The 144,179-nt window shown below is 38.7% G+C and overlaps 4 protein-coding genes across 5 annotated transcripts; 1 reads left to right on the forward strand and 3 right to left on the reverse strand.

The window, feature by feature from the left end:
- Positions 1-16,248: 16,248 nt before the first annotated feature.
- LOC127809472 (DNA (cytosine-5)-methyltransferase DRM2-like) lies at positions 16,249-91,194 on the reverse strand. 2 transcript variants are annotated; one of them, XM_052348285.1, is made up of 9 exons: positions 91,004-91,194; positions 21,748-21,788; positions 20,286-20,408; positions 19,650-19,749; positions 19,525-19,571; positions 18,563-18,662; positions 17,668-17,789; positions 16,838-17,554; positions 16,249-16,758 (listed from the first exon to the last, which is right to left on the reverse strand). In XM_052348285.1, the coding sequence occupies exons 2-9, from the start codon at positions 21,748-21,750 to the stop codon at positions 16,327-16,329; spliced, it is 1,644 nt and encodes a 547-aa protein (XP_052204245.1). In that variant the 5' UTR covers positions 21,751-21,788; positions 91,004-91,194; the 3' UTR covers positions 16,249-16,326. The 2 variants fall into 2 exon arrangements, with proteins under 2 accessions (XP_052204245.1, XP_052204246.1); XM_052348286.1 differs by lacking the exons at positions 19,525-19,571; positions 21,748-21,788; positions 91,004-91,194 and having other exon boundaries at positions 20,286-21,429.
- LOC127809277 (uncharacterized mitochondrial protein AtMg00810-like) lies at positions 51,334-53,138 on the reverse strand. The gene is made up of 2 exons (XM_052348041.1): positions 53,033-53,138; positions 51,334-52,106 (listed from the first exon to the last, which is right to left on the reverse strand). Exons 1-2 carry the CDS (start codon positions 53,136-53,138, stop codon positions 51,334-51,336), a joined length of 879 nt encoding a protein of 292 aa, XP_052204001.1.
- Positions 91,195-93,813: 2,619 nt separating the features above from the next.
- On the forward strand, positions 93,814-99,602 carry LOC127810470 (uncharacterized). Its single transcript, XM_052349982.1, has 5 exons — positions 93,814-93,869; positions 94,948-95,271; positions 95,954-96,058; positions 96,155-96,202; positions 99,207-99,602. Exons 2-5 carry the CDS (start codon positions 95,014-95,016, stop codon positions 99,444-99,446), a joined length of 651 nt encoding a protein of 216 aa, XP_052205942.1. The 5' UTR covers positions 93,814-93,869; positions 94,948-95,013; the 3' UTR covers positions 99,447-99,602.
- A 5,204-nt stretch (positions 99,603-104,806) lies between these two features.
- Positions 104,807-106,670, reverse strand: LOC127809278 (zinc finger BED domain-containing protein RICESLEEPER 2-like). Its single transcript, XM_052348042.1, has 2 exons — positions 104,937-106,670; positions 104,807-104,845 (listed from the first exon to the last, which is right to left on the reverse strand). The coding sequence occupies exons 1-2, from the start codon at positions 106,668-106,670 to the stop codon at positions 104,807-104,809; spliced, it is 1,773 nt and encodes a 590-aa protein (XP_052204002.1).
- Between the last annotated feature and the right edge of the window lie 37,509 nt (positions 106,671-144,179).

Raw genomic sequence — 144,179 nt, forward strand, 5'->3', positions numbered from 1 at the left:
GCACGCTTTTCGAGATCAAGGCAAGCATACCGAGGAAACTGGAGAGGCTAAATCAAGATAAGTAAAATTTCCTAAAAATTCCAGAAATTCAAGAATATTATTTTATGAATTATCGTAGTGAAATATTTGAGAAAATATTTTAGGAATATTTAATTTAGAATTATCGAGGAAAAATAGGAAGAAATAGAGAAAACAAATTAAAGAAAATGCCAGAAATTATGGAAAAATAGGTTTTAATATTTATTTAAATAATTATGGTGATTAGGATACTTTGAGGCTGAAGTTGAAGAGACTCGTGCAAATTTTGAGGTTGGCACGCAAATCGAGGCAAGGCACGAATTTTGAGGTAGCCTGATAAGCTTGAGAAGGTAAGTGGTACTCCCCAATTAAAGTTAGTTTTACGGAAAATGCTTGGTTAGTAAGTGGTTTATGTTTCCTCGAAAATGTTTTCATCATATTGACATGCCTTGATATGAATCCATCACGTAGACTGCATATATGACATGACTATGAAATGCATAAATACACGTTGATATCATTGATCACTCGCATATGAGGCCGTAGGGAGTACGAACTGGCACCGCTGCCTTACCAAGGGTGCACCCATGCACCTTGGCTTCGAAAGAAGGGGGCCGCTAAAATGGTAGGTAGCATGAGGGGTGCAGTTGACACCTACGATGAAAGACATTGCATTCATACACGAAATATATTTTTTATACCCTTACTTAGATGATTCATCATCTAACTTGGGCTTTGCCCCTGGAATATTCAAACGTTCCAGGTGGAAATTGTAGCAGATACGAAGATAAATGAGGAATGAAATGGCACTTAGCTAAGTACATGAGAAATGAAATGTATGTAACGGAGCCCCTGTATTTAAGTTCTGCTACTTTAGATTTTAAACGTTTTGAGGAATGTTGAAGATGTAAGCATTTATTTATGATTAATGTTAAGATATCAGGTTTCGATCTTTTCTTCCGCATTTGATGTGTATAGTGATTCTCTTTCGAGATTAATAGATGGAAATTCTGGGACGGATTCGGGGTTTGATGTGATTTAGTTTTAAGTGCTTAAAAGAAAAAAATTATTGTCCCGGAATTGTCCCAAGTTTATAACGCGCCGGAAAAGCGGGGCGTTACATTTAAGGTTTCAAGAACTACACCTTGGCCCAAACTTTTCGGATAATTTGCACTTAGACCCTTGCAACTTGGTCCCCGGGCCATTTTTAATTGCACTTTTTGGTCCCTAAAAAATGGATAAATTACACTTAGCACCCCAATATTTTAGGTAAATTACTTTTTTACCCAAACTTCAGTATTTACGATTTTGCCATTAGTTTAGAAACTGAACCTTTGCCTCAAGCCTTCTATAATCCCTTGAAATGACCTATTTCCCCAAGTATTAGAACCTAATAACCTCAGGTAGTACATCATATTTGAGTTTGAAAATCTGGGATGTTACAGTTGGTAAGAGGAAACAAACTAAGAGGGTTATCTAATTTACGTTGCAAATCTAAAAGAGGTGACTCCTCATAGGATGGTGGAATGGGTTAATTCATATGGTGGGTTTGATTTGGATACCGTGGAAAGCCCATTTAATAATTTTACAAGACAAAATCGATTGAGAAGATACGAGCTCAAGGGAAAACTTCTCTAGTGACTTTGTAGGTTAATATAGTGGCGGTGGTGATGGTGATGTCAATGCATTGTGCTCTAAAGTAGTTACTTGTTAGCTTTGCTCTTTCTATATAATGAAATTACTGCAATAATTATTTTTTTGGTCTTTTTCCAATCTTCAAGTGCTAAAACTAGGACAATCTTCACCTTTAGCCCAAGTTTTGGCACTTGGAGACTTGAAAAAGACCGAAAAGACAATAGCTAAAATAATTCCATTGTATTGGAATAACAAAACCAACAAGTAACCTACTCTAGAGCATAATGCACCACCATCGCCATCACAACCACAACTATATCAATCTACAAAGTCACTAGAGAAGTTCTCTCTTAAGCCCATCTCTCCTCACTCGATATGTCTTGCAAGATTATTGCATGAGCTTTCATTTGTCACCAAATCAAACCCACCAAATGAATCAAACCCATTTTGTCATTTTATCAGAGTCATATTTTTTCATATCTACAATATAAATTAAATTACCTTATTGATTTGTTTGCTCCTAACTTCAAACATGGTTTGACAAGTCTTTGATTTCTCAACAAAAATCACAATTCAAAGGCAGACAAGCCGGTTGGTGAAATAATGAAAGTTATTGAGTTATTGTGTTATAAGCCATTATTTGGTGAAATGAAGTGGTGCATTTAAAGATAGACTTTCCCCTTCTAGTCTATGTACAATATGGTTGCTAATTTGTTTCAATTTAGGGTGCTCCTTAAATTTCCTAGCTTGATTGGACTATCAACTTGGAGAGAATGGAAGGATGACAATTCAAAAGCCATAGAACTTTCATATTTTCCCCCTAGATCTTCCTTTGCTTAGTTTTTGTTAGTTAGCGTCTCAAATTTGGTTGAGACTATTGACAACTGGTATGAAGGCTGTTAACCATCAAGTCGAATCCTTCGACCGTTTGGTTTTGTCTGTCAACAATTTTAATAAGCTTAGCCATTAAAGACTGCAGCTTCAACGACCACTGTAACTGCCTTCTACATTGGATCTATCGACTACTTATATAAATAAGAACAAAGCGGGAAACAAAGGGTTAAGAAAATCTTTCGTGTTTTCATTTATACTCAAAGTGTATAGCAATATATTGAGAGAATAAGAGAACTATGAGTGTTGGGTGCTCAGGGCATTTGAGCTTGTACTCGATGAGTTCTTGAGAGTTTTTCTTGCTTGTATTCTATAATTCTCCCTACTACTCTAGCGGATTGACTAGGGGATTACCCTTGCCATGAGTAAGATTCATTTAAGAATCTGAACACATAAATTTTTATTCTTGTTGTGTGAGTGTTTTGTCTATTTCATTTATGTATTTTTCCTTTCTTCTTGGTTCTATTCTCTTTATGTTCAACAAGCTCTTGGACGACGATTTCCCAACAACTGGTATCAGAGCCGGTTCAAAGCTTCAAAACTTAAAGGGATTACACGGAGATCAAGAACAGAAAAGGAAATGGGCTCTACGAAGATCGAGAAATTCGATGGCTGTGGTGACTTCAATATGTGGCGCAATAAGATAAGAGCAATATTCGTTCAATAAAGATGCGCCAAAGCCCTAAATGAGAAAGAACTTCCCGCAATCATGACTCCTCAAGAAAGACAAGATACACTTGAGATCGCATATAGCCTATTGATCCTAAATTTGGCCAACAATGTCCTTCCCCAAATTGATAAGGAGGACACTGCTGCTAAGGTTTGGCTTAAACTATAATCTCTTTATACGTCTAAGACTTTATCAAAAAAGATCTACTTAAAAGAATAGTTGTTTGGATTCAAAATGGACCCTTTAAAATCACTAAAGATAAGCTAGATGACTTTAAGGTTATCACAATAGGTTTGGCTAATATAGATGAAAAGATATTGGAGGAGAACCAAGTCATCCTTCTCTTAAACTCCCTATTAGAATCTTATAAAGACCTAAAAACAGCCATCAAGTGTGGCGGGGAATCCCTTTCCTTAGAAGATGTCTTAGTAGCTTTAAGATCTAGAGATCTTGAGGTAAAGAAAGATAAGAAATTAAGTTATGCAAAAGGTCTGCATGTTAAGGAGAGGCTGATAGGAGACCTCAGGTTGGAGGTAAGAGTACTTCAAGAACCCAGTTTAGAAATAGCGACAATTCCAGAACGTTGACTTGTTAGTATTGTAAGAAAGAATGTCACATTAGAAAGCATTGTCCCTTAAGAAAGAAGGGCTATGAAAACTAGATGGATAAGCTAGAAGTAACAAACATTTCTGATGGCTATGAGAGTGGGGAAGGCTTAACCATCTCAGAACAAAGTTCTAGAAATGAATGGATAATGGACTTTGGTTGCACCTTTCACATGACGCCTAGGAGAGATTAGCTGTTTAATTTTAAACAAATAGGAGGAAAGGTACTAGTGGGAAATGATCAATCTTGCACTATTGCAAGTATAGGGTCTGCTAAGTTCAAATTATGGGATGGTTCTTCTAGAACATTAGATAATGTAAGGCTAGTACCTGATCTAAGAAGAAATCTAATTTCCTTAGGAATGCTAGATCTAAATGGAGGGTCTTACAAATCAAAAAATGACATTCTAAAGGTAATGAAAGGGTCAATGGTAGTCTTAAAAGGAATACTCAAGGAAGGATTATATATCATGCAAGGGGAGGCCATCTCTGGTGATGTTGCAATCTCCTCCTTTGTAAAGGATGAGACTAAAATTTAGCATAAGAGATTGGGTCATATAGGTGTACAAGGGATGCAAGAGCTTTGTACCATGGTGTATTAGACTCTAAGAGGATTAGTAATTTAGATTTTTGTGAGACTTGTGTTATGGGAAAGTCACATAGGTTACAGTTTGCTCCCTCTATGCATAAGACCAAAGATATCCTAAAATATATGCATTTAGACCTATGGGGCTCTCCTTTGGTACCTTTTTCCCTCTCAGGTGTTCATTACTTTATTTCCTTTGTTGATGATATTGGTCCATAGCCATAACCCCAGCGGCTCCGTGAGACTACATGTTGAGACCTAGGGATGAGGTTGCAAACCCATAGTGTGGATAGGGATAAAGAGTTGTGCCTCTGCTAATAGCTATAGCTTTTGGCACGGTGGTAAGCGCTTAGTCTTGAAGGTTCCTGGTGGGGTGCAACTGGTATCAGAGCATGCTGCAAGTTCGAGTCTCATTCGGTGTGCTGGGGAGGGGGATTGTTAGTCCATAGCTATAACCCCAACAGCTCCATGAGGCTACTTGTTCAGATATGGGGATGGGGTTGCAAACCCACAGTGTGGATAGGGATAAAGAGTTGCACCTCTACTAACAACTATAGCTTTTGGCATGGTGGTAAGTGCTCAGTCCTGAAGGGTTCTGATGGGGTCCAATAGATGACTTCTCTAGAAAGGTCTAAGTTTATTTTCTTAAACAAAAAAGTGAAGCTTTTGATAAATTTAAGGAATGGAAGACCTTAGTAAAGTATCAAACAAGAAAGAAAATTAAAAATTTAAGAACAGACAATGGTCTAGAATTTTGTAACCATGAGTTCTCAAATTTCCGTAATCAAATAGGCATTGCTAGGCATAGGACTTATAGTGAAACCCCTCAGCAAAATAGTATTGCTGAAAGGATGAATAAAACTATCCTAGATAAAGTAAGGTGTATGCTAAAAGATTCAAGTTTGCCTAAAAGGTTCTGGGCTAAGGTAGTAGCAATTGCATGCTATCAAATAAATAGAAGCCCATCCTAATCCATTCAGTTTAAAACCCCAGAAAGTCTTTGGACAAGTAAATCACCTAAGTTAGATCACTTAAAACCTTTTGGGTGTATAGGATATGTCCATAAGAAAGAAGGGAAACTATATCCCAGAGCTAAGAATGGTCTATTTTTAGGATAGCCTAAGGGAGTTAAGGACTATAAACTTTGGTTAATAGAGGATAAGAAGGTGGTCATTAGTAGGGATGTAGTATTTAATGAATTTGAATACTATAATCCTAATCAACTGGAAATAGATAAGTATAAGCAAATTGATAATTTTCAGTTTGAGGTGGAAAGAAACAAGGATAACTTCCCTCAAGGTAGAAATTTAAAGGGTTCAAACTGCCAAAATTATCCTACTAAAACCTCAACTGAGTCAATTGAGAATACTAGAAATTCTAATGACTACACCATCTCAATTGATTAGTTTTGACACTCTTCCTAATACTAAAATACCTATAAAAAACCAGGACCTAAGGGAATATGTGCTATCTAAAGATAGGGTTAGGAGAGAAAATAGACCACCAATAAAGTATGCTTATGCTGATATCATAGCCTATGCCCTAAACATAAGAGACTCCATTAAGTTGAATGAGCATATTGGCTATAATGATGCTTGTAACAACAAGGACAAGGCTCATTGGTTTAAGGCAATTACAGGAAGAGATGGATTCTCTTCATAAAAATGAGACTTAGACCCTAGTTAAAAGACCTCGTGATCAAAAAGTAATAGGCTGTAAATGGATTTTTAAAAGGAAACCGGGTATACTAGGGGTAGAATTAGCCAGAATAAGGCAAAGGTAGTTGCCAAAGGTTATTCCCAAATTGAGGGAATTGATTACCATGAGGTATTCTCTCCCACGGTAAAACATACCTCAATTAGATTAGTCTTGGCTATGGCAACTCTTTATGACTTAGAGTTGGAACAATTAGATGTTAAGACTGTTTTTCTTCATGACAACTTAGAAGATAAAATCTATATGGAGTATCCTATAGGTTTTGTGAAAAAAGGAACAGAGCAAATGGTTTTCTTACTACAAAGGCCATTATATGGCCTTAAACAGTCTCCAAGGCAATGGTATAAGAGGTTTGATGAATTCATGCTTAGGAAAAGTTATAGGAGATGTAATTTTGATCATTGTGTCTACTTCAAATAGTTAAAGGCAAACCAATATATCTATCTCCTTATCTATGTAGATGATATGCTCATTACATGTAAGGATAAAGAAGAAATAAGTAAATTGACTATGGCCCTTAAATCTAAATTTGAAATGAAAAACCTAGGAGCAACCAAGAGAATACTTGGGATTGATATCTTAAGAGATAGGAAGAAAGGTATTTTAACCTTGTCTCAATCTGGTTACCTTCAAAAGGTTGTAGAGTTATTTGAAATGACCAACTACAAACCCATTTCCACTCCTATTCCTCCTCATTTTAAGTTATGTGTTGTTAAAGGAGACTTACCTAAGGATGAGGAAGCATACACGAAGAAGGATCCCTACTCAAATGCAATAGGAAGTCTCATGTATCCAATGATAGGAACAAGGCTAGACATAGCATATGGAGTTAGTCTAGTCAGTAGGTTTATGAGCAAGCCTTCCAAGAATCATTGGAATGCTATCAAATGACTACTTAGATACCTAAAAGAATCTGTGAACAAAGGATTAGTGTTTAGGTCAAACACTGAAGGTAGAAGTTGCATAGAGGGCTATTATGACTCTAATTATGCAGCTGATCTTGACAAAAGAAGATCCTTAATCAGTTATGCCTTTGCTGTAGGTGGAAACTTAATAAGCTGGAAATCTAATCTCCAACATATTGTGGCTCTTTCCACAATCGAGGAAAAATATGTGGCTCTAACTGAAGTCATTTGGTTGTACGGAATCACTCAGGAATTGGGAATGGCTGAGCAGGTACCTAAGGTATATTGTGACTCACAAAGTGCTATTCATTTCTCTAAAAATAGTGCATTTCATGAGAGAACTAAGCATATAGATGTTAGGCTTTGTTTTGTGAGGGATATAATTGCTAAACAACAAGCTAAAGTTGAGAAGATCTCAATTGAAGTAAACATTGCAAACATGCTCACTAAGTCCATTCTAGTACCTAAATTTGAGTTAGCATTGGCCTTGCTCAATGTTCTTTCTTTTTAGCTAATGAGTACTGTAGGTCCTTTAATCATATCCTAAATCCAATTTTGATTCAAGGTGGAATTTATTAGTTAGTGTTTTAAAATTGGTTGAGACTATTGACAGCTGGTATGAAGACTGTCGAATCCTTCGACCGTTTGGTTTTTTTGTCAACAATTATAATAAACTTGGTTGTTAGAGACTGCAGCTCCAACGACCATTGTAACTGCCTTCTACATTGGATCCATCGACTACTTCTATAAATAAGAACAGAGCGGGCAACAAAGGGTTAAGAAAAGCTTTCATGTTTTCATTTGTACTCAAAGTGTATAGCACTGTATTGAGAGAAGAAAAGAACTATGAGTGCTAGGTGCTCAAGGTATTCGAGCTTGTACTCGGTGAGTTCTTAAGAGTTTTTCTCATAACTTGTATTATGTAATTCTCCCTACTGTTCTAGTGGATTGACTAGGGGACAATCCTTGCCGTGAGTAGGATTCATTTAAGAATCCGAACATGAAAATTTGGTATTATTGTTGTGCGAGTGTTTTGTCTATTTCGTTTCTATATTTTTTTTTCTTCTTGGTTCTATTCTCTTTATGTTCGACGAGCTATTGGAAGGCGATATCCCAACAGTTATATTTATTATTTTTCTGCTACTATAGAAATTTTCAATTGAACTTTTAGTTATGTTGGTTGCTTGACTTTTCCCGTAATGCACTTGAATTAAAAAATAAACTTACATGTATGTGGGATTTGGCCATAAGCTAGTTGTTATTGTTGGACTTGCAATTTTATCTTGCTTTCTTTTTGGTACCACCTAGGAAAAATTATCATCATTTTGTTGTCTTGTACAATTCTTTGAACCTTTCTTGATGTTGTACTCTTGTCTTTTATGTGCCATTTAGCAATTTTGTTGGTGTGCCAATTTGTGCTGTAAGGGTGGCTCAGGAATAACCCTATTCGTTGCGTCTGCAGGGTGGCAACCAGGGCAATTAGTCCGATCATCTAGAGAAAGCCCTAGCATGTAGTTTGGAAGTGACTCCTGAAGTGCCAGCAGGGGTTAATGCGAACATCAAGGCCCCTGATAAACCCACTGCTCCATGGGTAGATCTCTTTAAAGACAATAAAATGCAGCATCGAGGTCTCTCGTTGCCAGCGTTCGCGATTCAGGGTAACCGAGCGGTACTTGAGCTGCAAGATGTTGATGAGGTTGAGAAAGCATGGGGCTTCTGTCTTGTGGGTTTCATAGTTGGGAAGTTTCCAAGTAAAGAGGTTCTGCTTAATCTTTGTGAGTCTTGGAAAGTTAAGCATTAGTATTTAGCTCACTCTAGTGGCTTGCTTGTCTTCAAATTCCCTAACTCTGAGTCTAGAGATGAGGTGTTGTTAAAAATTATGCCTCCTAATTTTGATTTTGATGAAAATATTCATTTATCGGTTCCTGTCTGGGTCTATTTTCCGAACTTGCCCCTTTGTTGCCGAAGTGTGAGGGCCTTGGGAAAAATTGCTTCCAATGTTGGTAGGCCCATCACTTCTGATAAGCTAACAGCCACAAAAGAACGAATCTCATTTACCCGGGTTTTGGTTGAAATTGATTCAACGAAGGAGTTATCTCAGGCTATGGAAATTCAGACACCTAATGGGAAAATCAGGCATCAGAAAGTGGTTTATGAGAATGAATCGAAATATTGCTCTATATGTAAGGTCCTTGGCTATATGGCAGTGAGTTGTAAGAAGAATGGCATCCGCGTGCAGTCTAGGGGTTCAATTGGATCAATTATGCATGAGCCTCTTCTAGGGGGTAAGAATTTGGCTCCCAACCCGTCCCCCTCTGGTCCTATCGGAGAATCTTCACTGGCTATGGGGACGCCCCCTCCTAAGGTAACACCTTCAGGGGAGTCTCCAGATGGCTTGGTTATTTCTCCTCCTAATGGCCCAGTGATTCTAATCGAAATGGTGTTGCTAAGGATGTTGATGGGGAGGTTGATGCTGGTCAAGAAGGTGCAAATAGAGAAGGCCCAAGGAGCAAGCATGATGTCGTCTCATATCCTAAAGGGGTTGACCCGGAAGGACTATTTCAGCTAGTCACATATAAGAGAAACAAATATGGTAAAAGTGTTGAGGTCTTGGAGGATCACCTTGATGTAGACCATAAGCCTCGGTTGGAGGTGTTGAATGGTAAGAAGTCTCTCACGAATGCAGGGGTCCCAAAGCTTAAAGGCACTAATGTGAAGATGTCCACTGCCCTATCAAAAAAGGAAAGGATGAAAGGTCAAACCTTTCCTTCCCCTCCATAAAGATTGGTTGTTGGAATATCAGGGGTCTAAATAGACCCTTGAAGAAAAATGGGGTGGCTAGCCTCATGCACCTTAAGAAGGTTGATATTATGGGTATCCTTGAAATGAAGTTATCTTAGTCCAAGCTTGGCTTGGTTATGAAAAAAAAAATTTAAGGGCAAACTGGTAGTTAATAACTTCCATTTTCATGATGCATGAAGGATTCTAATCCTTTGGGACCCAAGCAAAGTGTAGGTGGAGCTTGTTGATATGTCCCCGCAAATGATCCATTGTAAAGCTAACTGCTGTTGGTTCCTATTGATAGCAAATATATCCCAAGAGGGGGGGTGAATTGGGATTAGGTAGATTTTTGATAATTTAAAACTTTGATTGTTGGTAGAATACTAAGTTTTGAAATATAAGCTATATGTTTCGAAATAAACCTTTTTGTTAAGTCGGTTTCGAAACCTACTATATGTGTTTCAAAATATACCTTACTATTATAGCTAGTTTCGAAATATGAAATGTATGTTTCGAAATCTACTTCACTGTTTTGCTTGGTTCGAAATCTTTTAACTTGTATTTCAAACTAATGATCTTTGGTAAAAATGATATACATAAATAAGAGTATACCAAAGATGTTTGTATATCAAAGATATGTTTTGTATGTATGTGTATAAGTTTATAGTCAAGAAAACTATTTTAGCCTTTGATAACAAATCTTATGATAACATGTGCAATAGGCAATAATGATAAGCAAAAGCTAAAGAACAGTTGCACACAAGATATATAGTGGTTCGGCACCCGCCTACTCCACTACCTTCAAGCTTACCCACTTGAAGGATTTTGCAATCTCAATCACTTTTACTAGTGATCACCATGACAAGGGTTTTACCACGGTTCACCCCAAAACCTTACAATGTGAGTTTTTACGGACTCAACTCAAACCTAGCACCAAGTGAGTTTTAGGCTCAACTCAAACCTTACACCAAGTGAGTTTTAAGGCTAATCTCGAACCTTTGACACAATAAGTTTTAGGCTCAACTCAAACCTTTACACCAAATGAGTTTCAAGCTAAACTCAAACCTTACAACTTTAAACAAGATAAATAACGTTTTATCTTTACAACCCAAAGAGCAATAAATGCTTTACCATATGGTTGTACAAACCTCTTAACTTGAGGTGAGGAGAGCTGGAGGATGATACTCGTTGTTTGCACTTGCTTCTCTTTTTTCACATCACAATGCACATCTATGAATGAATGGATCTTCGTTAAATGCTTGTCAAACGGATTTAGATCATTTGTGCTTGTGTGTGTGTCTCTAATGTGTGCTCACTTGTTATTGCTTGTTGTCTCTCTATCAATCTCTTATTGTCTTCAAATACCTGCTATTTATACCAAAAGATAGAAATCTGGTCGTTTTATAGCCGTTAGAGACAAGACAGAAAAGTAGGTTTCAAAACATACATAATAGGTTTCAAAACATCACAATTTTACACATACGTTTCGAAACATACTCCTCATGTTTCGAAACATACAGCATTTCCAGCTATACTTGCACTTAGAGACATCATTGAGTGGGAGACAAAAACTATTCCCACTTTGAGAAAGCACTCACATTCAAATTTGAATTTGAATCTCATAGCATGGAGAATGCATTAAACAAATAATTTTGATAAAAACAAAATTACAAAACAAATGCATCTCGATTTTCAAATGATTTGCTGACAGAATGTCATAGGTTTTGAAACATGACATGATAGGTTTCGAAACATACCTCTCTGGAAATGAGGTTTTGAAACATGATATGGAGGTTTCAAAACATAGTCCAAAACCTGATTTGAAAACACATGCATAGCAGAGATGTTTCGAAATAGCATACACTAAAAACACTGAAAACCATTTCAAAGGGGTTTCGAAACATGCATGGAAACATGACAGATATTCAGAAGAATATACTTGAAAGTACAATCCACAGCATGAATACATCACAGCTTATTTACATTTCTTTAGTTTAAGTAAATGTCCACATTTTCTTTTATTTATATTTTACCTCCATTTACTTTAATACATAAATGTAAATAACAAAGTACCCCTATTTGGATTCAATAAAAATACTTAGAAAATCAAAATCCAAAACAATAAGAAAGTAGATTTTGAGTTTTAGTACAAACTTACAATTTTACGATTTAACCACCTCCAAAATATATACTTTCTATTTAATGAAAAATTCATTAAAAATCATTTTAGCACTAATGAATGTTAGGTATCAAATTGCCGGGAGATAGTTTTTCAAAATGAAAATATTTTCATATATGTCTCCTTATAAGGTGCTAACCTTCTAGACTTAGTCAAAAACACGGTTTTGAAATCTTGATACTTGAAATGCTTTTGGTTTTCATTTTCACAAAAAAATACATGATATTGAAATTGATGTATGTTGAAAACCATGGCCTTGACTCATGACTTAGGGATTAAACCAATATATGTTTTTCATCATTAAAACTAATGTACAAAAAGTACAACAACAGCTGCAAGGTAACATTTATTTGTTTCCATATTAGCTTCGTGTATGCGTATAACTCGGTGGTGGGCAGGAGGCCTTTATGGCTCAATCTTAGAGATTTTGGCGCTCAATGCCCTAGCTTGTGGATCTTGTTAGGCAATTTTAACAGTGTTTTGAGGGTGGAGGAGAAATGCAATGAGCGTTCAGTCTCTGAGTATGAAACCAAAGATCTTTATGAATGCCGTGTTGACTTGGGGCTTTCAAATCTACCTTCCATGGGATGTTTCTATACATGGTCTAATAATTAGGTGATGTCTAAACTTGATAGAGCCATGGCTAATAATTGTTGGTTCTCGAATGGGCTTTACGAGCATGCGGACTTCTTACACTGGGTGCCTTTCAGACCATTCTCCCAGCATTGTCTCCATCCTGAGGCCGCTAGGTCCGAGGCTTAATGCGTTTAAATTTTTTAATATGTGGGCTTATCATGAGGATTTTTTCAGGTTGGTGGAAGAGGAATGGCAACTCGATAGTGAAGGGACCAAGCAATTTGAGTTTTGTAGAAATCTTTATAGGCTCAAGCAGCCCCTGAGGTCGTTTAATCAGTTGCATTTTAACCATATCTCTAGTAGAGCAGAGAATGCTGGGCGTGAGCTTCTTGAGGCCCAATCATCCTTGTAAACTCAACCTAATTGTATGGAGCTTCATGCTAAAGTGGCTGAATTAAGGAAGCGGGCCTTGTTCCTTAAAGATGCTGGGAGATTATTTTTTCTTCAGAAGACTAAATGTGCATATCTGAAGAATAGTGATAAGTGTACCAAGTTCTTTCATTCGATGGCCAAGAGAAATGTCAAACGTAATTACATTGTTGTTGTGGTTAGGGAGAATAGGTCATTTACTTCTTCTCAGGATCAGGTGGTTGAGGAATTCATAGGCTTTTATCGAAAGCTTCTTGGCACTGGGTTTGTCAGTGATGCTATTGATCCATCTATTCTTGGTTCGGGGCCTTCAATTTCTAGGGATCAAGCTGAGGGGCTGGTTCGTGCAATCAATGTTCAGGAGATAAAATAGGTTATGTTTGATATCAGGGATGACAAGGCCCCGGGCCCAAACGGCTATACTGCTCTCTTCTTCAAAAAGGCCTGGAGAATTGTGGGCGATCAGCTTTATCAAGCTGTTTTGGAGTTTTTCTCCTCAGGGAATCTCCTAAAGCAGATTAACCATTCGGCTATTATCCTGGTGCCCAAGTCTAGATTATCCAATTCCATGGGAGACTTTCGGCCCATAGCTTGTTGCAATGTAATTTACAAGGTTATAGCTAAAATTCTGGCCTCTCGTCTGGCGCCTCTACTGGACTCAGTTATAGACAAAGCCCAATCATCTTTCATTCATGGCAAGAGCATGGAGGAAAACGTTCAGCTTGCGCAGGAGCTGATGTGAATGTATGCTTAGAAAAAGAATTTCTTTGAGATGCCTCATTAAGGTGGATCTCCGCAAAACATATGACTCTGTAAGTTGGCATTTCCTACAGCAGGTCTTGGATGGTCTTGGTTTCCCATCCCTATTTGTTATGTGGATTATTGAATGTGTGCCTACGACATCCTATTCTCTGATTATGAATGGTAGCATGCGTGGGTTCTTTAAAGGCCAGAGAGGCTTGTGGCAAGGAGACCCCCTGTCTCCCTTTCTGTTCGTGTTATGCATGGAATATTTATATCGAGCCCTCAATTTAGCTACGAATGGGTCTGATTTCAATTTCCACCCCAAGTGTAATAAGCTTAAGATATCTTATTTGGCTTTTGTTGATGATCTTATGTTGTTTGCTAGAGGGGATGAGACATCTATTCGTATCATTATGGAATGCCTTAAGGATTTTGAAGCTAAATCGGGTCTGTAGACCAATACTCTTTAAGTCTAGCATCTTCACTACTGATATTGAGGGTCAGGATCTCCAACGTATTCTTGATGTGGCTGGTTTTCCCAAAGGGGTTATGCCTTTTCGGTATCTTGGCATCCATTTGGCAACTATTAAGCTTAGGGTCAATCACTGTGATTTGCTTATTTCAAAGATTTCGGATAATATTAAAGCTTGGCATGCAGCTTCCCTATCATATGTGGGGTGGCTGGAGCTTATCCGTGTTGTGAACCAAGGTGTGGTATGTTTCCATTCTCCCTGTCCCTGCAACTGTTATCAAGCATATTTATAGCCTTTGCAGACGCTTCCTTTGGAACTCCAAGGCCTCCCTTGTGGCTTAGAAAGCTATTTGTAAGCCTAAATGTGAGGGCGACTTGGGCCTTAAGAATCTTAAAAGCTAGAATTCTAGGTTGCTTGTCAAGAACCTATGGGACATTCATCGAAAAAAATGACACTTTGTGGGTTTAGTGGATCCATCAAGAATTCTTGCATACGGCTTCCATTTGGCAAAGGCAGGTCCGGAATGATGACTCCCTTTGATGAAAAGGATGATGCTTATTAGGGATGCCATGTGTGAGGAGCGAGGGTCAACAGAGGCTACCAGGATCCTGCTTGAGAGCTGGACCAATGGTCTTACTTTTGATGTTCATACTGCCTATGAGTTCTTTCGGCCGAAGGGGCATGTCAAGGTTTAGGCGAAGATAGTTTGACATCCCTGCTTTGTTCCTAAGCATGCCTTCATGTTATGGTTACGTGTTAGGTCCAACATCCTAACTCGTGACAAGCTCTTATTTTTGGACATTTACCGCACTTGCCCCTTGTTTAATGGGGCTAAGAAATCTGTCGGCCATCTATTTTTTCGTTGCCTGGCCAGTTCAGCAATTTGGGAGCATATAAGAACGTGGTTTGGCATTTCCAGAGCCATGACTTCGATCCCTAGTGCCCTCAAATGGCTGAAGAAAGATGCCAGATGATCCTTTTGGATATGCAATGCTAAGAAAATCGCCCTTGCTTGTTCGGTCTATCAAATATGGGCAGCAAGGAATTGTCTTATTTTTTATAATGTTTAGCCTTATGTGGAGGGGCTCATTCATAGGATTAAAACCTTTGTATACAAAATAATGTTTACTATGTATCCTCACGTTTTGTTCCTTTTTGATAGCCTAGCTATAGGCCTATAGTTTTTGGATATTATCCATGGTTCCTGGGTATGCCCAGTGATTGTTTGTACATTTGATCATTTATACATATTTATCGATTCGATCAAAAAAATAATCACTTTGGCCTCGTATTGAGCTTAATGTGATCGATCATCATACAATGTCGTGTATATATGAGAAATTCTATTTTGTGATTAAAGCTCAGCTCCGTCCAATTTCATTTAGAATTTGACAATTTTCTAAATCAAATGTGACTGAATAGGGGTCATTGTTAACCAACAAATATTAATTCATACTTTATGAGTTATTTTAAGTGTTACTTTAATTTTTTTTTAACATAAGGTTTATCCCATGTCAAGAGACTTGTATTCAAAATGAGTCCCAACCATAATACTAAATCTTGTGAGATCAATTTGACGTTGTTGTTCATGTTGCATGAAAAGAGCCATCCAAGCCAATATGGATAACTCTTAATGGGCCACCATTGCTAACATTATACAAGATAGGATGGTTAAATTAGAAACTTCTAATCATCATGTCATTATTCATCTCAATATAATCATTATTGCTCATCTCAATGTAATCATCATTGTTAAGTCTTAATCTTATTAGGTTAGGTCAAATTACGTAATCTACTAAACCAAGTTGATTATATGTACATGCAATTGCGTAGCTTTTTTACTATCATATTGCTCGATAAAATGTTGAAACCCAAATCCAAAAGTTCAAGCAGATCATTGTTGCAAAGGAAGCTTAGCTTAGCCATAGGCTTCATCAGTTGCAAAATAAAAATCTAGACAAAAAAGATTGTACAAAGGTGCATAAAAACAAAAAGCATAAGACAAAGAGGGCATAATAAGTGTCACAAAACTAGGAAATTTATCATTAAGGAAAACCCAATATCAATATTCTAATATTATCTTCTAGAAAAGTCACAAGAGAAGTTATCTACATACAATCATTTGAGATTCATCATGGACTTAACTAGGTTTAAGATGCGAGGATATTGAAAGAATAGAGAAGATTCCTTTCCCTCGAGCCCATCCCTACTCACTCTGTTTCCCCCGGCAAGATTATTACACGGGCTTCCACCAATCACTAAATCAAACCCACCAAATGAAGCAATCAATTCAGCTATCCTACCCGGAGTCACATCATTCACATCTACAATGTGAATTAGGTTACCTTGTTGGTTTGTTTCTTCCCACCAACATCGAACAACAGCATGGCAAGTCTTTGATTTTTCAATAGAAACCACATTTTTCAAAGGGATGCCAAGTCGGTGTAATGCAACTTCAGCACCGCCAATTCCAGAGAAAAGTGATAGGACGTTGATGCCAGAAGGGAACAATTCCTTCAAAACAGATAGATGGAATGCCACTGTATCAACCTGCAATGAATTTATTTGGTGTGTCAGGAAGAAAGAATCAGTTAGGGACATAAACAACACACTATTTAGACTGACTAACATGAAAAGAATTTCCAAGCATTGTATATCTTTCAGTAGTACGAAAGCCCCTTGTGTGGTTCCTTGGAAACCCCATCAATTTCTCTAGCTCATCTGGATCAAGTGGTGCCGCCTTGTTTTTCCCAACCCAAATTAGGTTCCATTTTTTGCATTTCTCTAGGACAAATTTCTTAACATTTGCAGGAGGCTCACCATCTGACTTCTCAAGTGCTTTCTTTATCCTTTCTGTCAGTTTGGCACTCGCCACACAAGTAACAAGACAATTCAACTTCGTTCTTGTGTCCCAAGATGGCCACCATTTTTTTGTTAGAGGAAGGGCTTCATGTATAGTGAGTGGTGGGGGAGGTAGAAGCTGGAACCTACCTTGGATTGGCAGGTTATGGACATAACCTCTCTTTCTAGCAGCTGCACACAAGTACTTAGAATCTACAAATTCTGGCTTAATGTCAAATAAAAACTTAGATATAGTACTCCAAACCCCTTTTGGAGTGAATGCCACATTTTCATAATAAAAATAGGGAGGGCCCATGGCATTGTTTGGGAGTACTCTATTAACTATCAGCAATGGTTCACCAGGAACCCCAAATCCTATCATTGGGTTTGGCAAACGACACACCTCCTTGTCCCGACCCACAGGCTTTTGCTCTAGTATCTGTTGCAGTTTACGTTTCCTTGTTTCAAGTTCTGTCTTGCTTTTCAAAAGGTGAGAATTTGTTAGCTGTCCAAAGAAGAAAATCAACATCACTTAATTGCTTTTGGTTGTCAGCATATTCAAATTAAAAACAAAATCAACTTCTAACAGCCTTGGGTTCACTGTAATTAATAACTGACCTGTTGACTAGAGGAGCATTCACCCTTTTGACAAGGCGGTTCTCTTAAACTTAAACAAGTTCCCTTTTCCACTTGTGAGGCACAAATAAAATCTGCAAGATCAGCAACTGGTGCATCCATACCTGCAATTTTAAACAAAATAGTATATATAAGAGAAAGTTTTTGATGTTTCAACATCATTTTCTCATACTAAAGAGAGTTACATAATCCTCAAAAAAGGCTCACTTGGTTCCACAATTTTAAAGTTCTTGTAGAAAAATACAAATTTCCATATTCAAAAGAGGCTCACTTGTCAATTTTTGGTCAACCTTGTTCGGTATAGAACATATAGGAGTTAAAATACAAGTTTCCAGTAATAGACAAATTTAAGTTGTTTCCAGGTCTAGGATACGAATAATAACAAACACCGCTGCAATATTGTTGAAACAATAAGTACTAAAAATAGCAAAATATCCTCTTGAATGTTGCAAGGGAAAAAAATATAAGAGAAAATCATGATTATCAAATATAGTCAACTTCTCAAAGAACAATGTTATAATAAACAAAAAAATGGTTACCAACAGAGTTAATGTCATTAAAATAGAGCTCATTATCAGCAAAAGCTTTTTCATTAATTGAAGTATAGCACCAATCTTAGTATACTATCTAGTTGTCTTAAGAGAGATTTTTTATTATAGTGAAAATATAAGTTAAAGATGCAGAATTGACTATTGTATTGAAATGGTATATAGAAATCTCTAGGTTGAGCAACAAGCTGCAAATTTCCTCTTGAGAACCAATAGTCGGAACAAATAAAGTTAAAGTTGGCATGCCACCAGAGTGATGATCCTTATTTTCCTATAAGCATAAAAGACTGTCAAGCAATTGTACAACTTTCTTTCAGATAGATACAAACCGTTTGCATTAATAGCTCTCATGGCCTCCTCAGCTTGATATCCCATGTCAATTAGAATAGACAGAATCCGGTCCTTCTCCAGTGAAAAATTTTTACTTTCCTGGAAGAAAAAGATGCATTAATAAAATGACACTACAGTTAATTCAATCACAAAAGACATAACCATAACTCTGAATAATTCTATGAAAATTGAGTATAAGCATTGCTGTAGGATTGAGACAATGCAAGAAATTTAGAAATTTTAAAAAATTGAATTGCAACTTGTTTGATAAGAATTTTAACATTCTTTGGATATTGAGGCCACATATAGATCTAGAAAAGGATTTATATATAGCCTTTCTTTGTATGCAACCTTACATTGGTTTTTTGAAAAGGTTATTTCCACCACTAAAACCTATGACATTCTAGTTATAAAGGAGCAACTTCAAATCCTATCAAATCAGATCGAGCACTATCACCAACATCAATATTTGACATCAACCAGTTGGAAGTTTCCAAGTTTGCATGGCCGTCCTTCAATCTGGTGTAAACCTAGTATATATATTTGTATTTTTGAACATCCACTGGAAAGTACTACAAAATCATGAAATATTTTCTAATTTACAGGATACTAGATTACATAAGGTTTCATCCTCTATTATGCAAGATGGGACGTAAAAATCAACTGACATCAACATCTGATTTGTTGTAAGAATCAACCATAAGAAAGAATGCAGTTGAAAAGAACTAAAAATAATATGAGATTTACAAAGCAGAATATTGGTTTTAATCCATTTCTAATTTATTCACTGTTTCACACAAAATTTTGGATCATCCAATGTAAACGGAAAACCAATGACAAGAATTCTTAGTAAAAGTTTTTATCATGTACCCCTATAATTAGAGCAGAAATCATAAAATCTAGATGGCTATAGAGTCAACATAAATGAAACATAGTAATTGAAAAGGAAAGAGTTGCCAACTGAGTATGTAAGAAGAGCTTCCAGTATTGCTTCTACATCATTTTCACCTACAAAGTATTTGAACTAAATATAAGTTCTTGCAGGTCAGAAGGAAAGAATATAATATCATATAACTGCTGATTTACCATGTTCATGCATCACTCTGACCACCAAATCTTTAGCAAACCCCATTCCCATGAAGTGATGGATCACCTGGGAGCTGGAAGAAACAGCAGCAGAACTTGACTGAATACAGAAAACAGAAACTTGTAGTAAGTTTAAATAATAAAAATTAGACCCCATGTTAACAGAAAACCTTCCGTAAAATTTGTTGCATGAGGACAAAGAAAATTTAGAAGATAGAGCAAATGAAAAAAGAAATAATTTTAAATAGCTGGATATAATATCTTTTATGCTGCTTCTTCTCGAAAAAGGGAAAAAATAGAAAGATGTGCATTATGTGCAATTTAGCAAGACAAACAATTATTTATGGACCTATTAATATTGAAGAAGTGTGCACTTGTAGGTTAATATTTTTTACTCCTTTTTCTTGGCAGATTTCTCTTTCTTTCTTTCTTCTCAAAACAAAGAGTTTTGTACTGGATCAGTGCTCCATTGAAGAACAAATCATTGTGTGTGAGCTTATAAGTTATTGAAAAAGGCATTCAAAGCTACAAAATCACCAAGTTCAGATCATAGACAGCCATTTTCATATTCCATTAAATTGGATATATAAATGCACATACATATATATTATCTTAAACTGTGATATCCAGCTATACCTCTCCAGGGACTGCAAAAACTTCTTGACCAGGAATTTCTTCTATGCTCTCAGTTTCAAGCTCATTCTCATCTTCAGTGTCCCAATCAACACTGAAGCTCTCTCCACTGTCACTAGTATTAGCCTATACAAAATTTACACAAATGAAATAAGCACCTGGGATGGGAAGTGGAAATTTAGAAAAACTAAAAAAGAAAAAAATTGCTTTCTGGTATTTACATATACTCTTGGAAGGTGAAATTAATTTCACATCATAGTTACCAGACAAAATTAGCACTGCATTTCTGTAACTTCCCATAATCCAAATAATTGTTTAGTGTTTCCCCCCATTGAAATTATGAACAAGTAAAATCAATCAAGTTCTACAAGTCATAATTTGGCAAGCGAATGTCCAAAAGCGGGTTATAACACACCAAAAACTTAACTTACTGTGAGCACACACTCATCAACTGCTACATGACTGTCACAGTAACACTTATCATGCAGAATAAGAGTTACAATTTCATTGTAATTCAATTATTAGGAACCTAGTGGGATTAGGAAGGTTATGTTTGATTTCAGTTTCATACTTTAATTTGTATTGCGAGTTTGGTAGGTTTATGAGTAAATAAATAACTTAGCGCATACATGATTTCTGTTAAAAAAAAAAAAAGCTAGATTGAATAAGGTTGCACATGCTTCATTTAAAATGTGGTAGTATGCAAGAACTAGAGAGGATGATTTGCCCAAAACTTCCTAGACTGTGAGTATTTGATATCTATGCAATATATAAGTTCTCAACAATAAGTTGTCTATCAAATATGAACGAGAGGAAGAAAAGGAAATTTTAGGAGTGCTACCTTAGAATAAGCTATTCAATATTTCTTATCCCTAGTATTTAAAATTCATGACATACAAAGGCTGAATCATGAATAAAGCTACAACAGCTACCATTGTAAACAATGAGAAGACTATATTAAGAATAAATTCAAACAATATGAAACTCCAAGAGCTCTAAAAATGCCCCATGTGCATTTCCCATTTTGCTCTTTGTTTTTTTCCTATTTGTATGCTAGATACAAAAGACACGAACACATACAAAATCAACTACAAGAACACATAGCTCTTCTTCTCCTAGTCACTAAGTTTTGACACCATTCAATCAGATAAACTAATCTTATCACTAAATCAATTATACCATAGGCAAAGACAGCTCTCTAGTTATTCAAAAACTTTGACATCGACTCTTTATAATTGAGTGTCAACATTAACATAGGATGTATAATTGGTTACAACCTCAAAGAAATTAGCATTTCCGAAATGTTATGATAATGAACTGCATATTTCACCATAATCAAGAAACCAGTCTCCAGTACTGAATGTGCTATCATGATACGAAGATATTAAAATGAAAATAAAATTCAAGTGTCCCCATTATGATTAGATCTTTGAAACATAAAGATAAGAGTAGAAAGTGATATCACCATTGCTCAACAGATCTTAGATTTCTCCAATTAATGAGTGCCTGCTCAGAAAGCAAGGAAAGGTAAATGAGTACAAAAAAAAAAAAAAAAGAAGAGTAGCTTTAGAATGGAAGTACCATTACAACAAGAAGAAAACTAGTAATGTGTGATTTTACAAGGACAAATTTGAGAAGGACTCAAGCCCCTATAACAAAACAGAGAAACTTCTTCTCCCTAGATGTTCACAAAACCACAGCATCTGGAAAAAACTTCCAAGGCCACTTACAATTCTTGAATGCTGACATGTGAATAATAATGATGACAACTCTTACTGCTAAGGATTATTAACTTTGGAAAATCCTTTTTGTCTAGTTCCGTTGATTAAATCACTGTCTCAAATGGTGTGGCTTTCAGGAAAATTTTCTGAATTATCAGCATAATGCCCTGTTTCCAAGTACGCTATATGCAGTCCAAGACTAACATATTCACAATCTGGTTGCAGGTATCATTGGGTACCAAATGAAAAGGACGGAAACTTTGTAGTATTCCAGAGGACTTTTTGGATATCGATGCAACATAATATTAGATCATCTACCCATTAGGTCTTTACTTCCCCAGACTGGATGGAAAATGTAATCCCTATTAATCAACTATGACTATGGATAAGCCCTGAAAAATTCTCGTAAGGCTTAGACATAATATATGAGTTCAATTGACAGAATAGAACGGCAAGAAAAGGCATCATATGTAGCACATGGCCTCTTGCACACCAATTCCATAAATCAGAGAGGAATATCACTATAATACCATCATTAAATCGTGCCCCAGAGCCTGAAGATAGTTGCTAATTTGAAACAAAATTTCAAGCAAAGGCCAGATTGGTGGGATCTTACAATCCTAAATCTTCTCCTAAGATTCAATATACAAGAATCCTCCATTGAACCTACATAAGATCCCAATTTTGGCAATCATGATAATTCTATTTTGACTTTAATTTGGAATATCTCTCCACAATCTCCCAAAGGGTGTCCCTGGTGCACAAGGCTTCCCACTTTGTGAGGGTCAGAGAAAAGTCTATTTGTAAGCAACCTTCCCCCTAAAAGATAACTCCACAAATTTTGAAAACCCTATGCTTGTCCTAATTTACCCTAAATTTAACAAACCCATCCTAATGTTTCACAATTTAAAACCTATGTAGAATTTTGAAGCCTAAATCAGAAACATGAAACACTACTAAAATAGGTATAAACTAATTTTTACATAAATGGAAAAAAACGATGCACTAGTTACTAGAAGATTGTATCAATCAGAAGTAAAACATACCTCTATCTCGTATTCAAAGGGAAGTTCGAAGGAAGCACTGAGCTATGGGTAAAGCGAAAGAGAAACAAAGAAGATAGAGAGAGATTGAATCAGATGGTGCAATGCCAAAACCTAGAAGAGGGGAACATGTTGTGTTCCCACAATTTTAAAGTTGGGCCGTGATGCTTGTGACACTTTTACCCTTAATTCATGGGCTGCTTCTACTTTTAGTATCATATTTGTCGGAAGGCAAATGTGGAAACTTATTCACACATCTTCCAACCGTAATTGATGCCAATAGGAATAGCAAAATGCAGTGTTGAAACAGAAGGCCACAAAAATAACTTTGTAACAACTTGAAAATCTGCACGGAAAACCCAATCCAAGCTCTAGGGGTTCTTTATCTTAAGGTAAAAAAAAAGGATGCTTTAAACCAGAGTAGATCTGACCTAAAATACCTGAATATAGCAATGTCTCAAACCTAGAACAATGCAATAACCACTTCTTGCTATTGGCAGCGATGGAGGAGCTGGTTGAATCCTCAAAACCCAAGCCTCCAGGCTTCAAAACCCTGGCTGGTTTGGAGCTGAAACTCTATGTAGAGAACTTTTATCTTAAAAATGCTAAAAAGTCTTATAAAGTGGATGAGAACCTCTATTTATTCCAGCCCTCAAGCTTCCAAGAGAAGCTAACTCTTGTTTCTTCAAGCTTTGAAGAAAAGCCAACTCTTATTTTGCAAATAACCCCTCCTAAAGTCACTCATCTTTTAGGAACCCCAACAAAACAATTGCTCTTTAAAAAAGACACCTTCAAATTACAAAAATGACCTGAAAACTAATTTACACCACAATATGCAGCCTAGATCTTGTATTTACAAAAATGACCTGCACATGTATAACAGCCTAGATCCTTCTTTGCTAGGAGCTACTTGAGATAGACTCTTACTCTCAACATCTTGTATTTCAACTTGTACATTGCCATGGAAAGGATACAAGTCTGCCATATTAAAAATTGATAACATATCAAGGTCTTGTGGAAGTTCAACTTCATAAGCCAAATTTTTTTACTCTTTAACTTGTGATGGGTACATACTGGAAACCTTTCTTTCTGAAGGAAAACCATGATTGAAGCACCCACTTGACACTCCTTGTACCTCCTATGTTGATCAGCTACTGCCTTGTAATGTTGGTTCACATTTTCAAGCCTTTTTCTAACTTCTTGAACCTCTTTCAATTTCTCAATATAAGCAACTGTGCTGATTGGATATATCTATGAGATCAACAATCTAATTTGCATTTGTTCCAGAACCACTTGAAAAGGACTCTCCCCAATAGACCTGTTAAAAAACACTTAGAAATCAGACCCAGAAAATGTCTTGATTCATTTCAATGAATGTGTACAACATCCTCTTTTAAGGAGAGGATTATTAGCAAAACAAGAAGGAAATAAATGACAGCATCCTACAATTATTATCTTTCTATATTTACATATTATTTACATAATACATTGATCCTAGAAGATTCTAGGATCAAGATTAGCATAATTCCAGCACTCCCCCTCAAGCTGGTTTGTAGATGTCTTCCATAGCCAGCTTGCCAATAAGTTTATCAAACTGCTGTAGACCCTTAGTTAGAACATCAGCAATTTGTTCAGTTGTTGGAAGGTGTTAAGTTATATGGTATAGTCTAGGGTTAATCCTATGATAGAGCCCATGGCCCATGGCCCATTGTATTTGTATATATATATATATATATGTGTGTATAGTCTATGGATTTAATTAAGTGGTTTTAATACATATTAAAAGCTAGGTTTATTTCCTAAGCTTCACATGGTATCAGAGCCAAAATACAAACCCTAGTTTTTTTTTACAAACCCTAGTAGCCACCATACAAACCCTAGCCGCTGCCGTCGCCGTCGCCGCCGCCCACATCACCGACCAACACCGTCGGTCGTGTCGCCATCGACCACCGCAGCCTGCCGTCGCCATCCACTGCATTTCTACCGCGCGCGCTACTGGTCAGCTGCGGGTCTTCACTGTCCGGCCACCGATCACACACACCACAACCGCCGTTGTGTTCGCCGGCCTTCGATCTGTTAACCCTCGGAGGATCGTCGTTGTTGCCGCTGCCACGCTCCGCCTATCTCACACTGTTCACAGAGACTTTTTTGCTCCGATCTCTCTCACCAGTGCTCCGATCGCAACGCCATCTTCACCATTGGACTCGCCTCCTTCAGTCCATCCCAACCCAGGTGGTTTCATCGACATCCGCTGCCATCCGCGGCCGCCGGTCACTGGCATTCGCCATCTGCCACTGCTCCAGCGCACCTATTCTTTGTGCTGAATCATCTAGCATTTATTTTTGGTTATTTAGCCCTTTGGTTTCAGATCTGTTGATCTTGTAGGGCTCCCTTTTATCCAACATGGCTGGTACTAGTAAATCTGGATCCTTTTCTGGTATTTTGTCTCCCTCTCCAGCTATTGCTACTGAGAAGTTGATGGGTAGTTCCAATTATATCTCTTGGTCCAAGGCGGTTGAACTATGGTGTATGGGTCAAGGCTTACAGGATTATCTAACTACCAAGGCCGAGAATGTGACCACGAACAAACCCGAGTGGCAGAGAGCTGATGCTCTGTTGTGCAGTCTCCTGTGATTCAAAAATTGAGAATAACTCAGAACGATTTTTCATTAAATATAACCATGTGCAACGAGAATAATCGTCGATAAACGTTACAAAATATTGAAAACCCAAAACAGACACGACACGACTAGGACCCCAGACATCGGAATGAACTAAAGCAAACGGGGACACAGCCCGATTATTGACAAGCTTTTGAAAAGAAGTGCGAGACTGTTTTCCAAGTTGACAAGACTCACAATGAAAAGATGACAAACTAGATAAACTGGGGATCATCTTCTGAAACTTAGCTAAACTAGGATGTCCCAAACGATTGTGGAGAAGAGCAGGAGACTCAGTCACCGAGCAAGCAATAGGCGATGCAGGAAGGTTGAGATGATAGAGACCCTGCAACTCACATCCGACGTCAATCATCTGTCCCATACCGCGATCCTGGATAGTAACAGAATGATCATCAAAGGTGATGGAACAATTTAAGGCACGCGTAAGTTTACTAACAAAGACAAGATTAAAAGGACAATGAGGAAGATAAAGGACAGAATCTAAAGGCAGAGCAAGTAAGGGTTTGGCAGTGCCAATAGCTTTAGCAACCGCTTTGGACCCATTGGCTAATGTTACAGAAGGTAAAGAAATAGAATTAGTAAAATGAGAAAACAAATGGGGATTACCAGAGATATAGTTAGAAGCACTTGAGTCCAGGACCCATGGTCCCAAAGAGGAAGACTGAGCGAGATAGGCAGTGGAATCACCAGAGTGGGCAATAGAAGCAACTGTGGATGAGGTTTGCTGGGATGTCTTATACTTGAGATACTCATCATAGTCAGCCCCAGTGAGAATGACAGATTGCGGTGGATGACCATCAAAGGACTCGGATCGAGAACCATCAGCATGAGCAACATTAACACGAGGAGGGAGGCCATGCAACTTATAACATTGTTGCTTAGCATGCCCCCACTTGTGACAATAGTTACACTTGGGGCGTTTGCCCCGATTACCACGATCTTCGCCCTGTTCGCCAGTACTCTAAACCTGAGAAGCCATGACTGAATGATCACCTGCAGAAGAGGGAGGCATCGTAGGAACAGATGAAACCCGAAGAAGACGAGAATACACTTCATCCATAGTAGGTACAGTAGGACTAGCAAGAATCTTATCACGAACAGGAGCAAGCTCAGGACCAATGGCAGCAAGAGTACACACCATGAAGAACTTATCTCGCTGAGCTAGATCCTCTGCAACAGTCTTACCAGCAGGTAACAAGGAGTTAAATTCAGCTTTCTGAGGCCATCCCTCTTCCCACGAGTCCTCCTGCTCCTATTCTCCCTGTTCCTTCTTCTACCCCATTGCAGGTTTATCATCGGTGTCATCAGCCTCAGTCTCCTCCCAGTGGAGATGTTGCTCCTGCATCTCCTCCTACTTCAGCAACTCCTGCTGCCTCACATCCTGCTCCAGTCTCTCCACCTGCCGCAGTCTTGCCTTCTGAGGATCTGCTTCCTATTGCCCTTCAGAAAGGTACCTGTTCTTCTCGCAATCCTCACCCCATTTATAATTTTCTTAGCTATCACCGTCTCTCATCTCCTTTTTGTGCTTTTGTGTCTTCCTTATCCTCTGTGTCAATACCTAAGACTGTTAGTGAGGCACTTTCTGATCCTGGGTGGCGACAAGCAATGGTGGATCAGATGACTGCTTTGCATTCCAATGGTACTTGGGATTTGGTTCCTTTACCCCCAGGGAAATCTCTTGTCGGCTGTCAGTGGATCTATACTGTCAAGGTGGGTCCTGATGGGCAGGTTGATCGCCTCAAGGCTCGTTTGGTTGCCAAAGGGTATACTCAGGTTTATGGCCTTGACTATGGTGACACTTTTTCCCCTGTTGCTAAGATGTCCTCTGTGCATTTGTTTCTCTCTATAGCAGCTATGCGCCACTGGCCGTTGTATCAACTGGACATTAAGAATGCTTTCTTACATGGTGAGCTTCAGGAGGAGATTTATATGGAGCAACCTCCTGGGTTTGTTGCTCAGGGGGAGGGGGAGTCTGGGTAGGTTTGTAAACACCGCCGCTCACTATATGGGTTGAAGCAGTCTCCTCGAGCCTAGTTTGGTCGTTTCAGTGCTGTCATTCAAGACTTTGGTATGACTCGTAGTGAGTCTGATCATTCAATTTTTTATAAACACACATCACAGGGGAGGTGTATATATTTGGTTGTCTATGTGGATGATATTGTTATTACCGGTGATGATCAGGATGGTATTATTCAGTTGAAGAAACATCCTTTCCATCATTTTCAGACTAAGGACTTGGGGTTACTTAAATACTTTCTTGGCATAGAAGTTGCTCAGTCCAGTTCTGGTATTGTTATCTCTCAACGGAAGTATGTGTTAGACATTCTGGAAGAAACTGGGATGCTTGATTGTAAACCTATAGATTCTCCTATGGACCCTAATGTAAAGCTCTTACCAAGACAGGGGGAGCCTCTTGCTGATCCTGGAAGATACCGCAGGTTAGTCGGAAAACTTAATTATCTCACTATCACTCGCCCAGATATTTCTTTCTCAGTCAGTGTTGTCAGTCAGTTTTTACAGTCTCCTTGTGATAGCCACTGGGATGTAGTAGTCCGGATTCTCAGGTATATTAAGAGAGCTCCAAGTAGAGGACTATTGTATGAGGACAGAGGTCATACTCGAGTAGTCGGATATTCTGATGCTGATTGGGCAGGTTCTCCTTCTGACAGACGGTCTACTTCAGGATATTGTGTTCTGGTTAGAGGAAACCTAGTATCCTGGAAAAGTAAGAAGCAGGAGGTTGTTGCTAGGTCAAGTGCCGAAGCAAAATATCGTGCTATGGCCTTGGCAACGTGTGAATTTGTCTGGTTAAAACAATTGCTTCAGGAGCTCAAGTTTGAGGAGATATCACAGATGAGATTAATTTGCGACAATCAAGCTGCATTACATATTGCTTCCAATCCAGTCTTTCATGAGAGGACCAAACATATCGAGATAGATTGTCACTTCATCCGAGAGAAGATTTTATCTGGCTGTGTTACCACAGATTTTGTCAATTCCAATGACCAATTAGCAGATGTCTTCACTAAGTCTCTCAGGGGTCCTCGAATTGAGTATATTTGTAGCAAGCTTAGTGCATATGATATATATGCTCCAGCTTGAGGGGGAGTGTTGAGTTATATGGTATAGTCTAGGGTTAATCCTATGATAGAGCCCATGGCCCATTGTATTTGTATATATATATATATATGTGTGTATAGTCTATGGATTTAATTAAGTGGTTTTAATACATATTAAAAGCTAGGTTTATTTCCTAAGCTTCACAGAAGGTATGGCATGCATATTATTCCATCATCGATCTTCTCCTTGATGAAATGTATGTCCACCTCTATATGTGTTGGACCGAGCGGAAGACACAACAATGAACAGATAGAATAGCTATTTCAGAATCCAAATACTTCGGTAGAACAAGAAAATAACAGCACACTTAAGCAATCAAAACAGTAAGCTAATAAGGACAAAAATGAACAGAAAATCAGAAGAGGACACCAAAGATTTTACCGTGGTTCACCCAAAGGGCTACGTCCACGTTGAGCTCAGTAAGAAAGAGCTCACTGCACTATATCGAGTAGGGTTACAAAGATCCAAACAAATAGACTATACATCAATGGTTCTTCTAACAAAATAGCCTCACAATCATCAAATACAAATTAGAAGCAAACCTAAGAACCAAAGATTACAACGAGAAACGAATCTATACAAATCAAAGACAGAGCTTACTCAAAGAACCCCACAACCGATCAATCTCCTTCTTCACTCTTTTCTTTCTGCGATATCTTTCATCTAATTTACCATCCCGAGGCACTGTTCCATTTATATGAGAGTCGAACGGCTGGGATTGAGACTAATAAAGGCAACATCGATGGTCATCAGTTAATCGTAGAACACAATTAACAGAAAGGTAGAGAGGATAAGCAAAGGGGCGTCGGGCAGAGCAAGGACAATCAAGAGGTGCTGGATAGCAGAGAAGAGGCCTTGATGGTTGCAAAGTGGCCTTCCATCAGCCGTCCACGTGGACTGCTGAGGTTGCCAAAATTGCCCTCCAATCAAGACAACAGCGTTTTGATGCTTCACCCACAACAATATGTTTTGTACAGTCATGCAATACTGGATTATGAGCTATAGAAATGGCAGCCTTATTGTCACAATAGACTTTTATAGGTACTGAGTCAGAAAACTTCAGCTCTTCAAGTATTCGTTTGATCCACATTCCCTCACAAATTCCATGGGCAATAGCTCTAAACTCTGCTTCTGCACTACTTCTAGCCACCACATTTTGTTTTTTACTTCGCCAGGTGACTAGGTTTCCCCCAACAAAAGAATAGTAGCCTGAAGTAGATCTCCTATCATCAATGCTTCCTGCCCAATCTGCATCAGTGTAGATCTCAACTTGCAGGTGACTATGTTTCTTGAACATTAACCCTTTGGCAGGTATCCCTTTTAGATATCTTAGAATTCTGTAGACCACCTCGAAATGCTCTGGCCTTGGTGAGTGCATAAATTGACTTGCCATACTAACTGCAAAAGCAATACCAGGCCGCGTATGAGACAAGTAGATTAATCGGCCCACAAGTCTCTGATATTGTTCCTTGTTCTTTATTTCTTCAGCTTTAGCAGCCTGTAGTTTCACATTAGGCTCAATGGGAGTCTCCGACACCCTGCAATCGAGTAAACCTGTTTCTCCAAGAAGATCAAGTACAAATTTTCTCTGATTGGCAAAAATACCTTCTTTGGATCTTGCAAACTCCATTCCAAGAAAGTATTTTAGAATTCCCAGGTCCTTAATTTGGAACTCCTTCGCAAGTTTCTTCTTGAGGGCTGCTAACTGTGTCTCATCATCACTAGTTAAAATAATGTCGTCAACATAAACAAACAAAATTGCAACTTTACCATCTTTTGAGTGTTTATAAAATATAGTGTGATCTGTCTGACTCTGAAGGAAGCCATAACTGGTAACTACCTTTCCAAAGTGTTCAAACCATGCTCTCGGTGACTGTTTGAGACTGTACAGGGATTTCTTCAGTCTCCATACTTTGTTGCTCCCAAATTTCTTTTCGAATCCCAGAGGCAAACTCATGAAGACCTCCTCTTCAAGATCACCATTAAGAAATGCATTTTTGACATCAAGCTAGTATAGAGGCCAATCTGAATTTATTGCAAGAGACAATAGGACTCTGATAGAGTTTATTTTAGCAACAGGAGCAAAGGTCTCCTGATAGTCAATCCCATAAGTCTGGGTGAAGCTTTAGCCACCAGTTTGGCTTTGTACCTATCAACGCTCCCATCAGCCTTACACTTTATTGTAAACACCCACTTACACCCTACTATTTTCTTGTCTTTGGGCAGGTAGACTATCTCCCAAGTGCCACTTCGCCTTAGAGCATTCATCTCCTCTATGACTGCTAATTTCCAATTCGGATCATGCAAAACTTCCTGTATATTTCTCGGAACAAGCAAGTGTGAAATCCTAGATGTGAAAGCTTTATGATTTTTTGATAGTTTGTGGTAAGAAAGATATTTAGCAATAGGATGTTTAGTGCAACTTCTGACACCTTTCCTAATTGCTATAGGAACATCAAGATCAAGAATAGTAGGAGAACAATTGTTAATAGTTGAAGAATCAACAGGAGAACTATTGGGTACAGTTGAAGGAAGCAAACTAGACGTTGAAGTGGGATTTCTTGAACTTACAGTGTCATTGCTCGGGTTTTCAGACTGGTTTTGTGCAGAGTTGACATTCAGGTCTTTGTTCCTTTGATGAAATCTCTGCCTAGTATAAAACTGAAACTCAAAATTCAGATCGTGATGATCGGTTTGTAGTACCTCTCCCCCTGTACGAGATACCCTTTCACTTGGCACCAAAGAACCAAACTCTCCTAAGTGACCATTATCAGAAACATGTGGTTCTTGAGTAAGACAGATTGCATTTGGAAGTGGGACAAAAACATCCCAAAAATTATCGTCAACTTCATGTGTCTCCCCTTGAAGAGAATTTTGGGTAAAATAGGGTTGTTTTTCAAAAAACGAAACATCCATATTGATATGGATTTTTTTTGTGTGAGGATCATAAAACTTATAGCCTTTTTTATGTGAGGCATAACCCAAAAAAAAAACATTTGATAGCCCTAGGGTCAAGTTTGGAACAAAATTGATTAGAGATATGAACATACACAATACACCCAAAAACTTTGATAGGAAGTCCGAATGTAACCGTGTGTTAGGAAAAACTTCTTTCAGGCACTCAAGAGGTGTTTTGTACTTTAATACTTTAGTGGGCATCCTGTTTATCAAATAAGATGCCGTTAAAACAACTTTACCCCATAAATATTTTGGAATATGCATAGAAAACATGATGGCACGTGCGACTTCAAGTAAATGCCTGTTTTTACGTTCAGCAATGTCATTCTGTTGAGGAGTATTCCGACAAGTAGATGTATGGTGAATACCTTTTGCTTTCAAAAAATCCCCTAAGTGCTCGTTAAAATACTCGATGCCATTATCAGAGTGTAAAATACTAATTTTGAAATTGATTTTCAACCATAGTGTAAAATTTTTTGAATAAGTATTCCATTTCAGATTTTTTGTTCATCAAATAAATCCAACACAGACGTGTATGATGATCAATAAAGGTAACATACCACCGTTTGCCAGAAAGAGTAGAAATTTTAGATGGACCCCAAACATCACTATGAATTATATAAAAAGGTTTGGATGCTTGGTAGGGTTTTTGGTAAATATGTAGAACGGTGATTTTTTGCCAAGATGCAACTGCCACATTGAAAAAGTGAATAATCCATTCCTTTAAACAATTCAGGAAATAAACGTTTCAAATAGGCAAAACTGGGATGGCCTAGTCTAAGATGCCATAGCATAATTGTATCTGGAACAAGAATTGAACTAGTACTACTAAAGTCCTGAGCTTTTTTATTACTAGCAAAGATATCATCAAAGTAGTAAAGACCTTCAATCATCCTAGCACGCCTAATCATCATCCCCAAGGTCTGGTCCTGAAATTCACAACGAGGGTCAAAGAAAATAGCACGACAGTTAGAATCTTTGCATAGTTTACTAACTGACAAAAGATTGCAAGCTAAGTTAGGAACATGAAGAACATAAGTGAGATGAATATTTTCAGTCAATTTAATAAGTCCTTTGCCGGCAATAGGTGAAAAACTACCATCGACGATTCTGATTTTTTCATTTCCAGAACAAGGAATATAGGTATTAAAAAAATGAGAAGAACTAGTCATATGATTGGAGGCTCCGAAATCTATAACCCATGCAAAGAAATGAAGACAAGAAAAGGCGTTAGGTTTTCTAGCTGTGTGTGCCAAGGAAACACTAGGAATATCAGATGAGGAATTGGATTTTAACAGCTGCAAAAGCAAATCAATTTGCTCTTTGTTGAAAGGACCTGTATCAACCGCATTGGCAGTAAGGACCCCACAGTGGCTCTTTTCTCCTTGCTTACTGCTCTTCCAATTGGCAGGTTTGCTATGAATCTTCCAACATGTCTCAGGGGTATGGCGTGACTTGTTGCAATGGTCACACCAGACCCGAGGTCGCTCATCGCTTTTACACTAGTAATTTGCAGCCTTGTAAGCAGTAGCATTAATAATTAGGGCAGAATTTTCAAGTGACTCACCAGTGGTCTTTTTTCCTAGCATGACACTCCTTTGGCTTTCTTCTCTTCTAACTTCGGCAAATACGTCACCAATAGGCGGAAGAGGAGACCGACCAATGATCCTTCCTCGCACTTCATCGAACTCGATATTAAGACCAACAAGAAAGTTGTAAATACGACTATCTTCAACTAGTTTCTTATGGTGGTTGTAATCATCTGTAGATTTCCACTCATATGTGTTGAAGAGATTAAGATCTTGCCACAATCGCTTCAACGAATGGAAGTACTTAGTGACAGAATCATCTCCTTGTCGAACCTCTCCCAGTTTCAAAGTTAATTAAAAAACCTGAGATTGGTTCCCCAAGTCAGAGTACATTTGATTTACATTGTCCCATAATTCCTTTGCAGTAGGATAGCACATATAATTGGAACTGATATTTTCGTCCATAGAATTGACCATCCATGTCATTACCATGGAGTTTTCAGCATCCCAAATGGGATGGGATGGGTCATCCGCTGCAGGTTCCTTCTTGTCCCCGATAAGATAGCCAATTTTCCCTTGCCCACGAATATACATCCAGACTGATCGAGACCAACGAAGAAAATTATCACCATTTAAGCAGATAGTGGTGATTTGGACAAAATGGGTTGGCTGGGTTGCTGGCATTTTTGTTGGGACAATAATGGCAGAGATTTCAGAGGTAACTTCGAACATGGCTGAGGAAGAAGAAATTGATTGATAAGATTAGGGAAGAAGCTGTCGGTGTAAGGGCAGCAGCGACTCTGGGAGGTGGCAGCAACAGCAGCAGCGCTAGGAGGTGGTGACGCTGGGAGGTAGCGATAGCAGCACTGGGAGCTGGTGGCACAAAGATCGCGAGCAATCGGCGGTGTCTAGGAACGCGATCGGCGGCGTTGATGTTGTTTAGGGATGGCGCTAGAGGATCTGTGATCGACGGTGACTAAGGGTTGTCGATAGAGAGGCGTTGGCAGATCTAAAAACAGCAGCGATGGAGGGTTATCAAAGGAGAGACGCTGGCGGCTTGGTGATTCAAGATGAATGATAGGGCAGCCTAGGGTTTTTCACAGAGGCGCCACAGTGACTTAGTTTGGCTCTGATACCAACTTAGAAACCAGACCCATAAAATGTCTTGATTCATTTCAATGAATGTGTACAACATCCTCTTTTAAGGAGAGGATTATTAGCAAAACAGGAAGGAAATAATTGACAGCATCCTACAATTATTATCTTTCTATATTTACATGTTATTTACATAATACACTGATCCTAGAATATTCTAGGATCAAGATTAGCATAATTCTAGCAAAAACGATGAGCAAATTCAGCCCGTGGTAACTGGTAAGGCTATCCCACTATCAAATGTTGTCTTTTGCAAGGCAATGCAACAAATTCCCCAAGTACTATTTACTACCTCAGTTTGTCCATCTATTTCCCGATGATAAGCACCGCTGTATTGCAATCTTATTGCCAATATTTTCTATAATGTCCCTAAAAAATGGCTAAGAAACTTAGTGTCTCAATCAAAGGTCATACTTTTTGGTACACTGCAATCTAACTACTTCCCGAAAGAAGAATTTGCCAATCTTCTTATAGGCAATAAAATGGGTCATCTTTGAAAATCAATCCACCATAACCAAGATGGAATCAACACCCCTTGTGGTCCGCAGTAAACCCAACTCGAACTCCATGCTTATACCATGGTGCCATAGGGACCAGTAAAGGAGTATATAGACCTGTATTTTGTTGTTGCCCTTTCAAAACTTGACATGTGTGACAATGAGTAACATACTTGTACACATCCCAGCACATGAAAGGCCAAAAGTACCTTTCAGCTACTAAATTTAGCATCTTATCCCTGCCAAAATGGCCTCCAAGCTCCCCCATGCAACTCGGATATCAAATATCCCCTTAGGGCCTTTGGGTATACATAAAATTAGCACTTTTAAAATAACTATCCATCTATTGCAACCAACTCTGTACAGATTACATAAATCATTTGTTGCTTGTTTCTCGAGAATGTTTGCAAAATATGGGCCATTCTTATACTGTTCCTTGACCACCTCAAGCCCAATGACAGTAACAAAAGAGTTTTCAGCAAATAAACCTTGTGGCTTAATGCCTCCGGGACTTTATTTTGCAGACCAGCCTTATACTACAGTGAAAATGTATACTCTTTCTATCCACTTAGCATGTCTTGGACTCAGCTTCTTTTGGGAGTTCAGATATCTTAAGGCATCAGGGTCAGAATTCAGAACAGACTCCATTTGAATAAGATGATGGTACTAGAATTTTAAAGTCTGAACAATAGCATAAACTCTAGGTTATAGGTGCAGTAATTTTGTCAAACCTTGTTAAGCTTTTCACTGAAATAAGTCATCAACCTTCCTGCCTCACTCAAAACAGCTCCAACTTCAATCTTCGATGCATCACAATCAACTTCAAGCAGTTTGTCAAAATCTGGGAAGGCTGTAATTGGTGCTTGAGCAAAGCTTTTTCCAGTTTCCAAGGCCCAAGAAGACTTTCATCCTTTGAGGCATTCTGTGATAGGAGCTACAATGGTGATGAATTTTTTTTATAAATCTCCTATAAATTGTTGCTAAACCGTGGAAGCTTCTCACTTCTATGATAGTTTTGGGAGTAGGCCAGCTAGTTATAGCTTCAATCTTCGATGGATCAACTTCTATTCCTTTTGCAAAGATAATAGACCCTAAAAAGTCCAATCCATCCACCACAAAGTTGCACTTCTTAACATTAGCATAAAATTTATTATTCCTCATAAGTTACAAAATGGTGTTCATGACTTTGTTTTTCCCTGTTGTACACTAAAATATCATAGAAATATGTGAAAACAAACTTTCCAATAAAAGGTTTCAGCACTTGGTTCATAAACCTCATGAAGATACTAGGTGCATTAGACAATCCCAAAGGAATTACCAACCATTCGTAGAGCCCTTCCCTAGTCATAAATATTAGGAAAGTGGGGTAAAAGGACAATTCTAATTAGACCTTGACCGTGAACTAAGTCACTCTCTTTAAGGTGTTATTTTCACCCACTAAATTGTTGCAGGGTTAAACAGCAAAACACATCCAGGAGTTTCAAAATCTCAAAATATGCAGTCAACAATACTGAAGATTTCTGCAAGAGCAATCTCAAAACTGTGTACAAAGTTGGAGAAGGCAAGAAATGATTAAACGGAAAAATCATATCTCCATCAAACCAATGGCTTCCTATTTATACTTTTGGACTAGTCCCATTTAAATGTGTATTTTAATAACTAAACACAACCATCCATGGAGGAGATGTGTATCCATTTGATACAGACACAACTTTTCCCAAAGGACATAACTATCAGTGTTCCAATAGATATGTCCATGTACCCCAATAGGTACAACCCTTGGGAATGATACAAAAGGTAACTATCTATTCATCTGTCACAACCTGGATGTAGGCAGACATCCAGACCCTTGACTGCAGCAGATTATTGCTCTTATTTTCAGTTATTCATTTTATTTGTACTGATAATTCAAGTAGCTTATACATACAGTAACCTGCAGTTATGTACAGTAACAGCAGTTACCACCCACTTCCTTTTCCCATTACTTCACTTCCTGTAAGAGGGGGCTATATCAGCCATCCGAGAACCATTTTTGGATTTCATTGGAATATTAGAAGTTCAGTTTTCTCTTCTCTCTTCAATTCTCTCCCTATTTTCTCCTTGTTTCTCCCTCATTTCTCTCTATTTCTCCCTCTCTTTCAATTCTCCCATTGAAAAATTACAGTCCTGACAATTTGATATCAGAGCCACCGATTCTCAGCTGGATCTGGCGATTCCGATCAGACTTTGAAGGCTAGCAGAATTTTGGAAGTAGTTTCAGAGGCAATTACCAACTATTGAAAGCAGTTACGGTCGCTGTTCAGGGTGAAGTTAGAAGGATTTGACTGAGGAAATGGCACAAGGACCCGCACGAAGTAAATGGAGGCTAGGCTGAAAATTGCAGAGCTGGGTTTGTGGCAAACTCAGGAGGAAATGGGTGGTTGCCAGGAGAACACTGCCACTAGAGAAGCTGTGCAGTCTTTGGAGAAAGAAGTAGCTAATGTCGGCCAGAAGTTGGATGGGCTTCTGAAAATATTTTCTAGGATGCCACAGGCCAGCCTACCAGAGGACTTCCCTCCAAGATCCATTCAGAGCCAATCTTGACAAGAGCAAGCACTTTCAAGCCGATCTTAACAAGAGCAAGTATCCCTCCTCACACGTCTACATCACAAGAAGATGAGGAACGACCTGAATTAGATCCGGCCATCCAGTGTTACGGTCCCTAGAGATAGATTTGGTGATGGGACGAAATACTGTGGTTTCAGAATTAGAAGAAGGGGTTGGGAAAAGTGTTTTCCTGCGTCTACCAATGATACTGATTTCTTAGAGAGAACCTGCAATCTCCTAAGATAAGTCCTAGAAACTAGGCATAAATTTTTATGATAATTCTATTGAATTAGTCAAATCTCTAAATACAAGCTTGGTGGGGTAACCACCTCCTAGAAACAAGGAATACAGGGAAAGTGGAGGAGTAACCTCCTCAACTGCAACATAATAACTAATCAGCAAATAAATTCAAAATAAACACTAACTTAACAGAAAATACAATAATTAATTAATGATAACTAATTCAGAAATTTTAATTTCTGAATTTTCCACGTGTAAATTGATGGTACACCAAAGGTTTGCTAACATTACTTCCCTCCTCTAAATCACGCTTGTCCTCAAGTGTGAAGTGTGGAAAACACTGCTGCATAGATGAAACAGTCTCCCATGAAGCCTCAGCTGGAGAAGTGTGCTGTCAATGGATTAATACTTGAGGAATGTTGTGAACTAGGTGTCGATAAAGAACAGCGAGAGGTTGGGGAGATGGGACTGCTGGTAAACCTGAAGGAAGAGTAGCAATTGCTGGAAATCACCCTCACAAAATGCTTTCAGACAAGAGACATGGAACACTGGATGAAGTTTAGTGTCTGGTGGGAGCTCTAGTTTATAAGCCATAGCTCCAATACGTTGCAAGATAGTGAATGGGCCATAAAACTTAGGTAGCAGCTTGTGATGACGGTGGTTGGCCACAAAGAATTGCCTATATGGCTGCAACTTTAAGAGGACTTTATCTCTTACTTGAAACTCCACATTACGGTGCTGGGAATCGTAAATAACCTTCATCTTATGTTGGGCTTGCAGCAAATTCTGATTTAGAACCTAGAGAATTTCATCCCTAGATTTTGGCCGACAACCTTGTGATGGCTCTAAGTTTGCCTACTTAGATCAGCCAACAACCCTTCAGGGTTAATACACCAAACAAACGGAAGCACACAAAGAATACTGGAAAAATCTCAACCTTTTATTCAATCCGTGAATACAAAGGAAAATTGCTTGGGCTAAGCTCTCTAAAAAGCTACCAAAATCGCCCACAAAGCCACATATATATAAGCTACAGAAAATATAAGCGATTATGCCTCATAACCGTCGCTACTGAACTATAAGGTCGCATGCATCACATGAAGTAACCGTCTGTGAGTCGCATGCCTCGCTTGGCTGACACATGTCGCAACTGCCTCAGCACATGCATGGCCCTCCTAGGCGCGCCTTGCGCGAACGTGCTCCACATATTGCGGGAGTGCGCGAGCCGCGCCCGCTCGGTGTTGTAATCGTTCCTACCTGTTGGCCTTGCCTCTCGCCAAGGCACGCGGATTGCCTCCGTGTCCCACACATCTAGGCTAGCTCAGCCTGCCAGTGTGCCCGCGTCTCTCGGCCTGCGTGGTTGCCTCGTGGCATCCGCCCCACGTAATCAGGTCCAGCCCCATCCATACGCACCAACCATGCCAACCGTCATTCTGCATGAGGGTGCCTCAACCATCAAGGCCCATTCCCCCGCACGCTGCCGCACACTGCTGCCTTCCCTTGCATGCTTGTTGCAACCCTGGCACGACAACCCTGTGCCATCCAACACTTGAGTTTGCCATCTGCCCATCACCCACCATGACACGCCACCCTCATGCCACATTGCTTCACCGGAGTCGAGCAACTTCTAGTTCCAGTGACTTATCGGAGACATTACAAACCACCCCCACCAGAAGGTTCCGACGCCCTCGTTGGAAGTGAAGACAAGTATTGTTGTATGATGTCTTCAAACTACCACAAGGTTGTATCCCTGTCCCAACTTTCTTCCCCCACTGGAGTTCCCTTCCACCTCACCAAGTACTGCACACGTTAGTTCTTTTTCCTTGCCCCCAATGTGCAATGGTCTAGAATTGCCCCAATCTCTCGATCATGCTGCACCCTGATAGTTGGAGGGGCCCTCTTGGCCTGCACCTGACCAGAAGTGTTGTCCTCATAGTAAGCTTTCAGAAAACTCACATGAAAAGTTGGATGTATTTTTAGTCTCTTGGGTAGTAATAATTTATACGGCACAGCACCAACTCGTTGCACCACCTCAAAATGGCCATCATACCTTGGAATCAACCCATGATGTACCTTCTTATTATTGATTTGCTTCCAAATCTGGGGAGTAAGTTTCAGCCATACCTTATCCCCCACAGCAAATTCTAAAGGTCGTCTCCCTTGATCCGCATACTTCTTCATGCGTCAAGCAGCTTTGTCCAAGCTATCTTGTGTTTCCTCAAGCATCTCCTGCCTCTCTTTGGCAAACCAATATACAGCTGGGAACCGCCTCGCTGCATCTGTTCTGGCCATTTCATGTGGTGTTAAGGGCTGTTGGCCCATTGCCAACTCAAATGGACTCTGACCCGTAACATAAAACTTATGCAAGTTATAGCAAAATTGAGCAATATCCAGAAGGTTTACCCAATTTCTCTGACTTGTTGTCACATAATGCCTGAGATACTCTTCCAACAATGCATTCACGCTTTCTATTTGACCATTGGTTTGAGGATGGTTTGTTGTTGAGAATTTCAACTCCAACCCCATCATGTTGAACAACGAAGTCCAAAACCTACCTGTAAATCTTGCATCTCGGTCACGGACCACATCTTCTGGCAACCCAAAATACTTGACCACATGCTTGAAGAAAAGCTCAGCAATGATCTCGGTCTTGCATGCTTTCTGTGCAGCCACAAACACTGCATACTTAGAAAACCGATCAACCACCACCATAATCATCAGTGAACTAAAACGCGGTCTAGGCGGATGCCTAGGCGTTAGGTGACTGCTGGCCGTCGCGATTATGGCCAAATTGGCCAACTTAGGCGCCAGCCCGGCTAATCGATACCGAGAGGACGCCTAACCGCGTGAACCGCCTGGCCGATTATGGCCTAATCGGCTGCGTGAATGGATTAGTATAAATTTAATAAGGTTTTGTTTCCCCTTACCCGTTACCCCTTCTCTCTCGTCAATTTCCCTTTCTCTCTCGCCCGCACCGCCACCGACAATCTGTTGCAGAGTCGTCGTCGCCTCTCTTGTGCTCGCACGCCGCCACCGTCTCTTGCAGTTGCAGAGTTACCGTCGCCACCGTCTCTTGCTCGCACACCGTCACCGTCGCCTCTCTCGTGCTTGCTCGCACATCTTCCTCACTCACCCTACGCCTCCTCTGGTAAGAAGTAAGCAGCAGCAGCAATGCTGCTGCTTGTTGTTGCCTCTCTCGTGCTCGCACGCTGCCATCATTTCTTGCATTCCTGGTTCTCGATCTTCTTCCTCCGCAGAGTGTTTTTGTTCCAGCTACTTGCTGTTGCAGCTGGTTGTAATTTGTTGCTTGTATTTTGTTGCGTTGTTCTTCCTCCACCAAGTGTTGTATTTTGTTATTGTTGTATTTTGTTATTATGTCTTTATTTGATTCCATTATTTCTACTGCCTATAAATTATGTTTCACAAAGTCAAAGAGTTTAAAGTTTAAATTTAATAATCTATATTAATATTTCATAATCTTTGTTTAATTTATATGTGTATTTGGGATAATATGAATTTTAATTTGTATGTACATTTAGAATAATTTTAATTTTAATTTAAAAAATAGCAATTTTTCTAGGCCCCACCTAGGCGGCCTAGGCGCTAAGCCCCAGCCTGGCACCCAACTAGCGCGTAGCGCATTTTAGAACACTGATAATCATATCTTTCCCATCCACCTTGAGAAAACCTGCTATGAAGTCCATCGAAACCGACACACCATGCAAGTCCCAACATAAGCCTCTATGTCATCATCCATCTTGGGCCAATTGTAGTTGCGTGCAAGCAATGCTTTCATCCTTTTTGTTCCCAGGTGGCTCGCCCATGTCGTGTCATGGGTCTCACGCATTAGCAATTGTCGCAAGCCTGTGCCACAAGGCACATACAGTCGGTCCCCTTTTGCATGCAGCAAGCCATCGCTGAGCCAATAGCGTCGCACTGTGCCCTCAGCCACTTGCTGCACCAACTTTTGATATTGACTGTCAACCTTCGCCTGCTCTCGAACCCGGTCTAAGAACAAAGTATTGAAACTGCTAATAGCTACCACCACTGTTTGCACATGCTTCCTACTCAAAGCATCAGCCACTCGATTACTGGTCCTGCCTTATGCTGCCACACAAAGTCATACTCGGACAAAAGTTGCTGCCAATGAGCCTGCATAGCAGTTAACTTCTTCTGTTTTGAGAAGTATGTATTGGCTACATTATCCGTGCACACTGTAAATGCCATCCCCAGCAAGTATACCCGCCACAACTGCAAGCAATGCACAACAACAAGCATTTCCCTCTCATGCGCTAAGTATCGCTACTCAGCATCATTCAACTTTTGACTCTCAAATGCAACCGGATGCCCATCCTACATCAAGACGCCACCAATGGCCCTGTCATAAGCATCGATGTGTACCTCGAAGGGTTGCTCAAAATCAGGCAACTTCAGCACCGGTTCTGAGGCTATAGCAGCCTTCAACTCGTCAAATTCCTCTTGACACTTGGCAGTTCACTGCCATGCCTTGTCCTTCTTCAGCAGATCGGTCAAGGAAGCAACCTTCTTGGAATACCCTTGGATGAACTTCCTATAATAGTTGGCCAAACCAAGGAAAGATTTAAGTTCCGAAACCTTTGTTGGAGCAGACCAATTGACTATCGTCTGCACTTTCTTGTCATCCATCCTGACACGCCATTTGCTAACACGGTGCCCCAAGAACATGATCTCCTTCCAGGCAAACTCGCATTTTTCCTTCTTCACAAAGAGCTAGTGTTCCTTAAGCCGTGAGAACACCTTCCTTAAGTGGATCAAATGATCATCCAACGTCACACTATAGATCACAATATCATCCAAGTACACAACAACAAACTGATCGATATATTCATTGAGAGCATCATTCATCATATTACAAAAGGTAGCAGAGGCATTGGTTAAGCCAAAAGGCATCACCAAAAACTCATAGGCCCCATACCTGGTTACACAAGTAGTCTTTCCCTCATCTCCCTCTGCTATGTGCACTTGCCAGTATCCCAAACGCAAATCCATCTTAGTGAAATAGGTGGCCCGTGCTAGCCTATCAAACAAGTCTGCAATAAGTGGAATCGGGTACTTGTTTTATATGGTCATCTCGTTGAGGGCCCTGTAGTCGACACACATCCGAAGAGACCCATCTTGCATCTTTTGAAAGACTACAGGAGCTCCATAGGGTGCCTTGGATGGTTGGATCAAGCCTGCATCCAGCAACTCCTTCAACTGCCAACTCGGGTGGTGCCATCCTATAGGGTGATTTAGCTGGGGGTCGTGCACCAGGATGCAACTCAAGCTGATGATCTATTGGCCTCCTAAGCGGCAAGGCCTATGGCAGCTTTGGTGGCATGACATAAGTAAATTCGGCCAACAGGTCTGCCACCACATCAGGGACTTCCACCCACTGATATGGCTTAATTTCGATCATGGCTGCTAAATACGTAGTTTCCCCCCTCTTGAGGCCTTGCTCGACTTGTATGGAAGAGAGCATGCTGCTCCTGCCTCCTTTAACCAGTGACTTGTCAAACATGGCTTGCCTCACAGAGCAAGGTTACAGTTCATCAAAGAACATCACACCTCCCAGGTGTATTATGGGTGCTGCCTTCGCCCGCATTAGAAAGTCCACTCCCAAGATGACATCAAAGTCATCAAGTGGCGCCACCATGAAGGGCAACGTCCCCCTCCATGGACCAACTGAGATAGTCACCTCCGAAGCCAAACCCAACACACCCTGGGTTGCTAAACTCACAGCTTTAATGCGATTCTGGCACGACTCCACCATTAGCCCAAGTGCCACTGCCAACCTTCCTGCCATGAAGTTATGTGAGGCCCCACTCTCAACCAACGCATAACGATCTTCATCGTTCAGTACAATCTCTACTAGAACTAAGCCACCAACTGACGTGGTTTGGATTGCACTGACCAACAACTGAAGAGGGCTCACCCGCACCTCCTCTTGTTCAGCACTCTCTATGTCCTGTTTTCCCTCAGCAACTAAGGCGTTAAGCCGCTCACGCCTTGGGCACTCCCGTGCCATGTGTGGCCCATCACATATGAAGCATCCCTCACACTTGGGTTTTCTCGCCTCGCCCACAACAACTTTGTCTTTTCCTTTGTAGCTGCTCTTTTGATCTGGCCTGCGATCGTCCCTCTTCTTACCTTTGTCCTTACCCTTGCCAACAGCACCATCATTGGCTTTCAAGGCCCGCAAATCTATGAGGGCATCTGCAACAGCCATTGCCGAGGTCAAATCCTTCACATCCTATCTCCTAAGCTGTGTTTGGGCCCAAGCTTGGAGATTAGACATGAAGTTGAATAAGCGATCCTCCTCCGACATCTTGTCAATATCTAGCATAAGAGAGCTGAATTACTTCACATATTCCCACACGGTTCTAGTTTGCTTCAACCGCTTTAGGGCCTCACGAGCTATCCATGATCCATGTGAAGGCAGGAACTGGGCCTTCAACTCTGCCTTCAGTTCGTCCCACGTTTGAATCCAAGGCTTGTCCTTGTCGTCTGCTGACACACAAGTCCGCCACTAAAGCTTTCCATCACCCGCTAAGAACATGCTCGCGAGATCCACCTTCTCGCCCTCAGGTATGCAAGCAGTCTTGAAGTACTGCTCCATGTCCCACAGAAAGTTCTCTAGAGTCTTTGATTCCCTCACCCCCGTGAAGGCCTTTAGCTCGGGCACCTTCAGCTTTGGTGCTGCCTCACCCCCACCAAAGGGTCTGCTCAACAGTACACGCTTTAGTAGGGCGACATCCCCTTGCAACGCAGCCATCTGGGCCATCAACTCTGCCTCATGTGCCTCTGCCTTTGCGGTTAGATTTGCCTCAAGGCCAGCTAACTTAGCAGCCAACGTTTCTTCCCACGCCACAGTCCGATCCTTCAGGGATGTGCACAACTCATCCATAAGGTATTGTAGATCCTCTACGGAAGAGGCTACCATCTCTACCTTCTGACTCAAGGAGACTTCGTTAATGGGGTCCCACTCTCCCCCACCCGAGCTTCGAGATGAGCAACATGATCACAAATTGTTTCGCTCCCACCAGCCATCTTGTCTTTACCCTCTTCTTTGTATAGCAAGCAACCGTGCTCTAATACCAACTTATCATAAGACTAGCCCTGGATTCTGGCTAACAACCTTGTGATGGCTCTAAGTTTGCCTACTTAGATTAGCCAACAACCCTCCGGGGTTAATACTGTAATACCCCAAGAGCCCAGAGAAGGGTAGTATATATTGAGGATAAATAAGGAAGGAAACAACACCAACTGGATATTTTTTGGGCTGAATGTAGGCAAAGAACTCTCAGGTTAAGCGTTCTTGAGCTAGGGAAGCTCAAGGATGGGTGACCCCTGGGAAGTTCGCTTGATGCGGGATGTTACAAGAGGTATCAGAGCCGACCCTTGGTGAAGGCGGTTTGATGAGGGCGGCGACTAGCATCGTGGCGCGAGGGTCCGAAAAAGGAGCGACTCCAGACAGGCTTCTAGGATGGCAATCTCCAAAAGGTATCCAGCTGGTGTTGTTTCCTTCCTTACTTATCCTCAATATATATTACCCTTCTCTAGGCTCTTGGGGTATTACAGTATTAACCCCAGAGGGTTGTTGGCTGATCTAAGTAGGCGAACTTAAAGCCATCACAAGGTTGTCAGCTGGAATCCAGGGCAAGTCTTGTGATAAGTTGGTATCAGAGCACGGTTGCTTGCTATACAAAGAAGCAGGTAAAGACAAGATGGCTAGTGGGAGCGAAGCAGTTCGTGATCGTGTTGCTTGTCTCGAAGCTTAGGTGGGGGAGTGGTACCCCACTAACGAAGTCTACTTGAGTCAGAAGGTAGAGATGGTAGCCTCGTTCCTATAGGATCTACAATCCCTTATGGATGAGTTGTGCACATCCCTGAAGGATCGGACTGTGGCATGGGAAGAAACGTTAGCTACCAAGTTAGCTGACCTTGAGGCAGATCTGACCGCATAGGCAGAGGCACGTGAGGCGGAGTTGATGGCCCAGATGGCTACATTGCAAGGGGACGTTGCCCTGCTGAAGCGTGCACTATTGAGCGGACCCTCTGGTGGGGGTGAGGCAGCACCAAAGCTGAAGGTGCCCGAGCCAAAGGCCTTCATGGGGGTGAGGGAATCAAAGACTCTAGAGAACTTTCTGTGGGACATGGAGCAGTACTTCAAGACTGCTCGCATACCCGAGGGCGAGAAGGTGGATCTCGCGAGCATGTTCTTGGTGGGTGATGCAAAGCTTTGGTGGCAGACCCGTGTGTCGGTAGACGACAAGGACAAACCTCATATTCAAATGTGGGAGGAACTGAAGGCAGAGTTGAAGGCCCAGTTCCTGCCTTCACATAGATCAAGGATAGCTCGCGAGGTCCTGAGCAGTTGAAGCAAACTGGAACCGTGCAGGAATATGTCAAGCAATTCAGCTCTCTTATGCTAAATATTGACAAGATGTCGGAGGAGGATCGCCTATTCAACTTCATGTTTGGTCTCCAAGCTTGGGCCCAAACAGAGTTTAGGAGACAGGATGTGAAGGATTTGACCTCAGCAATGGCTGCTGCAAATGCCCTCATAGATTTTCAGGCCTTGAAAGCCAATGATAGTGTTGTTAGCAAGGAAAAGGACAAAGGTAAGAAGAGAGACGATCGCAGGGCGGATCGAAAGAGCAGCTACAAAGGAAAAGACAAAGCTATTATGGGCGAGGCGAGAATCCAAGAGTGAGGGATGCTTCATATGTGATGGGCCACACATGGCATGGGAGTGCCCAAGGCGTGAGCGGCTTAACGCCTTAGTTGCTGAGGGAAAGCAGGACACAAAGAGTGCTGAACAGGAGGAGGTGCGGGTGAGCCCTCTTCAGTTGTTAGTCAGTGCAATCCAAGCCACGTCAGCTGGTGGCTTAGTTATAGTAGAGATTGTACTAAACGGTGAAGATCGTTATGCATTGGTTGAGAGTGGGGCCTCGCATAACTTCATGGCGGGAAGGTTGGCAGTGGCACTTGGGTTAATGGTGGAGCCGTGCCAGAATCACATTAAAACTGTGAGTTCAGCAGCCCAAGATGTGCTGGGTTTGGCTTCGGAGGTGACTGTCTCAGTTGGTTCATGGAGGGGGACATTGCCCTTCATGGTGGTGCCACTTGATGACTTTGATATTATCTTGGGAGTGGACTTTCTAATGCAGGCGAAGGCAGCACCCATAATACACCTGGGAGGTGTGATGTTCTTTAATGAACTGTAATTTTGCTTTGTGAGGCAATCCATGTTTGACAGGTCACTGGTTAAAAGAGGCAAAAGCATGCTCTCTGCCATACAGGTCAAGCAAGGCCTCAAGAGGGGGGAAACCAGGTATTTGGAAGCTATGATCGAAATTAAGCCATATCAGTGGGTGGAAGTCCCTAATGTGATGGCAAACCTGTTGGCCGAATTTACTTATGTCGTGCCACCAGAGCTGCCAAAGGCCTTGCCGCTTAGGAGGCTAACGGATCATCAAATTGAGTTGCAGCCTGGTGCACGACCCCCAGCTAAATCACCCTATAGGATGGCACCACTCGAGTTGGTAGTTAAAGGACTTACTGGATGCAAGCTTGATCCAACCATCCAAGGCACCCTATGGAGCTCCTGTGCTCTTTCAGAAGATGCAAGATGGGTCTCTTTGGATGTGTGTCGACTACAGGGCCCTCAACGAGGTGACCATAAAAAACAAGTACCCGATTCCACTTATTGCAGACTTGTTTGATAGGCTAGCACGGGCCACCTATTTCACTAAGATGGATTTGCGTTTGGGATACTGGCAAGTGCACATAGCAGAGGGAGATGAGGGAAAGACTACTTGTGTAACCAGGTATGGGGCCTATGAGTTTTTGGTGATGCCTTTTGGCTTAACCAATGCCTCTGCTACCTTTTGTAATATGATGAATGATGCTCTCAATGAATATATCGATCAGTTTGTTGTTGTGTACTTGGATGATATTGTGATCTATAGTGTGACGTTGGATGATCATTTGATGCACTTAAGGAAGGTGTTCTCACGGCTTAAGGAACACTAGCTCTTTGTGAAGAAGGAAAAATGCGAGATTGCCCGGAAGGAGATCATGTTCTTAGGGCACCGTGTTAGCAAATGGCGTGTCAGGATGGATGACAAGAAAGTGCAGACGATAGTCAATTGGTCTGCTCCAACAAAGGTTTCGGAACTTAAATCTTTCCTTGGTTTGGCCAACTATTACAGGAAGTTCATCCAAGGGTATTCCAAGAAGGTTGCTTCCTTGACCGATCTGCTGAAGAAGGACAAGGCATGGCAGTGAACTGCCAAGTGTCAAGAGGAATTTGACGAGTTGAAGGCTGCTATAGCTTCAGAACCGATGTTAAAATTGCCCGATTTTGAGCAACCCTTCGAGGTACACACCGATGCTTCTGACAGGGCCATTGGTGGCGTCTTCATGTAGGATGGGCATCCGGTTGCATTCGAGAGTCGAAAGTAAAATGATGTTGAGCAGCGATACTCAGCGCACGAGAAGGAAATGCTGGTTGTTGTGCACTGCCTGCAGTTGTGGCGGGTATACTTACTGGGGATGGCATTTACGGTGTGCATGGATAATGTAACCAATACATATTTCTCAACACAGAAGAAGTTAACTGCCAAGCAAGCTTGTTGGCAACAACTTTTGTCCGAGTATGACTTTGTGTGGCAGCATAAGGCAGGACCAATAATCGAGTGGCTGAAGCTTTGAGTAGGAAGCATGTGCAAACAGTGGTGGCAGCTATTAGCAGTTTCAATACTCTGTTCTTTGACCGGGTTCAAGAGTGGGCGAAGGTTGACAGTCAATATCAAAAGTTGGTGCAGCAAGTGGCTGAGGGCACAGTGCGATGCTATTGGCTCAGCGACGGCTTGCTGCATGCAAAAGGGGACCGACTATATGTGCCTTGTGATGCAGGCTTGCAGCAGTTGCTAATGCGTGAGATGATACGGCATGGGCGGGCCACCTAGGAACAACAAGGATGAAAGCATTGCTTGCACGCAACTACTATTGCCCCAAGATGGATGATGACATAGAGGCCTATGTTAGGACCTGCATGGTGTGCCGACAAGACAAAGTCGAGAGAAGAAAGGAAACAGGCTTGCTACAGCCTCTTCCAGTCCCTGAACGATCGTGGGTGTCGGTTTCGATGGACTTCATAATAGGTTTTCTCAAGGTGGATGGGAAAGATATGATTATGGTGGTAGTTGATCGGTTTTCTAAGTATGCAGTGTTTGTGGCTACACATAAAGCATGCAAGGTCGAGATCATTGCTGAGCTTTTCTTCAAGCATGTGGTCAAATATTTTGGGTTGCCAAAAGATGTGGTCGGTGACCAAGATGCAAGATTTACGGGTAGGTTTTGGACTTCGTTGTTCAACATGATGGGGTCGGAGTTGAAATTCTCAACAACAAACCATCCTCAAACCGATGGTTAAACAGAAAGGATGAATGCGTTGTTGGAAGATTATCTCAGGCATTATGTGACAGCAAGTCAGAGAAATTGGGTAAGCCTTCTAGATATTGCTCAATTCTGCTAAAACTTCCATAAGTCTTCTGCTACGGGTCGGAGTCCGTTTGAGTTGGCAAAGGGCTAGCAGCCCTTAACACCACATGAAGTGGCCAAAACAGATGCAGCGAGTCGGTGACCAGTTGCATATCGGTTTGCCAAGGAGAGGTAGGAGATACTTGAGGAAACACAAGACAACTTGGACAAAGCTGGTCGACGCATGAAGAAGTATACGGATCAAGGGAGACGACCCTTAGAATTTGCTGTGGGGGATAAGGTATGGCTGAAACTTGCTCCCCAGATTTGGAAGCTCAGCACATGAAAAAGTATGCGGATCACGGGAGACGACCCTTAGAATTTGTTGTGGGGGAGAAGGTATGGCTAAAACTTACTCCCCATATTTGGAAGTAAATCACTAATAAGAAGGTACATCATGGGTTGATTCCAAGGTATGATGGCCTTTAGAGGTGGTGCAACGAGTTGGTGTTGTGGCGTATAAATTACTACTACTCGAGAGGCTAAAAATATGTCCAACTTTTCATGTGAATTTTCTGAAACCTTACTATGAAGACAACACTCCTGGTCGGGTGCAGGCCAAGAGGGCCCCTCCAACTATCAGGGTGCAGCATGATCGAGAGATTGAGGCAATTCTAGACCATCGCACATTAGGGGCAAGTAAAAAGAACAGGCGTGTGCAGTACTTGGTGAGGTGGAAGGGAACTCTAGTAGGGGAAGAAAGTTGGGAGAGGGATACAACCTTGTGGTAGTTTAAAGACATCATACACCAATACTTGTCCTCACTTCCGTCGAGGGAGTCGGAACCTTCTGGTGGGGGTGGTTTTTAATGTCTCCGACAAGCTCACCCGACTCTAGTGAAACAATGTGGCACGAGGGTGGCATGTCATGGCAGGTGATGGGCAGATGACAGGCTTAAGTGTTGGATGGCACAGGGTTGTCATGCTAAGGTCGCAACAAGCATGCAAGGGAAGGCAGCAATGTGCGGCAGCGTGCGGGGGAATGGGCCTCGATGGCTAAGGCACCCGTATACGGAATGACGGTTGGCATGGATGGGGCTGGACCCGATTGTGTGGGGCGGATGCCATGGGGCAGCCACGCAAGCCGAGAGACCCGGGCACGCTAGCTAGCTGAGCTGGCCGAGTTATGCAGGACAGGGGGGCAATCCGCATGCCTTTGCGGGAGGCAAGGCCAACAGGCAAGAAAGGTTGCAACACCGAGCGGGTGCGGCGCGCGCACTCCAGCAATCTGTGGAGCATGTCCGCGCAAGGCACCCCAAAAAGGGCCATTCGTGGCCATGCGCATGCAGGGGGCTAAGGCAGTTACAACAGGTGCCAGCTAGGCGAGCCAACGGTCACTGCACGTGATGCATGCGGCCCTATGGTTCAGTAGCGACGGTTATGAGGCATAACCGCTAGTATTTTCTGTAGCCTATATATATGTGGCTTTGTGGGCGATTTTGGTAGCTTTTTAGAGTGCTTAGCCCAAGCCATTTTCCTTTGTACTCTCGAATTGAATAAAAGGTTGGGATTTTTCCTGAAACAAGCAGAAAAAACTCTCTTGCTTGATTGATTCTAACGAAAAGAAGAGCAGAAATATATACAAAATACATCCTTATCTTTTCTCCTATAAAGTAGGAGATGAGATAGGATATGCTATCTCCTAAATATTAGGATATTCTATCTCCTAAATTATAGAGACTAATTTAAACTTTAAAATACAAGTTTACAATATTTAAATTACAAGACTAAAAGCCTTATCCATCGGTTAACTATTTTCAAATTTGAATTTCTCTTCCTTGTCCAACACTCCCCCTCAAGCTGAGGAGTAGATGCACGTCATCCCCAGCTTGCCAATTAGAAATTCAAAACCTAGTCTTGCCATTGCTTTGGTGAGCACATTTGCTACTTGATCAGTGGTAGGAATATAAGACAAGATTATCCCTCCTTCTTCAATCTCTCGTTTTATAAAACTTCAGTCTATCCTAACATGTTTCATGGGATCATGTTGGATAGGATTCTTCACTATGCTTATTGCCGACTTACTATCACTGTATGCCCTTGTAGGTTGAACCAAGGGTATCTTTAGGTCTCCCAAAAGCCTTTCTAGCCAAATTACTTCACACATTTCTTGAGCAATAGCACGAAACTCTACCTTAGCACTACTATGGGCCATCACTGATTTTTTTTTACTTCTCCACATCACCAAATTTTCCCACACCTTGGTACAATATCCGGTTGTTGATTTGTTGTCTTCACTTGATCCTGCCCAGTCTGCATCCACAAACCCCTCAATTCCTCTTTCCTTTGTCTTCTGAAACATCAACCCCTTTCCAAGGGTTCCTTTTAGATATCTTAGCACATGAAAAACGACATCCATATGTTTTTGTGTAGGAGAATGCATGTATTGGCTTATTTTACTTACTGCGTAGGCTATGTCAGGCCTAGTAAGAGACAAGTAAATCAACCTCCCTACCAACCGTTGGTACCTCTCTTTGTTCACAAGGACATCATCATCTTCTTCTCTTGATTTCCATCCTTTATCTAATGGAGTTCCAGTAGGTCTACAAGCCATCATCCCGGTGTCCTTTAGCAAATCCATGGTGTACTTCCTTTGTGAGATAAATAATCCTTCTCGGCTTCTAGCAACCTCCATGCCTAAGAAGTATTTCATAAGCCCGAGATCTTTGACTTCAAATTTGTACTTTAGCTGCATCTTTAAGGTCTCAATCCCTTGTATGTCATCACCTATAACAATTATATCATCAACATAAACAATTAGAATAGATTTCCTTCTTCGAGGATTTTACAAACACTGTGTGATCGGCTTATCCTTGTTGATACCCAAATTGAACTAAGGTCATGCTGAACTTTTTGAACCAGGCCCTAGGTGATTTCTTCAACCTTAAAGATTTCTTCAGGTTGCAAACCTTGCCTATACTAGCCTCCCTTTCAAAACCTAGTGGGACTTTCATGTATATTTCCTCATCCAAATCACCATTAAGGAATGCATTTTTAATATCAAACTGATATAATGGCCAATCTAAGTTTATAGTAATTGAAAGGATTACTCGGATCGAATTTAATTTTACCACAGAAGCAAAAGTCTCCTCATAGTTTATCTCATAGGTTTGAGTAAACCCTTAGGCCACCAATCGAGCTTTATATCTCTCCACAGTGACATCAGCTTTGTGCTTTACTATAAATACACATTTGCACCCAACTATTTTCTTTTCTAAGGGTCTTCTCACTATATCCCACGATCTATTATCCACCAATGCCTCCATTTCCTCCATAACAGCTGCTTTCCATTTCGGATCCTGCATTGCTTCTTGAATATCTTTTGGAACAACTATACTGTCAACTTTAGCAATGAAACCTCAGAACTTAGGAGATAACTTAGTGTGGAAAAAACTGTGTATAGCTAGCCATTCTAGGAAGGATTCTATATTAGCTATTTTAGGAAGATCAATTACGTTGATTTAGTTGGTTTCCTATTCTATTAGGAGATTCCACAAATTATGGGATCTGATATAGCTTTCTCTTATTGTTAGAAATTTATGTATATATAGCTAACCTCTATGTATCATTGGCTAAGTGAAGAAATACAATTATTCCTCTATTTTTCACATGGTATTAGAGCAGGTTTTCTAGGATTTGTTGGCCCTAATTGCCTTCATCACCTAGGGTTTTTACCATCACCTCTAGCGATTTCTTTCTGCCCTTACTGGCCTTCATCGCCAGTTCATAAAAGGCCCGGATCGAGAAGCCTGTCATCATCTCTGCCTAGATTGAGAAGTCCGCCTTCACCGTTGCGGTCAACGCTTGCGCTGCCATCCTCGCTGTCACTGTTCGATACTTCCGACAGCTGCCTTCCAGATCGCAGCTGCCTCTACTCGAGTTTTTCTGCTGTTGGATCTAAGGTATTCTGATTGCGGAAGTGCTGCTACTGCAGCCAGCGATCATTATTGACGCTACCCCCAAATCCAGCTCCTTCGTGAAACAGCCTTAGTCGCATAAGAGGCTAGTTGAGGAAGATGTCAGACGTTGGGGAAACTACACTTGGGACAACAACTGTTACAGCCCAATCGGAAAAGGAAGTCCGGTCTCAACAATCTGGAGAATTGCAGAGTATTCATGCTGCCTACAGGTTATATGGAAAGAACTATCTTAAGTGGTCTCAACTCATCCGGACTGTGCTGAAAGGAAAGGGAAAAATTGCTCATCTTACTGGTACAGGCCCTAAACCCACAGATCCCAAGTTTGAAGCATGGGATGAAGAGGACTCCATGATCATGGCATGGTTATGGAATTCTATGATACCTAAAATTAGTGATACATGTATGTTCTTAGCCACTACCAAGGATACATGGGATGCAATGCAGCAAACTTACTCCAAGGCTAGGGATGCAGCTCAAGTATGTGAAGTCAAAGTGAAAACTATGGCTGCTAAACAAGGTAACAGAATAGTCACTGAATATGCAAATCAACTGAAAGCCTTGTGGCAGGAATTGGACCACTACCGAGTGATAAAGACCGAGTGTTCTCAAGATGCAATGGTCTTAAAGAACTTCATTGAACAAGATAGGGTCTATGATTTTCTGGTTGGACTTAACCCAGAATTTGACCAGGTAAGGATACAAATCCTTGGAAAGCTGGAGGTCCCATGTGAAGTTGTAGCTCTAGTCCGAGGAGAAGAAAGTAGAAGAGGGGGTCATGCTTGAACCACAAACCACTGACAGTTCAGCTATGGTGGCTAGTGGTAAAGGATCAACCATAAACATGGAGAAAGGAACAGCCTTTGAAGGAGGAAAGAATGGTCAATTGAAAGCCCAAAACCGTGATGGATTGTGGTGCACTTACTGCAAGAAGCCTCGGCATACACGAGAAAAGTGCTGGAAACTTCATGGTAAGCCTTCAAGCCGTGAATGGGGACTAAAAGGAGGAGATCAACCTCGGAACAATGGACAAGCTCACATGGCTGCAATACCACAAGGTGAATCAGCATCACAGGAGCCGAGTAGTCTCAACCAAGAGGAGATTGAGAGGGTGAGATCCCTTATTAGAAGTCTTAAAAAGCCTTCAGGTACTTGCTCTTTGGCATATTCAGGTGAGTTTCCATTGGATTAAATGCCTCAAGTGTCGTCTTTACCAACTCTTGGGTTATGGACTCAGGAGCTACCGATCATATGACCCACTCATCCCAATGTTTTTCCACCTATACTCCTTGTCCAAGCAATCAGAAAATCGCCACAGCCAATGGCTCCTTAGCCACTATAGCTGGAGTAGGGGATGTCAAAATAAGCCCAACAGTAACCTTGAGAAATGTCCTACGTGTTCCTAAATTGTCTACTAATGTTGTCTCTATACAAAAACTCACCCAAGATTTGTGTTGTAATGTTGTTTTTCATAGCAGTTATTGTGTATTTCAGGATAAGGATTCAGGGAGGATGATTGGACGTGCTAGGGAACGGAATGGCCTCTACTATCTTGAGACACCTAGTCAATTGAACATGACCAAGGGCAGTTTATCCCATTCCTTCATATCAGAATGTGTTCCCTCTAATAGAGAAAGAATTCAGCTTCTCCATTCTCGACTAGGACATCCATCATTTAGGATTATTGCTCTTATGTTTCCTTCCTTGTTTACCAATTTAGCTGCTGAAAATTTTCATTGTGAGGTGTGTGAATTTGCCAAACACAGACGTGCTCCTTTTCCAATTAGCAATAAAAGAAGTCCTATTCCTTTCTACCTGATTCACAGTGATATTTGGGGTCCATCTACCATTTCTAGTGTGTCTGGAGCACGATGGTTTGTTTCTTTCATTGATGATTGTACTCGAGTCACATGGATTTTTCAGCTCAAACATAAGTCTGATGTTAGTACAGTTCTTCCCAATTTTTGCTCCATGATTCAAACTCAGTTTGGGGTTACTATCAAAAGGTTCCGGTCAGATAATGCTAGGGATTATTTCAACCACATTCTTACTCCCTATTTTCAGAAAGAAGGAATCATTCACGAATTCTCTTGTGTGAATACCCCACAACAAAACGGAGTTGCAGAGAGGAAGAATGGTCACCTCCTTGAAAAAACTCGAGCTCTATTGTTTCAGACCAATATGCCTAAGGTTTTTTGGAGGGAAGCAGTTCTTGCAGCCACTCATCTCATTAATAGGTTACCTTCTCGGGTCTTGGGTTTCAAGAGTCCTATGGATGTCCTTTCCACATTTTATCCAACTCTCACCACTACCTCTCACCTTGTTCCTCGTGTTTTTGGATGTGTGTCCTTTGTTCAGGTGCATAGTCCAAACGGGGGAAAATTAGATCCGAGGGCTCTCAAATGTGTCTTTGTAGGCTATTCTTCTACTCAAAAAGGGTCTAAGTGTTATCACCCTCCATCCAAACGGTACTATGTCTCGATGGATGTCACATTCAATGAACATGCATCGTATTTCTCCCATCCATTCTGTTCCCATCCTTCTCTTCCGGGGGAGAATTCAATTAGGGAAGACAAGGAAAGTTTTTTGCTCGATTCGATTCCTTCTGGTTCATCATCTCCCCAACATATGCCCAGGAACTCATCTGACTCTATGCCTAAACAGCCTATTCTTGAACCTATGCCAGAAATACCACATGAACCACAAGAACAACTTGATTCTACTCCTGGAGATGCTACGATTTGGCAAGGTGTTTGTGAGAAAGAAGGCGATTATTCCTGAACCTATGCAGGTCCAAGAGTCCAACCCAGATTCCTTGAATGAGGTAACAATTTCTGACTCTGTATTACAACTTGAAACTGAAGTTCAGGAGGATAGTAATGACCAAGACCTTCCAATTGCCGTCAAAAAAGGAACCAGAGAGTGTACAAAGCGACCTCTATACCCCCTTGCACACTTCTTATCATTTAAAAACTTCTCACCACATCACCAAGCCTTCCTTGTAAGTCTTGATACTATCACCATTCCTACTACCTTATCCGAGGCATTGTCTAATGAAAAATGGAAACAAGCTATGAATGTGGAGATGGAGGCATTGGAAAAGAACAAAACTTTGGAACTAGTGAGATTACCAACGGGAAAGAAACCAATGGGTTGCAAGTGGGTGTATACGGTGAAGTACAGGGCAGATGGGTCAATTGAAAGGTACAAGGCACGATTGGTAGCTAAAGGATACACTCATACTTATGGAATTGATTATCTAGAGACTTTTGCCCCAGTCGCAAAAATGAACACTGTTAGGGTATTGCTGTCACTTGCTACTAATTATGGCTGGGAATTGCAACAATTTGACGTCAAGAATGCATTCCTACATGGAGAGCTAGAAGAAAAGATTTATATGGAAGTTCCACTAGGCTATGGGAAGAACTTGGCTGATCATACGGTGTGCAAATTGAAAAAGGCTTTGTACGGTCTCAAACAATCACCACGGGCATGGTTTGGAAGATTTGCAAGAGTTATGTTGCCTATGGGATACAAACAAAGCCAAGGAGATCACACACTATTCTTTAAACACTCTCCATCAAGGGGAGTTACAGCTCTCCTTGTGTATGTTGATGACATAATAGTGACTAGGGATGATAATAGAGAGAAGCAGTTGTTAGGTCAATGTTTGGCCAAGGAATTTAAGATCAAAACATTAGGAAGGTTGAAGTACTTTCTTGGAATTGAAGTTGCACACTCGAGGCAAGGAATCTTTATCTCACAACAGAAGTATGTTACAGATCTTCTCAAGGAAACGGGTAAAACTGCATGCAAACCAGCAAGCACTCCCATGGATCCAAATCTTAAGCTTGGGAAAGCAGAGGAGGATGCGGCAGTTAATAGGGAAATGTATCAACGGTTGGTAGGAAGACTCATTTACCTATCTCACACACGACCAGATAGAGCATATGCAGCGAGTATAGTTAGTCAGTTTAAGCACAATCCAAAGACAGTTCATTTGCAAGCTGTTCACCGGATTCTACAGTACCTTAAGGGGACACCAGGAAAAGGGATTCTGTTCAAAAGAAATGGAGGTTTAGTCCTTGAGGTTTACACCGATGCTGATTATGCTGGGTCAATTGTTGACAGAAGATCAACCTTTGGATATTGCACTTTCCTTGGAGGAAACCTTGTAACCTGGAGGAGTAAGAAATAGAATGTAGTAGCTCGATCTAGTGCTGAGGCTGAATTTCAAGCAATGGCTCAAGGAATATGTGAACTACTTTGGTTAAAGATCATCTTAGAAGACATGAGAATTAAATAGGATGGACCGATGAGACTCTATTGTGACAATAAGTCTGCAATCAGCATAGTTCACAATCCAATTCAGCATGATCGAACGAAGCATATTGAAGTTGACAGACACTTTATCAAAGAGAAGTTGGAAAGTGGTTTGATTTGCACACCTTACGTTCCTACAAATGGTCAACTAGCCGATGTTCTTACCAAAGGGTTGAGTAGCTCAATGTTCGAGAATATTATATCTAAGCTGGGAATGGAGAATACCTATTCACCAGCTTGAGGGGGAGTGTGGAAAAAACTATGTATAGCTAGCCATTTTAGGAAGGATTCTATATTAGCTATTTTAGGAAGATCAATTAGGCTGATTTAGTTGGTTTCCTATTCTATTAAGAGATTCCACAAATTATGGGATCTGATATAGCTTTCTCTTATTGTTAGAAATTTATGTATATATAGCTAACCTCTATGTATCATTGACTAAGTGAAGAAATACAATTATTCTTCTATTTTTCACACTTAGCATAAGTTAGATAATTTTTTATAGGATGTTTTGCACAGGACCTCACTCCCTTTCGCAGGGCTATTGGCATTGCCCAATCTAGCCCATCCTCAGGGACTGCCTCACTGTTAGCATCATGTGTCCGTCTGATGGTTTTTGTATTGTCTCTGGTTATTTCCCTTCCAAAACTGCAGTCATCCTTCAATGGACCAGCTTTTGGTAGAGATGATTGGCACTGATGCTGCTCTGTTTGGTTCCTTGGTCGTCGGGAATAAACAAACTTAGGGTCAACAGCTGATTTGATTTGTGGCTAGGAGGAAAACTGACCAGAACAATGGTCAGATGTTTCTGAATCAGCTGATTTTGACTTAGAGGTTGTTTCAGGAGTTGCTGGGGCTACTGGAACTATTGTAGGAAGGGATTCCACTGGCAGTGTATTACCATAGGTAATGATTTCTCCCCCTTAAGAATACACTGGTAGTGACAGTGGAGGGGCAGAAAGAGGATCAGTAGGTATAGCCACAGATGGGTTGGACTGATAGAATGAAATATCTTCATAAAATGTGACATCAGTGGAAATGTAATACTTGTGGCTCGTAGGGTTGTAACACTTGTAGCCCTTTTGGATAGGTGAATAACCAATGAAAGGACATTTTAGGGCCTTGGGATCAAGCTTAGTCCAAGATGTACTGTGGTTGTGAACATAGACAACACAACCAAACACCTTAGGTTCAAGAGATTGTAAGAGAGGAGCATGAGGATATATAGCACAAAGGGTCTCAAGGGGTGTTTGGAAGTTCAATGTCTTGGAGGAAAGACGATTTATGAGATAGGCGGCCGTAAGAACAACCTCCCCCCAATAGAAATTAGGGATATTAGTGGTGAACATCATAGCCCTAGCAACTTCTAAGAAATGCCTATTTTTCCATTCAGCCACTCCATTTTGTTGTGGTGTGTATAGGCAAGAACTTTGATGCAAAATCCCATTGTCAAGAAGGTAATTGTTTATGTCATGAGAAAAATATTCCCTCCCATTATCAATCCTAAGAATATGAATAGAGACTTGGAACATGTTCAAGACAAACTTGTGAAACCGTTTAAAAATACTGCTAGCTTTGGATTTCTCTTTCATAAGATATACCCAACAAGCCCTAGAATAGTCATCTATGAAAGTTATGAACCATCTAGAGCCCGAAACATTTGGGAGTTTAGAAGGACCCCAAATGTCACTATGAACCAAGTGGAATGGGGATGAGGGTTTATATAGTTGAATGGAATGATGAGCTTTAGGTTGTTTAGCAAGAGTACATTGCTCACATGAAAGATTGTGATCTTTATTAATGAAGAATTGAGGATACAAAAATTTGAGGTAAGGGAAACTAAGGTGTCCTAAACGTTTATGCCATAACATAGCTTTGGCATTTGAATTAACATTTAGAACAACTTTATTTGAAGGAAATGGGTTTGAAGGACTTCTTTTCAACCAATAGAGACCATCCTTAGCTTCAGCACTGCCAATCATCATCCCCGAGGCTTGGTCCTGAAAAAAATAAAAGGGTGAGAAAAAGATTACTTTGCAGTTCATGTCCTTGGTAATCCAATTTACAAACAGCAAATTGTAGCTTAATCCTGGTACATATAGGATTGAATTGAGTTTTAAGTTAGAGACACAAACTTTTCCAAGTCCTAATGCAGGTGGAGTAGACCCATCTGCCATGGACATCTCAATTATTGTTTTACATGGCCTATATTCAGTCATACAATCCATAGAACTAGCCATATGATCGGATGCCCCAGTATCTATTATCCATACATCCTTAGGAATCTGTTTTGACATAAATGAGTAGTAAGGATTACCTTGTTAGTTCTATATAATGACAAATATATCCCAAGAGGGGGGGGTGAATTGGGATTTGGGTAAATTTTGAAAAACTTAAAAAATTTTGCTTGCAGGACACTATGTTTTGAAACCTGAGGATATATGTTTCGAAACTAACCTTTATGTTAAGTATGTTTCGAAATATAGATGAGTATGTTTCGAAATCAAACTTACTGGCAGGTATGTTTCGAAACTTACTATAGTATGTTTCGAAACCTTACTCTCTGATTGCAAATATTAAAACTCATTTAGTTTTTCAAAAACGATTCTTTTGAAAGCATGAACAAGGATAACAAGAAGTAAGAATGAGAAATCAAGTACACACGAGATTTATAGTGGTTCGGCACTCGCCTACTCCACTACCTTCAAGCTTACCCACTTGAAGGATTTGCAAACCCCAATCACTTTCACTAGCGATCAACAACACCAAGGGTTTTACCACAGTTCACCCTAAAACCTTACACAATGAGTTTTTACGGACTCAACTCAAACCTTACAACAAGATAAATAACACTTATCATTTACAACCCAACAATTTGAATATAATTAAAAAATCTTACCAAATAGTTATTACAAACCTATTGGTATGAAGTGAGGAGAGCTTGAAAGGATGAGAGCTTTGGTTTCAGTTTGCTTCTCCTTTTCACACCACAATGCACACCACGGAATGATTGCAAGGATCTTCTTTGAGAGCTTGTTAAAAGAGCTTCATTTGCTTGTGCTTGTGGAAAAAATCTCTTGTAGATGTGTAAACTTGTGGGTGCTTGTAAGAGGTGACTTCTTGTCTTCAAAAACTGATATATATATATATATATATCAAAGAGATAGCTTTTTGGCTAATTATAACCGTTAGAGACAAATAATAAAGTAGGTTTCGAAACATACATTTTAGATTTCGAAACAACACACTTTTACACAGATGTTTCGAAACATACATACCATATTTCGAAACATATAGCCTTTACAGTTGGATATGCACCAATAGACAAAATGAGTGAAGGACATCTTTTAAAAACAAAATGATTTGATTTTATTCTCCACTTATAACATATCTGAAATTAAAACATCAAGGTATGGAGATTATTTCAAAAATTATCTTTTCAAATAGCTCTTGAAATAAAGTGCAAAAGCATGACAGATTTTCAAATATTCTTTTGACACAGTCAGATGTTTCGAAACATGATATCAAGATTTCAAAACATACTTCAGAAACATGTTTCAAAACATGTTAAACAAAAATTTTAAATACACTGTTGTCAGAGATTCAGAGATGACAGACTATATAAGTTTCGAAACATATGCATAGTTTTCAAATAGGTTTCGAAATTCAGCATATAAACTTAGCAAAACTTGAAACCTTATCAATATACATTTCAAAACATTTATAGAAACATGACAAAACTGATGTTTCGAAACATGAAAACTTAGTTTAGAAACATGATGCATAAATATTGAATTTATTTCAAATATAACAGAACTATGTTTCGAAACATAGAAAGATGGTTTCGAAACATGACACATGAATTTTGATTTTTCAAACATTTGAGCTTTCACGACAAAACACTAATCATGCATGTTTCGAAATATGAAAAACTTATTTTGAAATATGGGATTTTCATAAAGAATTTTCATTCTAAGGTTAGATTTTCATCAAACACATTTTCTCATATATCAAAAAATATTATACAATATACCTTGTAAAGCAACTGGTCCGGTAGGTTGATGATTAGAAGACCCGATTGAGTTTGTACCTTGGTTTAGCAGCCTATATAGGGTTTGGATTTGTTCCTCTGACAGATTGAGATCTGTTTTTGATCCTTTTTCCACTGATTTTGGTCCACTCTCTCCGGATGTGGCAACCACATAAGCTGATCTGGTTCCTTCTTTGTTATTCTTTGGTTTCCAGTTGGCTGGTTTGCCATGGATCTTCCAACATGTCTCTCTCGTATGATATGGTCTCTTGCAATGATCACACCATTGCTTCTCTCTCCCAGCATCCTTTTGAACAAAATCTCCTTGTCTAACAGTGGCTAGGGCAGACTGTTGATGGAATAGGTCATCAGCCGATTGAAGCATTACTTTGCGTCGGCTTTCTTCTCGTTAACTTCTGCAAATACTTCTCTTAAACTAGGCAAAGGTTTAGTACCTAAAATTCTGCCATGCATTTCATCTAAATCACTGTTAAGTCCATGGAGGAAATCAAATATCCAGTCTTTTTCAACCATTTTATTATACTTAATGCTATCAGCCACATTCTCCCAAGTAATAGTATAGAATAAATCCATCTCATGCCACAATTCTACCAAAGTATTAAAATAATTTGTAACATTCAGATTACCTTGTCTGGTATTTCTTATGGCTAACTTGATTTCAAAACTCTAAGATGAATTCTCCAAATCTGAGTACATCTCTTGCACCAAATCCCAAATCTCCTTGGCTGATTTGTGAAAGAGGTATGTCCTTCCAATCCTGGGTTCCATGGAGTTTATCAACCAAGCCATTATGGTTGAATTTTCTACTTCCCAAGGGCCACATGTGACTGTTGTCGGTGGAGGAGCAAGGGTAGCACCAATTAAATAGCCTGATTTTCCTTTCCCTTGATCACCAATAAAACGGATTGAAACCATTCTCTAAAATTACTCCCATTTAGCTTATGGTGAGTAATTTGCAATGGATGGTTGTCGATTGAATGGCTGGACAGGTTTGGGAAAGATTGAGAAGTAGCCGAGGGATGAATAACACTTGGAGAACTGGTCGCTGAAGTTTCTGTGAGAGTAGGGTTTTGATTTGTATAGCCCATGATTTTGAGGAAACTAACAATCGGCTGAGATCGACTAGAGAATTTTCCTAGGCTTTGATACCATGAAACAAGCAGAAAAAACTCTCTTGCTTGATTGATTCTAACGAAAAGAAGAGCAGAAATATTTACAAAATACATCCTTATATTTTCTCCTATAAAGTAGGAGATGAGATAGGATATGATATCTCCTAAATATTAGGATATTCTATCTCCTAAATTATAGAGACTAATTTAAACTTTAAAATACAAGTTTACAATATTTAAATTACAAGACTAAAGGCCTTATCCATCGGTTAACTATCTTCAAATTTGAATTTCTCTTCCTTGTCCAACATTTCTCATATTCTTTGTGTGTGCTTCCATTTGTTTGGTGTATTAACCCCGGAGGGTTGTTGGCTGATCTAAGTAGGCGAACTTAGAGCCATCACAAGGTTGTAGGCCGGAATCCAAAGTTTAGAAATATCGGAGCAGTATAATAAAAGGCGTGGCGACGGACGTCCATACACAACTTCAAAAGGTGTAGCATGTAAGGAAGAATGGAAACTAGTATTGTAAGAATACTCTGCCCAAGATAACCAATCCATCCACTTAGTAGGGTGTGTACTAGTAAAACACCTTCAATACATCTCCACCATCCAATTAACAACTTCTGTTTGCCCATCAAATTGGGGGTGATATGCTGAACTGAAGCATAGTTTAGTTCCACCGAAACGAAAAAGTTTTTTCCAAAAAGCACTTGTGAAGGTAACATCACGATCACTCACCATTGTTTCAAGAAGACTGTGTAATTTAAAAATGTTGTCGAAGAAGAGCCTTGCAATACTTACAGTAGAATAAAGGTGAGCAGTGCCAGTGGCCAATAAATGATAATATTTGGAGAAATGATCTACCACCACTAAAATAACATTTTTCCCATGAGAGGTGGGCAACCCTTCAACAAAATCTAATGATATATCAGACCAAACCTATGCGGGAACGAACAAGGGTTGAAGAAGACCAACAGGTTGCAAAGTTTCTGTTTTATGCCTTTGACAAACTCCACAAGCACGAAAAAAGTCACGAACATGGTGTTTCATTCCTGTCCAATGGAAATCTTTAGCAATTCAGAAGAGTGTCTTTTGATACCCTTCATGGCCTTGATTATGTAAGGCACTCAGGATGGTCTGAATTGAGGCAAAGGATGGAACCAAGTAAACGCGGCCTTTATAGAATAATAACCCATGCTTAAAATTCCACTGTATTGTTGTTGTACCGTCTTGCACGTTGGTTATACATTGCTGAATTTCTGGAGAGTTTTGTTGCTCATGTCGGATGGCATCAAAGAGACTTAATTGGGGCATTGAGATGGCAAGTAAAACAGCTTCTTCAGTATCTCTACGGGATAAGGCATCAGCTACAGTTTTGCTTCGGCCAGCCTTATATTCAACTGAGAAAGTGTAGCCCAAGATTTTTCCCAGCCAATGTTGTTGTGGAGGAGTAAGGGCCTTTTGTTCTAACAGAAACTTGAGGCTGTAGTGATATGTTTTGACTATGAAATGCTGCCCCCACAAGTAAGAACGCCAATGTTTGATAGCCTTGACTAGGCCAATCAACTCTTTCACATATGTTGGAAGGTGTTGGTGTCTAGCCGCTAAAACTTTGCTAAAGAAGGCAATGGGTCTGCTATTTTGTAACAAAACAGCCCCAAGGCCCATGTCTGAAGCATCACATTCAATGGTGAAAGGTTGAGAGAAATCAGGAAGTGCCAATACCGATGTAGTGGTCATGGCCTCCTTGATGTTTCAAATGCCTTTGAGGATTGATCACTCCAAACAAAGGAGTTTTTGCGTAACATGGTTGTTAATGGTGCTGCAATGGCGCTGTGAGAAAATAATTAAGAGAGAAAAACCTAAGAGATTAGCCTCTCTTAGCTTGTTATTTATAATTAGCATAATGGACTTTAAACCTATGGGCTTAATCTAATTACAAAATAAAACACACATATAATAATTATAATATATACTAATAATTCTAACACTCCCCTTCAAGCTGGAGCATAGATATTATATACACCAAGCTTATTACAAATATATTCCACTCGAGCACCCTTTAGAGACTTGGTGAAGACATCTGCAAGTTGATCATTAGAGTTAACAAACTCTGTAACAATAATACCTTCAACCAGTTTTTCTCTAACAAAGTGACAGTCGATTTCAATATGCTTAGTCCGCTCATGGAACACTGGATTGGAAGCAATGTGTAAGGCAGCCTAATTATCACAAATAAGCTTCATAGGAGACACTTCACAAAACTTGAGTTCCTGCAAGAGTTGTTTAAGCCAGATGAGCTCACAAGTTGCATTAGCCATAGCCCGATACTCTGCCTCTGCACTAAATCTAGCTACTACATTTTGTTTCTTACTTTTCCAAGAAACCAGATTTCCTCTCACAAGAACACAATACCCAGAAGTTAACCGATGATCAGAAGGAGATCCTGCCCAATCTGCATCTGCATAACAGCAAATATATGTGTGACTCTTATCCTCATAGAGTAGCCCTTTACCTGGCACTCTTTTGATATATCTCAGAATCCGGATAACAGCATCCCAGTGAGAATCACATGGTGAACTAAGGAACTGGCTAACTACACTCACAGCAAAAGCAATGTCAAGACGAGTGACTGTAAGATAGTTCAACTTGCCTACCCAATCTCCTATACCTTTCAGGATCTGAATAAAGCTCCCCCTATCCCAGCAAGAGTCGGACATTCGGATTCATTGAGGTGTCAACTGATTTGCAATTCACCATACCAATTTCTTCTAAGATGTCCAATGCATACTTCCTCTGAGAAATTGAGATACCATCTCCTGATTGAGCAACTTCAATACCCAAGAAATACTGAAGTCGGCCTAAGTCTTTGGTCTGAAAGTGCTGATGTAGATGTTCCTTCAGCTTCTGTTTTCCAACCTGATCACTCCCTGTGATAACAATATCATCTACATAAACCACAAGGTAGATACATAAGGAAGAAGAATGGCGATAGAAAACCGAATGATCAGCCTCACTTCGAGTGAGACCAAAGGCTTGAACCACAGTGTTGAACCTGCCAAACCATGCCCGTGGAGATTGTTTCAGACCATAGAGAGACTTCCTGAATTTGCAGACTACATTAGACTCCCCCTGAGCAACAAAACCAGGTGGTTGCTCCATATATACCTCTTCTTGCAAATCACCATGAAGAAATGCATTTTTAATATCAAGCTGATAGAGTGGCCAATGACGTGTACCAACCAAAGAGAGAAAGAGGTGAACAAAGGCCATTTTCGCAATAAGAGAGAAAGTATCGCTGAAATCTAGCCCATAGATCTGTGTAAAGCCTTTGACAACCAAGCGGGCCTTAAGACGTTCCACTTGGCCATTAGGACCCACTTTGGGTGTGAATACCTAACGACAACCAACGAGAGTCTTTCCTAATGGTAAAGACACCAAATCCCAAGTACCATTTGAATGTAAGGCATCAATCTCATCTAACATAGCCTGATGCCAACCAGGATGGGACAAAGCTTCACCTATGGTTTTAGGAATAGAAACAAAGGAAAGACTCGAAACAAAGGCACTATAAGAAGGAGACAAACGGTCATAGCATAAAAAGTTATAAATAGGATGGGGATTATGAGTAGACCGTGTACCTTTGCGAAGAGCAACAGAGAGATTGTCGGGCTCAGGATTCGGGGCAGGAAAGACAACAGAGAGATTGTCGGGCTCTGATACCATTCTGTAACGGGCAGGGTCTACATAGCAACGTATTGTCCGGTTCAAGTCATAACCAATCCCCGGTTTTGTCGGTCTAGGATTTAATCCAAAAACGCGGGTTACTATGTAGAACACCCTCCGCACTTATATGCCCAGTTCCCCCCATTTGCATGGCCGATGTGAGATTCGCCTAAGGTGCTTACACGCACCCCCCCTTAGGGACTCAGCGTCCTCGCTGAGGTTTGCCCCACCACCGTGCTTAGAGGCTTGGAAGTCGGCTCTGATCCCATGTGAGAAAATAATTAGGAGAGAAAAACCTAAGAGATTAGCCTCTCTTAGCTTGTTATTTATAATTAGTATAATGGGGCTTAAACTTATGGGTTTAATCTAATTACAAAATAAAACACACATATAATAATTATAATATATACTAATAATTCTAACAGGCGCCATAATTCTGAACAAACTTGCGGTAATAACCAGTGAGGCCTAAGAATCCATGTAATCCTCGAAGAGTGGAAGGTTTAGGCCATTCTGTCATTGCTAAAATTTTAGAGGCATCTGCAAAAACTCCTTCAGCTGTGATAATGTGGCCTAAATAAGCTATTTAGGTTTGGCCAAAAGAGCACTTAGATTGTTTTAAGAAGAGATGATGATCTAATAATAATTTGAAAACAATCTGTAGATGGTGAATGTGCTCAACCTAAGTGCTACTGTACACAAGGATATCATCAAAAAATACCAAAATAAACTTCCGTAAATAGGGACCAAATACCTCATTCATGAGAGCTTGAAAGGTGGAGTGTGCATTGGTTAAGCCAAAGGGCATCACTAGAAATTCAAAATGACCATGGTGTGTGCGAAAAGCTATTTTCTCCACATCTGTCTCCCTCATTCGAACTTGAAAGTAACCTGATCATAAGTCCAGCTTGGAGAAATATTTCGCTCCAAATAAATCCTCCAGTAGTTCTTCAATCACTGGAATTGGGAATTTATCCTTGATGGTTTTAGTATTCAACTCACGGTAGTTGATACACATCTGCCAAGATCCATCCGATTTAGGAACAAGAAGCACTGGGGAAGAAAATGGGCACTGACTTGGTCTAATTATCCCCTGCCTTAGCATCTCTGAACATTGTCATTCAATTTCATCTTTTTATGTATGGAGGTATCTGTATGGACATACTACTACTAGCTTTGTCCCGGGCTCCAACACAATTTTATGATCATAGAAACGCTGAGGTGGAAGACCCTTTGGTTCAAGGAAGATGGAAGCATACTCTTGTAATAAATTCTGCAAGTCTTTTTCGTTGTCCTTTCCAGACACAATAGTATGGAATCTTGCCTCTTGAATGGTAGAGGAAGGCTAGCTTCCATTTAATTCTACACGTATGCCTTTTTTAGAAAATGACATCTGCATCTTCTTGAAGTCCCATAAGATAGGTCCCAATGTCTTGAGCCAATTAACCCCTAATACCACATCAAAACCATTTATGTTCAGTACATATAAATCCAAGATAAAGATATGATTACCAATTTCAAGAGAAATTCCCTTGCATTGACCCTTGCTTCTGATCGTTCTCCATTAGACACTACAACTCGCAACCCATCTTGTTTCTCCATTCGAAAATTAGATCGTGAAGCAAGCTTCGAATTTATGAAACTATGGGTGTTGCCCGAGTCCACTAAAGCCCATACGGACTGATCTCCCAATTTCCCACGTAGCAGCATGTTCTGTGTTGAGGTAGTACCAATAATTGCATTTAAAGAAATCTCCGGTTGGTCGGTTTGTGTCTCTTGGTCTGTGGGACCTTCTTCTTCATTTCCTTTAATTAAATCAATCCAGAACAACCATGTTAGAATTATTAGTATATATTATAATTATTATATGTGTGTGTTTTATTTTGTAATTAGATTAAACCCATAGGTTTAAGACCCATTATGCTTATTATAAATAACAAGCTAAGAGAGGCTAGTCTTTTAGGTTTTTTCTCATAATTATTTTCTCACATAGTATCAGAGCCACCGATAAGAAAAAAACCCTAGTCGTCGTTGTGTATTTTTTCGAGCGATCGAAACCCTAGCGGTCAAACCCAAACATCACTGCCCAATACTAGAACCTCACTGTTCGGCCACCATTGGATCACACCTCCACCACCATCGAGTTTGCCGCCCCTAGATCAGCCGACCGCCGTAGACTCGCCGCCGCCGCTTGCTGCTTCCGTCTCCACGCGCCAGCAAGTGACAGCGAGTCCGCCGACCAAGATTTTCCGGCTTCTCCAGATCTGATCGCCGGCGACCCCTCAAGCCACTCCCGGTGTTGAAACCCTCGCCATCTCTGATTTCAATGACGTCGTTTCTGTAAGTGTTATTCCCGCTCTGGCACCTGTTGCCCCCACTGCCTCTCAATCCTTTACTGTCTCCAATCTTGGAACAGCCAATATTACTACTGTCAAGTTGATAGAGTCGACCAATTATCCCTCACGGGAAGCCTCTGTCAAAATGTGGTTCAAAGGGCAAGGCCAAGTGGATCATCTTACCACAAAGGCTGAAAGTGTGCCAGAAGAAAATCGAGCTAGATGGGAACAAGTTGATGCCCAGTTATGTAGCCTCCCATGGCAATCTATTGATCCTTCCATCATGTAGCTATTTCGCCCATTTGAAACTTGTGTTAATGTGTGGAAGGAAGCTGAAGAGTGTTATACAAACGACATCCAACGTTTATACACTGTGGTTTCTAATATCAAGAATCTCAAGCAGGAGTCGTCCATGGAATCTTATCTGGGGCAAGTTCGGGCTCTCATGTAAGAATTTGATGTTCTTCTTCCTCTCACTACAACCCACACCGAACAGATGGCTCAACGAAAAAAGTTTTTTATTGTTATTGCTCTCTCCAGTCTGAAACCAGAGTTTGACACCATCTAGCATCAAATTTTGACCAACTCCGCTAGCCCTACCATGAAGGACTCTTTCAAAAGGTTGTTGAATATGATAGGTGCACATGGTATGTCATCTTCTTCTCATGTTGTTTCTCCAGTCGAATCTTCAGCTCTTGTGTCTCAGGCTTCCACCGTAGGAGGAAATAGAGGACGTAATAATAATCGTTCACGTCCACAGTATACCTTTTGTAAGAAATTGGGTCTTGAGGACAAATGCTGGAAGAAACATGATCAGCCAGCTGCTCCACCTGTATCATCTACCAGTGCAGCTCATGTATTTCAAAGCGATCCTACTCCTGCTCCATCTCCACCAAGTTCGCAATTGGTACCTATGTCTGCAACTGAGTATGATGCCTTCCTAAAGTTCCAGGCCACCTAGCCGTCTCATCCTGGTAATCCTGTTACTTGTGTTGCCCAAAGCTCATCTATTAGTCCTTGGATTATAGATTCTGGCGCCACTGACCATATGTGTGGTAATGAACTTCTTTTCTCCTCACTTACCTATTCTAATACCTTACCTATTGTTACCCTGACTGATGGCACCAAAACTACAGTTAAAGGAATCGGCCAAATCACACCCACCTTGTCTTTCTCATTAAATTTTGTTTGATATGTTCCTGATAGTCCTTTTAATTTGATTTCAGTTAGCCAACTTACCAAAACCCTTAACTGTTATGTTATTTTTACTCCTATCTCTGTTTGTGTTCAGGACCAAGGTACGGGATGGACGATTGGCGTCAGGCGTGAGTCACGGGGTCACTATCATCTTATTGTGCCTAGTTCGCCGGTAGCTTGCACCAATGCCGCTTCCCCATATCTTCTCCATTATCGTCTCGGTCATCCTAGCCTCCCCAAACTGAAGAAATTAGCTCCTAGTTTGTCGTCATTGTCCATGTTTAATTGTGAGTCGTGTCAATGTGGTAAACACGCTTGTCATTCTTTTTCTCGTCAGGTCAATAATAGGGCTGAGGCTCCCTTTTCCCTTATGCACTCTGATGTATGGGGGCCCAGTCGTATCAATTCTACTCTTGGTTTTTCATATTTCGTTACTTTCATTGATGACTTTTCTCGTTGCACTTGATTGTTTCTTATGAAGAATCGATCTGAGTTGTTTTCTATTTTTTAGACATTTACTGCTGAAACAAAAACATAGTATGGAGTTTCTATACGTGTCTTACGTAGTGATAATGCCCCTAAGTATTTTTCTTCTCCATTTACTACCTTTATGACTGCTAATGGCATCCTGCATCAATCCTCTTGTCCTTACACACCTCAACAAAATGGTGTTGTTGAGCATAAGAATTGCCATCTTGTTGAGACTGCACGGACGCTCCTTTTACATGCCAATCTTCCCACCAAATTTTGGGGCGATGTTGTTCTAACTGCATGTTATCTAATCAATCACATGCCATCTTCAGCGTTACAGGAGCAAATTCCTCATTCCCTTTTGTTCCCTACACAGACACTTTATTCTGTTCCTTTTCGTGTTTTTGGATGTATCTATTTTGTGCATTCTTTTTCACCTGGACAGGATAAGCTTGCTGCAAAATCTCTCAAGTGTATCTTCCTCAACTATTCCCGATTGAAAAAAGGCCATAAGTGTTACTCTCTTGAGTTGCATCGCTATTTTTTGTCTGCTGATGTCATATTCTTTGAACATTAATCTTTTTTTTCGATTGTTCAGCCTAATTCACAAAGTCTTCACCAGGTTTTGCCAATTCCTTTTTCTTTTCTTTCGCTGTCCTCCTCAGGTTCGTCTGTCTCCTCTGGGGCGCCTACCCTACCATTTTCTAGTCCACCTACCACGGCTCCTCCACTTCTTACGCCTCGCTATCGACGCCAGCATTCCTCCAGCCCAGGACTCTCCTAACTCGCTCTCACCGTCTATGGTCCCTCCTGCTCCAGATCCTGAGCCTGATAATCTCCCTATTGCTCTTCACAAAGGTACACTGTCTACTCGTAATAACTTTTTATGCTATGGCCGTTTGTCTCCTTCTTATAGTGCCTTTGTTTTGAGTCTTTACTCTGTTTCTATTCCTAAAACCGCAGGTGAAACTCTGTCCCATCCTGGTTGGCGTCAGGCTATGTTAGATGAGATTGACGCCTTACATTCAAATGGTACTTGGGATTTGATGTCTTTACCACCAGGAAAGACTCCCATTGGTTGCCGTTGGGTATTCACTCCCAAAGTGGGTCCTGATGGCTAGGTGGAACGTCTTAAGGCCCACTTGGTTGCCAAAGGCTTTACACAAATCTATGGGCTGGATTACAGCGATACTTTGTCTCTTGTTACGAAAATGGCCTATGTTCGCCTCTTTCTCTCTCTGGTTGCTACGCGTCATTGGCCACTATCAATTTGATATTAAAAATGTATTTCTTCATGGTGATTTGCAAGAAGAGATATATATGGAGCAACCACCTGGTTTTGTTGCTCAAGGGGAGTTCAATGTAGTCTGCAAACTCAAGAAGTCTCTCTATGGTCTGAAACAATCTCCACTGGCATGGTTTGACAAGTTCAGCACTGTGGTTCAAGCCTTTGGTCTCACTCGAAGTGAGGCTGATCATTCGATTTTCTATCGCCATTCTTCTTCCTTATGTATCTACCTTGTTGTTTATGTAGATGACATTGTTATCACAAGGAGTGATTAGGTTGGAATACAAAAGCTGAAGGAACATCTACATCAGCACTTTCAAACCAAAGATGTAACGCCCCGTCCTTTCCAGAGGGCATCACTATGCCGAGGGCCCAACATAAATACATACATTCTCTTAACACGATACATTTCTATATGGCTCGAGTACCATATTTCAAACAAAACCCCCAGCATATCATCTACAAATGCGGAAGTGTTAATCGAAACCTGACATGATACATAATCAAATTCACTTTATTCATAACTTGAAAATCGCAATATAGGGTATCTTCAAATAGAATACATGGAGAACCATCCCTCAAAAGTAACAACTAAGTACCTCAGACATAATCAAATGACGCCTCAATACCTCATTGAACAATATTTCATGATCATTCATAATACATAATATACTTGATTCTACAAAACTTAATCATCAACGGAACTTAAGTTCGACGTGACTAAAGTATAACCAAATCTTCATGAATAAGCAAAATATCAAATCTACATGTTGAATCCATCGGCCACATCATCACATGCGTCATATCTTAACCGCTTCCTTACCCAATCTGAAAGTCTCAACTGGAACGTTTGAATGTTCCAGGGGTATAGCCCAAGTTAGATGATGAATCATCTAAGTAAGGATACATCATTCATCTCTCATACGTGTATGCAATGCAACATAACATCATTCTTTTCGTTTGAGTCGACTACACCCAACTGCTACTCTCCATTTTAACAGCCTCCTTACTAGGCCGAGGTATATGGGTGCACCCTTGGTAGAGTAGCGGCGCCAGTCCCTAATCCCAAACCCTTATGCGATACATGATTAATAATATCATCGTGAACATATGCATAACTCATCATCAATACATGTAAATGCACTCTACATGATGCATAACATAAAATAGCATGTCAATATGATAGAATCATTTGCATAAAATTGGTTTTCGGTTGAACCACTTACCTTTTGCACGAAGTTCAGAATACCTCGAAAAAAGTGCACCGCCTCGATTTGCGTGTCTGACCTCGATTTCTTAAACTAGAGTCACAATGATCCTATAAATCATATTTACACATGAAATACATCAATACCTCAATTTCTTCATATTTTTCTCCTATTTTCCTCTCTAATATTCCAAATAAATACTTCCTTAACTAATTTCCCAAATACTTTTCCAACACAATTCATAATATTCTAAGAACTTTAAAAGAAAATTCCAGAACTTACCCCGATGCTTTGTTTGCACGCATAACGAGGCTGGTTTGCACGAAATCCAAGAAACTGGAAAGACAAACACCAAAACTTTTTGCACAACCCTCGAAATCACACTTTTCTAGGATCTTTAGGATTTTTTCCAGAATTTTCCTCTGCCAGACGCGCCATCACGTGCCACCGCAAGAAGCCTCACGCGCCCCCACTCGCGACGGCTGGCTGGCGCGTGCACGCGCCCATCGTCTTCTTCCTCTAGCACACCGGCAGCTGCGTCCCGTTCAAGTTTTTTGGCGATATCTCCTTCGTCCGAGCTCCGTTTCGCCTCCCGTTTGAACCTACACCTTCCTCTCTTCATCCTCTACAGGATTATAACTTCAAATCGCTTGATCAGAGACATTTTTTGACTGCTCAAACCAATTTTCCGGCGAAGCCCATTTTTCTGACGAAGCTTCATATCTCCCTCAACTTTCAACGAAAATTGCTCAAAGTCTCCAGAAATGATCCTCTGGACATGGGGAACAAAAGTCCCATATCCATTGCCCTCAATTTTTCCTCAAAAACTCTCGAATCTTTGATTTTAAACTTCTTGAAGCATTCGGCCACCACCTATTTATACGCAATTCGAGCCTCGAACTCTCATGGTTGTGCAATACGAAGCCTCTAAGGCTTCTACCTTCACCAAATCGACCTAAAAACATCATCATTTCGACCACAAAACATAGATTCAATGCCCCAAAATTCCAACCAAAAAACGGCTAGTGAGAGCCATTGTCGACCTAGGCCCGACCCTGAAATCCCTGACCACTTTCCTCGACCCTCTCATGGCCGAAAGCGGCTATCAGCGGCCAACAAGGTGGCTGGTCAGCCATGGCAGTCACCTCACTGCTCAAGTTGCAAAAATTGCACTTCAAGCCCTCTACAAATTTCCAATTTCACTTTGGTCCTTTCTTTGAAGCCCCTAAGCTTCCCAATAGTTCCATTACAACCCTCAAGCTCTATACCTTTCATTTCATCCTCAAAGATTCAGGAATAACGTCCTTTCGACCTCCCTCAAGCAAAATTAAGAAATTACACTAAGCCTCGAATGTATGTTTTGATCATAAACCCTCTCGTTTCAACACGAAAACTGGAGCCCCCTCTAGGTTCCGTTGACTTCCCGAAAGTCTCCTACAATAATTCGGTTTTTTCAGCCCAAATCACAGTTGTACCGAAAACTGTCTCTGATCCGAATTCTTTTGATGCCATAAATCATACCTTGATATGCTCGTCAATACTATATCATTTTCCTTAGACATCTCAACTCCAGAGTACTCCCTATAGTCGATTCAGTCGCTCATAACTATACCGAAATTACCTTATAACCTTAATTTACCTAAAAATTGCATTTTCGCCCTAAGATAAATTACTTTTGAGTCTTTTGAAAATTCTTGGGTATTACAAAAGACCTAGGCCAACTTCAATATTTCTTGCATTGAAGTTGCTCAATCAGGAGATGGTATCTCAATTTCTCAGAGGAAGTATCCACTTGACATCTTAGAAGAAACTGGTATGGTGAATTGCAAACTAGTTGACACCCCAATGGATCCGAACGTCTGACTCTTGCCAGGACGGGGGGAGCTTTATTCAGACCTTGAATGGTATAGGAGACTAGTAGGCAAGTTGAACTATCTCACAGTCACTCTTCCTAACATTGTTTTTGTTGTGAGTGTAGTTAGCCAGTTCCTTAGTTCTCCATGTGATTCTCACTGGTATGTTATTATCCGGATTCTGAGATATATCAAAAGAGCTCCAAGTAAAGGGCTACTCTATGAGGATAAGGGTCACACATATATTTGTTGTTATGCAGATGCAGATTGGGCAGGATCTCCTTCTAATCGTCGGTCAACTTCTGGGTCTTGTGTTCTTGTGGGAGAAAATCTGATTTCTTGGAAAAGTAAGAAACAGAATGTAGTACCTAGATCTAGTGCAGAGGCAGAGTATCGAGTTATGGCTAATGTAACTTGTGAGCTCATCTGGCTTAAAAACTTCTGTAGGAACTCAAGTTTTGTAAAGTGTCTCCTATGAAGCTTATTTGTGATAATCAGACTGCCTTACACATTGCTTCCAATCCAGTGTTCCATGAGCGAACTAAGCATATTGAAATCGACTATCACTTTGTTAGAGAAAAGCTGGTTGAAGGTGTTATTGTTATAGAGTTTGTTAACTCCAATGATCAACTTGCAAATGTCTTCACCAAGTCTCTAAAGGGTGCTCGAGTGGAATATATTTATAACAAGCTTGGTGCATATGATATCTATGCTCCAGCTTGAGGGGGAGTGTTAGAATTATTAGTATATATTATAATTATTATGTGTGTGTTTTATTTTGTAATTAGATTAAACTCATAGGTTTAAGGCTCATTATGCTTATTATAAATAACAAGCTAAGAGAGACTAGTCTCTTAGGTTTTTTCTCATAATTATTTTCTCACAAACCTCTTGCATTGGTGGCGTCGTACAAAGGGTTCATCACAATTGAAACAAAGTCCTTTGAGTCTTCCTTCCTCCATCTCTGATATGGTCAATTGCTTCACAATTCTGAAATGTTGTTGAGGAGGAGGATCTGTTGTTTTTAGCCTACGACCTTCTTGTGATTGTGAACGAAGGGGTTGTACCTTCCGTTCATATAATCAAGAGATACTCATAGCTATTGCTAAGTCCGGGGGGTCATGTAACTCCACTCCTACTGCTATATAATCAACAAGGTCGCTGATATAGAGCTCTATTTTTTGTGACTGGGTGAGAGTACCAACTCGAGAGGCTAGTTGCTCGAATTTCTCTTGATAATCTGCCACGGACCTGATTTATCTTAATTTCGCCAATTCTCCCAATTTATGACTTTTAATTTGTAACCTAAACCATAAATTACATTGCTATTTAAATTCTTCCCATGAGAGTTGAGGAATATATGTTTCTAATTGGAGGAACCATAATTGAGCATTTCCTTTCGGTTGATAAGATGTTAATCCCACCTTATCCTCTTCAGGTGTTTGTTGATGGCGGAAGAAGTGTTCACACATGTTCAACCATCCCAATGGATCCTCTTGTCCCTTAAAGCGCGGAAAGTCTAGCTTCGAAAATTTAGGGACAATGGAACTTCCTCCCACGGTCTGTGAGCCTACAACTCCCTTCCCTCCACGACTGTGGCTACTTTGTTTAGTAGAATCAGTGGGAAGCTTCGAAGTTGATAGCTCATTTGCAATACATCCAGGCGAGCATTGATTGCTTCTCGTCTTGTGAGATTGGTTGCGCGTTCTTCTTGGAATAATTGCACTAATTGTGCTAATTGTTGTTGAAGTTGATCTCCTATAACAACCTACTCTGATACCAAAATGTTACGGTCCCTAGAGATAGATCTGGTGATGGGACGAAATACTGTGGTTTCAGAATTAGAAGAAGGGGTTGGGAAAGGTGTTTTCCTGCGTCTACCAATGATGTTGATTCCTTAGAGAGAACCTGCAATCTCCTGAGATAAGTCCTCAAAAACTAGGCATAAATTTTTCTAATAATTCCATTGAATAAGTCAAATCTCTAAATACAAGCTTGGTGGGGTAACCACCTCCTAAAAACAAGGAATACAGGGAAAGTGGAGGAGTAACCTCCTTAACTGCAACATAACAACTAATCAACAAATAAATTCAAAATAAACACTAACTTAACAGAAAATACAATAATTAACTAATGATAAATAATTCAAAAAATTAAATTTTTGAATTTTCCATGTGTAAACTGATGGTACACCAGAGGTTTGCTAACATCCAAGTAAGGGGATCTTGTCAAAAACCACCCACAAACACCTATGCCTAGGTTAGAAATCCCTATGTTTGAAGGTGTCAAGCCAAGATGGTGGGTTAAGACGTGTGAAAGGTTTTTCAAATACTACCAAGTGGCTTAAAGTAAAAAAAATAAACCTTGCAAGCCTACTTCAATGACATGGCTGATGCATGGTTTCAAGGGTGGAACAAGGTGAGGGTTGAGACAAATTGGACAGAATTTGTGGAAGACTTTTGTGATAGGTTTGGTGAGAAATCTATGGCAGATATAATTGAGGAGTTCAATAAGTTGAAGCAGGAAGGATCGGTGATAGAATATCAGATCCATTTGCAAAATTTAGGTCCTTAATGCTTAATGCACAACCTACCTTACTGAGCATTATTTTGTCTCTAACTTTATCAGTGGTTTAAAAGATGAACTGAGGCCAACGGTTAAGATGATGCAGCCTGCAACTGTTAAGCAGGTTGCTGAGAAGGCAAGGTTGCAAGAATTGGCTTTGGACGCTATTTTCAGGAAGCATAAGATTCAGTCTAAGGGCTATCCTGTAATTGGTCACCAATGGGAGGGAATCCTAGAGTGGCAAACTCAAGAGTACTTAGAGGAAACGTGAATCTTAAGGCTTTACCAAATCCCAACCAAGTTAAGCCATTCACTATGGAACAAAAGAGACAGCTTGGATTATGTTTTAGGTGTGGAGAAAAGTATGAGCCTAGCCCTCAGTGCAAACGTCAATTTCTGTAGATGGAGGGATAGAATGAAAGGAAGGATGAGGAAGAAGAGATTCCAGAAGAAACAACACTTGCTACTGAGAAGATTCAGGAAGCTGAAGATGGAGAATCATCCTTGAATGCACTAAAAGGTGGCCTAACCAACAAGGTCATTTAGGTAGGACTAGTGGGGGAGTACCAAACTCATGGTTTTAATAGATAGTGGTAGTACTCATAGTTTTCTGGATGAAAAGACCACCAAGGAACTGAGCTGTAAGGTGAGAACTACTTTTCCCTTATCAATGACAATTGCTAATGGAAATAAGATGTACAGCAATTCAAGATGTGTGGAATTTTCTTGGAAGATGCAAGGGCATGCATTCATGGCTAACTTGTGAATTCTCAAGTTAGGGGGCTGTGATATTGTATTGGGAGTGGATTGGATGAGGACTATTAGCCCCATCATCTTTGATTTCAACAAGTTGGAGGTGACCTTCAAGATAGGAGGAAAGAAATTAACTCTTGTGGGTAGCATAGTGATGATGCAAAGCCGATCACCCTATTCCGTCTCGAACCAAGTACCTGCAAACGGAGTCGAGGACTCGTTCCCCCGTGATCACTCCGACATTCAAGTCAGTTCACCGAGTTATTAAAGCTAAAGTATGTAATTGAAAACTCAAGGAAAACAAATCCTCTTACTTGTCTTGTTTGCTTCCTTTTATCCTCTTACCTACGGGATTTCATCCTTGTATTTTTTATGATATCCCCATTTATAGCCAAACTTTGGACCAACACCTTGTTCACCTTATATATAAAGCAATTATATATAACATTTGAAGTTCCTAATCCAACCAATTATATATAAAGCAATCCAAGTGTACTTTTGCCACAAGACAAGTAGAGTATTTGGGGCATGTCATATTTGGTGCAAGAGTTAGTACAGACCCCAAGAAAATTGTTGTGATGGTAGACTGGCCTAGACCAACTACAGTTAAGGCTTTAAGGGGATTTTTGGGATTTGCCAGTTACTATAGGAGGTTCATTAGGAATTATGGGGTAATTAACTATCAAGTCTTGGAGATCTGACAAAAGTTCTCGAGAATTCTGTGAAGAATTCTAGAGAACACAGAGAAACTTGAAGAAGAACAAAGAGGAAGAGATAGAGAAAAGAGAGGGAGATGAGAGAGATTGAGAGAGGGAATTTTCAGAATTTGAATTAATACTTCGGATGCCTTTCCTTGGGGCGATCAGCCTATATTTATACTAATTCCCCAGTCACATGGAAACCATTCCCGAAATACATTCCCGCCAAAATGGCAATCAACTAAGTACTAAAGAATAACTGACTACCCATCTAAGTAGTTACAATGCCCCCGTGTTTTTCCTTTTATTCCCGAGTACAACATACTAAGGAGGTACATAACAATTTCCCTCCCCTTGAGGAATTTCTTGACCTTAAGAATACAGAGTAAGTTAGCCACCTAGGGAACTGTTGTAGTAGATTAAGGAGGTATTCCCAAGTATTGTTGTCTGCATGTAAGGTAGACCACTTCACCAGAACCTGGGTAATAGGGGCACCATGCCAGTAGATGACCCTCCTGTCCACGATAAATGCCGGTTCTACCACTTCTTCACGGCCTCTCATCCTTGGGGTGAAGTTAGGACTCACAGCCTGGTTCCCTACCGACTTCTTGAGCAAGGAGACGTGAAAGACTGGATGAATTTGAAAGTTCTCCAAAAGCTAGAGCTTGTAAGCCATACTCCCCTACTTGGCTATAATGGGGAAAGGTCCATGGTACCTTGGACATAATTTGGATACAGGGCCGGCCATCACCGACTTGAGAAAAGAGGGTCGCAGCTTCAAGTAAACATTTTCTCCAACCTCAAACTCCCTTTCACTCCTTCCCTTATCCACTTGTTGCTTCATTCTATTTTGGGTCATAGCCAACTCTCTTTTAAGGTGATGTAGGACCTCCTGCCTCTGCTAGAGGTGTACATCAACTGCTGCCACATTGGTAGTGTCGTGAATGGTGGGTATAAGCGGTGGCTTATACCCAAATAGAGCCTCAAAAGGTGACATCCGTATTGAGCTATGGTGGCTAGAGTTGTACCACTATTGGGCGAGTTGTACCACTACTGGGCTAGGGCTAGCCACTTATGCCATTCCATAGGGTGTAGGAAGCACAAACACCTCGAGTAATTTTCCAGGCACTGGTTTACTCTTTTCATCTGCCCATCGCTTTGGGGGTGGTAAGCTAAGGACATACTTAGCTTGGACCCTAAAGCCTCTAGCAAATTCTTCCATAGGAGACTAGTAAAAACCTTGTCTCTGTTGGAGATTATGGTGCTGGGGACTCCATGCAGCCTGACTACCTGATCCAAAAACACTCCGCCACTTCTTAAGTTGTGAAAGGGTGAGTTAGGCTTAGGAAGTGTGCAAATTTCGTAAGCCTATCCACCACTACCAATATACAATTCCTCCCTTCTAATCGTGGCAGCCCTTCAACAAAGTCCATCGATATACTCTCCCAAGCTTGCCCTGGTATGGCTAAGGCCTGTAATAACCCTAAAGAAGCCATTGTTTCATGCTTGCACCTCTTGCAGGTGTCACAGCCCATCACAAATCTGATCACAACCTCCTTCAATTTAGGCTAAAAGAAGAGTTGTCTGACCTTACGGTAGGTGTTTTGTATCCCCGAATGTCCTCCTAGTGGTGACTCATGCAAGGTCTACAATATCCTCTCCTTGAGTTCTGGTAAATCCCCAATTACAATCATTCCCTGATATTTGATCATCCCATTCCTTATTGTGTAACCCCCTCTGCTAATGGGGTTTAAAACCAACTGCTCCAACAATTGTTTCAATCCTTCATCTGATTCATAACTACTAGCTACATCCTGGTACTAATCAGGCACTGGTGTGGAAATAGCAGATAATTCCCCCTCTTCTTGACACCTGGATAGGGCATCGATGGCTATATTTGACTTTCCCTTCTTATATTGAATTTCGTAGTCTAAACCCATCAATTTAGTCATGCCTTTCTTTTGTAACTAGTGTTTGGGATTTTATATAACCCACGAATAACACGCAAGTATACGCAGTCAAGACAAGTAAAGTGATGAATAAGATATCGTTCCCACGGAGATTGGTTACTAACCTTCTAAATACTAAAATTATTCACAATTAATTATATTTGGACGATTGATTAATTAAGAAAATTAATTAGTATATAACTAAGAATTAAAAATCAATTGGTTAAGACCTAGGGTTTTCTAAATTCACCTAGCAAATCCACTTTATCAAATTACCTCAATTTTTGGTTGATTAGATTACGAACTATGTCAATGGAGCACTCTAATTTATTTGTTAGCCTATGTCTAGATCTAACAAGTTTATTCAACTAACCTAACTCACTATATGTCTATGTGAATTAGAATTAGAGAACACATTAAGCATAGGTACTCATTATATGAAAATATTCATTACAAATATAATCACAAATTGCACATGTAATCGAGTGAATGTCTTCCCCAATTAACATATGTTATTTTGTCCAAAGTCTATTTCTTATTTATCTATGTCTAACATCATAAGAAATCTTAAATCGTGTAATTAGTGATCAAGCAATTACAAGCATTAAGTTTAGAACAAAATAAACAAAGTTGATGTAACAATCATAACCAAAAAATTGAGTAACCAATAAAATTTCAATGCATAGGATCCTTTAAAAACCCTAGACAATTATTTAGCCACTCATAAGAAATAAAATATTCTCAAAATCAATCAAGAGTTGCTGCATAATTGAAATCCTAAACAATTAAAGGAAAATAGAAAAGGAAAACTTAAAAGAAGGAAGGAAGAAATTCCATAGCCCAGATTTGGAACAGATCTGGGTGTTAGATTCGATGTTGCGTGCGTGAAGCCCTTTGCGCCGCTTGCTGCTTCTCTTTTCCCTTCTCTACCAAATCCCTATGCGCCGTTTTCTTCACCAAACCTCCTTGCATTCAACTTTGTTACTGGTGCAAATGTCTCAGTGTAGTCAATACCATATGTTTGAATGAACCCCTTTGCAACTAGGCGGGCTTTGTACCGCTCTACTGTGCCATCCGCCTTGTACTTCACCATGAACACCCACTTACAGCCTACTAGCTTCTTCCCCCTTGGCAACATCATCACCTCCCAAGTTCCATTTTTTTCTAATGCCCTTATTTCTTCCATCACTGCTTCTCTCCATTTTGGAATCTCCAAGGCTTCTTGAATATTCTTAGGAATCTGGATTCTGTTAAGGTTAGACGTAAAAGCACGACACTTGGCAGAAAGAGCATTGTAAGATACAAATTTTGAGATAGGATGGAGAGTACATGAACGAGGTTGTTTTCTAAGAGCAATGGGTAAGTTATCAAGATTTTTTACCTGGTCAGGATTGGGTTTTGGCTCATGTGTAGTTGGAGCTATCACCGGTTCAAACTCTTTTGGTGCTTCGGATGCGAGAGTCTCATTGGGCTTTGATTTAGGTCTCCTTGAGTAGACAAGTGGTTCCCCGTCTGTTTGGTTTCCCACATCTCCCCCTGAGTTCAAGATTCCTTCTGCGTTGGACAAAGAATGAGAGGGTATATTGTAAGGGGTAGACTCAAAGATCGCAACATCGAAGTCGATGTCTGAGGATCGAGCTTCACTCAAGGACTCCCCCTGAAGCGAGTAGTAGGGAGTATGCTCAAAAAATGTGACATCCAGATTAACATATAATTTCTGTGAAAGAGGGTCATAACATTTGTAACCCTTCTGAGTAGGGGAGTAACCAAGGAAGACACATTTGAGGGCTCTCAGATCCAACTTAGTACGTTGGGAGGCGTGAATGTGGACAAACACGGTGGACCCAAAAACACGGAGCGGGAGAGATGAACTAAGCCGAGAATTAGGGAAGATCTCCTAGAATTTTTGGAGAGGGGTTGCAAATGAGAGAATTTGACTAGGCATTCGATTGATGAGGAATGCAGAGGTCAGAATGGCATTACCCCAAAAATTATTTTTCATGTGAGAGGTAAACAGTAGGGCACGAGCTACCTCAAGAATATGCCGGTTTTTCCGTTCAACAATCCCAATTTGTTGGGGGGTGTGAACGCAAGAACTCTGGTGAACAATACCTTTATCTTGAAGATAGGGGCCCAAAGAATGATTAAAGTACTCAGTGCCATTATCAGTACGAAGAATTTGGATTTTTGTGTGAAATTGAGCGTAAATCATAGTGTAGAAGTTCATGAAGACAGAACTAACTTCAGTTTTATCATGTAGTAAATACACCCAACAAAGACGAGAATGGTCATCAATAAAGATAATAAACCATTTTGTGTGGGTCCTATTGGGAACATGTGAAGGCCCCCAAAGGTCACTGTTTATCAAAGTAAAAGGCAGTGATAGTTTATAAGGACATGAGGGAAAAGTAGTGCGAGGATGTTTTGCAAGTTCACAGACTTCACATTGTAAATCCAAAGGAGTTTTATTCGAACAAAGTAAAGGAAACAAACGTTTTAAATATTGAAAATTTGGATGACCCATTCGTTTGTGCCATAACAAAAGGTCACTATCCCTAGGACTAGATGCAGAATTACAAATAGAAGGATGACACTGTTTACTCATGTGAGCGTCATCAAAGTAGTAGAGTCCCTCGCATTCCTTAGCACTGCCAATCGTCTTCCCCAATGATAGATCCTAAAAAACATAATGGGAAGACAAAAATGTAGCTAAGCAATGAGATTGGTTGGTTAGTTGACTAACAAACAACAGATTGCAAGACAAATTAGGAACATGTAAAACAGACTCCAAAGTAATAAATTCAGAGATACAGATACTCCCCTTGCCAGCTACTGGGGATAAAGTACCATCTGCAATTTTTACTTTCAAGTTACCAGCACAAGGTGAATATGTGGAAAATAAATGATGAGTATTAGTCATATGATCGGATGCGCCAGAATCAATAATCTAGGGAGTATAGCGCGAAGTAGTACTAAGAACAGTCAAAAAAGTACCTTTGTGGGCTAAGGAACCTAATGGCGGAGGCGTAGAAGACTGACCCGAGGCTTGAAAAGTTGAAAAAATAGCATATAACTTCTCAAGTTGCTCGGGGTTAAAACCTCCAATAGAGGCTGACTGAGTATGATGGGCTGTTTCTATTTCTTGTTCAGTCAAGTCCTGGTACCCATGAGATTTATTGGGCTGTCTGGGCTTCCAATCAGCAGGCTTGCCATGTAAAACCCAGCAAGTATCTTTGGAATGGCCTGATTTTTTGCAATGGTCACAAAAAGGCCTTTTGTTTTGTCTCAACCCAGATCCTGTGGGAGGCCCACGAGTCACAAGGGATGAAGCCTCAGGCCCAGATCCAATTTTCTCCTTCATCATCACCTTCTGCCTACTTTCTTCACGCCGAATTTAAGAGAATACCTCCCAAATGAAAGGTAATGGCTGGCAACCCATGACTCGGCTCCTCACACCGTCGAGCTCTCTGTTGAGCCCAACCAAAAATTCATACACCCTCTCGTTCTCCATCCTCTTCTTGAATCGCACACTGTCACTCGTGCACTCCCAAGATTCTTCACAGCTGAGATCCAGTTCTTGCCATAAACTCAGCATCTCCGTGAAGTATTCCGTCACCTCCCTTTCTCCCTGCTTCATCTGCCACAACTGGGTCTTTATCTCGAAGATTTGAGAGGCATTCTCGACGTCGGAGTAGGTTTCGCGAACAGCTTCCCACACATCTTTTCTTGTTGGCAAGAACATGTATGTTTTGCCGATTGCTGGTCGCATGGAGTTGATCAAGTAGGAGGTGATGAGGGAATTCTCATACCGCAATTTCTGGAAGACCGCCACCTCCTTGGAAGATGGTTGTTTGATCTAGCCAGTAAGGAAGCCCAGTTTGCCTTTGTCGTCGATGACCAGCTTGATAGATTGTGCCCATTCATGGTAGTTCTTCCCATTCAACTTTTCTACGGTAAGACAAATTGAAGAATTTTCAAACCCGCCGATCGAACCCATGGAGGGGATTATCTCTGATTCTCCCTCTTGAGTTACCGACTGGGTGGACTCATGGCTGGTGGCCATGGCTTGCTAGGGTTTTTTAGAGTGACCTGGTCTCTGATACCATGAAGACAATGAGAATACAGAAATCGAATCAGACATTTATTCCAGAAGTCTATCTACCCTTTACATGCTTAGTCCCTATTTAACATGAACAAAGAGAACAAATATGGAAACATAAAATTACACCCAAATAATTAGCCTAAAAATTCCAAATATCAGATCTCTCAATCTCAATCTCTTACCACAATCTCCTCCAAATCCCCTTCAAATCATTCAGGATTTCAATACATTGCAATTGGACTCCATTTATTATATTAATATATTATTATTATATACACACACACACAAACCATACACTCATGCATTCACGTTACTATTAATAATATATAATATAATATAATATATATAAATATAATATACTATTAATTATATTATAATATTAATTTTAAAATTATCTTTATATATTAATTTATAATTTTTTTTTCTTTTATCCCAAAGACCAAATAGCAGTATTCATGCAAAATAACAAGTAATGCTAGCAATTAAATATCTGTAAAAGAAACTCAAAACACTAGACAATTCTAAGCAAAACACATATAATACTAAACACACTACTCAATTATGACCAATAAATGTGTGAATAAATTCCCACATCAACTAGGTGTGAAGTTTCTGTTATAACAGGAACTTCAGACTTTCGTGGTCCGTCTTAATCAAAAAGGTGGCTCCCACCAAATAATGTTGCCACTTATCTACTGCAATCAACACCGCCAATAGTTCTTTCTCATAAATGCTCAGACCTTCATGTCTTGGGGTTAAAGCATGGCTGATGAATGCCAAGGGCCTCCCTTCTTGCATCAGCATAGCCCCTACTCCTTTTCCATAGACGTCAGTCTCCAATACAAAAGCCTTATTAAAATCTAGCAGTCCCAGCACTGGTGCTTCACTCATAGCCCCTCTTGAAACCCTCTTTCTTCAATAATTCTATTAATGGCCTACTAATCACCCCATAATTCTTGATAAACCGCCTATAGTACCCTGTTAGGCCAAGGAATCCCCTTAAAACCTTAATGTTGGTTGGACTCGGCCATGCCTGCATGGCTGCCACTTTCTTTGTATTTGTGCTCACCCTTTGGTCTGAAATGATGTAGCCCAGATACTCCACTTGCCGTTGGGCAAAAGAACATTTTGACTTCTTAATATACAGTTGATTGACCTTAAGGATCGCAAAGGTAGCCTTTAGGTGTTGAAGGCGTTGATCAAAGGTTTGGCTATACACCAATATGTCATCAAAGAAGACCAAAATAAAGTTTCTGAGGTAGGGCTCAAAAATAGGGTTCATCAAGGATTGAAATGTAGTTGGGGCATTGGTAAGGCCAAATGGCATTACCAAAAATTCATAGTAACCCTGATGGGTTTGAAAGGCAATTTTTGGTATGTCTTGGGGGGTCATTCTAATTTGGTGATAACCTGAACGGAGATCAAGCTTAGAAAAAATAGTGGCATGCTTTAACTCATCTAATAAATCTTCAACGAGCGGGATAGGGAATTTGTTCTTGATTGTCATAGCGTTTAGCTGGCGATAATCCATGCAAAACTGCCATGTCCCATCTTTCTTTTTGACTAATAACACGGGGGATGCAAATGGGTTGTGGTTGGGTTGGATCAAAGACTTTTGTAGCAAGTCTTTGACCATATTTTCTATTTCAGTTTTCTGGATTGGGGGATACCGATATGCCCGGGCATTAATAGGCTCAGAATTGGGCTGTGTGAACCCCGCAAGACCCGGTCAAAGTTACTCCTGAGATGCTCGCTGAGAGGTGCGAGTCTATCGCCACTTGTCAGTCTCCTCCATCTCTATAAATAGAAGACTCATATTCCTAGCTAAGGTATGCTCACCACGACACTCAAAGCTCTCTTTTTGCTCTCAACTCATTCAAAGATTAACTTAAGCATCGAAGGGTCCGCAGGTGACATCACCCGCACCCCTAACTTACTTCTTTCTCAACAGGTCTCTTGGTTATTTCAGCTCTCTCATCACTTGGGGACTCTCTTGTCACCTTGCAAGTCACTCGTCACTCTAGGACTCTCTCGTCACTTCCAAACTCTTACATGCTATCCAATCACAACCCACATGCCATCCTGAGAGTCACAAGCCATCCTGGGAGTCATAAGCCATCTTGAGACTCCCTCGTCACCAAGATACACTCTCATTAACAAGTCACGTGACAAAAAGTCACTTGCATACTTCAACAAAATGGTCTCAACTCAGAAGACTCACACCCAACTTGTTGGGGTCACTAGGCAACTCATTGGGTCACTTGCATCCCACTCTCTCACACTATAAATTTATTGTTGTAATTAGGCAATAACAATTATATATGAAGTTATAAGTTACACTGTCATAGGCTTACAATTGTAGCGAACATATGTAACTCTTTTGTTGCAAATATTAAATGAGTATTAACTAAAAGTCTAGAACAAAATATATATTGTGACGCAGAGTATAGTGTGAGTGTAAAGAAAACACACCAAAATAAACTCTTAAAAGAACAAACTTCAATGGCCGAATCTTGACTTTCAAGAAGACGCAAAAACAAGACTATTTTACTAAAAAAACCCAAATAGGTTGTTGAAATTGTATTGAGAAAACTTAATTACAACTCCTAACTTCTACGTATATTTATAGTGTTTGGCTAATCCAAATCCATTTAATATTTGTAAATAAAATTCAACTAGAATCCTAACAAAAATAAATCCTAAGTAAAAGTCAACTAGAATCCTAATAGAAATAAATCTTAAATAAAATTCAACTAGAATTCTAATAAAAATAAAACCCTTATCAAACATGAAGTAGAATCTTAAATCAAGTAGAAACATGAAGTAGAATCCTAAATCAAGTAGAATTCTAAAACATATGAAGTATTAAAATATTGTTCTGGCGCTACTATTCCGATGATGCTGTTCCGATTTGGTCGGGTCGACCTTGGGCCGGGTCTTGATTGGTGACCGCATCATTCACCTCCACTTGAGAAAAAATTTGACCTCGAATTTTGATCCGGGTCCACTTGAGAAAAAATTCAACCTCGAATTTTGATCCGGGTAGGACAAATCCACGTTCAGCAAGTACAAAGAGAGATTAGCCATATTGAATGTTTAGAAATACCCATATGATTAGGCAAATCCACAACATAAGCATTATCATTAGTCTTCTTTGGAATTTTGTAAGAACCACATTTCTTTGGCTTGAGCTTGTTTTGTTTTCCTACTGGAATCCGTTGCTTTTTCAAGAATATCATGACTTCATCTCCAATCTCAAATATCTTGTGCTTCCTATGCTTGTCAACTATCGCCTTGTACTTCTTATTTGTGCAACTTTTGCTTGACATCTTCTTGAACTACTTGAACTTTTCTGCTAAGGGAACATAAGCAAAGACATTCCTTCCCCTCTTAGCCCTATATTCGTTGGCATGGGTCCAACCATCACCATGTTTGTTGCCCTCTGCCTCCATTGTATTATTACTGTTAGATTGAGGACGTTGAACCTTTCATCTTGAGCGTTTCTCTAATCTAGTAGATCTTATCATAGGTCCTTCTCCTCTCATCAACTTTCTTAATTTTAACTCCTCAACAACTTCTGAATTCATCCGTAGATTTTTCTTACCTGGAGAAGCATTCTTTTTCAACTATTTTGAATAGAGGCTTATTCCATAACTACCAGCAATCTCTCCATCACTTAAAATATTGATGCTTATATCCTCCTTTGGTCCAGGCACTTGATCAACTATAGTGGTAGCTGCTACAACATTCTTAGTTTTGGAATCTAATTTCAGATTAATATCGAAAGCAGTTGCGCTACCAGAGTTAACTAGCCAACTAGCCTGGGAGATCCAACACCCCTATTCACAAAGAGACCCCTGTGACCATCTTGCTTTAGCAATCGCAAAGGTGAATATGTTCCTATTGCCTTCGATTCAACCATGCCAGAGCCTAAATAAACTGTAGAAAGATCTGTTACCATGGCCTCCATCTCCTTTACAGTCGCAAGCCTATCAAAAGAAACACCACCATCCTTGAGACTGAAAAATACCCCAATATGAGTCAACAATCTTGGAGTTTATGTCATGTTAGCAACATAAACCAGACATGAGTTTGCAAACGTTAAGGTTGATGGGACAACATAATGTTCGAGATCAAGCTCTAAACTCAACGAAAAACCATTCTTTAGTTTATACTCATCATTTCCCTAATGGTTGTGTTGTTGCGCATTCATCCTAACCCCTTTAACACTAGGGTTGGCTATCATACGACCAAGATCATCCTCATCGTCACTATCATCCATCATTGGTCTTCTAGGATTAACGAGGACAGGATTAATGGCTGGTCTTCTCGGTTTAACATAGGTGGCTTGATTCACTCCATTAGTCCGGTTCCAATTATCCTTAACTCGTTGTAAAATGCCCAATTGGTTGCGGATTCGCTCTAATTGCTTCTCCATTGTACGAGTTATTTCCCGTTGTTCTTCAATTGCTCTCCAAACTGTGGGCAGCCCTCGATCACCGTCACGAGGCTGGTTGCTACAGTTACCTTCAAGATTAGCCATCTGATTGGTTAATGAATCGCTCTGATACCATCTGACACAGCGTGTAACGTAAGTGTTAAGAAAACACACCAAAATAAACCCTTTAAAGAAGAAACTTTAATGGATGAAGCTTGACTTTCAAGAAGACGAAAAAACAAGACTGTTTTGCTAAGAAAACCCAAATAAGTTGCTGAAATCGTATTGAGAAAACTTAATTACAACTCCTAACTTCTAGGTATATTTATAGTGTTTGGCTAATCCAAATCCATCTAATATTTGTAAATAAAATTCAACTAGAATCCTAACAGAAATAAATCCTAAGTAAAAGTCAACTAGAATCTTAATAGAAATAAATCCTAAATAAAATTCAACTAGAATCCTAATAAAAATAAAACACTAATCAAGCATGAAGTAGAATCCTAAATCAAATAGAATTCTAAAACATATGAAGTATTAAAAGATTGTTCTGGCGCTACTATTCCGGTGATACTGTTCCGATTTGGTTGGCCTTGAGCTGGGTCTTGATTGGTGACCGTGTCATATTGTATAGAAAAACAGTGACTGTCAACAATTAACAGACTCTGAACAGTTAAAACAGTAACTGAAAAATAGTGCAACGGTGACTAAAAAGCAACATCAATAGCATAAAACACAAGGAGGAGCCAGGTGCATCTTCTTTTCCTCTTTGTTTTTTTCATTTCATCTTCATTTTAATCCTCTATTACACTGAGAGACCATTCACATTCCTTTTGCACCCTTCACTCTCCTTCAATTTTTCTTTTGATTTTGATCCATTACAGCCTAGGCGAGCTCTTGCAAGAATTGACACCTTAGCAGAGGAGCTCACTTAGGCAAAGCCTGAGTGAAGAAGCCTCCCATAACAATAGGCCAGGCGCTTTCTTTTGACTACATTGCTCTGATCTCTATTATTCTCAGTATTTTGCTTTTTCGCTTCTTTACATCTCCTTTCCTTTTCTTTTTATTTTACTCTATTTCTTACTTTTGTCTCACTCCTTCCTTTTCTTCCTCCACTTTAGCTTCTTTTTATCTTCTTCTACTTCTTGTGCTTTAACATTTTGGTATCAGAGTTTTACTTCATCCAACCCAAGTTGTCAATGCCCGCCCCATTCTCGACTAGCAACTCGGTTCACGATCCTCTCAGACATCCATTAGCCAGTGATCACCATTTGACATGCCCCTCAATCTTCTTCATCCACTGCAATCACCATAGAATTTTCGAAAGCTTTCACGAAATTTCCTTCTTACTAAACACTACAATCACAAATAGTCTTGTTTAGTTATGATAAAGCCTCCCTTGATCGATCTTTATTGTAGTCGTCTTATGATTGCAGTTTCTTGCATTAGTGTTACGACAATGGATCACTATAAACGATCAGTTCCCGGGAATTCCCTTTTTCATCATTGTCAAGAAATTGTCACGTAGGGAAGTTCTGAAGAATAACTTCATATGGACGAGTTGACGAGTACAGGATAAGATTATGTAAAATGGAATAAATCGTAAGAAAAATCAGCAGAAAAGAAGACCCGAACCTTGGATTGCTCGCAAAAAAACCTAGTTTTCCTTTTCGGCATGAAGAGATAGAGTTTTGAGGGTGAGCGTAAACGACCGACGCTCAGAAGCCACATTGCAGATAACGAAAAAGGCACAACGGCGACCGACGGGAGATAACGCCTACTGCCGCCTAGAAGAAGAGTTGGTGGCACGGAGAGATTTGGACACATTCTGCCGCCACCTCAACGGTCACACGAGGAACATTCATATTTTATAAGAAGGCTAAATTGCATCCAGAACCCTGAGATATGGAAAAACAACACAAACACCCTTTACTTATCATAAATGACATAAACCTCCGTCGATATTATTAATCATGAATTACTTCCGCCCCTACGTGAAAAAATTAGCTGTTAAATTTGTAGAAATGCCCTCACCCATCTCTCTCTTTCCTAAGTAGTTTTTCTTAGAAAAATAAATAATTATTAGCAATAATTAGCCACGATCACTAAGTATATTTACGAAAAATAAAATAATCCAATCCTAAGAGAAAGTTTATCTTTTGTCTTTCTTCTCAAATAGTTATCAAATGCATCACTAGTATTTATAGTATTTCTCGTGATTCATGGTAAAAAAAAAAAAAAAACTAGTAGAACTTTAGTGAATAACCCATTAAAGTTTAATTGAACCCACTAAGCTTCAATTTATAAAGTTGATGACAATAAAAAAAAAAGAAAAATATAAAGAGATTTATATTATTTCATATAAGCTAAAAGTCTCTCATAATAGATATACAAAAATTATTTTTCTAAAATTATTGGGAATGGTTTGTCTACAAATATGTAAACACTTTTCATCATTTTCTTTTCCATCCAATCTCCCATAGTTTAGGCTAAACCAAAAATGTTGATTTGTAACCAAACTCTTTCTATCCAATTATATTACTGACAAGCCTTATAAAGAAAGTGAACATTTCCATTATTCCTTATTCAATCAATTTCATTCAATATCTATTTTTCAAACACATCTTAATAGGTTTCTATTAGGTAAATCATTTTTCAAGAAAAAAAATACATACTAATAAGAAAAGATATCTAAGATCACTCACTCTTTATTTGGAAAAAGGGTATGAAAGTAAATGGGATGGGAAGATTTGTCCCTTATTTGGGAGAAAGTCTCATAACAAAATGAAAGAGAACGAGAAGGTATCTTAATTTTCTTTATACTCAATTTGGTGTGTAAAAAAGGTTTGGCGTGTAAAAAAGAAAATTCATTAATATTTTATTCATCATTGTGAAAACCAAATCTCATCCCTAATCTAAAAATAATCTATTATTATCTTTTTATAATTTAATGTGAAATATTTTGTGTAAATATTAAAAATAATGCGCATACACATAACACAATTCAAAGTCAATCTAAATTTAGATTGTTCTTATTCAACGCAGAAAGACTTGATATATTTTGTATCTTGGAATTTTTTAAAGTGAATGGCATAACTATCTCTTCAATTTTATTAATATATTATTTTATTCCTCTCAGTTTATATGTTAAGATTATCTTGAATTCAAATTTGGATAAAGTTAAACCGAAGTATGATAAAGATGTAATTTGCATATCAATTCAAAAATTAATAGATTTAGTTAGGATTTCTAACTTATCTTATTTTCTCTTATAAATAGAGTTGCATATCTAATTATCAAATTGTAATGAGATATTAATTAGGGTATAATTTTAAGAGAGATAAATTTAAGTGAAATACAAGTTTGGGATGCATTGGGATATGAGCCAAACAATCTTGTTTATGCATCGGAGTTCAAGTCGATAATCTCTTTTATAACCCATTCTTTACATTGTGAATTCTTGTTTTTCTTTCACTCATAGACATATATTTTACATCTTTGATTTTAATCTTGCGTGAATGTTATAGAATTTATCTATGTTTGTGTTGCTTCATATTAAATAGTATCAATTTGATAGCTAACAAATGATACGAGGACAACTAGCTAATATTTTATTTGAACAAAATAAAGTTATATTATCTTTCTTTACGTTTTATTCTTCTTAAACAATGTAATAATGACAAGTTTTACGTTACTTCCCTTACTCTTCTATTTCATTCCATTATGTCTCGTTTTATCTATTATCGTGCCCTCCTCCCAATCAAAATCTTGAGATTTTATGATTTTCAATATAGTTTGCCCATACAAGACTTGTATAAACAATTCAACAATAGAGTAGATAATTCTTGAGAGTTTCAAATAATCTTCCAAACTTGTTTGCTTGCTTCATTATCTTGTTATCACACATTAGAATTTGCTAGACTTTTTTTGACATATAAGAGTATGTCAATGCATGGTGAACTTAAAAATGAACTACTAAGAAAACAAAAACAAAAAAGGTAGAAAAAGACGGTGATTATTTTTGTGATACAATTGTCCAAATGCATGAACCAAGGCAATGAATAGCATATTTCGCAAATGCATTGGCTCATATCCCAATGTGTGGGCAAAATAGTCAATGCACAATACGACTCAAACTCCGATGCATAAACAAACTATGCAATTCAGTACATGCATTAGCTCGAATCTCAATGAATGGGCAAAATAGGCAATTCACGGTATGACTCGAACTCCAATGCATAAACAAATCGGGTAATTTGTTGTCTCGGCATATATATTCGGACAACTTATTCGCAAAATTATCATTATTCGGAAAAAAATAATTGTAATGGATAAGAAGCGGTGGCAAAAACATAATATTGACATAAAGCAAGGGCATTTTGAAAGACTTCAGTCTCAACTGCTTTATAAGGCCAAAGCTCTCTCTCCTCTACTGGTGACGGCAATCTTCACTCTACCAAGAGCAGAAAGGAGAAGAGAGAGGCCCTGCGGAAATCTCAAGGTTCAATTCATACTCCCCCAGCATTCATGATCAATGTATATACATTTAGATGTCTTTCTCTATAGTGATGATTACTTTGTATTGGAATCATACTCTGGTTCCAACTCCTTTCCTGCATTTTGATTCATTTTTTTCTGCTCCGACGGGTTTCTCCATTCAAATCCGTATCTAGGTTTCTAAATCTACAGGTGTATGTTTGTCGACATTAATCTCATCATTTATCTACGTTTCTGTGTGTATGTGTGTGGAGTATATGTTTTTGTTTGAAAATTTTCTGATAGAAGGTCCGGCATTTCTTGATCTTATACGCATATTTGTGTTTTGATTGACTGGAAATTCATTATGTTCTCTGTTTGAACTGCTTCTGATTCTACCATGTCCTCAGATTTTTCTGTGGTTTTTACCGTCTGTATGTGAATGTGTGTGTGTGTGAAGTTTAATTCTTGTTCCAAAATGTTCTGATAGAAATTCGTGCATTTCTTGATTTTATACACATTTTTCTGTTTGGATTGAGTGGAACTTCATTCTGTTCCGTGTTTGAACAATCTGATTCTACTGTGTCCTCAATTTGCCTGTTGTGGTTCTTATGGTCTATATGTGTATGTCTGTGGAGTTTACTTTTTTGTTCCAAAATTTTCTGATAAATATTCATGCTTTGCTTGATTTTGTACGCATTTTTCTGTTCAGATTGACTGGAAATTCATTCCGTTCTCTGTTTGAACTGTGTCCCCAGTTTTCCTTTTATCATTTTTACTACATTTGATTGGCGATTCTGTGGTAGATAAAGTCATGCGTAAACATGGTGCAAAGATGAGTTCTTGTGGCTCGCTGTAGCTGTGGCTTATTCTCCTTGAGATGAATATGATAGTTTGAAATAAAGGTTCTTTAGCTAACCATCATATTAATAGCTATTGACATCTGAATGATGATTGATTACAATACATGTTATCAAGACTTTTAGTGTTTATCTGAGTTGAGGTAGACTTCTATTATTGATTTGAAGTTGATGTTGCTCAATTAGCAGGTGAATTTTAGCGTTGTGTTTGCGGGGCTGATTAATATATGATGGGATTGGTAGGTGACAGGGTCTAATTTGCAGTGTACATTAAGCATTCGGAACTCTGTACGTGTCTCAAGGGAGGAGATGGGATCTGAGGGGCCAAAGAGAGTCACTATACATGTGACTGGGTTCAAGAAATTTCAGGGGGTTGCTTGGAACCCTACTGAGACTATAGTTAATAATTTGAAGACTTTTGTTGGAAGGAGGGGACTGCTGGATAGCATTAATCTGGGGAGCTGCACAGTTCTTGAGGCTGCTGGAGATGGTGCACTCGATGTGCTGTACAAGACCATGGAAGCAGGTCTAGCAAATGGAAATTCGAGCTGTGAACAAGTCATATGGGTTGGTTTTCTTACCTGCTTTTTATAGTTCTGGTAATTGATTTGGTGGAAGTATCTTGTAATTTGAGAAGTATTGTGAGGTTGTAGCCCTGAAGATCTTATACAACTGTCGATTTTTTAATTCAAGAATGACTGTTGCAACCGGATAAGTAAGCATACAACAAAGCAAAAGCTGTTACTATAATTGATACTAGAAAAATTGAAATCTTTTAACTTTATGGAAATTGGGTTTGTCTTTCTTTGTACTTATCATGATAAGAATAGAATGTTAGCTACTGTTAGTGCCCTTTTGAGTAAGTGCTGGAAGAGGAGAATCTGATGTCAGATGTAACATTGGCACTATTGTGCAACGTGGACAAAAACATGAACAGTCTTGCTTGTTAACTTCAGCTGTTACCATTATACCTAGCAATGCTCCTAGTCAGAGTAAATCCTAATTGCTGTTTTGTATTTGTGCATGTATTATGCATATAGCTGCTAATGGGGGATACTACCATAGGAATTTCTTATCTAATTTGACTAAATAAATGGCTTGTTCATGTTGATTAGGTATATCAAGCAGTAAAGAAATTTGTGATCCAATAATGTGTATATCTACATGATTATACATTTGGTAAATGGTAGTGTGAAGTTACAAGCCTGATAGTTTTAAAGACAGTTTTTTAACATAAATTCTCTTTTAGCTCCACCTGGGAGCAAACAGCAGGGCACTGAAGTTTGCCATTGAGCGGCAGGCAGTGAATGAAGCCACTTTCTGCTGTCCAGATGAGCTTGGATGGCAACCTCAGGTGGATATGCTTCTTTCTCGTACTTGTATTTCTTGTTTGAAATAAATGCACTGCAATACTAATTAAGTGTGCTAAAGTCCATTTTATTTTCTGCAGCAATTACCGATAGTCAAAGATGATGGTGGAACTTCTCAAACAAGAGTGGTAATTCATGCTTACCTCTCATTCTATGATTTGGCTTGGCCTTGCTTATTCCCCTAAGAATGAAGCTCCTTACAGAAAACATTAGACAAAACATCCCAGTTGTGCCAATAATGTAGTTCTAGTTAGCATTAACCTCATATAACATAAGTTGCACTTCCGCTCAAAATTGAGAGTTGCATCAATTGTCCTCTGCATCTAAATGAAAAACATGCAAATTCAACTGTCTATGAATTGAATGCCTCTGATTGAGTCTTGAAGGACCGGTAAGATAGTTCTTGGACAATGCTACACGGATTGTGTGGGTTTATGTACCACTGACCCCTACATGGTATGACTTAAATGCTCTATGTGGTATATTGATTCTCAGTGCAACACTTTAACATGCTAACTATCAGAATTACTAGCCTAAGGAACAGTATAAGCAAGCACTGCGAGGTGGCTTTCCTTCCTTGAGCTTGTCCTTGAAGGAGGCTCACTCAGCTTGACTAAGGAAATGCACATGACGTGTATGATCCTTGGCCAAAGCTATAGGACGATCCACTGCTTGCCTTTCTAGAAGATGGTTATTGGCCCATCAATAGCCTAGCTATTGGCACACCGGATGTAAAGAATAATTATTAATTCCTCTTTTCTTTACAAAGATAAGTTCAAAGTGCTTGTTAATTTGGTAAAAGGTTTATTTGAATCTTAGATGGCTATTGGAAATAGGTTATTAAACTAGAATGCTCGAACTAAATCAATAATATGTAAGATTATGAATTTATTTTAACAAAACCTTGATTTTCTTGTTCTTGTTAAAATTTTAATGATGAGTGTTAAAAAGAAATATGGGAAATATACTGTACTGAATTCAAGGATAAAATTGTTGACAGTACAGAGTATTAATAGATAATTAACAAGATAAGACCTAACCAAAATAAAGATAAATCTAATCTAAAATTAAAGTAACACTGATATGATATGAGATATGATTTGGATATGATCAGATTTGATTGTGATATGATTATCTTAACAATGAGAATGATCAAATAAAATGAAGCAAAATAAGAATCAATAAGAGCACACACATGACTTTATAGTGATTCTGCTTAAACCCAAATCTACATCCACTCCTCAAGATGCCACTAGAGATTTTCACTATCAACCAACAAAAAGTTTTCAAAGGAACACCTCAAACCTTTACAACAGATGGTTTCCTAGGCCCACCACTTCAAACCTATTACACCAAGTGGTTTTCCCTAGTCTCACCACTCAAACCTAGATCAAAGATGTGGTCATCTTGCCTCACCATGCAACCAATGCGAATAAAGATAATGAATTTGATATACTTGTTCAGCTATATCTTTGTACAAACAGTGACCTTTTTGAAGGTCTTAGAATATAGATGATTGTAGCACAAATACAAGCAAACAATTGAAAATCTTACAATAGATGATCCAATAAAGCTTGAATGAGAAAGCCATTTGATAGGAGAAAGAGACAGTTTGCACAGTAAAAACTATATCCATTAAAGAAATAATTTAATTTTTTTTTGCAATTTTCAAGAACATGTTCAAACTTGTGGATTTTTTAACTCTCTGAAAAATATTTCAAAAAATAGCCAAGTATGTTTTGAAACTTCAATTTCAGGACTTACTATTTTCATGCTTCCAAACCTAAAAGAGTATGTCTCAAAACATACTGCTCTGTTTTGAGAAACATGTTACTTTCATTTAAGTAAATGACTATTTAAGACATGTAAATGCCCCTCATTTGGATTCAATAAAAATATCCAAAAAATAAAAATCCTTAAGACTAAGAAGTTAAAATTTGCTTCCTAGTACAAATTCACAAATTCAAAAAAAAAATTAAAAATCATTTTAAGAACAATCCATACAAAATAATGAAATATTTTTTTTTTCAAAATGAAAGCATTTTCTTGTACCTCCCCTTATATGGGTTAATCTCCCAGACTTAAAGTTTTCATGACCTTGACAAGTAGTTACACTAAATTTCTAAATACGTTCTTCATTTTTCAAGGTTAAGTAGAGACATGATCAGTTATATTTGAAATTTTGAACAAGTATGAAATCTTTTGATCAATGTCCAAGTAGATTAAAATCCTCAGTATAAATGTACCAAAATAATTTTATATCAAAATTTTAACATAAGTACAACACTAGCCAGTGGCTTCACCCTCCAAACAGCTCCATTCCCAAAATACACTCACTAGGAAGACATGGAAGCTGGAGAGTTCAAGATTCTCAAGGACTAGGGAACGTGAGACTAGAATCATAAGTTCTAATAGAGGTGCTTGCCCTCACCTTCCTTGATTGAGAATAGGGGCCCACCCTTGGGCTGGTTAACAAGAGTAAAGGATAATTCTCCAGGTTGCAAAACTGCATGGGTTCAGCCAATTTGCTAGCAAAGAGTTAGAGCCACCTACCCCTTGCCTTGAGGCATGTTAGGAACATTCTGCGAGAGATGGTAACCTATAAAAAGGGCCTTAACCCGTCATAAGAGATTCAGGGGCCCTAATGGCCCTATAGTGGACAATGATTCTCATATACCTCCTCTTTCTGTCTTGATTGTGTTGGTTTCTCACCCCTCCACTCTCAAGCGATCTCACTGTTCTTTGGTGACAATTATTACTTCCCAGAGGTTTCCACTTATGCAGGTCCACTATTATCATTTTGTCCACACGTGTCCTACCCTAGTATCTGATATCTGAATGTTTGCTCTTTGACTTTGCATTTGAAACTGAAATTTAACCTGTTGGATATATCCAACTAAACCAAGTACTTTTACCCTGGAGAGTTTAATTATCAGAGGGTGTATACTCTTGATAATTGGTGAATATGTCATAAATTTATGATGTAAAAATCAAAATCCATGCATTTGAAGCTTTGTTATGCCACTATCTGAAAGTTGTATTAGCATTTATTTCACTCATGAATTATATGCATTGGCTATTAATTATCCTCTCTCATTTCCCTCCTAATTTTGCATTCTTTCACTTGTGAAGACTTCCTGCTCCGTTGAGGGAATTGAGCAGTTCTTGAAGGAAAAGGGCTTCAATGTGACAATATCCAATGATGCAGGCCGCTTTGTATGCAACTATGTTTATTATCATTCTCTCCGGTTTGCGCAAGAGAGGGGTCACAAATCTCTCTTTGTTCATTTCCCTCTCTTCTCGACGATCAAGGAAGAAACTCAGATGCTGTTTGTAGAAGCCCTTCTGGAGGCCATTGCATCAACATGTTAATATCATCAAGTCTGTAAGTTCAAATTTCATGTCTATCTTGTGTTTAGTTCTGTTGCTTGCTCCTTTATCTGAATCCACCCTTCTGTATGTAAGTATATGAGGATCCTTTTGAACAGTGAACTGTTATGTTGTTTGTTGTTGAAGAGTAAGATGAGTTATTCCCAACTACCAAAGTCATTGGCATGTTATTGCTATCCCTTGTGCATGTCTTTAGGAATGTTGGGTGCACTTTTTTCTTTGAATTTTGTCTCTATATTTTGTTGAATTGGTAAGTAAGCCACAATTAAGATAGTTTGATCACGTGAAAACAGGACAACAAGAAGACAGTGGAAGGAATGTAACAAGTATCTAACAAAAAAACATAAAACAAAAACAAAGAAAAAAAGAAAACACTCTATGAGAGGCACTCAAGTGTGTATGATATTAGTTATAAAAGCCTTAGAAAATATAAATAATTAATGAGTTAGAACTTGTGAAATAGTTGTTTCTCATGGTGAGATAAAAGATTTAGTATGTTCTTGTATTACGAAATTGAAGCTTCAACATCGCATCAGATAAATTTCCTGACCGACATCCTTGCTATCCGGGTTATTTTGGCTGGATGACTTCACCGATGTATCCATTTATGTGCCCTGTTAAACTTTTTTTTTTTTTTTACGTGAAATGGATAGAAGAAGAGAGTTGGTTTCACAAAGGATGTGTCTGACACTTGAGTGCCGCAAGTTGCATGGAAGCGCTAATGTAGTAGAGACATTCATGAATTTATGATACAAACGCATTCATGTTCTTGTCCCTCTGAGAAATTAAGATGACTGTTCTTGAATGAATTTTTTTAGAGTAATATTATTTATCTAGATTGGAGATAAATTTTCAGTTTAGTTAACACATTTTCATTAAAAATATGCACATTTGCATCTCCTCATTTTTCAATAAAAATATGCCAAGTAGGTTTAGATAAATAACATTACTCTTTTTTTTTTTTTTTTTATGATAGGTCTCAACAAGTTAGGATTTCCTTTTAAGGCTTAGTATGGAATTGGTTTGGACTACCATAGAAAACATTCTCGAATATTGGGCTTACTCCTTTTATTTAACAAAAAATAAAAAAATATTGAATGGCAAGTATTTGTAATGGTACTAAGATTATTTTTTTACCATGGGTAAATTATTACAAGAATATCAAACTTTGATAAGTTTATTAATTTTTTACTAAATTTTAAAATTAGAAATTTTACATGTAATTTTTTAATTCTATGTTAATTATACAATATCATGATAAATCATTCAATAAAATAGAATTTCCCTAAAGTAGGATTCTGTAATTTAATGTATGAAATAGACTTTCACATCTCTCGATTTAATAGAGTTTTATTTGGTTATGTGATTTGTTACGATATTATATAATTGTTACAAAAATTAAAAATTTAAATATAAAATTGATTAGTTTTAAAGATTTGTGTAGAATTGGTAACTCGTCAACTATTTTTTTTGTATTTATTATTAAAAAACTAAGACTACGTTCTCTTTACTTTTCAATTTTTAGTTTTGAATTTTTAATTCATTTTCAGTTTTTTATTTTGGTAGTTTGTATTCAAAAAATTGAAAACGCACTCTCTTTATCATTTTGAAAAATTATTTTTCAAAACAAAAAATTAAAAAACGTGTTCTTTTTGAAATTTTGAAAATAATTTAAAAATATTATTATACATAATATTTTTATGTGCAATAATATTATGTATAATAATATTATATGTGTTCTCTAAGTGATAATTTATATTAAATATTATTATACATAATATGTGTAATATACTTAATAACATACTATATATTATTCTATAATTTTAATTATAATATAGATATACTCTATTTTTAAATTTTAACTAAATATAAAATTTTATTTTTAAAATTTAAGAATATTCTTTTCTTTTTTTTTTCCTTCTTTTCTTTTTATTCCTTTTCTTTTTTAAATTCAAAACATGAAAACTTAGAGATTGTTTTGGCTGAAAACAACCAAAACAACATTTTGTTGTTTTGAATTTTCTTTATAAATTTTTTTCTTATTTTCGAAAATGAATTTTAAAAAATGACAAAATAAATGCATTGTTATTGTTTTAGAAAACTAAAAACTAAAAATGACCTGAAAATAACAAAAAAAACACAGTCTAAGGGTTTGAACTATGTAAATAATCTATTTTCAAATAATTAAGGTGAAAGTAAAAAGGGTTAATTACCAAAAAACAAAGGCTCAAATATTATTATACTTTTAATTATGTATTGAATTTTTGATTTTTTTATTACTAAGTTTAGACTTTCAATTTATATCAAATAGATACTTAATTTTTGACACCTCATTCTTAACTAAAAGATGGACTTTTAAAAAAGTAAATTGGACCAATAAAATAACTTGAAATACCATATCACTTCCATTAAAATCTCTAACCTACTAAACAAGATAACTAAATTAAACATTTAATTAAGTGATGCTAATAAAAAAATTGATATCTTCAGCAAGGTGATGAATATATAACACTCAAAATTGTTAGTTCTTTTTAGCAAAAGATAGACGATAGTACAAATTTGAAAACAATTAAAAATCTTGGCTTAATATTGAAAAAATTAAAATTTCAATACATAATTGAAAATGTAGCAAAAGGTAAGTCTTTTTTTGGTAATCGACTCTATACAAAAATACTATTTTGTAACTCACAAATCAAGATCTCGTGCTGAATATTTTTAAAAAGTTAAAACAAGATGGTATATTTATATCGATATTTATATAAGAAAGCTATAATGAGTATTTTATTCTAATTTTTTGTCATTAATTTTTAAGTATATTGTCAAACACAAAATAAAATTCTATGAAAATTATATTTTCACAAATCAAACAAGACATATTCTTATTTTAGGTAAATTGCAAAGAACACCCTTGAAATTTGAAGAAACCCCCTAATGTTTGAGAAATGACAATGACCACCCTTACTATTAACTAAAAAAGTAAAATGACTAATTTCTCCTTTATTCTTTCTCTTTTTTCTCAGATGAAAAATACAAAAATAAAAAATAATCCAGCTAGAACCCATTAGGTTCATTGGTAACACTGACAATAAACCTAGTTAACACTGACAATAAACCTAGTGAGTTTTGTGCCAAGATTAGTAATAAATCCAAATTTGGCTTTATCACTAGCATGTGACAACAAAACCCAAATCTAGATTTATTGTCATTGGGTTTGAGAAAAAAGAAAAAAAGAACACAAATAAAAAAAGAAAATGAAGAAGAAGAAATCAATGATGGATCTAGGTTCATTGCTAGCATGTGGCGATTTAACCCAAATTTAGGTTCAAGAAGAGAAAAAAAAAAAAAAAACAAATAGAAGATCTGAAAGTTAGTTAGCTTAAGAAAGGAGTGAATTGAGCTCACCCTAAAATTATATATTTACTTAAATAAAACAAAGTAAGAATATAACACATAATATTTTATAGTGGTTCATCCCTAACTGTCTACTCCACTACCTTAACTCCTCGTTAAGGATTTTCAACGACTTTCTATATTAGTTTTTACAAGGCTAAGATAGAACCTCTACATAGCTTTTCATAGAGGTAGCTAGAACTTTTATAGTGTGCTTTTTATGGCTTAAGCACTAATCTCTCAGCTTAACAGCTAGGAGTGTTCACTCATAAAAGCTTAAAAGATTTTGCACTTAATAATGAATAAGGCTTCTCATTTTTGAATTAGAGAATAAAGGATAAATACAATATAGACACTTTTTGAAATATAGTATAACATATATCACTTTTAAAAGCTTTGAATTCGAGACTTGGATGAATATATTCAGATCAATATCTTTCTTTGTGAGTCTCTCTCTTGTATTTATAGTGTAGTATCTCAAAATTTGGAGATAAATAATAATTATTAAACCTGGGGTTTGAGGTCATTATTGAATATTTGAAAATTTAAGAGAAAATATTTATTTACATTGTTTTGAGGAAATAGGAAATTAAGGTCATTAATTATTTTATTCGAGAATATTTATGGAAATAAGGAAAAATTAAAATAAATTAATTTGGTTGAATTTTTGAAAATTTGGGCGTAAGTGGAATAGGAGGAAAATCAGATGTGGGGTGTATATGGGATTCTCGGAAGTTTTTGGGGTGCTGGTGCAAATTTCAGAAATGGGCTGAGGTTCACCTTAAATTTAATGTGGGGTGCATATTGGTTGAAGGTGAGTGGCAGTCGGGTGGTCGCGCGTGAGGACAGTCGTGGGCGAGGCGCGGGTTATAGGCTGTGGGGGAGTAGGCGTGTGCGAGGGATTTTGGGCCCCCGAAATGGTGTCGTTTTGCTTGAGGCAATGGGGACGCATGGCAGCTACTGGCCGCTCGCTTGCCTTGCTTCCCACACTACTCTATTTTGTATATATATAAGGCCAATTTGGCCATTTTAAGGTCGATCTCGGCCATTCTGAGAGCCAAAAATGATGAGAGAAATGGGAGAAAGATGGGAGAGGCGCACAACAACGAGGACACGAGGAAATTAGAGATTTTTGGAATTAATTCGCTATTAAAGTGGTCAAGTGAATGGGTAAAATTAGTATAAGCGTTATATGCTTAAGTTATGGATTTTAATGCTTAAGTTATAGATTTTATATAGCTAAACTAAGAATTTTACACGGTTAGATTTAATTAATTTAAGCTATGGTTCTATTAATCGCAGCAAAATGTTTTACTTCATAACGGGAGCTTAAAAGAGGCAAGAATTGGGCAAATAACAGCAAGCTCCTAACTAGGGTTGGCAATAAGCCGAGCTAGGCCTAGCTCGAGCTCAAATCGATTGATTTTAGCTTGGCTCATAGCTCGGCTCAAGCTCGATCTGAGCTGATTTTTTTAGCTCGAGATCGACTCGATGATGACTACGAGTTGGCTCGGCTTAGCTCGAAACTTAACTCAATCAATATAAACTAAAATTATAAGTACAAAATGAAAGTAATTCAATGAATTCACAGAGTAGGAAAGTCCTGGGCACTACGGATCAAGACTTCATGAAATTTACAACTTATAATCAATTTAGCAGTTATCTAACATCATGAAATTCCTAGACATCAAAATATGCTATCATTTACAACTTCATTAATCTAGTAAATTATAATAGCTTGAATCAAAAAGACAAAATAGTTTAATACAACCAAAAATAATCCAGAATTTTCAACTTTTTATCCACCTTCTATGTTGCCATTTAACATACAAATAATATAGACATCATAATTATTTTAAGTCATAACATAAACAATAGCAAAATATTTTAATTTTTTTGTATACTTGTGTTGAGAGAGTATACCTGCCATTGCTACCAGCTTATAAGAAAATTCAGATTGGTAATACAATTTCTTTTGGATTTTGATCCACCTATAAAAGCATTGAAACATATTATGTTATAATCAGATAAAGTCTTTCATAAACCTCAGATATATTTAGAAGCATGAAAGAATTAAAATACCTTAGGTTTGTTCCTAATACCATATAGAACCCGAAGCCAATCTCCTCCACAAATTAAGGCTTCAACTGTATCTGGATTCAAAGAAGCCCGAAATGAATCAATGATTCTTCCACCAGCACTAACGGTGGATTTTGAAGCTACTGTTGATATTGGAATAGCAAGAACATTTGCAGCCATTCTAGATAACACTCGAAATTTTGAATTATTCACCTTCCACCAATCTAAAGCACAAAAGGTAGTATGTAAACTATTGTTTGGAATGTATATAGGCTCATCTAAATAAACTTCCACTTCAGATTTTATAGGAGGAATTGCCTTTGTTTGTTTTACAAAATCCATCAACAATGACCACCCTGTAGAGCTTGAAGATATTGAGGTCATAATACTATGACTCTCATTAATATTTGTAGATTGTTCTCTTTCTGCATCCTCACTTAAAAAAATAACATATTCTGCATATATATCATTAAGGGCTTTTGGTACATTTTTTATATTTTCTTCAGCTTCATCTTTTGGATAGATCATTGGGAAGCACATTCTAACACCCATCATCTTGCACCTAGGGTCCAAAATATTAGCAAGTGCTATAACCATGTTGCACTCACTCCAATATTTGTCAAATTTAGTTTTCATTGTCCAAGCCATGTCTTGCATGAAAAGACAATTATTCGTAATTACTTTGTCTAGGACATGCTTAATCCTAAATACCTCTGTAAGGTATAGATTGGCAGTTGGATATTCACTTCCCCAAATAACATGTGTGGCCACATTAAACACTTCTAGCAACATAGTAACTTTCTCAACCTTTTCCCATTCATATGGCTCTGGAAGCCACCTGTAAGTAGGTTCTCTGTCTTGGAATCGTGGAAATACTTCTTTGAATTGCAATGCTATTGAAAGCATTTCATATGTTGAATTCCAACGAGTAGGGCAGTCAAGAATTAATTTCCTCCCACCAAGTTGCAAATTTTGAGCAATTTCAGCGAACATGGGTAATCTTGCCTCAGATTGGTTGATGAACTTTACACTTTCACGCACATTTTCAATAATGCCTATAATCCTCCCAAGTCCATCTTGAACTAGCAAGTTCAAGATGTGTGCACAACAACGCACATGAAACAAATTTCCACCATAAACTAACTTCCTATGCCGAGATATCACATCTTTTAAAGCCCTCAAACATGAATCATTATAGGAAGCATTGTCTACTGACACAGTAAAGATTTTGCCTTCAATTTCCCACTCTTTAAGGCATTTAAAAATAGCATCACCAATATCAATGCCACGCTGAGGTGGAGGAGCATGCACAAAGCTAAGGATACGTTTTTGCAAGAGCCACTCTGTATCAATATAATGACCTGTAAGCACCATATATTCAATTTTCTGATTTTGAGATTTCCAAAGATCTGTGGTCAAGCTAATTTTACTCATAGCCATTAATGTTGATTTCAACTTCTTTTTCTCAACATCATATACAGCAACACAATCATTTTTTAAGGTTTTTCGGCTGATCTTCTCATATGAGGGATTGTTGCATCTCATCATAAATAGAAAACCCTTCTCCTCCACAACACTAAAGGCATGTTCATGCATCATAACCCAATGTGCTGTTGCCTCCCGTTGTCTTGCATGGTCATATTTGGCCCCAGGATTCACTAAAATTGGTTCAGCAACTTGTGAACTAACTTTAGTGTTTGTTAGTGGAAAGTTTAAAGCTTTTTGCTTTGCTCTCATTATCTTTCCGTAGCTTGGACATTGGGTCTTCAAATGTCGACTCAACTAGCTAGTTGATTTGCTACTAGTAATTGAATAATTCCTTTTATAATGGCTGCATTGATTTTTTTGAATACCATCTTTCAATGTCACCTCCTTAAAATGTTCCCAGACTCAAGATCTTTTTCTCTTGTTGCTCAGAATGATAGCCTCATCTTCCTCATTACCATCTTCTTCATTTTTTTTTTCTATAGCATTGTCAATCCCTTCTATACCACCTCCAATGTCCTTAATGTAATTTTTTTGCTTCAAATTAGTAACCTCAATTCTATCTTGACCATCTAATTCTTCATCTAAACAAGGTAGTGGTGATAGTTGTAGGGACACAATCGATGTTGCACTAAAAAAAAAGAAAAAGAGATGGATTCAAATATTAAATATTATAAAAAAAACTCCACCAAATAAAAACAAGATTAGTTCACAATTAACATTATCACTTAAAAAAAAATAACATGTATAGAATATACAATAAAATGCACATGCCAAGAAAACTAGAGAGCTAGGAAGGTATCAAAAAATGTAATGCAAATAAATCTATAAGCACACACAACATATTCTGCAATTGTATTATGTATACTTAAAAAAAAGTGCAACATGCAAAGGCACAACAACAAAAGTATAATAAATTATGCACAAAAAATATACCCAAAAAGAAGGATAGCAACATAGAAAACAAACCCAGTTGCAGGAACTGGAGGTCGCATGCTAGCCGACTGTCGGAGAAGTCGTTGGTCGTCTCGTCGGAAGTTAGAGGAGAAAAAGAAGAAGATGTGCTGCCGTCGGAAAAGGATTCGCCAAAAGTTAGAGGAGAAGAAAAAAATGAAGATACATTGGAACCTGCTGGAAGAAGAAGAAGACAATGCGAGGAAGAAAAAGATAACGTAAAAAAGAAGTGTGCTGGAGAAGATTGAAGAAGCCCTCCCCCCCTTTGGAGACAGAGCCTCCCCGTCCCAGTCAAACCTATTGAGCCACCCCTTCAAATCAATTAATGGTTTTTTGGAGTTCCCCCTCCCTCCAAATCTATTTATGTATATATATTTAAATAATGTGTGATATATATTATATATTTATTTATATTTAAACAATATATTTATAAAATTATTAAGTATATATTTATATTATTGAGTATTAAGTAATAAATATTTTTTTATTTAATAAATTTATAAAATTAATATATATATAAGTATATCGAGCTGGCTTGTGAGCCAAATGAGTTGAGCTGATGGTAGCTCAAGCTCGACTTATTTACTAAATGAGCCAAATATTTGAGCTCAAACTTGGCTCATTTGTATCACGAGTTAACTTATTGAGCCAATTATTGAGTCGAGTTTTGAGCCAGCTCACGAGTAGCTCGGCTTATTGCTAGCCCTACTCCTAACCCTCTCCTCATGTTCTTTATTTCCCATGAAAGTCTTCGTGGTTTCTTGTATTTTATTCCCTCCCTTACCGTGACTCGGTTCCATGCATTAATAATAATAATCTTCGTGGCAACCACCCCATGGCTTATATTTTATTAATGAGGTTATTGTTAATGGAATGAGCTAAGTAATGATGTCTTGGTGTTGTTCATTTCGGCCGTCATGGAGATTCGTATCACTCTGCTTCCCTTGAGAATGATGCCGACCCCGTTGGGGCTAGGTTCTTAGAAAATGTTATGGTTTAGATTATGGAAATATGTTAAGAGTCTATTATGTATGTTGAGATGGTTTTATGTAAATAAAAGGGAATGAGAACAGGAATGGTATGTTAATGGTTATGTACAAGTGCATGAGATGTCATGGGAAAAGCTTAAAAAATGTTAAGTCGGAAGTGTATAAGTTTGATGTTGTCAGTAAGGGTGTCTAAGGGTATGGGGTACAAAGCCACTGACTATCGATCGTGGGTCATGGCAGTTGATGGCTGGATGTATGCGCGCCAGTCATCGGCTGTTACGATAAATGCTAGACGGGCCAGAAGAGCTGATACCACCAGATTCCCGTCTTGGCTTGTGCATATCATAATGTGTGTGCTGCAAGGGGTTGGGTTGCATTCATTTGGGGAACATGCCTTGTGTGTGATGGGATGTGTGAGCATTTGCATGACTCGGTGCATTTAGAGCATAATGCATGTGTGAATTCCTATGTGGGCGTAGCATGGCCTCATGCTTGGTTTATGGGGGTCTTGTCATCACGTTTATGATACAAAAGCCATTGCACTTCTTATTTGTTGCATTGCATGGTAAGGATGTGTGGCTATAAGTGATAAGGATGGGTGGCACCCACCACGGAGCGTATGCCATGGAAGTGGCCCACGATGGAAGTGGGGTACGACCCATAATGTGAGTGATTATGGGAAGTGGAGTACAGCCCACAGTGTGAGTGATTATGGGAAGTGGGGTACGACCCACAGTATGAGTGATTATGGAAAGTGGGGTACGGCCCATAGTGTGAGTGATTCTGGGAAGTGGGGTATGGCCCATAATGTGAGCGATTATGGGAAGTGGGATACGACCCATAATGGAATAATGATAAAGTAGCTTAAACGGGCTGCTAACAGGTTTGTATGTCGAACTTGGGTGCCAGTGTGTGTGTGTCTTATGTGGGCCCCAAGGAGCATTTATGTGCAGTTTACTTTATGGTTATGCATTTGGGATTAAGGCATGTAGTGAGCATGGCAGGGTGTGTTGTTGCATTGGCATGAATTGCATGGAATGTTGGGAAAGTGTTGTCGTTAACCTACAACCTTCCTTTCATGAGCTTGCTGAGTCTTGCGACTCATGTTTGCTTTCCATCATTCCAGGTAACAGACGTTCAGCTGGGTTGGATCCAGAAGATAGCAAGTGCAGAGTCATCCCGAGACTAGGTCCTAGGTGTCATTGTGCTTATGTTAGAGTAATGTTTTACAATTTAGAGATGAATATATGTTATGTAAGCCGGTGGGCTCACGGTATGAATGTTTATGTAAGAATGACTATGAAAGGCTATGTGATTAAAAAGGTATGGTTTTAATAAGAGTGGTGTCTGAGTTTTTAGTTTGTGTTATTATTCTATATCTCACAGGTAATGACCTTCTCACGGATCCTCTCTGTGCACGGGGAGGCTCCGAGAGGCGGGCTGTTACATATAGCTCTTCCCTTTGCAAAGCATCTAACTGTTTGTCTAGTGGGTAAAAACACGTTACCAGAATGCTTGTAAGAACATTTTTCTTTCTTGTTGTTCAACGATTAGTAGTAAGTTCAAATAGATTTTGCATTTAATTTGCATGAAAGAATGATCAAATAACATTTAATACATGTAAGACTGTTTGAAAACTAAAACTGTTCGCATTTAATGTAGTCTATAATGGTTGTACATTTGAATTTTCACAAAGCATTAGTTAAGTAAAATAGACTGTTACTAGAGTAAGACACAACATTACTTGGGTGATCTCAACAGTTAGTTGATTAACATGAACATTATTCGACTACTAAATAATCTTACTTGATTAAGATTATCAATTGCATAAGTCATTATTCAATTAAAAAGATTTGTTACTTGACTCAAAAATGATATTACTCGATTATGAGCATTTCATAGTTGATTAACTTTTTGACCACTTAAAACTTTAAATACGTTACTTGATTAAACAATTTTGATACTCAACTAAAAGTTTCTTTTATGATATGGCATAGTACAAAAAGTACAAAATAAAAATTAATAAATGGGTTAACCTAGATCAATTGGGTCAACCCAGCAATGGAAGGTTACAAGGGCATAGAACCTGATAATGTGGCCATAGGGGACATCCCTGCGGCCCATGCAATCATGGGGGAGGCCTTCGCGACCTAGGAGGTCCGAGATAGAACCTCATGGCCTAAGCAGTCATAGGGGACCCCCATAGCCCAAGAGGCTCGTAGGTGGCCACCCGAGAGGTGGCATCCCCGCTGTCTTACTATGAGGGCGTATGGTTGCTAAAACACTCGTGGGGAGGTCGTAACCTTGGAGCTAGGCTTCACATGGGGCATCTTCACCTTTTTGGGGCCTGCACCGCAGCCAAAACATTTTCCCAAAATACTGGGTGGTCCCATGTAACAAGCAAAACAAGATAACTCTGACATTGAAAAATTCCTCCAGGAAGATAAATTTCATCTATAAGAGATGGATGCTATCTATAAGAATCCTAATCCTGTCCTACTTAAGATTACCTCATATATTTCTATAAATAAACAGACACTTATTCCAAAAATGACACATCTCTGATACTGGTGTGAATTCTACTATATAATATCCAACAACTTCAGTGTTTGACTTAAGCATCAGAGTGTTTGCATGTGGACCTTCCCACGCTCTTTGATTATTTCTTTCTGTTAGAAACCATGATCGTATAGCCTTCAACACCGTCCGATTTCGATTCACAGAGACGCAAGCGCAATCTCCTCCAAGTCAGTCCACACGATCGATTCTTCCACAACGTCCTTGGTCGTGCTAGCAACCCTAGACGTATTGAGAGAAAATCGAAATTTTCCACACCATTTTTTGCTTCTTAAGTGGCATATAAATAGAGTTCAAGAACCCTAATCGCGCCATAGAAAACCTTAAACATTTTAGGTCCGGCCCTTAATCACATTGGGCCAGCTCTCTCTCCCCTTTTAATTGTGGAATGAGCTCGATCTAAGTGTGTGACCCTTTAGGTCCACCATTAGACTAGATGTAGGGGCCAATCCTATTGGGCTATATTAGGGCCCAACTTATTGGATTAATTAAACACATCTCATGGGCTTATTAATTAAACTCTTTAATTAATTATTTTAGAATTAATCAAATTAATTCTAAAACCCTACATATCATGGTTAACGTCTAGCAACATGTCATGAATTCCTAGCCAATGATGAAATAAACGTGGACCTCTTCAATTGCAATTATCGTGTAGTAAAATTCTTTCATCGATCTATGTCCAGGTTGAATTTAGGGCATGGTTTTATGACGAAACCCTAATCGTTCAATAACAATGTATCCATTATAGATTTATGACTTGATAGGTGAAATCAAAACACCTTTTGATTTCTACCTCACCTTGGCCAACGATTTCCGCAGTTATGAAATTATCGGAATACATAGGACATCATCTCATCTTGACGATAAGTGATGAATCCTATTTCGACATTCTCAAGCCTTCATATGTGACAATGGTTCCCTACTCTTTAGAGTCTTCAGGATTAAGGGCTTAAGGGTTTTTCAAGGGGCTTCTACCCCGAATACTCTTTAAAGTCATTGGGAGACTTATGCTCGGAAGACTTTTTAGGGTCTTCCGTGTCTTTATCCTTCTTTGATATTTCCTTGGATTTTGGTTTGGGTTTTGCTAGGTTACCCCATAACAATGGTTCCCTACTCTTGCCTTTAGCCGCAAGGCAAAATGAAGAGTATAATGTCTCCGGGTGAGAAGTTTCCCGAAGACTACAGATTGGTTAGGTTTAAGGGAAAATTTACACTTGCTTGAGTCATCAAATGAGGTTTCTAGATAACTAAGCCCACGCGTGCGTAATGATGACATGATGATTCATCTTCTGAAGACACGACTATAAATAGTGATTGTCCCATGTGAGTCACACTTTCCACCTTGAGTTACTTGAAGACTTGATTGTCATCCAAAGCACCCAAAGACTCTTCCAACTCACACGAAGACTACAACGAACTCTTCCTAGGACTCGTAGAGTCTTTCGAAGACTTACTTCCCAATTTTTTTTTCACTTTATGAGGTAAACTCATGGCATCTTCTCAACCAATTCCTAGGCCATGAGAGGGTACATTGGGTCCAGTTAGGGTAATAATTTCTCCAAGATTACAATCGTTAGTGCTATGGAGCAGGGAAGTTAGGGGATTTGCATGAGCATTTAGCATCCCAATCTCATGGTTGCCAAGAAAACCCCATAATAAGGAATTTACAGCGATTGTTGAATGTGAAGAGGTGGGCATTCATATTGATAGTCTGAGGGCAGGACTCAGACTTCCACTACATCTATTTGGGATGCAGTTTTTGAAAGAAGAAATGCTAACACCAGCTCAGCTGCACCCAAATGGCTAGGCAAGGCTAGTATGATTTTTTGTCCTTTGTAAGGAATGCGAGTAGAGCTGACAACCACTCTATTCAGATGCTTCTACTGACTTTAGACCATAAGGAGGCAGAAGGAATTCGTAGTAGTACAAAACATCGTCAATAAGGTGAAGCTATTCATAGAAATGCCAGAAAAGGTGGACAGCTTTGAAACCAAGTGGCTAGTGGTCTGGCTACCACTGAGCAAGAAGACGCCTTGATTTTGGTGCACTGCAACCATGATGAAAATTGTAAACAAGTGGTCGGATGTGAGGACCATGGTAAGGGAACACCAAGATGATATTAATAAATTAACCCAAGGAGGACTGGTGGTTTTGGCCGACTTACTTGTTAATGAATGCCTAATTGCGGTGGAATGGATGATAATAGAAGCAGAGGGAGATGCGGGTGTTGGCCCATCAAAACTCATAGCCTAAGATGTCGGGCCTTCGAAACTGGAAAGACCTAGGATGGCTACTCCCTGAGGACCTCATGCATGGGAAGAAAAGGAGGAGGAAGAGGAAAACGAAGAAGTAGATGTTGTAGGAAACAATGATAAAGTAGGAGAGTAAGGAAAAGAAGGGTGTGAGGGGGAGACAGACCTCGAGGGTGCTTACCATGCCTTATCTTTTCTTTTTTCACTTAATTCCTTTACACTTTTGCTTTTAAAATGTACTAATGAGTTTCTATTTTTTCCCTCACTAGAGATGGAGCAATTATAATAGATCGGGATGGCCAAGATGGCTAGGGTTGCGAAGTAGGCTCAAGAGGAAAAGGAGATGTGGCGACAAATGGAGCAACAACTTCAACAGCAATAGCCGTCACAACCGACATGTGCCTCCCAATTTGAGGAGATTGAAGAAGGGGAGATACTCTTGGCTCGAAAGAGCAAGAGAGCCAAGGTAAAAGGAGAATGTGTGAGTGATCTGAGAGCAGTAGCAGAACCAATAACGGTTGACTCGCTCCACCTGCCCTCAATCATTCTTCCGTCAATGTTGCCATCACCGCAGGCTTCAGGGCACGTCTATGATCATGGAAAGGTGCCTGATTTGTCTTCTCCACTAAGTTCAGGGACGTAGGCAACTCTGGAAGAGGCCAGGGTAAGGGCGATGATAGAGGCAGAGGTTAAGGAGGAAGCCAAGGGTTGACAAGAGTAGGCCTAGCATGGGAGATACCATAGCCAGCACTAGGCTGTTTGTTGACTCTCGCTCCATTGACAAACTAAGCACCCGCCCTAACGGGAGCTAGAGATGGAGTCTCGAGCACATCCTCCTATGCTCCTAGCCATGGGCCTAATCCACGAGGGAGAGATCTCCCTCCCACACAGACAGCTAAAGAGGCACGAGATTCAAGTTCCCCTTGGGGTGCTCGACATAGATTTAGTGATAGAGCTAGGTGTGGGAGTGTGGAAGATTTATGCCACTGTCTTCTTGCATGATGAATCGGAGTTCATGAAGCATACGCTAGAAAGCTTGGACACTGTAGAATAACACTTGGTTGAGGTACGCGTTGTTTAGCTTAACCACTTTGGTTGGACGAGAATGGTACTTTAGGGCGAACATGCTATTGTTGTTTCTTATGTAGAGTGTACAGAGGTAGGTGATGGCCACCATGAATGCATGAGCTAACCTTTCTTGAGCTGAAGCTGACAGACAGCGATGGATCTGTTAGAGTCAGTGCTCTAATGCTAGATTTATATGACATCTGGCATATGTAAATTGGGACTAATGATGTATATCTTGCAAATTTAACAAAATATAATTTTATATTTTATGATCTTATCTTCATTATACCTCTCCAAGTCGTATATGAATGAGTCCCTAGATTTCCTAATAAAGATCTTATTCTTAAGGTGTTAAGAATATGAGACAAAGATCCTTAAATTTAGAATTTCTTAAAGTAATTAATTAGATTTCTTAGAAGGGGAATATGATTAATCAATTATGGACTGGCACATGGGCAGTACTACCTTTGATTAGTATGAGATGCTAATGATAAAGGATGGTGTGTCACGTTCCATAATTCATGAGATGAATATAGTAGATATGTGGGTAGATATTAGTTGAATATTTACTGAATGTGACTCAAGTAACAGATCACAGAGTTGAGAGGATTAATGTTTTGTTATAAACTTCCATTGTGTTACTGGTCCTTAGATCAGAGGCAACACAGTTGCCTTGTATGTTGGTGTTAGAGATTTGTCATTCTGCAGAACAGCTCGAATATCGCGATGGGAATGTTCTTTGTGCAGTCTCTATACAGTAACATATGGAGGTAGGTGATTGCTAATGGGATCCATTGACCTCTATTGTGAGGTGAACATCTTAAGCGATCAATTATGGTTAGTGATTGTTTAAACCCTTGGCCAGAGTGCACGTGATAGAAAATGAGTTTCCAATGTCGGAAGGAGTTGTAAAGTGTCATCTCAATCACACTATGCTAGATCTTGGCATAGCTATCAAGTTCTGTGAGTTTGATCAGTCCATGACTCTCACTCAATCAGGGTGTTATTTAGTAGAAGGATTATAATACATAAGAATCAAATGCCCTAATAGGCTTACTTGAAGGTATGACTTCATTACTGATAGGATCGTCTTGACATAATGCTAGTTGTTACTCAGGACCTCTCGGGATGTATCGAGGAGATGGAAAGATCCTCATTGTAGATCAAATTGTTTGATTGATGTCAATGTTGTGGACGTGTCTTGATTGCTACTTAGTGGTGAACCTAAAAGGTCACTCAAATCCGAGTGTGGCATTAGATTAGTGATGTATTGCTGTAATTAATTCTTGATCATCATTAAGGGTTAATGATAAAGGATTCCGTTAAGAGTTAACGGGATTGGTTTAGCCAATGGGAGCGAGCATGTCGTTAAGAGTTAACAGGGGGTCTTGATTTCATTAAGAGTTAATGAAAGGGCTATTAAGATTTAATGGCGTCATGCCTAGATGCAATAAAATTAAAGTTGAGATGAGGGAATAAAGATGGTTGATCGGTCTTGGAAACGATCAATAGGTCCTTGATGAATCACCCTGAATCAATTGACCGGTTCAGAATTAGTCGATAGTTCCTTGCTAAATCACTGTGAACCGATTGATTGTTTCTTTTAGAACGGTCGATCATTTCTTCCAGTAAGGGTCAACTTCAGGAACATTCTCTTGTCGTTTTCTATAACGGAAAGGGGATAACCTTTAGGGAATGATGAAGGACAAAGGACGACATGAAGAAGGCATGTCTCTCATCCCTCTAATTTTTTCCCTTTTTTTCCTAATTGGCTTTATTAGATTTTGAGCTAATAAAGGGGTTTAGCGTTTTGGTATATAAATGAAGAGAAGAAGAGAAACGTGGGCTTAACACTTTTGGCTCTCAAAATTCTCTCGGTAGTTCATTTCTTCTCATTCTTTCAAATTCCAGAAAACCATTCCTCTTTCCTTTCTCCCTCCTTACTTGTTGTTACAATCCTTGCAACTTATTTCCAATAGTGAGACTATTGGTTTTCATCCTTGTAAACCTATTACAACACCTATCACCTACAAAGAACCTTGACTAGAACATAAGCTTCTTATAGGGTTCCATTGTTGCTTGCAGCGTGGATTGACTTGGTCCCTCGTGAAAGTGAGGGTGAACTGGTCATATGAGGAAACAGGTTTGGAGCTGTCTGTGAAGCTGCCTTGGGAGCTCACAATGAGGACGAGAGCTGCCACATCCATTTCTAGCACATTCATCAACAGAATCATCTAGTGAGCTATAAATTTCTTACCCCCTATGGATGGTTTTAGTTTTGATGCATATGGTTGTTAGATACCTAGTCTTGCAAGGTGATCTTATTGTTTCTTTTGCTGCTATTTATTTTTGGTTTTGAAAAAGTTTTGAAAATCGGTTAAAACCCTTGCATGAACCACTAAGTGTTGGCATTTCCTTTTAGTGGTATTAGAGCCTCAGGTCAGTATTTTCAACATATGCTTGGATGTTATGTAATATATATGTGTTTTGGGTATGGTTGTAGCTCTTTGTTTTGCAGACTTGTTTGACTATTTTATCCATGTAGTCAACCGTTCTTGGCTTTTTGCCTTGAGAATGGTCAACCGGTTGTGGAAACGGTCGACACTTATAGAGAGCCAGTTAACAACTCCTTGTAGCAGTCGATTAGTTAAAAGCAAATCTAGTTATTGATCGACCAATCTTCAGTAGCGATCGACCATTTTCGTTTCAGTGGGAGAACTCTTGACTTGTCTTATAGATGGTTGGCCATTCCATATAAACAATGAATAGGTCGATTGTATGAAGCATTGGCAACTCATTGCTTAGGTATTTTCAGTATATGCCTAATTGCAATGAGATTGCATTGAAAGGCAAATCCGAATGGAGCTTTTGATATGAGATATCAAGTGTTTGAGAAAAGATAAATATTACATAAACATGTTTTTCTTATCAAAATATGCCAATTGATTCAATGTGATTGAATGGATGATCATGGACTTGATTCAATGTGATTGGATGAATGTTACAAGTATTTGTTTGAAATAAATTATAATGATTCATTTCATTCTGTCTGTAAAAAAGACTTAAGTCTCTTTTTATTTTTCATTTTAGTTTTAGAATTGTATTGTACAATAGTCTATGTAAAATGAAAAATAAGACATCAAGAGTTGGTGACTCCAATGAGCAAGAAGGGCGAGAGAGTTAGTGCACATGGAGATATGTGTTGTTTCTATGTCTTTAAAATGCTATGAATAAAATCTAGAGGCTCGGATTTAATTAATAAGGAAAAGTCCATGATTATCCTATTTATTTATATGCATTAGTTATGATGTATGTGATGCATATTGGGAAACTTAATGTATGTGCAAAGTGAGACATTTAAATAAAGATAGAAATCTTCCCATATATTTGCAAACTTAATATTAAATTAAAACGATAAATACAATTTATCGTGGCCTTCCATTGTCGTACGTGATTGTCACTCGATTGGGTGCACTTTGGTTGCCCAAATGGGTGCATTTCACGAAAGTAGATCGATGCCTATCTAAATCATGTGATGTTGTTGGTGCACCTATACCCCTCGCTAATCACTTTCATCCTCCAGAAAGTTATTGGTCCTCTAGATGGAGACTTCATTCCCCATTCTTCTTTTGACACATACAACAACCACTTTCTCACCAGGATGAAAATTTCCTGTGAAAATAGGATTTGGAAGATGTCCTCCAAAGCAGTGCTTCCAGAACTTCTAGAGCCCATTGACTTTTCATCATCATCCTCTTTAGAATCTCAGCCTTCTGCTTCTACATCTTGGTTTCCAACCTCTCAAAGGGTTCCTTTGAATGGATTTTGCAACCTATGTCTCCAAACTTCTAACCAATCAAGAGAAAATTCTAGATAAATTAGAATAGATGGATAAACATCTATCAAAGCTGGATCAAAGGGAGGCCAAGATTGAAAAGGAACTAAGTGAGTTGAAGTCTTCCATGCCTTTTTCTAGTAGACTCAAGTCAATAGCTTAGAAGTTACCAAGGACAACATCGAAGGAAGAAGACCAGGAGTAGGATAATGATCACCCCCATAGTAACTAGGGTTTTTGTGATAGATGACTATAACTATTGATACATTTGTTTGAACTATGATTTTTGATTGGGATAGTTGTATTTGTTGAATGCTTATGTGACGATCTTGTGAACTTGGTAGGACAAACAACTTAATATGCTATTTTTGATGAATTTTATGTTTTGTGAATACCTTTCGTACGAAGTTAATTGTATTTTTCCTATGTGATATATGGTCTTAATTTTTAAACTTAGTCTTTACATGCAAATCCTTCAATAAGTCAAGGGGAGCTTTTTATTTGGGAAGCCCTTTTGATTAATGACAAAAAGGGGGAGAAAAATGATATCTTCGTTTTGGGAGGAGCTTTTAGATCTGTAGGGAGAGAAAAGGGTATCTTGGTCTGCCTCTCATAGCTCCTTACATTAAAATCTTTTGTCATAATCAAATAGGATCATAAATAAAAAAAGGGAGATTGTTGAGAAATTTATGTTTTGATTTATTGAGAAAATAATTTTTGAAAAATATATTTTCAGTAAATTTGGTTTATTGATAATTTTCAAAATATTCCAAAACATTTTGAAGTACTCTTAAGTTTGATAATTTTATACTCAAGTATATCTTTAAAATAGTTGAGTATATGATCATATTAATTGATTATTTCATAAAGCTTAGTAACTAGGATTTCTATACCCCCATAGAAACTAGGATTTCTATACCTAATTCTATGTAAGAGCAAATATTTTATGGATGCTCATAGATACCTTTCGACAAACACCTATTCTAAAATCTATTTGAGTAATGAATATTACTACTAATTTTCTTAGTTCTAATTTTGAACCTAGGAGAAATATATCCTATTAAAGATAAACTAATGTTCTATAAACAAGAACTAATAATAGAGATACAAAATAAACTGCAGAAAACATAAATTAAGAAATAAGCATAAACAGATATCGTTAAATTAAATGAGCATTAATTAAATGAATATAAATAAATGACAATAAATTAAATGAGCATGAATTTAGAGAAAATATGATAAAGTAATTTTAATTTAAATACAGAATTTTAAAGAGCAAGAACTATCATTTAAAAAAATAAAAGCATAATTAAAAGTAATGCTGAAATAATATAGGTAGAGATAAAAAAAAAATGGATACCCTAACAAGAACAAAAATAAAAACAAACTTCCCTTTTAGAAAATATATCAACTTTATAATTTGGGAAGATATTAATTTGATTTCTCATTTATCGTTAGAATAAAATACTCTTTGAAACTCTTTGAGAAATTAGTCTTGAAAAGACTTGCTAATGACATATTTGAAGATTTCACAGATTTTAGCACAATCAATTAACACTCTTTTCGAATTTTGCTAAAGATATTTATGTAAAAAGTATACCTTAAAGCATACTCTACTTGAATGCATACTTTAGCAGATCATTTTTGCTAGAAGCATGATATTTCTTTAATGCAATATCTAGCTTTGTAGGACTTTTCTTTATTTTTGACTGGATAAGAGAATCTGTTAGCAAGATCAACCTTCAATGATGTTCTTCTTGGATTTGAAACTGTAAAGCACATAAAGGACTTTTTGGATACCCATTTGTTTGGGTCCTTAAGGGTTAGTATGATAGATATTAAATAAGAATAACCCTTTTTACAATTATTTTAGATTCACATAGTGATTTTAAACAGATATGCACTGTGATCTAAACCTTTTTTATTTTAAGAAAAAATAACATATGCTATGACATGATAGTTTCTTATCAAAAATTATGATGTTCATATGCCAAATAAAGTTTATATGAAATCCATTTTGAAACAGATATTTCATCAGAAATGCAACTGATTTTGAACATATGAATGATAAAATGAATTTTTCAAAACAACATTCCCTGATAGCTCATAGCATTGATACATTAATGAGTTTTATCAATATCATCATATGTGCACTTTACTCATGATTAATAATGAATGTAGAAATAGAGACCATCGAATCTTTTTTTTTTTATTTTCATTTAAGCCCACTTACTTGAATAATGTTGTTGTAGCCTAACTGTAATGCCGCTAATTTCTTTCAATTTTTCGTTTAGACAAGCTTTGATAATTATAGTTGTAATACCCCATATTATATGGTATTGAAAAATAAATAATTTTTGGTTATTTTGAAAGGATCTCGGGTGGTCCGGGAAGGCCGAAAGTAGGGTTTAAGAAATTTATTAATAAAATCGCCGAATGGACGACAGGGAATGCCCCAGGACTTGGATGCCTAGGGAAGATAGCATGAGATTGGTGAGCGTCTCGAGGTAAGATTAATGACGTTTGAAGCAGTTCGATCGAGAATAATTTCTATATAAGTCTGAATGTGTGCCAGTACTGAATAGTTGAAGGGGACCTCTGGGAAGCTGAGGAGACTCTAGGGGTGATCTGGTTTTGCTACTAAGGCAACCTTGAGGTGTTTTACGGTGGAATGAAGGTCCCGTGTAGGTGCAGGGATGAAATTGGTATTTTTGAGTAAAAGTCAATTATTAATTTTGAAAAATTAAGATATTTTGTGGCTTAGTGAGAATTAATTAAGGTTTGGAGGGTCCAAGTGTAATTAATAAATTCCTAAGTGGAATTAAGGGGATTCTTAAATGAATTTAATGAGAAATTAGAGGGTTGATATGAAATATGTGTGTGTGTGTGTGTCTGTGCGCGCGTGAAATGGGGAGAAAGCTTCCTAGCTTCTTCTTTGATATTTTGAAATTAGAGAAAAGAAAGAATGAGAGCAGAGAGAGAGAGCTCGTGAGAGCTTGGCTAAGAGATTTCGAGGCAGAGAGATCGCGAGAGATTAAGAGAGAGAGGAGATGGATCCTTGGTGGCTGACTAGCGGCCGGAGGGCAGTTGCGGGCGGCGATAGAGGTGGAGCAGCAGCAGCGAGGCCGATCGGTTATGGCCGCAATGGCGACAACATGGAGCAGCCCCGATGGAGGCTGGTGGCAGAGCTAGTTCGCGGTGGTGCATAGTGATAGTCAGGAGTTTTGGTAGCGGCAATGGCGATCGCGACAGTTGCAGAGCGCTAGGTGGAGGAAGCCAGTCGGGGTCGAGGCGGTGCAGGTCGGTGGTGGCAATGCCATTGGGTGCTGTCAGCGAAGCCAAGTGGCTGGTGCGTGCGCAAGGAAGAAGGAGGAAGAAGAATAAGAGAAAAAAAGAAAAGAAAAGAAAATAATAAAATGGAGAAAAATTAGGGGAAAATATTAGAAAATTCAGAAAAATTATGAAAATTATTTCGAAGCTCGATGAGCGTGCTAGAGGCTCAGATCTAGGATTTGGATGCATGGTGGCAGCTTAGGAGGCAATGCCGGGTAGGCATTTTCCTAATTTCTCCTCTCGATTGATCGTGGTAATTAATTTAATTCTTTTCAAAATATTTTCATTATGTGAGATAATGAATTGTGTAGTGTTGGTTGGATTGAACCCTCAGGTGGGGTTGATTGGAAGTTGTGGTCAGGTGGTTTGTTGTGTATGGCAAAATTGAAGGCATTGGGTTAATCTCTGATGTTGACGGGTTATTGTGTGGTATCTAGGTTCTACCGAGGAGGCAGTGGTCGTAGAAGAGTTCGAGGTTTAGGCTGGAGTTCGTGCCAAGGCAGGAGAGGCTTCGAGCCATGTGGTGGTGGTCTTGCTTGCATTCGTAAGTGTTTATTTATGAGTTGCATGATATGTGTTCTAGTGTACCTATGGTCATATGGAGGACTAGTGTTGTGGGAAGGGTTAGTCGATACCTTAACCTATGGAGGTTATGAGGGCATGGAAGACTACCCATTTTGCATTACATGCTTTCTCTCTCATGATTCATTTACTTATGCATTACACCCTTACTGAGTCTTTATGACTCATGAGGTTTTACCTCATGTTGTAGATGTTGCAAGTCCAAATGCAAGCAGGGATAGCGTAGGGAGGATGAAATGGCAACTAGCATTGTTGCCTGAGATGTGTTGTTGTGTATTCTCCTGTATTTTCATATATGTATTCATGGGATTGAATGTAAGCGTTATTGAGCACTAGATGTATCTAGTTGTTGTATAATCATTACAATGTAGTAGGTGCTTGTGAGATTGCTTAATATGTATGGCTTAGTTGGAGGAGCCGAGGTTTAGATCAGGTAAGGATCGAAAAGGTATATTCCCGTAAATTCCTAGAACTCAGTGGATGTTTGATGTGTTAGTTTTGTGCCTGAGTCACCTTTGGCTTTCTATGAGGCGAGCTGAAGAAAGGTGAAGCTCACTCGGGTTTCGGGTCCCGGTCTGCTGTGTTTCTTTGTTTGTGTTTGGGACCGATTCCTCAAGTGGAGCGAATGAAAGAACGAAACCTAGTGCCCACCTAGGGCGTTTCGTGATGAAACATAGTGACTCTTTTCATTGTCGGTTGTCGTGCGTGAGTAATCCGATCAATTATTCACCGGTGACACCCGTAGGTGGGAGCGAGTTGTTACAATAGTGTCCCCATCACTAGAGACCTTGCATTCTAGGAATCCGAGAAGGGTCCGTCAGAAAGGAGGGCACATACACACAACCCTATTAGAGGCATCAAGCATATTCCTTACTATTAACAATGAAATCCACATTCATACATCATTAGTCATAGACATATACATATTAGGGTCCACATACCCACCATATGCCCTTAGGGGTACAACCTAGAACATAAGCAAAATGTAACTTAGTATTACACATCTCAAAAACACCCCCCAAGAACCTTTAGGTTGAGACGGCTCTGTACATACTTCCACCCCACGGCTCCAACTTCACTTGACTCGACCACCTCTTTAGCCTTACCCTTACCTGGAATGATGCAAAAAAATATGAGCCACAAGACCCAACAAGTATAATTTAAAGAAAGTAAGCATGAGAGTCATGGGTAACGAGAAACAATAAGGATCATGAATAACATTTATGGTATCCATGCCACACCTCTTTACATCATTTTACATGATAACAAGATGAAACATGCATTCATGCTCATATGCAATCTGTTAAAACCATAATCATGGGACTGAAGTTCAAAACCATGGGATTGAAGTCCATATCATAACTATGGGACCGAAGTTGTTCTTTGAGCCGAAGCTTTCTCTACGGATATATCTTGTGGATCTCATCCGCCGTGCACAGATGAAACATTTAGACATTTCAAAACCCTTTTCATGCACACGCTTTATGCATCATCACAACTACGCATATCATAATGACTCATCTTATATAACATACAAACGATTACTCGATATAACATACATGAGAGAACAAAACCCATGCAAGGCAACATCAAACCCTTGTATGTCCCCAATAAAACATCATTCCCAAAAGAAGATAGGGTGATACAAAACCCTATTTGAGATCCAATAGGTATAAATAAGAACCATGACAAGTTACCGGAGTAACCATATAAGCCACATGTGTGCCGATCCCTCCATATTCGAGGGTTACTCCAAACTCAGGAAATCAAGGCATTATAGAAGTAGGGGCAATAGAGTGTTAAAGAGCTTGCAAGATAGAGGGAATATGAAGGAAATTGCAAGAAAAGGAGAAGAACTTGCAAAAATGGAAAGTTAAGAAGCATGAACTTGCCTTAGATATTTTTCCTTAACCCTTGCAACATACCAAGGTCGCTGACGTCATAGCCCAAGTCCCCACGCCACCAAAATCTTCCCAATCTCTCCAAAATTCTCCATTTTCCTCAAACATCCATCACGTATATATAGGCTAAGAGGAAGGAATGTTGTAAGGACTTTGTGGCAATAGGGAATCATTAATTTCTTGGGCATAAAGGGCTTGGGACACGTGGCATGGCAATTGCGACAAGTGGTGGGGAGTGTAGCACTAGGTGGCCGCAGCTAGTAGGTAGTAAGGCCACACAGAGCCCTACATGGTACGATAAGGCCGTGCTCTTGTTGCGCGCTTGGCGTGCACATGGCCCCTGCCCCAAAAAGACGTCATTTTGGGGTCCTTTTTTGCTGAAAAATTAGCATTTTTTCCTCCCAATCACGCCTACCCAACCTCAAACCCGTGACCACCCTTAGCCTCTTCTTGTGTGCATATCGTCCAGTCTACCACATCCCTTAATTAATATTGCATACATTTTATATTTAAGGTGATTCAACCACCAGTTTCTAAAATTACACTTAAACCCTAATATGTCTGAATAATTGCTAAAACTCCTCTGAGAAAAATACATTAATTTTAATTTTTTTTCCACTTAATTCCTTATACACAAATTTACATTAATTCATAAATAAATGGGTCATTACACCAACCCCCAGGGTAGTTTCCCTCGAAAAAGTCCTTGGGAAGCGTGTCTATAGTCCTCAGGATGCGTGCCAAGGTCTTCGAGAAGCATGCCTTATAGCCAGATGTTCGTTTGTATTCGTATCACCCTTTGGAGCCAAGGGAAAAAGCCAAATATATCAAAAAAATATCAAAATATAATAATAAAATAATAAAAGAGAAAGAGAAAATGGGGGGCGACCTTATAAAAGGGGCTGGCTGGCCCATGCATGGCCTCTCTCGGCTATTCTTGGCCTTCTGTGGTCATTCTTGGTCCTCAGGGCACAAGTCTTTTGGACATTCGGGAGACCCCTTCTCCCAGGCACTTGTGCCATCCTTAGCCATGCGTGGCCCTACAGACGCATTCCAGCCCTGAAACCCCCCTGCCTTTTGGCCCTAAAGACCTAGTGTCCATCAGTGCGCTTGCCTTAGTCATCCTTGACTAGGCATGGCCTCTCATGGCCATGCGTGGCTCTTCAAACATATCCATGCCTCGAAACCCACTAGCCTTTTGGCCTCGAAAACCAAGCGCCCATTAGTGTGCCTGCCTTACCCATCCTTGGCCATACATGGCCTTGTGTGGCCCCATAGATGCATTTGAGCCCCAAAACCCCCTAGGCTTTCGGCCTCGGAGACCCAGCGCTCATCAATGTGCTCCCCTTAGCCATCATTGGCCATGAGTTGCCCTTTATGGCCATGCGGGGCCCCAAGGACCCATCCAACCTCGAAGACTACTGGGTCCCCGAAGATTCATCCAGGTCAACCCGACCCATATGAGTCAACCTAAGATCCAACTTGAAAACCCATCTGGGTTATCTCATATCTTGGCCCCGAATATTGCCCCGTGGCCTAGCTAGGCCATGCTAGCTAGTGCCACAAGCAGCCATGCACGGCCCTGCGTGTGCGCCAACATGCGCCAATGTGCCTTATACAGCCTAACCGCTCCCATGCACCTCACACACAGCCTCTATCGTGCACCAACTGCACCTATATGCGCCATGTATGCCCCATGCCTGTGCCATATTGTGCCTCAGTGAACCCATGCATATTTACTTTACAGATATCAGCATATGACCTTTTCGGGCAGCTGCACATATATCCGGTCAACCTTTTACATGTCAAGGTCTGGGGTTCACCCATAGCCTCCTAGCCCCCGAGTCACTTGGTGGCTCTAAAAGCTCTTCAGACCCACTTAGAGTATACTCATCCGGTCGCTTTCACCCCGAGGGTACCTTCAGGCCCTCCAGCCTTATCGGGATTCTATTCCCCAGAAACTTATATTGGACACATCATACATACATACATCTACATATATCTGTATTTTATTTTCTAGATATTAGTATCTGACTTAGGCATCGGAGGGCTCGCGTGGGATTGTCGTTAGGCAACAACAAATGCTTCTCATGAGAATTGCCTTTTATGCTACAACATTTTCACAAAAATGTTAGAATAGATAAATCATATGAAAAGTTTTGTTTAAAACAAAATGCTTGAAAATGCATTTTCATAAATAAGTGTACATCAAAGAAAAAAAATGTTTTTTTTTTTATCAGAATACATTAAAAATCATCCAATTCATATCAATGAAACTCATATGATCATATAGATTGGAAGTATTAAAACTTATTGATAACAAATGATGCCATCAAGAATATAAGCAATACCTGAAGAAGGTTTGGTTTCTTAAAAATATTGAAACTTAAAGATGGCAAAGATCACTCCTAGTGGTTAAGCAAAAATACAGAGTACCTGCTCTGATACCTGGTGAAAGATCATTTAAGAGGGGGGTGAGTTGAATGTTTTGAATATTAAAAATATTATGCATAAAAGTAGGTTAAGAGACATACTCTTTATAAAAAGGGTTGCAATAGGTTTATATTCGCTGAGAAAATTTTTATAAAGATAAATTTGAAATACTTTAATTATTTGATATATGAGTATATTCATATAAAGATGAATGCATTTAAAGAATAAATTCAAGAAACCTTTTTGCATCAAGAACAATCAGTTTGAAACACATGAAATTAAATGTATGCATTGAGAAATAAGTGTGCAATTAGATAGTTTTGAAAAGATTTTATTTATGCAATGAAAATTGATGTTTGAAAACTTTTAAGCAAACAATGAAAATCATTATGAAAATGCTTAATGATGATTGAGATAAAATAAGAATACAATGTTTAGTATAAAAAGAATGTTTTCTGAAAGTCAAATTTAAACTTGTTTCAATCATATTGTATTTATGTAAAAATGAAGTGCAACATTTGAAGATAAGAATAAGCAAAACAATCATGAAGATACGACAGGATTCAATTGACTTTTCCAAATTTTGAATTTCAATTTTCATGAAAATATATTCGTAAGAGAGATATTAAAGACTCTTTATAAATGCAATAAAGGCTGAAACTAATATGTTTTGAAAAATATGAGATTAATTCAAATATAAAAACATTTGCATGACGTATGATAAATAATATTAACAAAAACATAAGAGGCACATCACATGAGCACAACAATTTTAGAGTGGTTCAACTAACATATCTATTCCACTACGTTAGCTCCTCACTAAGGATTTTGAAAATATCCACTATTGGATTTTAGTTTTTAGGGCTCAACTATAACCCACACATAGTTTTTACAAGCTCAACTATAACTTTCACTTTTAATGAACTAAGTAGGAACCCCAACTTTTACAAGAGCAATTGTAACCTTTACATGAGACTTTTTCGTAACTAGGCTTAGCCACAACCACTACCTTTTAAAGGATCAGGCATATCCTTTACTAGAGTTTCACAAAAGATGTGAAAGGATTTCTCAAGAGAAAAATATAAGATGACACAATCATTTCAACATTCTCTTGAACAAACGAGAGTTTGAAAGAATGAATGAATAAAGTACTCAACTCTCTTAATCTAGTATCTAGTTTTAGAAGATCTATATAAAAAAACATTACCAGATATTTTCTTGAAGTAAAGAAAGATGAATATGAAAGAACATTCACTTAAGTAGAGAATATTGGCCTGAGTTGAATTTGGCTTTGTTGTATCTGTGTTTGGATTGGCTTGACATTTTTCGAATAATAGTGGCTCAAGCTTGCTTAACAGCAATCACAACCATATTCACCAACATGATCTTGAGCAACACTTAGCCTTGTATAGAAGCTTGAGACTTGGAATTTGTCTTGATACCTGCATATGCTCATAGCTTGTTTGAATTGATTGATAACAGTCAAATTTGTTAAAATCATATCCATAATATATGGATAAAACATTTTTCACTATGCATAACCATATTTATCATTATTTTATAAGAGAACATAGTTAGACTTCATAGAATAAAGAGATAAAGCTCTAATGGTAAAAACTGTCTTTTTTCTTTTTCGAGTAACAAATATATTTTTTAAAATTTGACACCAGTTACTCAACTAACTTATAGGGTTACTCAACTAATATAGCACATACTCGATTGGACTTTACAAGCAATTAATTATATAGAAGCCTCACTCGAGTATGACCAAGTCATTACTTGACTAACTTAAAAGCCATAGAGGTTATGCATTAATTACTCGACTATTCGACTAAGCTTACTCGACTAACAGAAGCATACACTTGAGTACAAATATTTGATACTTGATTTATGTTTAAGATTTGAGACTTTACCATATTCTATCCAATGTTTACTCAACTAATACATATAGATACTCAATTATCAAAATATTTTAGCCAATTGATGAGAAAGCTATACGTGATTAAAAAGATACTCAGATTTTTTAAACCAAAAGATATTTGATTAAAAATAGCTCCTTACTAGACTAAATTTCGAGGTAACAAGGAATTTATATAAAATACTCGAGTAGGAAAGCCTTAACTGTCAATTGAAAACAATTTTGCTAACACACATAATCAACTGATTTGAAAAGCACACTGACCATTACTATATTGAAAACATATGTAACGACCCATGAGTGGGTCTAGAGTTTTTATTTCAATTGTGATTTGTATGTGGCATAAATGGTTAAAAAGTCATCAAGTAGGATTTAAGTTTAAGTTGAAAAGAAAACATAAGCGAACTGATTTAGATGTTGAGTATTCAAGGCATGAGCCTTAGTAATGAATTGAAAAGTCCTAAGTAATGGGCTAAGTTAGGTTTGGGTTGAGGGTTGAAAGATCTAATGCAATGGATAGTGGAAGATTTAAAATAATCCCATCTCTAATGGATTGGGCTGCTGAAATTGGGTTAAGCCCAAGTGCAAATTGTGTTGTATTTTATTTAAGTTAAATGAAATAGGTTAAGGAAAAGTTGAAGAGTTAAACCATTGGGCCTAAAAATGAGTTGGCTATTGATTTGGGCCTGAACCCATGTTCTTGAGATGAGGTATTTTAATTAAATGAAAATGAAATGGTGGAATGACTAAAGAGGGTTTGCCTTAAATGTTAAGTGTGATAAAGCTAATGGTAAAATGGAAATTTCATAAATGGGTATTTTATATAAATAATTTTGTGTGTATTATTGGGTGAAAAGAAAAGGGGAAAAGAAAAGAAAAGAAAAAGAGGCAAATGTCCAAAATGGGTTTAATGAGGGTATTGTGTGTGTTTTAAAGAGAAAGGCAAAATGGTAATTAGCCAGGGAGTGGTTGGTGAGTTGATGGCAGCCTATTCCTCCCCCATACCTTTTTTTTTTCTTGTCTCTTCTTGCTCTCTCTTTTCCCTCCTCCCCCGATTAGCCATCACCTTCTCTTCTTCTTCTTGTTCTTCTTCTAGTAAATCCTTATGGGGTTTTCTTAAGGAAAATGTTTGTTTTCTTTAAAAATTTAGTATTTCTCATTGGAAGTCTCTATAGGGTCTTGAATCACCCTATATGTTTTTCAAGGAATGACATTTGTTCAGTAGAAGTTGTAGGGAAGCAAGTTTTTGGCTTATCTTGCTTTGGGGGGATTGAAAATTGTGTGTATGTCATGTGTTTTTGGTGTTCCAAGTCTTTGTCTGTCGACTAAATCTTGTATCTGTCGACTAAGTGGGTGTTTTGGCTTCTGTCTGTCGACTAAGTTATTTAATCTATCGACTAAGTGCCTAATTTGTCGACTAAGTTATTCAATCTATCGACTAAGTGCCCAATCTGTCAACTAAGTGTATCCAATCTATTGACTAAATTCTTAATTTGTCAACTAAGTCTTTCCAATATGTCAAGTAACCCTTCTCTGTTTTGCTTTAAAACTTCTTAAATACTTGTAATATCTTCCCCAAACATTTTGTACTGTTCAAATGACCCTTAAAATGATTTTTGATGATATGTGGGTGTCTTAAAGAGGGAAAATTTATCATGTGTAATAAGAAATGAAAACCATGAGATTTTAATAATGAATTTATGCGGTGAATTTGCTTGATATTGAGAAATGTGATGAGCTTGGCATGGAAATGATTATTATTGGTTCATACAATGGCATGTAATTGGAACTGCAATAAGTGATGTTTGAAATATTTAAATGGGCATGATAATCACCATGTGAGATTTTTCATTAATCGTTTGTGTTGGCATGTACTCTAAAGTTCATAAGAAATTGTATGAAATGAAACTCAAAGAATGATGTGAATTATGTGAGAGAAAATATTATTTGGTCATGGGAGGATGTGATCCTGAAACGTCTAATTGAGCATGATAATCATGATGTGAACATTTTTAACAAAGGAGCATGTATGATATATGTAATGACCTGATAATGGGTGTAGCCATTTTGGCATTAATCCCTATGCGTTAAGTTTTGAAGTGTAAGTAATATAAATGCCAATTCGTTTTGTTTAATAATAATAATAATAAAAATAATAATACTAATAACAAAGATAATAATAATAAATGTGAAAATTAAATTAAATTGGTTGATTTCTGAAAAGGGTGTGGGTATAAGTGGAATAGTCAGTTTTTATAACGTAGGGGGTGTAAGTGCTGGTCTTCGGAAAAGCTGGGGTGTTGGTGTAATTTGGGAAAGAAGGGCGTGAATCACTTTAAATTTAATTACGCGCCTATATATGGCGAGGGCGAGTAGCAGCGCGGGTGATCGGGGGTTCGAAGCACGGTTGGGGTAGAGGGAAAAGATGGGAATTTTTCCCAACCAGCAGGAGCCAAAATATCGCCATTTAGGGGTGCCTTTAGTGCGCCCAATGCAACCAACCGTGCGTAGGGGTGTGCAATTGATTATAACCGAACAGAACCGCTCGAAAATAAAAAACCGAACCGAACCGAACCGACCGCCAACAACAATATAACCGAAATAATCGAATCCTAAAATATCCTAACCGAATCGAACCGATAATAGACATTTTGCCTAAAATACTAATCGAATCGAGAACCAACCACTATATAAACGAATAAAACCAAACTGACCACTATATAACAGTAGAGTTTAAACAATTTAGACACCAAAAGCCGAAATATGCAGGTGAAGAAAAGTAACCAGTCAAACACACCTAAACATGTGCCACAAATTCTGGCATCTCAATGTTGAACTTTATTAAAGTTATACCACTAGAAAACGAAAGCATGGCATTTACACACTCGCGCACACACACATATATCTCCATGAGCCCATAAAATAAAATAGTAGCAGTTCCACTTCCTTGAACATACAGCTCACTAGTATTAAAATACGATAATATCTAGTACCCTGCTACAAAGGGCAAAGGAAGACCAACTCACTTGTGGGTAACGATCATAGCCATAGGTCCCCAATTCCTTCACTGCCAAAGGTAATCTCTCTCCATCAGTAACCTGAGATGAAAAAGGAACAATGAATCAAACCTCATAATTTGCTCCAACAATCTTAATGTTAACAGTCTGTATTTCATTATGCTTAGCCCATATGATTTTCCACTATTGTCCATACTAGCTACAGGTATGTGTATCATATTAAAGCAACAATAACTCATTAAAAAGGCCAATGTGTATCATACTAGCTACAGGTATGTGTATCGTGTTTGAAAAATTCAGTTAATTAATTAATCTGATTGTTTAAATATTAAAAATAAAATATAACAAGTACACACTATCTAAATATGCACTCAATGATTAGCACTTCTCACAAATTGTTAATCAAAACTCATCATAATTAGTACATGCCATATATCAAAATCAATAAGCCCCATTAAATTAAAGAAAGAAAATGACTCAAAGGTTAAATGTTTGATAGCTATAACTAAACTAGCATGCATACACCGTTTTTGAAGCATACACAGCAACACTTAGCAAAAAACAGAAACATAAAAGCAACAAAATATGGTGCCACAAACAATAGCCGACTACCAATCTAAAGATTGGAAATCTAGTTTTTTTATTTTTTTTATTTTCTACGACTAGATAATTTTAAAAGTACAACTTCCAAGCTACACCCTGCAGCAGTCAATCCATCTTGTTGTGACCACCTAGCCACACGTAATGACTAAACTACAAAAGAAGACAATGAACAAGAAGGGGAGACAGAGGGTTCTGATGTTGTCCAAGAAGGAAGAAGAGGAAGAAGGTAAAGATATATATATATATATATATACAAGTAAAAGGAAGAAGACAATCAATGTCAATGAAAAAGGAAAAAACAAATAAATAAATAATGAAGGATGAGATGAAATTAAGGAATATCTAGCTACTAAATGCAATGTGTTATGGGCACGGGATATATATATATATAATTTTTTAAATTTTGAGAGCATTTAGAGAAAACCAATAGCCCAAACTCTATATCCAATAGTCGAAACTCACTTGCGCGAACCTTTCATATATCCAATAGCCCAAACTCTTTCAAGACCATAATTCAGAGTGTTCTCAAGGCTGCAAATCAATAAAACAATTTAAAAACATTAGAAACAATAGCAAACATTCCAAATACTCATAGAGTGATAGAAATTAAAAACAAATTTTTAGAACAGGTTATGGCATAGAGTGCTGGCAATTAAAAAAAAAAACCTCAAACATAGTCAACCAAAGCAAACCAAATAACCAATAGATATTGAAATACTAAGAGCTTCAAATTCTCTTACTTACAAATGCATGAGTCTTCAAAATCTAAATTTCCATAGGTGCGGAGCTGTCAACAATAACCTTTGCCAATTCTAAAACAATACACAAAATTAATTAAATAATTTAAAAGTAACAAGTATTGAACTAAAATTAAAAAAAAAAGAAGAGTAACAATGAGTTTACCTTCTTCAAATTGTTCAACATGATCCAAATATTCTTCAACACTCATTGGGGTGGTAGATGATCGAAGCCAATCTTGCGTACAAATCAGACTTTCAACCATTTTAGGAGAAAGAGAACTCCTAAATGGATCAAGTACTTGACCCCCTGTGCTGAAAGTAGACTCGGATGCAACAATAGAAACTAGAATTACCAACACATCCCGAGCCATGGAAGATAGAATAGGAAATCGATGACAATTAACTTTTCACTAATTCAAAATGTCAAAGTCATCAGTTTCCTCCTCACACACTTCACTTAAATACTTATCCCATTCTGAAGGCACAGTTGTAGACCCACTACCACTGGCATACTTATACTTCTTGAAACGAGAACTAAGCAAGTTTGGTCTGCCAGATTTTCCCTTCTCAACATTCTCCACAACAAGTGGAGTCGACACTTGAGACCGCTCTCCTACTTCACCTTGAGGTGCCAAATTTTTCTTATATTCTTCATACAAAGCATATACGACATTTTTTAAGGACAAAATTGCAACAACCCCTTTCTCACCTGGATACATCTCCTGAAGTGCATACTCCATAAACTCTAACTTATGGCTAGGATCAAGCACCACAGTAATGTAAAACATGTGATTTATTTTTTCCGAATCCCCCCAATATTTATCAAACTTTTTTTTCATTTTTCCAGCCATCTCACTCAACTCTAGATCGTCACCCTCCTGCCACTCATGTAAGAGACAATGAACAGTACTAATCTCATGAAAAAAAGTGTTGGAGGTGACGTATGAAGTACCCGAAACCCGCAAAGTAAGCTCATAAAATTGTTGCAACACTCTAACAAACATTCTAACCCTCGTCCAATCCTCTGCTTAGGTTTCCCATCAATAGTAATAACCTATTGCAGGTCATTATTCCAACTACTTGTACTAAGATCAAGCATAAAACATGGCTCTTCCTCATCAAATCTCTCAAAAGCCCTCTTAAACTTTTGAGCAATCTCTAACATGAAGTATGTGGAGTTCCATCTAGTTGCAACATCCAACGACAATAGGCCCTTAGATTCTATTTTTTTCACTTCCACACATTCTTTGAATTTTCTTAATCTTGTTGGAGATTGTCTAATATATCTGACTGTATCCCTAACTCTCGTTATTGATTCATCTAGCTCTTTCAACCCATGTTGCACAACCAAATTTATTGTATGAGCCACACACCTGATATGTAAATAGTTGCCACTTATAATGCTAACATACCATTTTGCCATTTTTTCCTGAAGTTACCCACAACAACATCATTTGAACTAGCATTATCTACTGTCAAAGTTAAAACTCTATCAAGTTTCCACCCCATTAGACATTTCTCAATTGCCATAGCAATAGCATCACCCTTGTGACTATATATTAGACAAAAATTTTAAAATTTTTTCTTCAATGTCCAATTATTGTCAATATAGTGCGCTGTTAAGCACATATAATTAATCCTTTGAATAGAGGTCCATGTGTCAGTGGTTAAGCAAACTCTTTGACATACATTTTTTACCTCATTCATCAATTTCAACCTCTCTTCTTTAAATAATTTAAAACAATCACAAGAAATTGTAAAACGTGAAGGAATCCGAAATTTTGGACAAATCACATTAATGCACAAATTTGAAAGGCATCTCATCTATCATCACCATGCGAGCTAAAGCCTTACTAGCAAGTACTTGATCAAATTTCCAATTTACCAATCCCATACTCTCTCCCTCTCTCCCAGCCCCCGTTGTCGTTGAAGTTGGTTGCAAGTTTAATTGCATTTGGTGGGTTTCCAAAGCATGAGGGTGTTTTTTACATGTTCCTATATGATTCCTTAGAGCCGTAGTCCCATTTTTTTTGGGATCAAAGTGGAACTCCCTAGAACAATAGTTGCATCTCCCTTTAATCTGACCCTCTGCATTTGTAAACTTAGTAAAATGATCCCACACATCTGACCTAGCTCTTATTGTTTTTCTCTTTGCCTTTCCTAGTGATGTTGCACCTCTATCCGCTTGAGATTGACTACCTTGACTTGGTACTATTGGTGTAGGTCTTGAACTATCATCCATACTACTAGGGATGTTTATGGCGTGACTGGTGTCTTCTTCTTTAGCTATCTAAAATTAATACAATTGTAATTAATATATATTAAAATAGTGAGTTAAAATGTCTTCTTGTGATTAACTTACAATCCTGTAATTTAAAAGAAAAATTAAGGGGCTACAATTAAAATTCTATCATCCTCCTAATTTTGTCCACTTCTACTAATTATATGAAAATGAATACTGAAAAATGGAATTCACTTCTAAGGGGCTGTAATTTAAAATGAAAAATTAAGGGACAAAAAGGGACAGGGTATCCCATTCTGTCTACTTCTACTAATTATTTGAAAATGAAAATGGGTTTGGTTTATAATTTTTCCCTTTATTATAAATGAGCTGATTCAACATGTAATTCATTTCTACCACATTACACAACTAAATAATGTTGGAATAAAAAATACATGCCTGGAAATTTGCAAAAAGAAGTAAAGAATAGCAAGTTCAACAGCCTCATTTCCTTTCCTTATACAACTTGAGATGTTTCAAAAAGAACAGGTAATGAATCCCAATATGAAAAAGAATGGCAATAACATAACGAAGAATGGCAACAAGAAGAAGTCAACAAGAAATGAAAAAAATAATGGTACCAACAACAAACAAAAAACCCCCCAAACCAGTAACTAAAAGTCCAAAAAAATTAAAAAATCCAAAACCCTAACCGAACGAAAATTCGAAACTAACCTAACCTCTGTGTTGGTCGTAGGTGTGGCCGTGTGGGTCGATCGTCAGTGACTAGGTGTGGTCTGGGTCTAATCGATTATAATTTAGGTTTAGGTTTAGGGTTTCAGTTAGGGCTAGTAGTAGAACGAAATGAGTAAAGGACCTAACTGACGACGACGAATCGACAAACGGTAGGGCTTCTATTTCTCTTAGTTTTGGTTAGGATGGATTAAGGCTCGAACACTTAAAGAATCGAATATACAAAGCCATTGACAATAACGAACAGGAACTCACCTCAACTCTGTGACTCTGTCGACGTTTGACGACCAAGGAAAAGACGATGTTGCGACGGAAGGAATTGATAGTGACGGTTGGAAGCGACGGCGACTGTTGGAAGCAACAACGACCCTAGGGTTTCGATTTCCCCCCCTCTCTCTCTCGTATAATAGATTGGTTCGAATGGATGCATGCGTACCCCCCACTATTCTCCACGCGATATCTTCTCTGTGTAGACTCGGTTTTTTGCGTAAAATGACATCATTTTTATCATATACTAAATGACGTCGTTTTGAGAATCGGTCAATTCGGTTAACCAAGTAAACCGAACCAGTAAAATCAAACTAATTTTTTATTAACCAAAATTTAACCGGTCTTAACTGAACCGATAACCGAGTATAAATTAATTGAACCGCTACAGACCCCTAGCCGTGCGCCACATGGCGCTCGTTGGTCCCTCCATTTTTGCTTGCCGACCAAGGCTTTCTTAACCTATTTAAATGGCCAATTTTGGCCATTTTCGGGGGAGGAAACATGAGGAGAGATTGGAGGGAGGAAGTAGCCGTGTCAGCTGTTTAAAAGGTGGAGAAAAGTGCAAAAATTTGAAGGAAAGATTGGGTTTTATCAATATTTCAAGTCATTGAGTAAGTGAGAAAAACCTACTAAAAATACTACTCGGTTAGAACTTAATTTTTGATGTGATTTTAGTAATTTTTGGATAAAAATTATGTTATCAGGTAACACGTATTATTTATTTGGTGTGCGAACAGAAAACGTTGAAATCTATTACTATCAGGCAAGCTCCTAACCCTCTCCTCATGTTCTTAATTTCCTGTGAAAGTCTTCGTGGATTCTTATATTTTAAACCCTCCCTCACCGTGACTCGGTCCCACGCATTAATAATGATAATCCGCGTAGTCATTATTCCATGACTTATATGTTAATAATGGGCTTATTGGAGATAAAATAAATTAAGTGAATGATGTCTTGGTGTTGTTCATTTTGTCCGTCACTAGGCCTCGTATCGCTCCACCCTCATTGGGAAGATGCCGAACACGATGGGTTATGTTCTTAGAAGAGTTGGTATGGATTATGGGGTTATGTTAAAGGGTTTAATGGGAAAAGTGAATGGTTCATTAACATGATAAGAGATGAGAATGAGAACGGTATTACGATGTTTCTGTGGCTGTGTAGGTGAAGAGTTACGGAGGAATGTTATGTAATGTTAAGTCCAAAAGATATGAATTAAACATTGATCATGTGTGTCTTAAGGGTTTGGGGTACAAAGTCACTGACTATCGACCGTGGGTCGTGGTAGTTGATGGGTGGATGTATGGGCACCAGTCATCGGCCGTCACGATAAGCGCTAGACGGGCCAGAAGAGCTGGTACTACCAGATTCTTGCCTTCGTTTGTGCATATCATGATATGTGTGCTGCATAGGGATTGGGTTGCATTCACTAGTGGGACATGCGTTGGGTGTGATGGGATGTGTGAGCATTTGCATAACCCGGTTAGTCTAAGAGCCAACTTGGGTTCCCTAGGTGAGCCGGTGCATTTAGAGCATATCGCATGTGTGAATTCTTATTTGGGCGTAGCATGGCCTGATGCTTGGTTTATGGGGGCCTTGTCATCACGTTTATGCTACAAAAGCCATTGCATTTCCTATTTGTTGCATTGCATGGTAAGGATGTGTGGCTATAAGTGATAGGGATGGGTGGCGCCCACCATGGAGCGTATACCGTGGAAGTGGGGTACGACCCATAGTGAGAGTGATTATGGAAAGTGGGATACGACCCACAGTGTGAGTGATTATGGGAAGTGGGACACGACCCACTATAACAACCCGTTAGAGGGCTCAGTATTTATTCAAGAATTATTTAATTAATTGTTGAAGTATTTGATTAAGAGATTTTGTTAAATATTTTTTTTTAATGAGGCAATTTAGAGATTTTGAAGGAAAAGAATAGCATTTATTTCTTTTTAATGTTGGAGTTAAAGGAATTTGCCAAGGTGGCAATTTAAATTTTTAATTGAGAGAATAGTATTTAAATAGCATTTAAATGGTATTTATTTTATGAAAATTAAATGCAAGGGCATGAAGGTAATTTTGGAGTTTTATTATTATTTGAGAGTGTTAATATTTTTTGTATTATTATTAATTAAGTGAGATTATGTATTTAAATGAGAATGAGAATCCATGTATGAGATGGTTTTGATTTAAAGTCTCCTAGTTATATTAGGAGAAGGAATCCAAGTTGTATAAGGAGATTGTGAGGGCTTTAGGGTTGCTCTCATTCTCTATATATGTATGATCCCCTAGCCATATTCTCCTCACACCAAAGAAGGAGAAAGAAGTCTGTGAGTTGATGAGCAGAAGGTTAGGCAGCAGTGTTTGCATAGAAGGCTCTTGTTGAAGTCATTAGAGTCGATCAAGAAGCTTAAGGCAAGAATTCCTCCTGTAATCCCTTTCCATTACAGGTTCCTATGAGTTGTTTCCAGATTATCTAGTATTATTGTTTAGTTTCCAAATTGTATATCAGTTAAACAGATACGCATATATATATATATCTATATACGTTACAGTGAGTTTTTCAGGCAATTCATGCATGTTTAATACAACGATTCAAGTTAATATCATCATTGAATCATCCCTAAAGTTGCTTGATATCAGTTGGGACTTTTTTTCCCAAGTTTTAATTCAGAATGGTATAGTTTGTTAAGATTCGTTTAAGATCAGAGTCTCTGTGAGCGTTCATTTTGAGTTTAAGAGTTGCAGATATCTGGATGTGAGCCTTCATATCCGGATGAGTTTTCCAAGTATGTGAGTAATATCTGGATGGGCCAGAGGCTATCCGGATGCATCAAAAATATTTATGTGAGTGACATCTGGATGGGTTGTTGAGATATCCGGATGTCTCAATTGTTCTTTGTGAGTGGTATCCGGATAGCTCTTGCTCAAATCCGGATGGCCAGGGATATTCGGATGCTTTGTTTTCGTATCCGGATGTGTCCAGCAGTGATTGTGAGTAGTATCCGGATGTGCTTAGTTGTTGTAAGTGATATCTGGATGCTTCATGTTGTATCCGGATGAGTCTAAGACTTTTTGTGAGTAATATCTGGATACCTTGTATCGTATTCGGATGTATTTAAAGTTCTTTGAGTATGATATCCGGATGGTTTGTTTATACATCTGGATAGGTCAAGATAATATCCGGATGTCTCGCCTGATATCTGGATGCCTCCCTTAAAAGTTGAAATTAGTATTCAGATAGTCTCTTGTGACATCCAAATGTCTCAGTGAGATATCCGGATGGCCTGAATCATATCCGGATGTCCTAGTCCTTATCCGAATACTATCTAGCATATTCGAATAGCTTGTTCTTCGTGCTTCCAGTGTATCCGGATGACTAGTATCATATCCGGATGTCCTAGTTTCTATCCGAATATATTGCAGCATATTCGAACAGCTTCTTATTTAAGCGTTAGTGTATCTGGATGAGCCTTCTTCATATCCGGATGTCTTTCATCATATCCAGATATCCTTTCTGATATCTGGATTGCCTTTCCAGAAATTTAATTAAACTTCCAGAATAGTTTAATCCAAGTTTTAATTAAGTTAAATTATTCAATAACTTCTAGTAATGAGTTTATATGCCAGAATATAACAAGTTAATCTTGCCCATACCATAAATCATACATCATAGAATCTTTGTATTCCAATATATAGATGAAGATCATATCATGTTCAACATTGTTTTATTATGACATGATCAGCATTATTTTGTGAGATTATGTGCATACATTTTGGTATGAGCATTGAGCATGACTTTATATGGAGCACTACATATCGTGTGCCAGCATTTATGTGAGCATTGCATTGCATTATGCGCGCTAGACGGCTTGTCCGCAGGGATCCCATCAGTTTCAGTTCAGTTTACGAGTTGCCCGTCTGGGGGCCACTAGGGGGTTTGGGGCTTATTACCCATAGTATGTGCTTACAGTTTTTTTCTGTTTACAGGATTCAGATCAGTCAGGTATGTTTTATCAGATTATGTGGGCCTATAAACCAAAGTTGCATACTTGCATTTAGTTTACAGTTTATGTGCATTACATTTTTATGAATGCAATCAGACAGTGATTATTCAGTACAAGTTCAGTGAGTTATGTATCAGTATCGATATTCTTTGATTCAGCTTCAGTATACTTTCCAACTTATTACTTGCTGAGATTTGTAGCTCACCTTGTACTCTTCACCCCTCCAGGTTCTAGAGGGAGAGTACCAGATATGGGGCCTGGCAGCAATGGTCTATAGTGTGTGTACGTGGAGCCGCTTAAGATAAAAGATGTCTGGGAGTCTGTTGAGTTTTATAGTGTTTTCTCAGTTTAGATCTATTTTATATTTCAGTTGAGGGATTGTCCCTTAGATAGAGTTTATGGTTTTTAGTCTGTATTGACTTAGAGTTTTTATTCCAGTTGATTGAGATGTTCAGTTATGGTATCAGATTTCGGTTTATCAGTTAGTTTATCTTATTTTCCCGTAGCACCGCTTCTCGAGTAGATCTAGGAGATAGGGTGTTACACCCACAGTGGAATAATGATAAGGTAGCCTATACGGGGCTACTAACAGGTTTGTATATTCGACTTGGGCGCCAGTGTATGTTGTGTATGGGCCCCAAGGACCGTTTTTGTGCAGTTTACTTTATGGTTATGCATTTGGAATTAAGGCATGTAATGAGCATGGCATGGTGTGTCGTTGCACTGACATGAATGGCATGGGGTATTGGGGGAAGAGTTTTATCCTTAACCGGCAGCCTTTCTTTCGTGAGCTTGCTGAGTCTTGTGATTCACGTTTACTTTCCATCATTCCAGGTAGGGGAACCGTCTGAGATTCTAGGTACGTTCGACAAGGTTGGGTTCAAACCATTGAGCCATGATAGCAAGTGCAGAGCTCTCCCGAATCCAGGTCCTGCATGTCGTGTGTTGGTCAGAGTCATATTTTTATGTTTTGGGTTAAGTATATGCTATGTAAGCCCAGGTGGGCTCCTATTGTGAACAATTATGTAAGGATAAATATGAAATGTTATGTGATGTAAAAAGTTATGGTTTCTAAAAAGGGTTGTGTGTGGAATTTAGTTTTTGTTATTGTTCGATATCATTTAGGTAATGACCTTCTCACGGATCCTCTTTGTGCACGGGAAGGCTTCGGGAGGCGGGCCATTACAATATATTTACTTGAAACCTCCATGAGATTTTCATGGCATTAATATTTGCGCACTTATTATTTTGTGTTGCGGCTATGTTCCACATGGTGAGAAAAGGATATCCTAAATGAGCGCCTGATGCGGGTTAAGGTGGTCATAAGCCCGGTAGGTGATATTTAAGCCAAATGAATGGCTGATTGAACTTTATATATATATATATATGTGTGTGTGTGTGTATGCATGCATGTGAATGGAAGGCCTTGTGTGCCGATGTGATGCATGTGAACAGAAGGCCTTGGGGGTTAATGTGATGCATGAGAATCTATGTATTCATGAGAAATGAAATGTTGCGTAAAATGCATAATGATGATGGTATGGGGATGATAATAATGATTGGGAACTGATAAGTGATTCTTATTCGTATTAGGGGAGTCGGGTGAACTCTATTTTTAGTCAATCCATGTTTTGATTCCATTGCTTCATTTGTTATATATATACTCGCTAAGCCTTGTGGCCCATCTTGCTTATTCTTATCATTTCAGGTAAAGGAAAGGTAGCTATGGAGGGCAACTCCAATGGGGCTAGAGCCCAAGTCTAGATGTGTATAGAGACGTCCCAGCTAAAAGGTCCTTAGGGGAGTTTTCTTGGTGGGCAAGTAGAGTGAGGATTTTATTTTGCAAATTTTCATTAATGCCTATGGATTTTTGTCTTGTACAGCCATTGTGCCCAAAGGGGCATGTAAATCAAATTATCGTTGGAAATGTATTATTTTAGCTTCTAATGATTAGGGAGTAAGTAAAAAAAAAAAAAGATGGGTGTTCATCTGAGTTATTATTTCTGTAACCATTTTTGTGACGACCTTCTTTCGGGTGTCCTATGCTAGTGGGATTATCCGGGATAGGGTCGCTACAACTTTTGCTCAGATTTCAATACTCAATTTTCTAAAAAGCTTACTCAAGTGGTGAAGAAATAATATTGATTATACAAAGTACCATACTCGATTTTGTTTTAAGAAACATAGCTTTTGTAAGAACATACTTGAGTAGGATTTTATGATAGTTTATTGAATGACTTCAATACTCGATTATTTTGAAAATATACTGAGTACATAATTGATTCAATCAAAAGCTTTATAGAATACTCAAATACTTTGCTTTCAAATTCTTTATAAATATATTCAACTAATTTTGTCAAAAATATTTTTCATACTAAGACAATTTTCAAAGATTTTCTGAATACTTGACTAATATGAAATATATACTAGATTATATCAAAAGTTTTTTTTCATATTTAACCAGTTTTTCAAAGAGATTTTAGCAAACTTGATTAGTATGAAAACATATTCGGCTCTCTAAGCCACTCTTTTTCACTCTCAGGCTGTCTAAGACAAGCTCCTCTTCCTTATTACCCTCTCCATGGTTTTGATTTTCCTACTCCCTAGTTATCTTTGGGCCTTTTGAGTTGTAAGTTCTTTTAAGGGGCAAGTTTGAAGTGTTTCTTCCAAGAGCTTGAATAGGGTTTGTCTATCCATATATTTTTTCTTGGAATGATACCTAACCATGTTGGGATAGGTTCCTATAGGGTGTTGAGGTTTTATGTGTGCAATTCAGGTGTGTTTGCATGCAGATTTCTGGTGATGGTTATAGTGGTTGTTGAGCGATTAGGCTAAGCTGTGGACCGTTTGGGTGCCTTCGGAGGGAACTATCGATCGGCTTGAGAAAGTTGTCGATCGTTTTCCCTACTGACACAAGTTGTTAACTGGTTGGCTGGAAACTGTTGACTGTTGTGGCACCCCAACCTTGCTATTGGGTGCCATCGTAACCCGAGGTTACACCATGGCATATCCCGAAGGTCAGCTATACCCCTACTAACAATAAGAAGTAGAATAATTATGGCACCCTGGGTATGGTTCAGGCTTCACCGCCTTCGTCAGAAGAGAACCCGAGTCTAAAAATACATTAGCAGTGGAGAGCCACTTGAGTCTCACGCTGACCAGGCCTTAGGATTTAAACCAATTAGCTATAATTTAAAATTAATTCTCAACCATCACATGCAAACATCCATTATCTTAAGTCTCATTTTCCACCATCAAGTTCAATACAAAACAATTAAATTACATTAACCACAAGCACACTTAACCTAAATTATTTCAGGGTTTGACACCCTCATCAATCGGTGGGTCATCAACAAGCATTGTTTTTCCCCTTACTGGACCCCAAGCCATCTGTGTGGTTAGTGGGGGTGAGTCCTAAGACTTAGTAAAGCCAATATGTAAAACAGTAAATTAATATTCACGACAAATATAGATAAAAGTGAAGTGAATCATGCATGCAGGCTTATCCATCGGATCCTAACCTGGATTTTGATAGCCCCTAGTGGTTTCTTCTAAGACCCCATCTCAAGACTCACATAGTTAGAAATCCATAGCCTCATGCCTAGGTACTCCCTCGACATCACATGTAAATCTTGGCAAATAATTTACGCACAAAACATATTAAACCCTTAACAAAATTAATTAATCACCTGCCCTATTAGATCATCAAACGCGCTGCGATTGTGTCCCAAAATTGCCTTAACAAATAAATTAAATAATATAAGGCTACATAATTAATTAAACGCAATCATTATCACATGTTTTCCTTATTGTTTTGTATTTTATTTACTTATTGTCATTCGCCAAAATTGTTATTTCCTTTATTGTCGTTCGCCCATAATTTCAACAACGTTTCCTTAATTTTTCACTATTTTTTCACCTTGTTTGCTCCTATTTATACGCAATCGAAGGGGTAAATTGGGTGGCCAAATTGGCCTTTGAAGGTGGTGAAATTTGGACTGAAAATATGCAAAATTGAAGTAGCTTGGCGGCCAAGGCAGGAGAGGCTCCCAGCATGCGCCACATGGCGCCACCCAACAATCGCACATGGCTACTGTTTGACGCCTTGCTTGGCTAGGAAAATTCCAGCCATTTTCCCTTGCGCGCATAGGGTCTCGATCCCACGTCCCTAATCTGGTACCCTCGTGTGCATGTCACCCGCGCTAGCTGCTTCCCTCAATGATATATGTGCACATTTTAATTTTAAAGGGATCCTAACCCCATTTTCGGAAATCACATTTAAACCCCTAAATTCCTTAAACTTTCAAT

The sequence above is a fragment of the Diospyros lotus genome, chromosome 9 (assembly GCF_014633365.1).
Source record: "Diospyros lotus cultivar Yz01 chromosome 9, ASM1463336v1, whole genome shotgun sequence".
Classification (NCBI taxonomy): Eukaryota; Viridiplantae; Streptophyta; class Magnoliopsida; order Ericales; family Ebenaceae; genus Diospyros; species Diospyros lotus.

Coding starts and splice junctions, on each gene's coding strand:
- LOC127809472 (XM_052348285.1), bottom strand. Junction 19,572..19,649: donor CAGAGTGATGCATGAACATG/GTAAATCAGCAG, acceptor AATACTTTGTAG/GTGAAAATGATGTAGAAGCA. Junction 17,790..18,562: donor GAGAGCTATTAATGCAAACG/GTTTGTATCTAT, acceptor TTAAAATTGCAG/GTATGGATGCACCAGTTGCT.
- LOC127809278 (XM_052348042.1), bottom strand. CDS start 106,670: ATGAGAGCAAAGCAAAAAGCTTTAAACTTTCCACTAACAAACACTAAA. Junction 104,846..104,936: donor GTATTAGGAACAAACCTAAG/GTATTTTAATTC, acceptor ATGCTTTTATAG/GTGGATCAAAATCCAAAAGA.
- LOC127810470 (XM_052349982.1), top strand. CDS start 95,014: ATGGGATCTGAGGGGCCAAAGAGAGTCACTATACATGTGACTGGGTTC. Junction 96,059..96,154: donor AGCTTGGATGGCAACCTCAG/GTGGATATGCTT, acceptor TATTTTCTGCAG/CAATTACCGATAGTCAAAGA. Junction 96,203..99,206: donor GAACTTCTCAAACAAGAGTG/GTAATTCATGCT, acceptor TCACTTGTGAAG/ACTTCCTGCTCCGTTGAGGG.
- LOC127809277 (XM_052348041.1), bottom strand. CDS start 53,138: ATGATGACAGGCTTCTCGATCCGGGCCTTTTATGAACTGGCGATGAAG. Junction 52,107..53,032: donor AAAAACCCTAGGTGATGAAG/GCAATTAGGGCC, acceptor TAATTGTTATAG/GTGATGACATACAAGGGATT.